The 126671-nt window shown below is 33.3% G+C and overlaps 5 protein-coding genes across 7 annotated transcripts; 3 read left to right on the top strand and 2 right to left on the bottom strand.

Annotated features, from left to right (window-relative positions):
* The first annotated feature begins 42422 nt into the window (after nt 1–42422).
* On the top strand, nt 42423–45340 carry LOC132603969 (purine permease 1-like). Its single transcript, XM_060317270.1, has 2 exons — nt 42423–43229; nt 44811–45340. The coding sequence occupies exons 1-2, from the start codon at nt 42495–42497 to the stop codon at nt 45144–45146; spliced, it is 1071 nt and encodes a 356-aa protein (XP_060173253.1). The 5' UTR covers nt 42423–42494; the 3' UTR covers nt 45147–45340.
* Nucleotides 45341–47764: 2424 nt separating this feature from the next.
* On the bottom strand, nt 47765–51388 carry LOC132603971 (serine/threonine-protein kinase SAPK2-like). Of its 2 annotated transcripts, XM_060317272.1 has the most exons (9): nt 51060–51377; nt 50898–50972; nt 50189–50290; nt 49688–49741; nt 49508–49600; nt 49328–49420; nt 49147–49251; nt 48924–49022; nt 47765–48135 (listed from the first exon to the last, which is right to left on the bottom strand). In XM_060317272.1, the coding sequence occupies exons 1-9, from the start codon at nt 51177–51179 to the stop codon at nt 47869–47871; spliced, it is 1008 nt and encodes a 335-aa protein (XP_060173255.1). In that variant the 5' UTR covers nt 51180–51377; the 3' UTR covers nt 47765–47868. The 2 variants fall into 2 exon arrangements, with proteins under 2 accessions (XP_060173255.1, XP_060173254.1); XM_060317271.1 differs by having other exon boundaries at nt 49328–49600; nt 51060–51388.
* Nucleotides 51389–59229: 7841 nt separating this feature from the next.
* LOC132603972 (14-3-3-like protein B) lies at nt 59230–63377 on the top strand. Its single transcript, XM_060317273.1, has 5 exons — nt 59230–59471; nt 60297–60670; nt 62431–62553; nt 62711–62827; nt 63042–63377. Exons 1-5 carry the CDS (start codon nt 59372–59374, stop codon nt 63090–63092), a joined length of 765 nt encoding a protein of 254 aa, XP_060173256.1. The 5' UTR covers nt 59230–59371; the 3' UTR covers nt 63093–63377.
* A 22293-nt stretch (nt 63378–85670) lies between these two features.
* Nucleotides 85671–89766, top strand: LOC132603973 (cytochrome c oxidase subunit 6b-1-like). The gene is made up of 5 exons (XM_060317275.1): nt 85671–85827; nt 87628–87942; nt 88031–88113; nt 88217–88298; nt 89416–89766. Exons 1-5 carry the CDS (start codon nt 85804–85806, stop codon nt 89467–89469), a joined length of 558 nt encoding a protein of 185 aa, XP_060173258.1. The 5' UTR covers nt 85671–85803; the 3' UTR covers nt 89470–89766.
* Nucleotides 89767–90818: 1052 nt separating this feature from the next.
* LOC132603974 (O-fucosyltransferase 7-like) lies at nt 90819–97894 on the bottom strand. 2 transcript variants are annotated; one of them, XM_060317277.1, is made up of 13 exons: nt 97575–97894; nt 96341–96439; nt 96075–96174; nt 95925–95992; nt 95084–95172; nt 94785–94965; nt 94395–94523; nt 94163–94296; nt 93481–93694; nt 92265–92449; nt 92087–92182; nt 91429–91488; nt 91178–91316 (listed from the first exon to the last, which is right to left on the bottom strand). In XM_060317277.1, the coding sequence occupies exons 1-12, from the start codon at nt 97755–97757 to the stop codon at nt 91467–91469; spliced, it is 1500 nt and encodes a 499-aa protein (XP_060173260.1). In that variant the 5' UTR covers nt 97758–97894; the 3' UTR covers nt 91178–91316; nt 91429–91466. The 2 variants fall into 2 exon arrangements, with proteins under 2 accessions (XP_060173259.1, XP_060173260.1); XM_060317276.1 differs by lacking the exon at nt 91429–91488 and having other exon boundaries at nt 90819–91316; nt 97575–97893.
* Nucleotides 97895–126671: the final 28777 nt, after the last annotated feature.

Below are 126671 nucleotides of genomic sequence, written 5' to 3' on the forward strand. Positions count from 1 at the left end.
AAATTATAATTTTAGAGACAAGCTAATTTCGTCGACATTAATAACATTTTTAGCGACGAAAGCACTCTTTCAACTACTATTTTGATGTACTTTTCTAACAAATGAGTTCGTCACAAATACTACGCTTTGGGGACGAAAAATAATTTTGTAGCTAATACAATTTTATTTAGCGACGAAACACTAAGTTGTATCTGTATACATTTAGCGACCCACGTTTAGGGACGAACGATTGATGAATTTTTTTTCGTCAAGAAAGATTTTTCATGACGAAATATGATGGTTGTGTGACAAAATAATTCGTCACTGATAATCTAATTTGTTGAAGTGTAAGTCACTAGATAGACATTTCTCCTTGACAAAGCTATGCTTCCGGCAAATGATCACATATTCACAATTTCACATGCGTAAAACTCACTTATTATGTCATGTGAACCAACAAAATATATTTGACTCGTTAAATTATGTTTCGAAAAAAAATGCTAGCTATAGTTTTGTTGAGAGAAATTCACAAACTAATTAAGAAAAACCTCAAACCAGCCACCACCGTCTGTTCAATTACAACCACTTCATTCCACCCTTTTTTTTTACACTTTTTCCAAACCTCCTTTTTCCACTACCTGTAAAAAAAATCCACCATATATTAGTCCAACGATAAAATAATTTCATGATTTACTAATAAAAAAATAAAAAAAAAGAACTAGTGGAGCTTCGCCACCGGCCGCTTGCTAAAAGACGATTTAATTGGACCATGGTGTTAAAATTTCCATGTCTCATTATGAGATTTTTTTTATGTGACCAACATATTAGGTAATTGATTACTCCATTGGTCCATCTTTACTTGTCCATGTTTGACGTGACACACCTTGAGGAATACTCCCTCCATCCTCTATTACTTGTCCACTTTTCCTTTTACACGTTCTTTAAGAACTCATTAATAAAAGTATATCTTTACTCTATTACTCTTATCTCTATCTCTAATCAATATTAGTTACTTTAAAAACAATTAATTTTAGGACAAAGTAGAAAAAACTTAATTAACTCTATCTTGATTTTGTAAATAGACAAGTATTTTGGGACAATTATTTATAGTAATGTGGACAACTAATATGGGACGGAGGGAATAATGAATAAAATAATAATTTTACAATATCACTCATATTATTATAAGTCATCTAACATTGGGAATGAATTGAAATTAATTAAAGCATAAAAAAGAAGGGTAAAATAGATACAAATGATTAATGTATAAGTGAAAATGAGGATTGTTTTGTCTTCCAATTAAGTTATGAATCAGACAATATTTTATTATTGTGAATATTAACTCAGTGGTTTTCTTGATGAAAGAAAACAAATTTATTAGGGTTGGAGTCCTTCGAAGAATTGTATTTTAAAGATGTCCTATGCTTAAGCTTTTTGTTAACGAATTTCTAGCCTACTTATAAAACATCTGTGACTCCATCATTCTAACATCTTTCAATGGACAAAGACAAGAAGGCTCTTTCGATGGACATAGACAAGAAGACTCTTAGCGGTAAGATTGATGGTAGATGAAAGGTCATATTCTTGTTTGAACAACAACCGGTGAAGGTACGATATTTATAATTTATTTTCCCCTGCAGTAGCTAATTTGTTTATATTTGATTTCAACACGTGTGCGGTGGAGTAGATCATTTTGGATAGGTTTTCACGAAGTTATATACAAATTTTGGTATAGGAGTATGCTTGGTTAACTGGGGACTAGCTAAGTGAGTAGACATCACAATTCACAAATTTGACACCAAAGCTTTAAATTAACAGCATGGGGAGAATTATGATACTTGAATAGTTGGAAAATTTTCACAAACATCTTATCTTGGCTTGTAGCATATTTTCCTATAGGAAAAAACTCCAGGACAATTGAGTTGCAAAAATTGAATTCCAGGACAGTATCCTGAAGTTCGAGAAGGAGAAATGGAAGAAAAGTACTTTGTAGAGAATATGTTGTTGGGTTTAATTGATAGGTTGAATGGGAAATGGAGGGAAAAGAAGTAGAGGGAAAATAAGTTGTTCCCTATTGCTTTATAAAATAAGCATTTGTCCCTCATAGGTGGTGGAAAAAAAAAGTTCTCCTACTTAAAAGTAGAAGCACTCCTTCTTGTTGCTAAAAGTCAAGAAGAGGGTCTCCCCTCGCACTATCAGCTTCGGCTTTGGTCAAATGATTTGATTGATTGATAATTTTTTTGGACCAAACTGTCCTTAATATTTAATTAATGATTATTTATTTATTTGACTAATTAATTATCCAAATAGTGACCGTTCCCGGATCCACGTACAAGACCCGCGACCTTTCCTCCGGATAGGTTGCAAATCTTTTCCCAATCAGTGCATTAATGGCTATAAATTCCAATTAATACTCAGATTATTACTTACGAATTTTCTGATATTCTCTATTCTTCTAATCTCTTAAAAGTTTTCTTCTGTGTGCTCTACTGCCATTAAGTGGTTCGCCTGACATCGGAGTTTTTGGTACCAATAAACCAGTGAGTGAAATTTTTCTATCCTGGGAGGATATATTCCACATTCAATCTCGGGTACTTGAGGGGAATAATTTCCTTAAGGACACACTGTGCATTCAGTGGGCTGGATTTATGTTCCTTAAAAAATATTTTCATATACTCTTTTTGATTATTTTTCCAGATTTTGTTTTACATTGGTTTATACTTTATGATTTTGTAAAGTTACTCGTTTCTAGAAATTTTGCTAAGTTACTGTTTCGTAATACAGATTACTAACAATCTTAAGGAAATTAATGTTTATATATTTATATTAATCTGTATTATGTTTTGGAGACTATAACCTTATGGTTTTCTATTCCGTTGGAATTTTTCTAGTCCAACTTGAAGAAATAAAAACTTAGTTGGATTATTAAAGTTCATAACAGTGAAGCGATTTGAAGAACATAAAAACTTCTTCGTGAAATAGACTATGAAACAATTTGAAAAATATAATCTTCTCTGTTTACTATTCTGTTTCATTTGTCATTTATTAAATAGTTTGTCAATTATTGACAGTGAAGAATGAAAACAGAAAGTGATGTTAATGCTCCTAATGGAACTACGACTGTTGGTGCAACTGTTGGTGCGACTGTTGGAGCGACAAATGTTGCGTCGTTAAGCCGTCCAAATGTTATACATGTGATGGCACCTGCAGAGAAATCGGGGAAGTTTTCTGGCATCAACTTCAAAGGATGGCAGTAAAGAATGTTCTTCTGGCTGACCACTCTAGGCATGCAGAAGTTCACAAATGAAAATCCTCCTGTTACTAAAGAAGGAATGCCTGAAAACCAACGCTTTATGATTACTGAGGCTTGGAAGCATGCAGATTTTTTTTTTGCAAAGGATACATCCTTAATGCATTAGATGATGATCTGTATAATGTCTACAATTCTGCCAAAACTTCAAAAGAATTATGGCTTGCACTCGAAAAGAAGTATAAAACTGAAGATGCGTGCTTGAAAAAATTCGTGGTTGCCAAGTTTCTTGACTACAAGATGACAGCTAGTAAACTGTTGGAAAACAAGTTCAAGAACTCCAAGTCCTTATCCATGACCTTATTGCTGAAGGTATGGTGATCAACGAGGCACTTCAAGTGGCTGCTGTGATTGAGAAGTTGCCTCCTTCATTGAGAGACTTCAAGAACTATCTGAAACACAGGCGTAAGGAAATGTCGCTGGAAGATCTTGCGATTCGCTTGAAGATTAAGGAAGATAATAAAGTTGCTGAAAAGAAGTCACATGGAAATTCAACGATTATGGGAGCGAACATCGTTGAAGAAGCTACTCCAAAGAATAAGAAAAGAAATAAACCTCCTGGAAAGAGTAAGGGGCAGAACAAGAAAAAAATTCAAGGGCAATTATTATAATTGTGGGAATGCTGGCCACAGAGCCCCAAATTGTCGTCTCCCAAAAAAGGACAAGAAAAAGGGACAAGCCAACATGGTGGAGAACAATGATGACATTGATGATCTGTGTGCAATGCTCTCGGAATGTAACTTAGTTGGAAATCCAAAGGAGTGGTGGATTGACTCTGAAGCCACTCGACATGTTTGTGCTATCAAAGAAGCATTCGTTACTTATTCCACTGCTGGTCCCGAAGAAGAGTTTTCCATGCGAAATACTGCAACAACCAAGATTAAGGGTTATGGGAAGATATTCCCGAAGATGACTTCCGAAAAGGTGGTGATGCTCAACAACGCTTTTCATTTTCCTACTATTAGGAAGAATTTAGTTTTTACTTCCCTATTTGTTAAGAATGGGTTCAAATGTGTTTATGTATATGAGAAAGTAGTTATTAGCAAAAACGAAATGTACGTTGGAAAGGGCTACCTCACAGAGGGCCTTTTCAACCTAAATGTAATGGTTGTTGATAGTAGTAATAAAGTTCCAACTTCTTATTATTTATTGGAGTCAAATGATTTATGGCATGTTCTTTTAGGACACGTCAGTGACAAAACCTTGCGGAAGTTGATTAATTTAGAAGTACTGCCTAAATTCGAGTGTAATAAATCAAAATGTCAAATATTTGTTGAATCTAAGTTTGTTAAAAATCTATATAAGTCTATTGATAGGAGTTCAAATCCTTTAGACTTAATCCACACGGACATATGTGATATGAAGTCAATACCATCTCGCGCGGTGGGAAAAAGTATTTTATAACTTTTATTGATGATTACACTCGATATTGTTATGTGTATTTGCTTAATATTAAGGATGAAGCAATTGACGCATTTAAGCAACACAAGAACGAAGTGGAGAATCAATTGAATAAAAAGATAAAAATGATTAGAAGAGATAGGGGTGGAGAATACGAAACTCTTTTTGCATAGATATGTTTAGAATATGGAATTATTCATCAAACTACTGCCCCGTACACACCACAATCAAATGGAATTGAGGAAAGGAAAAATCGAACATTAAAGGAAATGATAAGTGCTTTATTAATAAGTTCCGATTTATCGCAGAGCTTGTGGGAGGAAGCTATCCTTATAGCTAATTGAATACTCAACAGGATGCCCCACAGCAAAACACAATCTATTTCATATGAAGTATGGAAAGGAAGAAAACCCAACTTGAAATATTTCAAAGTGTGGAGGTGTTTAGCAAAGGTCCAAGTTCCTTTACCCAAAAGGGTAAACATCGGACCAAAAATTGTGGATTGTGTTTTTATTGGCTATGCTACAAATTGCAAAGCTTGTCGGTTTTTGGTTCACAAATCGGACAATCCCGAAATTTATGTTAATACGATAATTGAATCAGATAATGTTGAATTCTTTGAAACATTTATCCGTATAAAACTGAATGTGAGTCGTCAAGTGAAAGATCTAAACGGTCGCGGGAAGAACCAAAGGAAAGTACACCAAGTGAAAAAGATCCAAGGCGTAGCAAATGTCAAAGGACGTCTACTTCCTTTGGACCAGATTTTAGGCCATTTTTGCTTGAAAATGAGCCTCAAACATTTAAAGCAGCGATGTTTTCTTCTGATTCAGCATTTTGGAAAGAGGCAGTCAATAGTGAGATTGAATCAATTTTGAATAACCATACATGGGAATTAGTTGATCTTCCTCCTGGAAATAAACCTTTAGGATCAAAATGGATCTTTAAAAGGAAAATGAAAGTTGATGGTACTATTGACAAATATAAGGCAAGATTTGTGGTGAAAGGTTATAGACAAAGGAAGGCCTTGATTACTTTGACACAAACTCGCCAGTAACAAGGATAACATCTATTCGGGTGTTAGTGGCATTGGCGGCCGTATATGGTCTTGAAATACATCAAATGGATGTCAAGACAGCTTTCTTTAATGGAGAATTGGAGGAAGAAATTTGCATGGAACAACCTGAGGGTTTTGTGGTTCCTGGTAAAGAAAGGAAAGTTTGCAAACTTGTTAAGTCATTGTATGGACTTAAACAAGCACACAAACAATGGCATGCGAAATTTGACCAAACAATGTTGGCAATGGATTTAAGATTAATGAGTGTGACAAATGTGTTTACATTAAAAATACTCCAAATCATAAAGTCATTGTTTGTTTATATGTTGATGACATGTTGATAATTAGTAGAGATATTGCCGATGTAAATGCTACTAAGCATATTCTTGCTAGCAAATTTGACATGAAAGACTTAAGAGTTGCTGATTTGGTCTTAGGATTAGGATCCATAAAACTCCACAAGTTCTAGCATTATCGAAGTCACATTACATTGAAAGGGTACTTGACAAGTTCAAGTATTTAAATTTCAATGTTGCAAAGACTCTAATTGATGTAAGTTTTGCACTTCAAAAGAATGAAGGTGAAAGTTACTCACAATTGGACTATGTATGAGTTTTGGGAAGTTTGATGCATATTATGAATTGTACGCGACCAGATATAGCATGTGTTATTAGCAAGCTGAGTCGATTCACGAGTAGTCCCAATCAAACTCATTGGATGGCTATGAAACGAGTCTTGGGGTATTTGAAACACACCAAAAACTATGCTTTGCATTATAATAAATATCCCGCAGTAACTGAGGGATATAGTGATGCAAACTGGATCACCGAATCATCTGAAGTTAAATCCATAAATGGATATGTTTTCACCATTGGTGGAGGAGAAGTGTCTTGGAAATCATCAAAACAGACATGCATCGCCCGCTCTACAATGGAATCTGAATTTATAACTTTAGAAAAGGCCAGTGAAGAGGCCGAATGGCTTCGAAATTTCTTGGAAGATATTCCATTTTGGGCAAAACCTTTGGCACCTATATGTATGTATTGTGATAGCCAAGCGGCAATTGGTAGGGCAGGGAGCGTTATGTATAAGGGAAATTCGCGTCACATTTGACGGCGACAAAATACCGTTACACAACTACTTTCTAGTGGTGTTATCCCTATAGACTACGTAAAGTCAAGAGATAACGTGTCGGATCCGCTTACAAAGGGCCTATCTAGAGAGGTTGTTGAAAGATCATCGAGGGTAATAGTGCTAAGGCCTAGGATAAGAACTCTACCTAGTAGACTGGAGATCGCAAGAGCTAGGTTCAAAGAGATCAAACAAAGTTATGAATAACGGTTCAACATTGTCAAATAACTCAACGCATTCTCTTGATGAAGACAATGTTCATAAACAAGGATAAAACCTTAAGGCTTTTTAATGAGTTAATAAAGCATTAAAGTTTTTGAATGATTGTCTAAGTTTGGCAGAATATGACTAGATAGTGTGTCTATAGGAATACACTTTTAGAAATCACCTATGTGAGTGTCATGTATAAGCCGCTTCAAGGGGAATGATGGTAAAGGCCCATTCTCTATGCATTCACGAAACCAGGCGGTGCTCATGGCTGAAACGAACACAACCGTGAGAACCATAGATGGTTGAGGGTTAATTGTGTGAATTATGTTGTCTAGGTATACAACAAAGTTCGACGATTCAAAGATAGCACATCTACCGATTGATCGAGTATATCCGATATAAGTTCACTACGGAAAGTTCAAATGGAAACCTGCTTATCCAGATGCAATTAATCTTCGCTTGTATATCACACACTTGTCCGTGCATTCCTTTATCTTATAGCTATTCCCCATTCATATGGGGGATTGTTGGGTTTAATTAATAGGTTGAATGGGAAATGAAGGGAAAAGAAGTGGAGGAAAATGATGTATTTCTTCTTGCTTTATAAAATAAGCATTTGTCCCTCATAGGTGGTGGAAAGAAAAGTTTTCCTACTTAAAATTAGAAGCACTCCTTGTTGCTAAAGGGTCAAGAAGAGGGGTCTCCCCTCGCGCCGTCATCGTCGCTCGACTTCAAATTTGGATTTGGTCAAATAATATGATTGATTGATAATCTTTTTGGACCAAACTATCCTTAATATTTAATTAATGATTATTTATTTATTGACTAATTAATTATCCAAATAGTGACCGCTACTGACTCGGATCCGCGTACAATACCCACGACCCGACCTTTCCTTTTTGGATTATTTTAAATTTCCCACCAGTTGTAACAGATTTTTGTGAAAGGCTGCAAGCCTTTCACAAAAGGTTGCAAACCTTTTCCCAACCAGTGCATTAATGGCTACAAATTCCAGTTAATACTCAGATGATTACTTACGAATTTTCTGATATTCTCTATTCTTCTACTCTCGTAAAAGTTTTCTTCTGTGTGGTCTACTGCCGTTAAGTGGTTCGCCTGACATCAGAGTTTTTGGTACCAATACACCAGTGAGTGAAATCTTTCTATTCTGGGAGGATATATTCCACATTCAACCTCGGGTACTTGAGGGGAATAATTTCCTTAAGGACACACTGTGCATTCAGTGGGCTAGATTTCTGTTCCTTAAAAAATATTTTCGTATACTCTTTCTGATTATTTTTCCAGATTCTGCTTTACATTGGTTTATACTTTATGATTTTGTAAAGTTACTGGTTTTTTGAAATTTTGCTAAGCTACTGCTTCGTAATACAGATTATTACATTATGTAAAAATATACTATTGCCTAAATAGTATTGATAATTGACACAATGGTACAAGTCCTACATAAAATTGGCATCTTTTTTATCCAAAATGTTTTTAGTAAAACAGTCCTAAAAATAATGGCACTATGTAGCCAAATTTGTATTCAACCCCTAAAATCATGCTAAGCAAAATATTTTTTTCTCTAAAATCAGTAGAATATTTCCCCCCTAATTAATAGTAACATTATTTGCATTAATAGAATCCTTCTATCAAGAGTGTCTACTTGGACTAGAATCCATTCAAATAATATTTCGAAATGCTTTCTTCCTACTTTCCGAATTAGCTCCTATAACGCTAAAGACTTTCTTCATCTTCCATATATTATATCTAATATAAAATTTATACTATTGCCAAAATACATCAAGAAAAAGATTGAGTTTTTCTTTAAAACTTAAAAGATTATAATTCATAATTAATGCATAGTTTGGTATCATATTTGTATCCTTTTTTATACTTAATAAATATATATTATTTAATAGTATAATAATTATTTTTGTGTCTGTATGTGTGTGTGTATATACATTTGATGTGTGTATATACATTTGTGTTTATTTATCCGTTTTATTTGGCAAATATTCCCAGTATAGTTTTTTAAGTATAGCAAAAAAATATATAAGGTATATAGAAATATACATTAAATATTTATAAAGTAATTCTGGTATATTAATTTTTTTTTAATCAAGAATATTTTGGCTTACTCTATGTCGTATGTGCTACATTGTATACATTCTTATCACTTGTCTACGGGACTGAAGATGTCTTCACAATATGTATATCCGAAAGTTTGTCTATATCCAGTTCTCAGAATTTATACATGGTGCTTCACAATTCCAAGAATGTATACATGGTACTTTTTTTCTCCGTCGAATTCCCAGAATGAATACATGGTACTTCACATTATCTATCAGAATCTATACATGTTACTCCACAATATATGTTAGAATGTATACATGATACTTCATAATATATATCAGTATGTATACATGGTACTTCACAATATACATATCAGAATGTATACATGGCACACCACAATATATACTAGAATGCATACATGGTACTCTTCTTCTCTATCAAATTCTCATAATGTATACATGGTACTTCATAATATATCATGATAGATTTTCGATTTTGATCGGAAAAAATTTAAGAAGATGGAAGGAAAGAGAGTGAAAAATGGATGAGATATACAGATGAGGTGGAAGAAATAAGAGAGAGAAACATTGGAGAGAATTTAGGGGGATGAAAAAGAAAGAGGACGAAAATGTGGCAGAGAAAATGGGAAAAAATATGTGGGGGCTTATTTATGGGTCATGCGGTACAATTAGCAGCCATTTTGTGCCAACATGTTAAAGTTTGGCTAATATATGCCAATAAAGTCCTAACACTTAGCCCATCATGACAAATCCCCATTAAAAAGTGAGAGAATGGCATATATATATATATATAAAAATAGGGCACATTTACGAAATATGACGATACTTTTTAGTTTACAAACATAACAATAGATTTCTTATAAAAAAATTCGCTCAAAGCTTGAAAAATTCGCTAAAAATTTTGAGTATGAAACGTGTATATCTCACTCAAGACTTAGAAAATATTGCTCAATAATTTATTTATGAAATATGCATATGTCACTTAGGGCTTAGAATTTCGCTCACATTTGTCGTGTATGAAAATTGTATAAAATCGGTATGAAATGTGTATAACTAAGGCTTAGAATTTCGGTCATAATTTTCATACAATATCCATACAAATTTAATACAACTAAAACAACATATAACACTTATAAATTAAATTCCATACAAACTTAGCATATAATTATCATACAACTTTAATACAATTTTGAATCTCACTTTGAAATTTCAAGAGAAGCCAAATTTCATCAGATCCACAATCAGTTCGCTTATTTTCCTAATTTTTCTTCTTTTTGAATCCGCATAGTGTGATAGTCGAATTTTAGATAACAGAAAGTTTCATATTCGTGAAATTTCTAGATCTGATAGTTGGATTTTCTAATAGTTTGATTGCTTTTGCGATGTTTGAAGTTGTTTTGGGTCTTTTGAGGATCCGCATTGCCTATGTATGATTTGGTATATTGTTGCTAACTTTGAAGAATGACTTCATTCTCTCGGTATTTTTTTGTAGATCTACGTTTTTTCAAATCGTGTTTGTTTAAATCTGCCACCAAAACTTGGCCTGAACTCACCAAAGAAGATGTCAGAGTAGGGAAGAAGGGGAAGAGAAGGGTGAGGCGGTGGATTTCTCGGAGGAAACAAAGAATGGGGAAAAGGAGAAAGGAAGGGTGGGGTGGTTATGTTTTGGATGAAACAAAGAATGGGGGAAAAGGGAAGGAAAGGCTGGCTTTTAATTTTTCCAAATCTGATATGTTTTGTAATTAAGTTGTTATGTTTTGTAAATAAGGAAAAGTATCCTAATATAGAGTTTTAAGTAGTATTATTAAGTCATTTTCCCTTAAAAAGTGGCATATTTTAAAGAGAAAATTATAGTCCAATACCCTTGATGATCTAGTTTACAAAATAGCCAGCAAATATATATGTTTTGTATATTTATATTTAAATATACATATGCTATACATATTCGGGGTATACACTTTGTATATTTAGGCTACTGCCGGTAATTAAGTTTGAATGAAGGTATATATGCCTAAGTTTCCCCATTTTTAATTCGTTTTCAAATAGTTGTTGATTGTCAATGTAAAACCGACTATTTATCAAAATCATCCAAATAACGAAAAGCCCAGAAGCTAAGATAGAAGACGAAGTCGGGCAATGCGCAGTAATGCCCTTAGTTTGGTGTAGTCTTTAATTTTTGCCCATCAAAATGAAAATATTTAACTTTTGCCTTTCGCTTAAAATCTTAAGGTTCCAGGTTCGAAGCCCTACTCAGGCGAAAATTTTAAAAAAATTCGCTAGCATAGTTTGCACGCAAATTATGCTGATGGGCAAAATTTGCCTGCAAACTATGCCTTAAAGTAGAGTTTTGGAGGCAAACTATGCCTTACCAAACTCTACCTGATAAGGCATAGTTTGCGGAAAATTTTAGTCTGTCTTCCAGGTACACACATGCATCTTCTCTATTTCATGCCCTTGATTTAACATCATTACTTATCATGCTAATTTTGTACACAAAATTCAGCCAATGCAAACTCTACATTTTGAAGGCAAAATAAGGTAGAGTTTTGCAAAATTATGCCTTATGGAATAGTTTTGAGGCAAAACTTTGCCTTGCAAATCCAAACATCTGCCTTGCGAAAATTCTTTCTTTTTTCATTGAGCTGGGGTTCGAACTCAGAACCTCAGGGTATTAGGCGAAAGACAAAAATTAAAGACCACCCCAAATGAAGGCCAATCCGCGCAAAAAAAAAGGGGCAATATGCAGGATTGCCCTTCGCTGGGGGTGGTCTTTAATTTTTATCCCTCAAAGTGGTCTTCAAAATTTTGCCCTTCAGGCAGAATTTGCATGGACAGATTTGCAAAATTATGCTTGCAAATTCTGCCTCGCGAAATTCTGTCTTGTGATTTTTTTTTTACTGAACTGGGGTTCGAACTCACAACCTCGGAGTTTTAGGCGAAAGGCAAAACTTAAATACCACCAATTTGAAGGGCAAAAATTAAAGACCACGCCAAATGAAGGACAATCCGCGCAAAAAAAAGGGAAAAAAAAGCACGAAGTTTACAATGGAAAATTGACACACAGGTGCAAGTCTTACATAGAATTGGCATTCTTTTAACCCAAAAGTGATAGCAAATTTTAAGCACTATGTAGTCAAAATTTTCATCTATATATTTCGCTTGAGCAAAAATAGGGAGAATATCTTTCTTTTATCACGTTATTGTATCCTTCAAATTGGGGATTTAATCTTTCTTTCTTCTTCAGGAAATCCCTAAAATTAGCGATCCAATTATTCATGATGTCCTTTTTTATTTGGAGTAAGTATTAGTTTAAAATACCCTAATTTTTTTTCTTCTTTCACGTGAGAGGGATTCAATTATTTTGTTTCCCTTATTTTAGAATACATACATGGTATTTTAATATACACACACACACACACACTGATACATGGTACTTTAAAATATATTTATACAGACTAATTTCGGAATGTATACGTGGTACTTTAAAATATATTTATCAGAATGTATACATGGTACTTTAAAATATATTTATACGGACTAATTTCGAAATGCATACATGGTATTTTAAAATATATATATATCTGAATTTATACATGGTACTTTAATATATATATATCAGAATGTATATTAATAACCTATTGATGGTAGAGGTGAAATTTATGCTTCTAAATTTCGATTAATTGAATTTGCCGCCAAAATGTATACAAACTAATGTATAATAATACAAAATGTATACAGACTAATGTATATGTAATACATTGTTTATTTTTCATAAATTCACAAAATACATATCAGAATGTATACACTTCATTATATATATCAGAATGTATACATGAAACATCACAATATATATATATATATATATATATATATATATATATATATATATATATATATATATATATATATATATATATATATATATATATACATGGTAATTTATTTTAAAATATATTACATCAAAATGTATACATGATACTTCACAATATATATCTAATTGTATACATAGTACTTCATAATATTTATCATAATGTATACATGGTACTTTAATATATATATATATATATATATATATATATATATAGATATATACATGGTACTTCACAATATGACAAATTAAAATACTCTTAACTCATCAAACCGTTCAAAAGCTATATCAAATTTTTTCGGTAATTTTGGAGAATATTGGTATTAAGGGGGGAAAATAAATATCTATATAGATTTTTTGATATACTACTTAAAGTATATGGAGAGATTAGCGTGTAATGTGGCTTATTTAAGGATAAAAGCATTAAAGGAGGAGAGAGAAAATCAGTGATAGATCCTATTTTTTTAGTGAACGAATTGGCTGGATAAGCGCCAAACATTTTAAGGGAAATGCATATTTGGTTATGAGATCCCAATTTTAAAAAAATGTAGGTTTTTTTATGTCAATTACTGGCCCCCGTTGTCATGCCATGCCAAATCGCCGTTTACAATAAGGAATTTTTACTCATTGTAGCTTCTTTTAAGACCTAATTATTATTATTAACTATCATTTTGTTTAATTACATTTAGTAGCTAATTAACTTTTCTAAATTACAATTGGTAGCTATATCAAAAATACATACTCAAATACATATATTTTTCTCTATTCCACTCACTACCCATTTCAGATTTTTCATTTCTCAAAACCCTAAAAAACTCTCTCTTTCCTTCTCTCATTTGCGCCGCCATAACCACCACCACGACGGCCTGCGCAGCCGCTACCCCCACCACCGAAGACAACCGCTTCACCAGGCGTGAAACACAGATCTAAAGGTTTTCATACAGATATATTCAAACGTTTTCTTTCTGTTTGAAAACCAACATGAAGGTATAAAAGGAACGGGTTCATTAATGCGAGTTTTGTTGGTGTGCTGGTTGGATTTTAGCTGTAGATGGGCATTATGCCTACTCACACCAGTGCTCTCTTCGTTGTCCTTAATTTCGTTCCCCTTTCTTTTTAAATCTTTTCTTTTAAGCAATTTGTAGACTCATGTTGTGCAAGTACAATTAAGAAGAAAATTTTATTAAGTATTAACACCCATTTATTTTTAAGATTAAGACGTAAAAATTTTGTGGGTATTTTATTTGGATATTGTTATTTAATTTTTAAATACATCAAGGTGGTATTCATACAGATCTGCTTCACCATCGTGTTCATCGCCGGAGATACGGATATTGTTGGTGACGGCGACGGTGACGGGTGGTTGTTGGTGATGGCGACGTATTGCAGCGGCTCAGATCTGTGGTGACAACGACTGTGACAGTGGTGTCACCGCCGTGTTTCAGATATGGCCAGTAAAAAGTGTGTTTGTGAGATCTAGCTGGCTCAGATCTACGGATTTGAGTGTATTTTTGTATTTTTGAGTGTATTTGTTAAAAGCCAAACACACTGTTTTTTTAATGTATTTGAATGTTTTTGTCTTGTATATGAATGTATTTGTTGAAATCCACTCAAAGACAGTATTTTCAAATACACGAAAATTTGAATGTATTTGGCTTCATATGTAATTCGAATGTACACAATGTATTTGAAATTTTGTTGAATCCATTAAAATACAATGAATATATGAACAATGTTTTCAAATATACAAAAATTTGAATGTATTTGGCTTCAAATGCATTTTGAATGTATACACTCTATTTTGAAATACATCAAAGAGATACATAAAAAATAAAAAAATAACCACTAAAATACATCAAAGCAAAATTTTTTTTTTACTAAAATACATTTTTAAAAAAATTACTGAAATACATAAAATAAAAAAAGACATTGAAATACATTAAAGGAAAAAGAAATCACTGAAATACATCAAAGTAAAAAAAAATCACTAAAATACATTAAAAAAACAAAAATCATTGAAATACATTAAAAAAAAAAACTACTGAGATACATCAAATACAGTTGAATATTAGCTACAGATGGTAAATTAGAAAAGGTTGCTATGGGGAGTAAGTTGGACCTTTTAAGGTATGTAACTTCTTATAAGGCCTATATTTATAATAACTATCCTTTTAGTTATTTATATTTAGTTTTCTAATTTACCATCCATAGCTCTATCAGTTAAACAAATCCCTTAATAATAAGCATTGACTATTATTAAAATTGGTTCCATAATTTTAGCTTTTCCTTTCCTTCTTCAACCATGATTCTCTTTCTCTCTTCCCTTTCCTTCTTCAACCATGTTCCATTTCCTTCTTCCACTATATTCTAAACCCTAACTTCTTCTCAACAACGACTATCATTGTTAACTTCTTCTTTTCCGCTAAACCTTAAACCCTTAATTATTTTTGTTTTCATTAATTAATATGTATGTAATTTGTGTATTTGAACCAGTGATACATATGTTTGTATGTTTTTATGTATTTGAACCAGTGATTAACAGTTTATCGAATACAAATACATTCAATTTTGTATATGAATGTTTTATGTATTAGTGTATTTGAAACAGTGACATATTTTGTTGTATGTTTTTGTGTATTTGAAATAATAATCAACTGCGAATAAAATACACAATCATTTAAATTCGTTTATGAATGTTTCTATGTATTTGTGTATTTGAACCAGTGATGCATACGTTTGCAAGTTTTTGCATATCTATTAATAAACTCCACCGTTAATGCCTGAATTTAAGGGATCTAGTTCTTGTTTACAGATTAGTTAGTATTTGAAGACCTTCAAATACACGCGTCCAAATACAAAAACTAATGAAATGGTAGCTACATATCATACTATTGAAAAGGGGTAACTACTAATGGTAAAAACCTATAATAAGGTAGTTATTTCTGTAAGTTTATCATATAAGAAAGAAACAAATTAATTAGAGGATAAACTATTGGGAATATAATAAGAACCAAGCCATCGTTATAAATTAATTGTGTATTATAATTTTATCATCATATATAAAATGTAATACAATACAAAATGGTAAGATTTATGAAACAATTTTTTTGAAATACAGTGAAATACACGAAAATACATGGAAATACAAAATCAGGTTGAGTAAAAATAGGCTATATTTTTTTAACAGATTCTTCTTTTTCTTTTTAAATGGTAAGTTAAATTAAATCAATCATATTTTCATGCATTCCATAACAGCTCACGAATCTCGCTCAACTTTTATCACAATCAAAACTTTTTGAATTAAAAAACCACTAAAGATTTGAAAACTTCCAAATATAGAAAAATATACGCTGGAATACAATGATACATGATTGATTGTTTAAGGAATATAAAGTAGTAGTATGCGTATATACAATGGAATACAGCGAAATACAAAAATGCAGAAATACAGCGAAATACAAAAATCGTGAAAACAAAGTGAAGTAAAAAATAGGCTGTACACAAAAAAAAATACATTTAAATACACCGGAATAATACACTGAAATATACTGAAAAATTAGATATACTGTTTGTTGATACACAGAAATACACTGAAATATACTGAAATATACTGAAACATTTTATCAAACATTTGGTATGCATTAAGCTCCACAACTCTCATCAATGGTGTTTCTACAATAACAACCTATTCTCTTGCTCCTAGATGATGCTACAATATCATATTGCTATAATCAATACTATTATTCATCACTCATAAGACAAAAAACACCACATGATTAGCAAACCTAAGAAGGATTTTCCTCTTATTTCGGCCTATCCATGGAGATTTAGCAAACGAATTGTTATGGCTAAGCTTCGGCAATTGGATGGAGATCCTCCACTGCTTTTCTTGTTGCCACTGGTGTATTTTTGCTTGGAGTATTAATATCCACCATTAAAATGGAGAGTTAGAGCTTGTTGAAGATACTCTAACAATGATTGAATATATATATATATATATATATATATATATATATATATATATATATATATATATATATATATATATATATATATATATATATATATATATATATATATAAATGAATGAAAAGTGAAGGTAAAGACGATGAAATTTATGAACAATTGAAGAGAAATACAACAAATAACATAACGAAAATTAGTTACCTGTAGAAGAAGAAAAAGAAATTATGCTAATTATGGTGAAGAATAATGGGAGTAAAATATGATTGTGAATTGAAGATGTGAGAGAAAAATATTTGGAAAAAAAAAAAGATTGTGGGTAAGTAAGAGAGAGGTACCTTATTTTTAAGAAAATACACTGCAGTTAGAAAAACAAGTTATAGATGGTAATTTGATAAATAATTAAGCTGTCAAAATTAATTTTGAAAAAAGATAGCTATTATTAATAAATAAGTCTTAGAGTTAGTTATTGGTTGCAAATTTTCCTTTTCTAAACTTGAGCTTTTTTATGACATTAAATGTTTCAAAGGTCATTTGCACTTTTGTCCCTTTTTTTTTTGTTGGTCGTTAAATTTTGTCCTTGATGGCTGGTCTTTATTTTTGCCCTTTAAAATCAAACTTATGCCTAAAGGAACATAAATTACACATTATAATATTATAAATTATGTCAGCTTCTTTAAAGAACTTATATCCTCTGGGCATAAATTTGATTTTGAAGGATAAGATTTAAACACCAGCCCATTTAAAGGACAAAAATTAAAGACCAGTCCATTTGAAGGATGAACCGTGCAATTACTTCATGTTTCAACTGGCCACAGGTACTAAATTCTCTGAAGAAATTGCACGGTTTGTCCTTCAATAGGTTGGTCTTTAATATTTCCCTTCCAATGGGCTGATCCTTAATTTTTTCCCCCTCACAGTCTAATTTATGTCTAGCGAGGAATAAATTCTTTAATGATGCCGACTGTCGAGCATAACTTGTGGGATATTATAATGCGAGACAAATTACCCAAATTCTCTTGTATTAGTGTATATTGGGCCTAGGTAATGAAAAATTTACAGCCCATAACTACCTCTAAGACTTATTTATTAATAATAGCTACCTTTTTTTAAATTAATTTTGGCAGCTTAATTAATTATCAAATTAACATCTATAACTTGTTTTTTTTATCTGCAATGTATTTTTCTAAAAATAAGGTACCTTCTCTCCCACTTACTCACAATCTTTTTTTTTTTTCCAAATATTTTTCTCTCACATCTTCAATTCACAACCATATTTTACTCCCATTATTCTTCATCATAATTAGCATGATTTCTTTTTCTTCTTCTACAGGTAACTAATTTTCGTTATGTTATTTGTTGTATTTCTCTTCAATTGTTCATAAATTTCATCGTTTTTACCTTCACTTTTCATTCATTTATATATATATATATATATATATATATATATATTCACGCATTGTTAGAGTATCTTGAACAAGCTCTAACTCTCCATTTTAATGGCGGATATTAATACTCCAAACAAAAATCCACCAGTGGCAATAAGAAAAGCAATGGAGGATCTCCATCCAATGGCCGAAGCTTAGCCATAACAATTCGTTTGCTAAATCTCCATGGATAGGCCGAAATAAGAGGAAAATCCTTCTTAGGTTTGCTAATCATGTGGTGTTTTTAATCTTATGAGTGATGAAGAATAGTATTGATTATAGCAATATGATATTGTCGCATCATCTAGGAGCAAGAGAATAGGTTATTGTTGTAGAAACACCATTGATGAGAGTTGTGGAGCTTCATGCCCACCAAGTGTTTGATAAAATGTTTCTGTATATTTCAGTGTATTTCTGTGTATCAACAAACAATATATCTAATTTTTCAGTATATTTCAGTGTATTATTTCGCTGTATTTAAATGTTTTTTTTTTGTAGAGCCTATTTTTACTCCATTTTGTTTTCATGATTTTTTGTATTTCCATGTATTTCCATGTATTTCTGCATTTTGTATTTCTAATTTATGAAATAGCTTCTGATATATTTCATTGTATTCCATTGTATATATGCATACTACAACTTTATATTCCTTAAACAATCAACCATATTTCATTATATTCCAGCGTATATTTTTCTATATTTGGAAGTTTTCAAATCTTTAGTGGTTTTTGAATTCAAAAAGTTTTTATTGTGATAAAAGTTGAGCGAAATTCGTGAGCTGTTATGGAATGCGTGAAATATGATTGATTTAATTTAACTTACCATTTAAAAAGAAAAATAAGAATCTGTTAAAAAAAATATAGCCTATTTTTACTCAATCTGATTTTGTATTTCCATATTTTCATGTATTTCACGGTATTTCAAAAATCTGTTCCATAAATAGCTCTTGATTTCACTGGAGCGTGTTTACTGTTCATTATATTTCTCTATATTTAAAAAAAATAAAAATACACGCATTTTTAAAGAAAAGTAGCTACGCTTAATAATTTTGCATTTTATAGTAATATCTAGTTAGAAACCAATAAAAGGTAGCTATTTATGTAAGTTTCACTTTAGAAAATTGGCACTGGATGGCCCATCCACATGTTTTAAGGCTACAATTTGTATCTCATTCCTTTAAAATAGCTTTAAATTTTCAAATCCCTTCTCCTGTGTGAACTAGCGTCACTACTAAAAAAACGGCAAAAACCAATGGACAAAAATCAATGGATTCCGATTTCTGTCGGTTTTTCGACAACTTTTTTAAATCTTTTTTTTTTAAAGAAAATCGACGGACTACGTCGGTTTTTTTTTTTGCGAAATAATGTGCGAAGAATATAGTTACTTTTTATATTATTTTTTAAAATAAACCGACAAACTCCGTCGGTTTTTTTTTTTTTTTTAAATAAAAACCCGACGGAGTTCGTCGGTTTTTGAGCAAAAAAATATTATAAATTAAATCGATGTAAGTATTTGATCAAAGAATATGAGTGGTCTAATGGTGGAGCCCTATAATGCCACGGGACATACCTAGGTTCGATTCCTAGTAGCTGCATTCATTGTTTTATTTTAAAAAAAAAAAAAAAAAAAAAAAACCGTCGGAGTCCGTCGATTTTTGCCGTCTCTAATGATTTTCGATCTCCACCATGATGTATTGGGTGAGCATATTGTGCATGAATCAACTATTCAGTTTGTCATCCTTATGCCTGTTTGCGATGGATCATGGCGATTGGATTATAATGCAGGTAGGTATCGCTATAAGCATATTTATGACTCAGTGATCTTGTGTGATATATCCAAAATTTTATTGTCAAGCATTGTTCTTCAAGTACTGATGTGACACGTAGGATTATTATCACAATATTTCGTCTTCCAATTTACCGTTTTAGCGGGTATCGAAAAGAGACTTTCTTTTGTTGACGTTTTTTTAAGTGATGAGGAATTAAGTGATGCTAAGTTCGTTCTGGGCTAGGATCTTCTATCAAACAAATCCTATTAATTTATTATTACAGAGGTATGTTTACACTTCTTCATGAGGTTTGTAGTTTTGGTTAAGTTGTATTATGTGGCAAACATTGCAGGTGTTGGCTTCATAATCAATCTATTTACTTTGTATCGTTTTACTATATGTATATTATAGTGTATTTTAAATGAAAGAAGCTCTCAAAGTTCAGTAGATTTTGCATAAAACGATATTTGACCACTAGAGTGACTATGTGTTCTTAGTTAATCATAACAGATTTATTTATGTTTATGATCACGATAAGTGGTAATATTTATATAGACATATAGTGGTCACACTTGAGAAGATATATTAGAGAAAATTCTCTATATTATATGTATGCCTCGATTTGCTCCTGAGGTAGCAACATGACGAAAGAGGTTCTATGAAATTACAATTTGATATGCTTAAGACATGTTTCGATCGTTACGTTCCATTTTCGAAGAATGAGAACTTTTGATAAATGTTATAAATATAGATCCATTCCCTGAAGTGAATGTTAGTAAAGCTAATAAATACAGACGTCCACTGGTTATGAAGATATCACGATTCAACTCCTGAAGAGGTAGAATAATTGAGAAAAAAATTCTCTCGATGTAGTAATTTGAAATTTACTCCTGAAGTAGTAAATCTGAAACTTACTTCCAAAGTAGTAAGACTCTGGAGATAAAGCTGATACATATTATCCTATATTTGTACCTATCTTTATTTTGGAAACGAATTTTCATGTACTAATCTTGGTTGAATTTAGACGTACTGGACCTAATATCAAAATATGGAAGTCGTAGGACAAAGTATGTGCCATTGAAATATATCACTGTTGAAAGTGTCCAAACGTTTCAATACAATATCAAAATATCAATTGACAATTCTCAAAATCCTTTGGTTTCAAACGTCAAATTTATAGTACTATATTTGGAACTGGCTGTGGGTTTTATGTGTAATTTTTTGAGATTGATATAATATCTATATTTGTTAAAAGGAAAAGGCATCTAATTAGCCTTATTTTTGTTTGCACTGGAACTCATAAATAGCCTTCTTTCACTATATTAAGCGAGAATATGTTTTTGTCCCTTCTCTTTGCTAGTTTGATTTTGTAGGAATCATATTATGTGAACTGATTCCTGTTGATCATTAATTTGGTATTATATGCATGTTTAGGGGAAGTACGTTGTCAGTAGTTTGTTGGCGGATATAATTAGTTAACTTGAGATTTTAAAGTTGTCAGCAACTTCATTAGAAAATTACTAACATGCCTTGGTATTACGTAACTTACTAGTAAGGAATGGTTCTATATGTATTTTGGTGGTCTAGCAGTATTGGTATGACTTTTGACAAGTAGAAAAGGTTTGAGAAATATATTGAAGCGGTGTTTTCTTGTGGCTGAGAGAAATACTGAGCTGTTGAAAATTGTGTATAAAGCTAATCTAAAAGACCAAGTTCCATTTCCCGAAGTGAATGAAGAAATATCACAACACACCTCCTGAAGAGATAAAATAACGAAGGATACCTGTCGTACGTCAAATCATCTTGGATACTTTTGTTATGTATCATTTTAAGGCAAAAGGACAAAAATTTTGTGGAATACATTTTACTACAACCACATTAATATATTATGTTTACTTGCTGATTTTCCCAAAGGAAATAACAATTCATACAAAAATTTCCTGAAAAAAAAAAATAATTATGTGATTGCCGCTTTGATACAAAATATTCGGATGTTAATGAGTATTCTCCTTGGAGGAGATATTTATCATAGAAGTTGGTGATACAAGTATCAAAGACCTTATAAGTTAATGTTTACATTTTGTCATTTATGAATTTAAGAATGTCTTTATAGTATTCATTTGATTACAACTTTTTCTTTTTCATGACACCAGTGATGTCACGGTAATATTTGATAGTATAAAATCAATTAAGGGCTCTCGAAAAGCTAATTTTTTATCTAGAAGATCATGGCACTAGTAGTGGCGAAACAATATGTCATAGTAAATCAGAAGTTTACTAAAGCAAATAACACATGGCATGGAAAACCTGAAATTTACTAGTATAGATAATTTTATCAATTGGCATGAGCATTTTGGCCATCCGGATTCAAATATGATGTGCAGATTAAATATTCGACATATATTGAAGAAATAAAAGATTCTTCAAGAATTTATTTGTGTTGCTTGTTCTCATGATCAGTTTATTATACTGGCTAATGTTGAGATTGAATTTTCTAAATTCTGAAAAAATACAAAAGGTGAATATGGGCCCATTCACCTGTTATGTGGTACCTTAAATGGATGCATCAATGAGATGGTCACATGTGAGTTTATTGTCAACCTGCAGTTTGACATTTACAACATTACTTGCTCAAAATAATTGAGTTAAGAGCACAATTTTCAGATTATGTAATCAAGACAATCCATCTTGATAACACTGGTTTATATCCAAGTTGGTTTGACATTAAATGCCTCTACTAAATAGCTAAACCATTGTTTATGAGAATAAAGCTTCATGTGCTAGTCCGAGATATGATATGTTGTATACAACATCACTTGTATGCTTAAGACAAATAAATTATGATAGATTCTCCCCTCACAATTGGTTCAGGGTTAGGAATTAGATATTTCATCTAATAAATTTTTATGTGTGGTATATGATTAATTGATATACCATGATGCAAAAGTTGGATTCCCCCAAAAAAGATGGGATATATGTTAGTTTTTATAACATCAGGGGGAGAGAATAAGCAGCTGAGGAATATGTTATGAATTATCATTAGTATGATCCTCATTCAAAAAATAATTAAACTCAAATGGTAGAAGCATTTGCTGACCCAAAATTACTTTCTAATTTCAGTTGCAAAATGCTCCTATCAAATTCATGTCCCTGAAGGACAGAGCCTAAAGCATGCATGAAGCGTGGTAGACTAATCGGTTCCAAACGCAATAATCATTGAAAAGAAAGAGGAGCAAATAATTAATTATCATTATAAGGATGCAATGTGCTCTTGAAAAGCCTACAACATAACACTTCATGAAACCTCATGAGAGGTTTAGGTACCTAAAAATAATGAAAATGATGAGATCTCAATAAGTTATGTCACATTGCGAACCGATACAAATGATCTATCATGGACGATATCGTTAGTACAATATAGCGCAATATTGTAAAAGATAGTGAAGATCTAAATTCTACGTCTATTAAAGCATGCTAACGTAGAAATTATTATCAAGTGAAATGACGCATCTTGGTAAGCGTAAAAATTATTGGACCTGCTGTCTAGTCACCAGAAGATGTCACATATTTAAATAGAAATAGATGTTGTCACAGCTTATATGAATTACTTGACAAAATTATATGAAAATTCCTGAAGAATTTTAAATGCCTGAAGCATATACAAGCTGAAGAAATTTATTCATAATTCTTATATGAATTAAGTTTAGCAAGGTGAACGCGATTTTATCACCTTAGTGAATATTTACTGACTAAGGGCACAAATGACTCTATTTATCCTCACGTCTTTGTGAAATTCAAAATCTGTCATATTGTTGGTGCAAGTTGATTACCTGAATATTATTGAAAGTCTTGAAGAGTTCTCAAAAGCAGTATATTATCTCCTGAAAGAAGTTGAAATGAGAAACTTGCAGAATTTTTTGGTCCTGAGTGCCATATCTTTATGTAATTGATGCATTTATATATTTTGCTATGACAATGAGGGATTATAGTCGTATGATGTTGTTCTACATGACAGTTAAGTCATATAAAAATAACATTTGTTTATAAAGCAAGCCAGGAATGCAGTTGGAGTGATTTTAATAATATTATATACCAATGCAACTCTATCCAAAGACTGAAAATGCAGCAACATATATAGCCTAACTAAAGAGAGGATTCATAAAAGCACAAGGCATGTTTCACCAAAGTTGTTCTTCACACATGCGCTCTAGAAGAATGGTGATATCAACATGCAAGAGATTTGCTCGAGTGATAATATGACTGATTTATTCACCAAGTCTCTACCAACTGCAACTTTCGAAAAGATGGTGCACAAGATTGAGATGTGAAGATTCAAGTTTTTGAATTGAAGTTCTCATCAGGGGAAGTTAATACGCGCTGTACTCTTTTTCCCTTTCAAGGTTTTTGCCTCTCTGGGTTTTTCCTTGTAAGGTTTTTAATGAGGCAACTAAATGGTGTATTATTGGAAATGTGTACTCTTTTTCCTTCACCAGAATTTTTTCCACTGGGTTTTTTCTAGTAAGGTTTTAACGAGGCATATTATCTATCAAATAGACATCCAAAGGGGAGTGTTATAAATATTATTTATTATTATGGATGTCTATCTTTAAGAGAAATATTAGGATTAATGACTTTTGGATCAAGTCACTTTTCCCCTATAAATATAGAGGTTCTCCTTCATTGTAAATCAATCTCTAACAAGAGAATAAAAATATCTCCTCTCTTCTCTCTTTCCCTATAATATTCTTCTTGCTTGCTTTATTATTTTATAACAATATTATAATTATAATTAATGAGTTGAACTATTGTGTTTATCAATCACTGGATTCGTTAGATTATATGCTTCTTTTAGCAAATGTTTGTCATTTCATTAAAATGTCATGCACTATTTTTATAACTTAAAATAAATCTTTGTTAGTTGGACAAAATTTTGTTTGCAATTTTTCACTTGTTTTAAAGTATTAAAACATAGAAAGATGAAATTAACATTATACATGCTCTCTTCCATACATAATGTTGTAATATGTTTTCAATTTTACAACATATTATATTTTTATGAGTTAATTTCATGCATGATTATTGAATCCTACAACATATTACTATATTTTTTATGAGTTAATTTCATGCATGATTATTGAATCCTATCTATTATAACAGTTATGTTACAAAATTATTTTCTGTCACATAAAAATTCACATTACTATTTTGTGTCACATAAAAATTCACATTATATAGTCATTAAATTTACTCTTGTAAAAGTAACGTTAAAATTATCTTGTATCTCATTAAAGTACCTAAATCTAGAATCACTTAACTTTATCACAATAATAGCAAAATCATCACAATGAACTTAGAAATTAAGAGTTTGCATATGAGTATTTCAACTTATAGTTCTAGTGTTCTGTCAAGTGCATCTACGATCAGATTTGAGCTTATTATACCGACAATGTTATCAATATACCAACAGGAACTCTCCCCTTATAGATTGTTTGGCCAAATTTTTTAAAATCAGCTTATTTTGAAAATTATTTTTTTCAAAAGTACTTTTCCAAAAAAAAAATAAAATTGGTGAGAAGCAGTTTGTGTTTTGCCAATTAATTTAAAAAATACTTTTGAGCTGCAATTAGTGTTTGACCAAACTTTTAAAAAGTATTTCTAAGTGTATTTTCTCTAAATTTTTTTTTTTTTTTTTAAAAAGTGTTTTTGGAGAAAAACTAATTTCCTAAGCTTCTGAAAAATAGGTTTTTTTCACTCCCTAAAAACACTTATTTTCTCTTAAAATTTTAGTCAAACGCCTTACTTGTCAAAAATGAGTGTTTTCTGAAAAGAATAAACGTTTTTTGCCTCCCAAAAGCTTAGCAAGTACTTTGTCTTCGTGATTTTCCTGAAATTATCACAAAACAACTCTTTCGATGGTGAACTTCAAATATAATTGGGTTAGGTGATAGAAAGAGCTCAAAATAAGAACCTAAAATTAAGGGACCCCTATTTTTTTTTTAAATTGCTATATTTTATAAAGTCCTGCTATGTTAGGTACTTAAGTTAAAAAATCTATACTAGTTGTAAGTTGTAACTAGGAGTCCATTTTCATCACATCCTAAATATGCTAACATAGGACCTTAATTACCATAATTAAGTAATGTTTTTCATTTTCAACACATAGGAATACTTTTTTCATCTATGAACTCAAATAAGTTTCACAGAAGTAGGGATTTTGGAGATCTTTATTTCTTGTCTCTCTTTTTCTACCTTCTCTTTCTTCCTATTTTCTCGTTTACACAAATCCTAGCCGCCATTGCACGGATTCCAGCAGTCGACCGATGTTGCTCCGCCAAAAAATATCAGTTGCTAGTTTGAACCTTTTTTTTTTTTTTAAAAGGTAAAAAGTATTTTCTCCCATAGTTGATCCTTAAAACCGACTTATTCATACTTTGTTTTATTTTAGCTCAGCTATTACTATGTTACTAGAAGCATCAACCAGTATTTATCCTCGTCTACGACATGCAAAACATATACATATCATATACAAAACATATAATGTAGGTTGCTGTATGTATTTTATTTGTTATTGTATGTACAAATGATACACAGAATATACAGTAACATACACCTGACATACACCAAAAATACATCAAACATACATTATACATACAGTGGGATACAATATATATCCACCCCATTCCTAGCTTCAACCCACCACTAGAAAAAGCACCATCGCAACACCATAAAACACAATAAACACCGCCTTATTCCACCATAACTATACAAAAATCACTTCTATAGAAAATAAAACCGAAGAAGAAACTATAAAAAATGAATAATTTGCGAAGGTTGAAAGTTGTAATTCGCGGATGTAATTTAGTCTTCTAGTGATAAAAGGAGAATAGAGATGATTGGATTAGGTAGTAGAAAAAAATCCAAAACAAGATCCTAAAATCAAGAGACCCCTATTTTCCTAAATTGCTAGTACTGTCTACAAAAATTTTGCTGTGTTAGGTAATTAGAAAAGTACCTATACTAATTGTAACTAGGAGTGCATTCATCACCTCGCGTGAAAATCCCAATTTATTCCCAATAGGCGTAGCCCATTGCTATGTCACGTTTATTAATTGAAATGGGTGTAACACAATTATTATTATACTAATTAATAACACTGAAGTTGGGTACTCAGTTGGATCCTTTTCCCACGAGACGAAATGACAGAAATCTATATGAAATTTATGTTGCTCGTGTAAGGGAAGCATACCGTTTACTTGCTGAATTATATGGATTAAAAAAAATGAGGAAATTACGCTCTATATCTATTTTTGAAAATATTTACTCCACGTAGCTCATATTTTGTTTATAAAAACCCGTTTTTCAACATATTTGTGTATAAACACCTTTTATACACTATTATACACTTTATACAAGATTGATACATTACATATAATATCCCTAAAAATATTGAGCAAAACCATTCCTAAGATATTTTTCTAATGGCCATTTATCAACATGATTAGAAGAAGAGCGGGGCTAGACCAAGTCTTTGAAGAGCCTGGAGGATTTCAAACCAATAGATTTAGGTTTTTCAATTCTAAAATAGCTTGTAGAAGTGGATCTCGTTAAATAAATTAAGGGTGCTTTGAGTACGAAGGAAAATTGGTTTCTTAGAAAATATTTTCTTGGAAAATAAGTGGGGTTCATACTTCTTTTTAGTGTTTGGTAAGTACACAAAATAATATCATCCCAACAAAATTTATATGTAATCTAGCAAAATACTATGGGGTGGGAAGTGGGTGTTTATTGGGGGGGGGATGGTAAAGGAGTGGGACTTGGGCTGCGTTGGACGGTTCGGGAGGAGATACTGAACTTGGAATGTTAGTCATGGAACCTCGTTTCCCTACTTTCATTAGGAAAGTCATTTTCCTCATTTTAGAGGAACTTAGTTTAAAAAGTTTTGCATAACATTTTGACCAACCAAATATGAAAAAATTAAAAAATATTTTCTGAAACCTATCTCCCTCCAACCAAACACACCCTTAATGAAAAGAGTATATAAGTAAGGGTTAACTGGACAAAGTGTAAATTTTTGAATTATTAATAAATAGATTTAAAGAATCATTACAAAACACACACTACTAAAAAATCTCTATTTTCCCACTGAAAAATGTTAACTATTTCCCTCGGTGGGAAAAACCTAAATAATATTATTTTCACATGGAAAAATTAAGAAGTTTCCCAGCATTTCAATGGGAACCTATTTTCCAGTATGCGTTTTTCCAGTGAGTTAGTTCGGTGGGAATGAGATGAGAAAATCATGTATTTATAACACAAATTTTTCACTGAATGTCGATAGAAAAAACCTCTATTTCTAGTAGTAACTCCAATATAGGAGGAGTGAAATATCGTAAACCATGTGGAAGATTAGTATTTCGAAGAGGAACATGAGGGTAGGCTTAAACAGTCTTTTAAGAGGCGAGGGCTCGAGGCGGATTAATATATCAAAATTACCTTATATATACAAAATATGTCCCTTCACTACCTCTACCCTTCAATAATTAATGTCGATTTGGACCGTTCAGATGATATACTTTCATAATGAACAAACGAGCAATAGTGAATTCAAGTTGGAAAATTGGCAGCATTGTACATTTTCATGAGTTAATTTCTTTATGATTACTTAACCGTACCCATTAATATAACAGGTTAGAAAATTATTTTTGTCACGTCAAAAGACACACTATAATAGTATAGACTGTATAGTTTTAAAGTTCACCCTTGTAAGAGTAAAATCAAAACTTTTTTTTTTTCTTATTAAACCAACTGAATTTAATTCAGGATAAAGAGTAAAATCGTTGAACCTTACACGCGGTAATAGTAAATTAAAGTCATTACAATGCAATTTAGGAATTAAGATTTTGCGGATGAATTTTTTAACTTACAATTCTAGTCGGGACAGGCCTAGGAGGGGGCTCAGGTGTTACGTACAGTATATATATAAGGTAAGTTTTTTAATTTTTATGTACATATATAAATTTTGTAATTTTTATAGTTTTTATGTACATATATAAATTTTGAATTTTCTGAATATAAGACTATAGATTGGCTCAGTGGTTAAGAAGTTCAAAATGTACTCTGAGGTTCTAAGTTTAAATCCTAGATACTAAATTTTTATTTTTCAAACCCTCGCTGCTGATTCTAGTGCTCCATCAAGTATATCTATGAGCAGGACTGAGCTTGCTATATCGAGAATGTTTCCAATATGTATAACGTCAACTCTTCACTTACTCCATTACTGTGAAAATTATCTTCGTGATTTTCAAGAGTGATAACAAAATAACTGTCCGTGGTGAACTTCAAATACAGGGGTGGACACACACGCAATTTTGTGGTGGTCCAGCACCCGTTAAACCCGACATAGATTAAGTATAGTTATATAAGAAATATATGAAATTTGGATATAAATGTTTAAAAAACACCTTAAAATCCAATAAGATAGTTGGGTGCTTTGGTTTCTAGGTGGAAGCTAAAGGCTTGCACGGAGGGACCTGGGTTCGAACTTGGTGCTCACCATTTCAATTTGCAGTTATCTTTTAGTTGAACCCATGACCCTTAAATCTTGGATCCGCCGCTGTTCAAATATAAATGTATTATTCTCCCAACAAGGCATAGGCCCTTGCTATGTGTCACCTATTCACCTTTATTAAGTGAAACAATGGACAGTGTAACGTAATTATAGTAATTAATAGTAATTGAAATTGATTGCTCCATTATGAGATCCTTTTCCACGAAAAGGAAATCAGGAAATGACAAAACTATGCCTAAATCGCAGAAAAATAGAAATTTCAATATTAAAATGGACAAGTGAGATCTATTCTTTTCTCTCTTCACCAAAGTACCATATTTTTTTAATATGAGCATCCTCGTATATCTAACTACTAAGTTATATATGACGTATATATGAGTAAAAGTTTTCAACTGAATAGTACTTCTTCATGTTTAAGCCCGTCGTATTCTTTCACTAGTGAAGTAGTCCACACTTCGCGCGGAACAACTACGACATTAATATGTAAAGGATATAATTGATCATATTATTAATTTTCTCAAGATAGAATATAGTAATGTCGATAAATGGTAGAAGAAAATCGAAGCATATTTAATTGAATCATAGTTCTTAGACTTCTGCTAGAGTAAGGAAAGGAAAAAAATGCAACAATCAAAAATTTACAATAACACAAAAATTAAACAAAAAGATCTGTGATAAAATAAATCAATCTAATTATATTAGAAACAAAACAACAATGCAGGGAAACAAATAATCCGGCAATGTATTATTCTCCCAACAAGGCATAGGCCCTTGCTATGTGTCACCTATTCACCTTTATTAAGTGAAACAATGGACAGTGTAACGTAATTATAGTAATTAATAGTAATTGAAATTGATTGCTCCATTATGAGATCCTTTTCCACGAAAAGGAAATCAGGAAATGACAAAACTATGCCTAAATCGCAGAAAAATAGAAATTTCAATATTAAAATGGACAAGTGAGATCTATTCTTTTCTCTCTTCACCAAAGTACCATATTTTTTTAATATGAGCATCCTCGTATATCTAACTACTAAGTTATATATGACGTATATATGAGTAAAAGTTTTCAACTGAATAGTACTTCTTCATGTTTAAGCCCGTCGTATTCTTTCACTAGTGAAGTAGTGGACACTTCGCGCGGAACAACTACGACATTAATATGTAAAGGATATAATTGATCATATTATTAATTTTCTCAAGATAGAATATAGTAATGTCGATAAATGGTAGAAGAAAATCGAAGCATATTTAATTGAATCATAGTTCTTAGACTTCTGCTAGAGTAAGGAAAGGAAAAAAATGCAACAATCAAAAATTTGCAATAACACAAAAATTAAACAAAAAGATCTGTGATAAAACAAATCAATCTAATTATATTAGAAACAAAACAACAATGTAGGGAAACAAATAATCCGGCAAAAATAATATTACTCCCTCAATTCGTTGGCAGAATTAAAAAACACAATATCACTCTATCATATGCAAGACATTTAACTGGATGAACAAAATGCAACTCTTCTTTCCGACTTAAATAGTAGAAGAATTCTTATGCTCTATTGATTAACAATTTATATAGGAAACAGTTACAATGACTTTATTAGAGAGAGCTAAAGAAAACAAACGGATAGAGAGGTGGAGGAAAAGGTATATTAAAATAATTAAGAGGTGTAATTAAGAGAATCAAGAGAGTGACTTTTGAATTATTTAGTAGTAGCATTTGATTTTAAAATGAAAGAAAATCCAAAAAAAAAGAGAAAAAAGATAAATAGCATTCTAGGCCATAGAGAGATGTCACATCACCTTGTCTATGTCTAGCTTTATATTATATATAGATTTGCTAGTGAACTTCTAGGGTTAGTATCATTGTGGGTTCTTCAGTTACTAATAAATTCTAATTTAAGTCCTTGTAATATTTGATTAAGCATATTTGACCTTCATATTAGTTAAAATGTGCACTTTTAATCTTTTGCTTGTGAATATTGACAAATTAATGATGATTACCTTCAACCACTTGATTAACCATGTGCTATGTTACACTTGTATTGTTACTTCACATTTAACAGTAATACAATTCTAAAAATGATCCAAGATATAACATATTTCTACTGAAAATTAAATGTGTTTCTCAAATATTACAAGAACTAAAATAAAAATCTGTTGATAGGTGAGGGACTAAAAATAGTATTAAACCCTAAAAAGTTTACCGCTAGCATATGAAAGAATATGGCAAGGCTTAAACATAACCTAACACACTATTAAGAGCCAAATACACTTACACTGAATAGAGAGCTGCTTTTTTTAATAAATAAAATAAATAGAGCACTACAAAAAAAATGAATAATTTGCGGAGATAGAAAATTACAATTCGTGAAGGCTTTAACTTTCACTAGCAAATAGCGGAGGTTTAAACCTTAGCAAATTATAACTTTTAACCTTCATAAATTACCTTTTTTTTTTTTTTTTTTTTGTAGTGTCTAGGCCGGCCTAATTAGCTGTTAGCCTGTTAGTGTGCATTAGTTGTCATGTTTAAGCCCCCGTCATATTCTTTCATGTGCTAAAGCTAAAATTTTAGGTGTATATATCGTTATATACAAAATTTGTGTAGTTTAATTAATTGTAACAGTTTACCAAATATCTTTTCGAGATTATCAATATACTCTGAATGCACAAAATTACACCGTCAATGTAAATTACTTAACTCCATATTAGGACTGCGAATTATACCAAACAATATTGAATTCATAATATAATACTCCTTCCATTAACTTTACATCCTGTTTAAAATTTGAAATAATTAACTTTACATTCTCCATTTTATCCTTAATGAGAAATTTTATAATCACATAAATATTATGGCATATTTTAGGCCACAAGTTTCAAACTCTTATAGACACATAAATGTTATGTCATGTTTTAGACCATGAGTTTAAAAAATGTTCTCCATCTGAAATTCCGTATCAATTCAAACTATGTCACATATATTGAAATGGAAGAATATACTTCCCTTTTCCAAACTTGCAGGATATAATTAATTGTGATATTTTATAGTCATACCAATGTTATATCATATTTTAGACCACATTCTAGAGTCTAGAAGCAGAGGCGGATCCAAGAATTTAAATGGGTTCCAATAATTTTTTAGACCTAAGTTTTTCTTGTTTCTCACTATTTTTTGGTTTCAAATTTGATTTAAAAGTTGGGTAAAAGTAATATTTTATTAGTTGTTATATTTTTTTTAAGAAAAAGAGAGAAAAAAACGTACGTAGTACAGTAGTAGTTTTCTACCTTTTGTTGCATGAACTTTTCCCAACGACTGTTATTGCAACAACGTACAACAACTTTTTTTTTTTTGCCAAAAGTACTTTTTACAACAATAATCAATACTATGACAACAAAATTAAATTCTTTGGCAACAAAAATATCATTTGCCAACAATAAAACTAAGTTGTTGCCAAATATACTTTTTTTTGTTGCGATTTCTATACTTTCTTGTAGTGCTTGTGGGTTCCAATAATATTTTAGACCTAAGTTTTTCTTGTTTCTCACTATTTTAGACCTAAGTTTTTCTTGTTTCTCACTATTTTTTGGTTTCAAATTTGATTTAAATTTTGGGTAAAAGTAATATTTTATTAGCTGTTATATTTTTTTAAAGAAAAAGAGAGAAAAACATAGTACAGTAGTAGTTTTCTACCTTCTGCGAGCAAATGGAATTAAAAATAAATATAGAGTCCAGCATCCCGCGTCAGCTGGACAATGTCCAATCCAGGGGCTCCTTCCACACCATCGGACCAGCCGCTCATTTGGTTATGAGTGTGCATCTGAAAATATTTATACTATTCATTTACTTTCAGTATAAAAACAGGATCTACGGTGAGGGATATGGATTCCCGGGAACCCACATCCGCTACTGTAGATCCGCCCCTGTCTAGAAGTACTAATATCATATGGAATAAACCTATAGGAATGAGATGTTGAGGCTAGTGTACACTTAATTAGCTAAGAATTAGCACTTCTTTGAATCGCATGCAATGAGGATTGATTTATAGTAGTGTAATTTTTGTTTTTTGTACAGAATATACGAGAAGCAGATTAGTGGTTATCCACGGTTTTCATAATTGACAATTTTCTCGAATAAAGATTACAAAAACAAATAGGATAATTCAAAATCTTAACAATAGCAATAAGCACTATTGGCTTCACTTTTGATAAAAAGTACATACTACTTTAAAAACTTTTTGCTTTCATGAAATTCAAGGATTACGTAACAATGCTTTCTTAAATGAATGAATGCATTAGTATAGTTTGAATAACTTTTATAAAGATGATTAGTCACGCAATGAAATGACGGTCTAGTGCCTCATTACTAGGATATTCTACTTTTCTTCCTTTATTTACATCAGTGGGTTGTGCAACAACGGTTTTTCTTTTTAGACGTCCGAATCTTATTTATATTTAGATATCCTCGTGAAGTTAACTTATACATACACTCACTTGAAGCAAACAATTTTTATATTATTAGTACAATTTAATCTTGTCAAGTTTGTCCAACATTAATTAGTTGCGGAAGGATGAAGAGTTCTTTTTATATGATTTTAGGCAATCTTATCCTATGAAATATGAATTAGCTTTAGTGAATTTTGTTAGACTCAAGATTTATTTCTTATGATATATAAAATCAAATCCATTACAATTTTTAATTTACCCAATATTATGCCCCATATTAAATTGTTCACGCATTAATTGGCGGGCTTGAGCAGGCAAGCGGGAATATTGGGTCCGTCTCATATCAGTTGTGAAGGAACGGGAAGATCTCTTACATGGTATTAACTAAGTAATGACCTCATAAGCTAGCTTTATTGCGGTTTAGTTATGTCACACCCCACCCTTGGTAAGGCGTGACTGTCACCCGGCACCCTACCGGAACCGAGTGAACCAACTTGTAACTTGCATCCTTCTTGTCTCGAATGGTAAAAAAAAATACGGCTAAGGGCTAAATATGAATATAATATCATGCATAAATATATGTGCAATGGGATACGATGCCAACACAACTACCCACACAACATAACTAAGCTATACACAAGAACTGTCTGCAAAGCCTCTATGAACATGATTGAAATATACAACTCGGGATAGGGCCCCCGACATACCCTTAACACAATTATATATATATATATATATATATATATATATATATATATATATATATATATACATACATACACATACTTAGGCTCGGCAATGCTTCAGGAAAAAGTGGAGCAACCAAACGTAACTGGTACCTGAAGGCAGCTTACGGTGGAAGATCCTCGTCTCGTCTATTTGCACCTACCGCATGAACGCAACGTCCACAAGAAGGGACGTCAGTACAAACAATGTACTGAGTATGTAAGGCATGAATAGTAGCATGATATAAGAATGAAGATAACATAAGATAAAGTGAGCAATTATACCTCGTACACTTCCTGAGATTTCTGTCACGTAAATTAACTTGTCTATAGGAAAAACATTTCATACACATCCATACACAATATACACACCTTTGCATTCACATACATTTACTATACATACTTCTGTCATATCCGTACCCGGCCCTGTCGGGACTCGGTGTCATCCGTACCCGGCCCTTTCGGGACTCAGTGTTATCCATGCTCGGCCTTTTCGAGACTCGGTGTTATCCGTACCCGGACCTTTCGGGACTCGGTGTCATCTGTACCCGGCCCTTTTGGGACTCGGTGTTATACCCAACTGATTAGTGGGAGTGCAATGCATACATACATACATACGTATATAAACATAAAAAAGATACATAAATGAAATCAACATCATAATTAGCATTATCATTATCTCTATATCATTCCTTAAAGGATCAACCATCGTAAGATGAAATCTATAATGGCATGAGAGTATTAAGAACCATGAACTTAGATAGCATTAGAAATAGAATCGTTATCGGCTATATCTCACCTCGTAAGAACAAATATTATGAGGTGAGATCAATCACAAAGAATAGTCTCAAAGATCATGAATAAGCTCAATAATATCGTAAGGATCATGAGATTCATAGACTTCTAGCATTTGTGGAAGCAAGAATATTATGGATGTGGCACAAAGGTTTATAACAAAAGAATCATGCCTTTAGAAAGAAAGGGTTTAGCCTTAACATACCTTTTGGTTTCCTTGGTTACTTAACGCTTATTCTTCCAAGCCCGCAAATATACACATAAACCATTCATACTATAATTAGGCGCGTTCTCACCCACTTGTCTCAAGCATTTAAATAAAATGCTTTTAGGATCTGTCGAAATTCGAGCAGCATCTCCCCTGTTTATATGCCTAGCCTGAAATCATAATCCAGCAATCAATAACAATAACAACAGTACCAACATCAACCACAATGTTATCAATACCAATATATTCCATAAAACATCCCACACGATGATTTCCAAGTTCCACAACTAACTAACTCGTTATACGTCTATTTAACAACTTTATATCCGTAAATAAACTGAAACTAGCATTAATAAGAAGAGATTCATACCTTAATCCCATTAATATTGCGATATCTTCATTTTCCCCCTTGAACTTGAGCCAAAACTCGTCGCTATACGATTTTATAATCACAACTATACGTTGTTCGGACTTAAATCCGGAGATTTCACTTAATTTGCACTAAATTTCTATGGACTAAAGTTGGGGGATTATTCTCGAGAGTTTTGGAGATTTTGAGAGGTATTTGGATGAAAAATGAGGGGTAAAACCCCTCTTATAATTTTCTTAAGAAAGTTCGGTACTGTAGCAGTTACTGTAGCGCGCGTTTTTGCTCTGTCAACCTAACTTGTAATGTCCATAATTCTCTACTCCGATGTTGTATCAACAAGAGGTTCGTTGTGTTGGAAACAAGACTCGACGAACTTCATTTTAGGCTTTTGAAACACCTTAAAACTCCTAATGTACTAGGAGATATACCCCTCCAAATTTGACCCAAAGTTCTATCCAAAATTCTATCAACTTTTTCCAAATTTTCGACAAATTTATTTTCTTCGATTTGCTTGGTCCCGGAGTCTCCCATAACTTATTATATGAACTTAAATCATCGTAACCATAAGGTTTGCGCCTATAATATCATATATCCTTGAAGGTAACTCCAGTAATCATACTTAAAACAACCATCACTACTTATAAATTTCAACGTACGAAACTACGGGGTGTAACATTCTCCCCCCTTCAAAAACATTCGTCCTCAAATGTTGAAGTAGAGTTCGTTCAGAGGGAATGTCGATATTCTTACCTGCATTTACTGGTATTTACTTTACTCACTTGCAGTTTTACCTGCTTAATTAAAAACTGCACTTATGTGAATTGCGCTGCTTATCCTTCTTCTTATCATTCAAAAATTCTTGTTCTCTTCGATCTCTGTGTATCCCTCTTACGCTTCACAAATATTCCCAGCCTTTTTCTTAGTCATCAGCTTGTTCCCATCAAACGCAATATCTTTAATCATTTCCTTTGAGTTCTCCTTTTACTCTTAACCTTCACCCGACTCTCTCCTGATAAGTCTTTTCCCATAGTCTAGTGCACTTATCTGTTGTTTTGATTCATTAATCAAGCAGGTCTCTTGATTCCTTAAATATTTGTCTCCTCTATTCATACCCATGAATCTTTTTCTTGCGATTTGATCTCCGTCTACATTCATAACTTCTCCTTGCATTTCCTTAGCTCATCTTGCTTCCTAGCTCTCTATTACTTTTTGATTGCCCCATTGTCGAGTGTCATAATTCCTCCACTACCTTAACTAGTCAATCCTTGTCTTCATCATGAAATACCTATGAAGTTCATCTTGTCATTCATTTCTTACTTCCCTTCTTAATACCATAGCTTGCTCGTATGCTCATGTATGTCTATTCCTCGTATATTCGTCCTGCTTTCCTTATAGCTTTATCTCTAGTCCAAGCCCATTATCTTGTGCTATCAATACCTACCTTTAACGTAGGCTTCATTTTACCCCAGTACAATCGAAAATATAAGGAATATATATATATATATATATATATATATATATATATATATATATAATCCGAATCGATCACTACATATATATATGGGAAGACATTGATGATATACCTGTGACAACATTAGGGAAAGTCTCATGATCCTATTGCTCAGCTAATGTATAATCACGGTTCTGAGGGCCGCTTAAACTAGACACTCTTCCTCTACTTCTACCACGACCTGCTGGTACCTGTGACCCCTGTCCCGGAGGGTGTACCGATAATGACTAACCTATTACTGATCCTGTAGGCCGGGCAGTATTCCTACTACCTCGGGACGGGCACTCACACATAATATGGTCTGACCGGCCGCAACCATAACAAATATCTAAACTTAATCAGCATGGTCCCCAATGTAATCTGCCGCACTAAGTACACTGTGGTGCAGGTGGCCTTACCTGGCCCGAGTCATCCTTATACTGTATACCTGAGAATTTAGAACTCTGGCCCGGTTCGGAATAAATACGGCGATCAAATCTCTTACTTACAAATCGGGAAGGCGCACTAGCTGCTTACTGGCCTAGCTGCCTGGAATACTGCGGCTCCTGTCCTCCTCTAAACTCACTAATAGCTCCTGAAGACCAAGCCCTCTTACTGTCATCTCTATCATAATCGCGCTCACCCTCTTGCGGCTGTCGTTGCTCTTCCAAATTCTGAGCATGGGCCTGAATACGAGAAATGTCCATCCCCTCCTGAAGTAAGGCCGTCAAACATTCCTTAAGCAAATGTGGCCCTAAACCACTTACAAATCAATGTACGCGGTCTCCCATATCTGCTACCATAGTTGGAGCATACCTCGCCAGAAAATTAAAGCGGAGACTATATTCGTGAGCACTCATATTCCCTTGTCTGAGATTAAAAAACTGATCGGCTCTGGCCTGCCGAACATCTGGCGGCAAATAATGTCGGACTAAAGTGTCTACAAACTCTTGCCATACTGGGGGAGGTGCATTAATTCCTCTAGAGGACATCCAGATCGTATACCAATGGACCACAATATCTCGTAATCTATAAGAAGCCAATTCTACTGACTCAGTAACAGAAGCATGCATTAGTCATAACGTTCTCGACATTTCATCTATAAAGATCTGCGGGTCCTCATCCGGTTTCGATCTAAAGAACTTTTGAGGGTCTAAACTAGTAAAATCACGGGCTCTTGCACTGATCGCTCTGTTGGCTTGGCCCGCACCCTGCCGATGGGCCTGAGCGGCAACTATCTGAGTTAACAACTGAATGGCCTCTCTCATCTGCTGGCCCGAAGCATCTGGTGGAGGAACTGGGAGTGCTGGAGCTGGAGTTGGAGCTGAGGCTTTTTTATGCCCCTCTGAAATGGGTGGAGCGTAAGAGGTCCGAGACGGAACCTCATTCTGAGACTCACCCTTCTCTATAGCTGCAGGCGGATCTCGTTTCATTCTCCTTTCTACTACTGACTTGCCCTGCTGGACGGTTGTGGCTTTTCTCTTCATAGGCATTGCTGAAATCATAACGCATAATTAAGAAAAAGGGAATCCTGATAACATGCCTCTATCACACGATCTAAGATGAGAAAATAAGGTCAATCATTCCTAAATGCCTTGCAGCCTCCTGTTTATAAGTGTGGTGCACTGCACACCATAAACAAGGCTCTGCTAGATACGGCTTGCAGACAATCCTAGGACAGAACTGCTCTGATACCAATTTGTCACACCCCATCCTTGGTAAGGCGTGATTGGCACCCGGCACCCAACGGGAACCGAGCGAACCACCTTATAACTTGCATCCTTCTTGTCTCGAATGGTACAAACTACGACTAAGGGATAAATATGAACATAATATCATGCATAAATATATGTGCAATGGGCTACGATGCCAACATAACTACCGACACAACACCCTATGGGAACCGAACAAACCACCTTATAACTTGCATCCTTCTTGTCTCGAATGGTAAAAACTACGGCTAAAGGATAAATATGAACATAATATCATGCATAAATATATGTGCAATGGGCTACGATGCCAACATAACTACCGACACAACATAGCTAAGCTATACACATGAACTGTCTGCAAAGCCTCTATGAACATGACTGAAATATACAAGTCGGGACAGGGCCCCTGACATACCCTTAACGCAATTCACACACACATATATATATATATATATATATATATATATATAGACTTAGGCTCGGCAATGCTCCAGGAAAAAGTGGAGGCACCAAACGTAATTGGTACCTGAAGGCAGCATACGGTGGAAGATCCTTGTCTCGTCTAGTTGCACCTGCGGGCATGAACGCAACGTCAACAAGAAGGGACGTCAGTACGAACAATGTACTGAGTATGTAAGGCATGAATAGTAGCATGATATAAGAATGAAGATAACATAAGATAAAGTGAGCAATTATACCTCGTACACTTCCTGAGATTTCTGTCACGTAAATTAACTTGTCTATAGAAAAAACATTTCATACACATCCATACACAATATACACACCTTTGCATTCACATACATTTACTATACATACTTATGTCATATCCGTACCCGACCCTGTCGGGACTCGGTGTCATCCGTACCCGGCCCTTTCAGGACTCAGTGTTATCCGTGCCCGGACTTTTTGAGACTCGGTGTTATCCGTACCCGGCTCTTTCGGGACTCAGTGTCATCTGTACCCGGCCTTTTGGGACTCAGTGTTATACCCAACTGATCAGTGGGAGTGCAATGCATACATACATATGTATATAAACATAAACAATGTACATCATAATTAGCATTATCATTATCTCTATATCATTCCTTGAAGGATCAACCATCATAATATGAAATCGATAATGTCATGAGAGTATCGAGAACCATGAACTTAGATAGCATTAGAAATAGAATCATTATCGCTATATCTCACCTTAAAAGAACAAGTATTATGAGGTGAGATCAATCACAAAGAATAGTCTCAAAGATCATGAATAAGCTCAATAGTATCGTAAGGATCATGAGATTCATAGACTTCTAGCATTTGAGGAAGCAAGAATATTATGGATGTGGCACAAAGGTTTATAACAAAAGAATCATGTCTTTAGAAAGAAAAGGTTTAGGCTTAACATACCTTTTGGTTTCCTTGGTCACTTAACGTTTATTCTTCCAAGCCCGCAAATCTACACATAAACCATTCATACTATCATTAGGCGCGTTCTCACCCACTTGTCTCAAGCATTTAAATAAAATGCCTTTAGGATCTGTCGAAATTCGAGCAACATCTCCCCTGTTTATATGCCTAGCCTGAAATCATAATCCAGCAACCAACAACAATAACAACAATACCAACATCAACCACAATGTTATCAATACCAATATATTCCATAAAACATCCCACACGATGTTTTCCAAGTTCCACAACTAACCAACTCGTTATACGTCTATTTAACAACTTTATATCCGTAAATAAACTGAAACTAGCATTAATAAGGAGAGATTCATACCTTAATCCCATTAATATTGTGATATCTTCATTTTCCCCCTTGAACTTGAGCCAAAACTCGTCGCTATACGATTTTATAATCACAACTATACGCTGTTCGGACTTAAATCTGGAGATTTCACTTAATTTGCACTAAAATTCTATGGACGAAAGTTGGGGGATTATTCTAGAGAGTTTAGGAGATTTTGAGAGGTATTTGGATGAAAATGAGGGGTAAAACCCCTCTTATAAGGTTCTTACGAAAGCTCGGTACTGTAGCAGTTACTGTAGCGCGCGTTTTTGCTCTGTCAACCTAACTTGTAACGTCCATAATTCTCTACTCCGATGTCGTATCAACGAGCGGTTCGTTGCGTTGGAAACAAGACTCGACGAACTTCATTTTAAGCTTTTGAAACACCTTAAAACTCCTAATGTACTAGGTGATATACCCCTCCAAATTTGACCTAAAGTTCTGTCCAAAATTCTGTCAACTTTTTTCAAAATTTTGACAAATTTATTTTCTTCGATTTGCTTGGTTCCGGAGTCTCCCATAGCTTATTATATGAACTTAAACCCTCTTAACCATAAGGTTGGCGCATATAATTTCATATATCCTTGAAGGTAACTTCAGTAACCGTACTTAAAACGACCATCACTACTTATAAATTTCAACATACGAAACTATGTGGTGTAACAAGTTAAACCCAAGGTTCATATATTTTCAAACCTATTGCATCATGTTGCTTGCCCTATTTTTCAGATAAGTAGTTCTACTTGTTATGGAAAGAAGTTACTTATGTAAGTACTTCCTTCATTCACTTTTACTTGTCATGTTTAGCTTCGCGAGAGTCGACTTGATTAATCTTCGGAGCTAAATTGAAATAAATTAATTTAATATTTTAAATTTTAAATAGAAATACTATAAGTTGCAATCCTTCTCATATTAATATGATGAAAAAATACTTACTAAGATATTGGTCAAAGTTCATATATTGACTTTCGAAAAACGAAACGTGAAAAGAAAAATTTAACGGAGAGAGTACTTTTTAGGTAAACTGATAGTGTGCCAATTATTTTACACGATCTATCTATGTATAAAGTTAAATTAGCTTTATTTTTTGTCTTATCCGTCCAATTATTTCAGCAAATGAGCAGTCCCATTTCTTGCACTCTAACTAGAAATAAATATCTTGATCACCATAATACTCTCAAACACACCACAAAAAAAATGGACATACAAAGAGAGCAAGGAGCCAACTATAAGCCTAAAAAACTCAAGAATTTCATGTCAGTTAAGTCACTTCTTGTTCTCATAAACTGCATCCTCATTTCAGTTGGCCAAATATCAGGTGTATTGCTTGTTAGAACTTACTTCTTGCATGGTGGAAAAAGGAAATGGCTGCAATCTTTTTTGCTAACAGCAGGGTTTCCAATCTTGATTTTGCCAATTTCAATTTCTTATGCAAAAAGAAAAAATATCAATAGTAGAGTTTTTGTCACACCTAAATTAGCAATAGCTAGTGCTATTTTAGGCCTCCTCCTTGGTGTTTGTAGCTACCTCTACACTTTTGGCATGTCTTATCTTCCCGTTTCAATTTCTTCACTCTTGGCTTCAACTTCCCTAGCATTCACCGCGATTTTTGCGTATTTTATCGTGAAGCATAAGTTCACGGATTATTCCATTAACGCGGTGGTGTTGATGATGTTTGGGTCCGTTATATTAGGGTTACACATGAATGGAGATCGTCCGATAGGAGAATCGAATCGAAAATATACTTTAGGGTTTGTGATGACACTTGGTGGTGCTGCTCTGCATGGTTTTTTAAATGCAGGAGTGGAGTATAGTCATCTTAAAGCTGGAGTTGTTGTAACGTCTGATCTTGTCATGCAAATGCAATTTCTTATATCCATGTTCTCCACTTTGTTTTGTGTTGTTGCCATGATTATCAACAAAGATTTTCAGGTAAGATGTGCCACACAACGAAAAAAGAATTATTTCTAAAATTGCATTAGGCATGCATATAGTCATAATAACATATACATCCGTTCCGTTTTAGGATTTAACTTACTCCACGTGTTTCATTTTAGGTATCTCAGTTTGATTGAGAAAATAGAGAATTTTGAATGGTGTATATGGTGTTCAGCTAAAGATGTGTATAATGTTTTCAAAATTTTCTTTGAATCTTGTGGTTTTAAACATGACATGTAGGATATCATATTGGATTTAAAGAGTTACTACTTACTAAATACATAACGTGAGATGCTTCGTAAAACAAGCTAAATCCGAAAGTAAGACACATAGATTGAAATAGATAGAGTATATATAAACTAAAAGTATATATAATTTTTACCATCATCAGTGTAATTTTAATTTGTTATAACATGTTGTCTGCCTTATTTTCCTGGTAACTATCTAATTACACTTATTATGTGAAATTACATGTAGTTATCTTTTAGTTGATCCGATAGTATAAAAATTGTGTTACGCTAATCATGTACAAAAGTTAAACCCTTTATCGTATATGAGAAATTAGTTATTTTGATAAAGAAAACATCATAGTATAATTTAAATTTGAATAGTTAAATGAATTTAAATTCTTAAACGTTGAGTGACGAGTATATAAAATAATAGTAAGTATTATCAATGAAATTGTTTCAAACTTTTTGGAACATATATCCGAAATTAAAGCAGAAAAGGTGCAATAAATAATGGAAGTGTGTTGTAATATAAAAGGAAAAAAAGAAGAGTTACAATGACATGCATGAACTTTCTCTTTATAAGAGTGAACCAAAAAAAAAAAAAAAACTTCTATTTAATTATTTTCAAAGATAATCAAGCAGGGTCAATAATAACGTAGAAAGAGTGCCACAAGTGGAGAATGGAGATTAAATATGTAGAGCAAGGGAAAAAATAGAGTGACAATGACATGAACTTTAATTTTTTTATTTTTATTTTTTAGAGAGTGAAAAAGAAATTTTATTCAATTATTTTCAAAGATAATCAAGGGAGATATCTTTAAACATATGTATTATTCCCTCTGTTTCAATTTGTTTGAACCTATTTCCTTTTTAGTTCGTGCCAAAATGAATGACCTGTTTTCTAATTTGGAAATAAATTCACTTTATAAATGATTTACAGCCACACAAATTTTCAAGGCTTATTTTGAACCACAAGTTTCAAAAGTCTTCTCTCTTTCTTAAATGTCGTGCCAAGCTAAATGGGTTCATATAAATTAAAACGGAGAGAGTATATTACTTGAGCGTCTTACTTTCCTTTTTTGTTTGTTTAAAAAAAATATTTCTTTTTATATTTGGTAACTCTTAAATTTAACATTTTATATGACTTGTTTAGCATCATAAGATTCAAAGGGCACTGATCATATAACATTATATATATATATATATATATATATATATATATATATATATATATATATATATATATATATAAGACCATAAAGTTAAAAAAATCTCTCTTATTTTCTTAAACTTTATACGCTTAAATTGAAACTGACAAATTATTGGTTTGTTAAAAAAAATGCAGGCCATCTCTAGAGAAGCTGAAGAATTTGGATTAGGGCAAAACAAGTACTATATTATATTAGCACTATCAGCAATAGCTCTACAAATGATGACGATTGGAAGTCTTGGGTTGATTTTCTGCTCCACAGCACTATTGTCAGGGATAGTAAATGCACTTCTAGTTCCAGTACAACAAATATTTGCTGTCATGTTCTTGCCTGAAAGCTTCAATTCTGAAAAATGGATGGCTTTAGCTATGTGCCTTTGGGGTTTTGCTTCTTATTTCTATGGTGAATATAAGGTCAGCCTGAAGAAGGTTACAAAAACCAAAGACGATACCCCGCCGGACCAAGTTTGAGTAGCAGTAGTTGTTCAGTTTATATTCAGTAACGTATGCAAAATTTTATGTAAGCAGCATCAACCTACAAATAGTATAATTCGTTTAGTATAGGGGTTTATGGGTTGAGTTTGTGGGTTTGTAAGACACAACTTCCTATTTTAAATTGATGTTTACTTAGTACTATTTTTCAAGCAACATTAGCCTATTGTGTATGTATGTGTATATATATTGTTTTGTATATATGACAAATTTTTCTTTTTGGTGAAATGATCGACGTTAAATGACAGCGCTTGAGTTAAGGTATCTCAACTCCTAATCTACAAAAAAGGTCTTTTGCAAATAATAAGCATACTATCTCATTTATTCTTCTTTCCCTTTATAGTGAATTCACCTGCTTATTGGACTGCAAATGAGTTCTAAGCTCTATCATATAATCTTTTATATATATGATATCCCACCCAGCTTATGCACACCTCGACTAAACTCTATTATATAATTTAAAAGTTTTCATGGATGTATAATTTCTCTTTTAAATTAAGTATTGGATCAATTAAGACTCCTCGTTTAAGGATTACCTAGCAAAATCAATTTTTTTCTACCACCGAGTTCGCCGATTTTAGTAGTATGTTTCACATTTATCCTTCTACTTACTTTAAGACAATATGCTAGTAAACACTAGCTAGTTTTATTCAAGAAGAAATGGTTTCATGCATGTTTATTCTAACTTGTCGTGTTCATCAAATATTTTTGGGAAAAGGGTCAAATATACCCCTGAACTTTGCGAAAATGTTCAAATATATCTTTCGTTTAAAGTTTGACTCATCTGTGCCCCTACCGATCAAGTTTTGGCACATATATAACCCTAAGAACGTTAGTTTGCATTGCTGGAATTTTAAATTTAGTTTTTAACATTTGAAATTTAGTTTTTAACATTTAAAAGAACCCTCCCATTTAACCCATCCCCTCCAATAACCCAACCAGTAAAATAACCCGACCCACTTCCCTTTTAACCCAAGTAATCCATTTACCTTCCCTCTTCCAACACCCACCTCCATGGATTTATCTCCATCTCCCATGGTCAAAACCACCTTCATTGAAAAAAAAAACACCATTAAATACTAAACAAAAATACTCCCAGTTACGATAATCACGAATTTGTTTCTTCTTATCCCAAAGAGCAAAGAATTGCAGAGAAAGGCCAAGAAAGTGGAAGTATTGAAGTCCTAACTTTTTTATTTATAATTTTATAGGTTTGAGAACCAAATGCTTCTTTTTTCTATGTAAATTGATATAAAATATTGAAAAGTTTCAATCTTTCAACTATACAAGTAAGAGAATAATCTTCTATTAGTAGTGGAGGTCCAAAGGTTAAATCGATACTTTAATGAATACCCATTTATTTACAAAGAAAATTTGGTGGTGTTGATGATGAGTGAATATGATGTATTAATGGTCTCTTTTGATAGATGAAGGTGGTTTTTGCCCATGGAAGGGGCGTGCTAGCACTGGTGACTTTGCTGGTGGTGGCTCAAGATTAGGTGGAGGTAGGGTGGAGGAGAAAGATTAAGAAAAAAAAAATGAAAAAGGTATTGAGATTTTGTAGGTCAAATTATTAGAGGGGTTGAGTTAAATGGGAGGATTCTTTTAAATTTTAATGCCATGTGGCAATTTTTGGTGTTCAAAAAAATATTTAATGGAAATTTCAACAGTGCAAACTAACGTTCTTAGGGGTATATATGTGTCAAAAGTTGGACGGCAAAAGTATAGATAAGCTAAACTTTAAATGGAGATATATCTAAACATTTTTACAAAATTCTAGAGTATATTCGGCCTTTTTCCCAATATGTTTTTCTATACTGGTTTAGTTCAAGCAATAAATTATATTCTATGCTCATTTTTTCTCTTGCAAGGACTATTTAGATTGCCTTTGTCTGGCACAATAATCGAAACTAAATCTCCCTTTGAACTGGTCCATAAAGACACATGGGATGCTTATAATACTACAACCTTTTGAAATACTTTTTTAATCATAGTGGGTGACTTTTTAGAGTTACATGGACTCATTTATTGAGCACCTTCAGAGGGATGTCCTGTCAAAGGTTCATTTATATGACTGATACTCGTTTTAAAGTACTTGACAAATCTGTCAGTAATGCTAGTGCTTTAGATGTGGGTTCCAATTTGGAAATAGGACCCGCATTAGTTAAAAGGTTGAAATGGACAAAATGGGACTACGTGCATTGGGAGGGTGGGATTTTATGTACTTTTCCTACTTTCTCAATCATTTGCTGCTTTCTGAATTTCTATTTGTTGTCTTTCTTAATCTCTAAGGTTACAAAGTTATAATCCAACTTTGGCTCTTTGTTTTAATGGAGTCGGGCTAAATCCTACGCGGATAGATCTTCATTTTTTCACCTTTGAATTAGAGTATTTTTCATTTAAAAAAACGTGTGTTCTTTACTTCTATTCCGCATTATCTTTTCTTATAGCAAACTAGGAGAAACGCCAACTGAACCAGGTTCATCTAGTTGGTCCGTAAGCTAAGCAAACTTTTCGCAAAATTTAAGAGAGTGCAAAAATTTGTAACGATCCAATTCACCTCTCTTGCGTCGTGTGGCTCCAAAACAACATCCACGTAGAAAAAGTCCAGTTACTGGTTGAGGAATTGACAGCTTTGAAGTGTATTTACATCATTATAGACTCAAATCTCTTTTGGTAAAGTTACAACATTGTCCACACATCACATATGACCAACAAAATCATCACTTGTTTCAGTATCTTCAGCATCATCTAATTCATCAAGTTCCATACTTCCTTCAGATGAATTTCCTAGAACCTTAGGAACCTGTAAAGCAATTCTTGCCTCCTGTATTACTGCCAATACTTCTTCCATGCTCTGTCTCGGGTTATTTACATCGATGCACTCGTGACGTCCTTCTTCCATGAATTCGACAGGCAAGTTCTTCAAAAACCAAGGATGCTTCTTAATTTCTGGTATAGTTATTCTCTGCAAGAGAAGCAGCAAAACAATGATAAGATTGGACTATTCGGAACACTGAGTGGAATTTCTGATTCTTAGTGGACCTCTTAGTAGGATTCGAACCCAGATGACAGAAAAAAGAACGAACAAATCTTGTAGGATTCCCAAGAAATTCTTCAATTTCTTTTCACTTTCAATCATAAATAATACTTTGCTAGAAAATATGAAAGAGATGTTGGAATTAGCTACGAACTTCATCGCTAAATTGCTCAAAGCTAACAGAATTTTTTTATAATTCGTCGTTAATCTGTCGCTAATAAGACTAGTGACGGGTTTCGCTGTTTAGCTACAAAATTTGTCCGTCGCTACTTACAATTTTTTAGTAGTAGGATTCATACTATCTTTCCTTCAAATACTGATTACCAATAAATTGAACAAAAAGTGGACATGGTTAATGAATTTAATAAATTGAAATCAGCTATTGTATGCATATTTCATGAACAGTATCATTGCCACTAATGAGATAATTTTCAATTTCGACACATTTAAGGTAAGGTTTTGAAAAGCGGAATTCTGCTTTTCTTATTGATTCAAGGGGGCAGACAGAAACAACATCTAGGCATGTCCAAGCATAATGTAATGAAATGAGAACTTGAAATTCCAAGAACTTTGATTATTAATAGGATATACTGAGATGATGAGGTAATAAGTGATTCATCATCATGTCACTCAAAACAGTTCCGAACAATATTTCGCATATAGGATTTATGATGATATATAATGTCTTTTTTTCGGCAGAAGAGTATTGCTATTACCTTTTCAGGGTCTGCCACAAAAATCCTGGATAAGAGATGCTGGCACTCCATGGAAATTTGTACATTTTGCGGAACTGAGTACTGGACGCTAAATATTCTCTGTTACGGAGGATTAACTCAATCAAAATGCTGCAGTAAAGTGGTTTTACGACATTCAAAACGGACCATTGTCTTTAGCCTTTTTGATAACTTAGTTCATGAGTAATTCTTTTCATATACTCACGGATATGGTCTTTAGGAAGTTCTTCGGATCAGTGGGATCTTCAAATGGATAAGCTCCGACCAGCATTACATATAAAGTGACTCCACAAGACCAAACATCTGCAACCTATGGACTCAAGAATTAAAAAGAGGCTAAAGCAATTAAATGATATCAACATAGTGAAATGAGAACATGAAACTACCTTCCCGTCATATTCTTTCTTTGATAAGATCTCGGGTGCAACATAAGCCGGTGTCCCTACAGTGGACTTTGGTTGAGAATGAAAGAGAGATGACTGCAAATAAGTGAAGTCAGTTACACAAGAACAAAACAAAAATCTGAATTTGTAGTTAGAATTAAGGTATGCCAAAAGATTATTGACCTTGGAGTAACCAAAATCACATATTTTTACACGCGGTGCAGTACTTCCATCCAGTAATGTATTTTCCAATTTGAGATCTCTATGACAGATTTGCTGCAGCCAAATAACAATAACATAATAGGTTCAAGAAAAACTCAATCTAGACGAAAGTTAATAACATGATAAATATCAATGTTTTACCATGAAATGGCAGTAGCTAACCCCTGATATCAATTGCTGAAAGAAGAATCTGGCCTGAGAAAAAATAAAATAAATAAGCAAATTAAAAACATAAATTAACAGCTGACTTTGAAGTTTGAATAAAAAGCATGCTGCACTGAGCAGTATAACTGTATATGTACGTACATTACTACGTATACATATAAACACACGCGAACAATGAACTAAAAACATTAGAACTTTTCGAGGCACGTCAATTATTGGTTTCAACATCCAATATGTCAATACTTAGAAGTTTATATAATCGTGTTTCACTCTTCAATTTTATTTGTGCTATGAAAAGCATTTATATTCTGCCTCTATAACTATGTGAAGACCGTAGTACTCTATGGAGTTTCTACGTCAAAAGGGACATCGAAGTTATTAGTCAAAAGTTAATAATCAATATAATCTGTAAACTGTAAATTTTGCTCTAGTCAAGTCTTAGACTGGAAGAATCACACTCTAATTATCGTTCATTACCTCATCCTCATTGAACCTTCCAGCACTGCAAATCCTCTGAAAGAGTTCTCCTCCTGCAGCATACTCCATTACTATTGCTAGATGGGTAGGTGTCAGCAAGACCTGGAAGAGGTGAGTCCATTCATTCAAAAAACCATAAACATATTCAAATGTTTACTAGCTGCTTAACTACATGTTTTACTTCATTTCTCTCAAATTCTTTTAAACCAGACCAATATATTCATTCAAATGTTGCATTTGGTAATTGCAAAATGCAGAGTCCTTCAAAACAGAGGCAGAACTAATTTACTGGTACTCATTATTTACCCTCTAAAAGAATTCATAAAACAAGAGCAACAACTGACATTTACAAGGAATTGGGGCAAAGACACCCACACACGCACACACAAAAGCATGACCATTTCTATATTTGGAAATATCTAACCAAGAACTCCTTATTTTACCCTTAATGAGAAGCTTTTATAATCACACAAATATTATGACACGTATAAAATCATAATTTCAAAAGTCTACTTTTTAATTAAATGTCATACTGAATCAAACTATGTCACATAAATTAAAACTACGGAAGAAAAAACTATAGTACCTTAACGAGCCATTTTCGTAGCAATAGAGTATACATCTAGATTTCCCAGAAGAATTGACGAATATAATTACTTAACAGATAAGGAAAAATAAAATATTACCAAGATTAAGAGGCAGAGTATACCTCTTTGAATCTGATTATATTTGGATGACTTAATGATCTATGATTCATAATTTCCCTTTGTACATGTTCATCAATCTGCAAACCTCAAAAGCAAACATTTTAGCCAAAAACAAAGAAACAAATAAGTAACGAACATCCCCTAATAAACTCATGTCATCAAACCTTTTGGCCTCTTTCAAAGAACTTGACAGCAAAGAGTTCTTTGGTGTTATTATCTCTTACAAGCTTAGCTACTCCAAAATTACCACAACCTAAATCCTTCACAAATTCATAACCCTCCATCGTAAAGAGAGAGACAAAAAAAGTGGTTTCAAGATTCTTCAGAAATCAGAATTCTCAAAGAAGCAAAAAGAAAAATTCCATAACTAGTGAGATTGACTTGCAAGTTTCATAAAAACACAAAAAGAACTTATTTTGGGAAAAGTAGCAGTAACACTGACTGAAAAAAGACAAGAAAGCGTGTTTTAGGTGCAGTTAAAGTTCACTGTCAGCGCGGAAAGTGAGGACTGAGGAAATAGAAGAATGATTAGCCACGTATTAAGAAATAAAAGTAATTCCTCCATCTTAATTTAGTCCCAAACAATTTACTATAAGGACCCGTTTTGGCCATGAGAATCATTTACTTCTTTTTTTTCAGAAATTTTTCTTCAGTTTATTTTTGGAAAATAATTAAAATCATGTTTTTTTTTTTCACTACTTTCACTTTTAGTATATATCAAACAGTCAAATATTTTTTCTACAAATTATAATCAAACACAGTTTCAACTTCAAAAATTCCAAAAAAAAAATCAGTTTATATGGCCAAGCGCCTACTAAATCTTTCTATGTTAAAATTTTAAATTTTAAATATTTAAATTAATTATTAATAAGATGAATTATTATCACACGAATATTTATAATTTTTTAATCACGAATTTTTACATTAATTTGTTTTTTTTTTTGACACTCCACTCTTAATCAGACGCCATCACACAATTGTCACATATGGTAAAAAGAAAAGTTAGATACCAATGCCTAAAGTAGAAATTAAAATAAAATTGAGAGGGACAAGCACGATATACGAGTACGTAGGTACGAAGTACCTGGGCATGGGAATATTACTATGGGACAACACAAATTGACGTGGCACTTTGGTAAGATTGTGAGGAAACAAGCCACTAATTGGTTAGTGGACTCATGTTGATTGGAACTCCTGACAAGATTACGTTCATTGTATTTGGATTTTGGATTTTGGACCTTCGAAGTGAGGCTATTCTGTTGTTCAATTTCACGTATCATTAAATTTTATTTATTATAATAATACAACAACATTAACAACATATCCGGTAGGTTCCCACGAGATGGGTTTGGGTAACATAAGTCTGTCAAGTGGGTCGGGCCAGCCCGAATCCGTTCCGATAAACCCGGCCCACCACCGGCCCTGCCCTGACCCACTAAGAGGTGTAAGGGACTGGGTTAGGTGGGATTTATTAGGGGGTTAGGCCGGACAAGGTGAATAGCTCACCAGTAGCCCGGGTGACGGCCTACCGTGGCACCCGCCCGGCCCAGCCCACTTCAAATAAATAAATAAATAAATAAATAAAAAGATAGATAAGTACTACATTTATTACTAATAATAAGTATTTTAAAAACATTGTATCCCAATAAATTAGGAGTCTCTTTTTACGGAGCACTTTAATTTTTTTTTTAAATTGTATTTTAAAGCTAAACAATCTTGTTTTCTCAATAAATATACCTTTAATACATTTTCAGTATATAGTATATATTAGATTGTGATAGTTTTATATAAAAGTAAAATTTCATTAGCATGTCATATATACTGTGAATACGTATATTATATCAAATATAATACTCCCTCCGTTTCAATTTACGTGAACCTATTTCTTTATTAGTCCGTGATAAAAAGAATGACCCCTTTCTATATTTGAAAACAATTTACCTTTATGCAATAATTTATAGCCACACAAAATATATGTGACTCATTGAACACCACAAGTTTGAAAGTCTTCTCTTCTTTCTTAAACTTCGTGTCCAGTCAAATAGACATATCAACATCTACATAAATAATTTAAAATAAAACTTAAAACTTAAATTGATAACATTGCAAATTCAAAGATACAAACTTGAACGACGAAATATTGCAAATCAAAAGTTCAAAACATACAAATTAAACGGCTAACATCGATGGACAAATTTAAAGAAGAGATAAACTTCAAAGTTCAATTTCGTGCCTTTTCACAAGTGCCTACGCAACACACCGGTACCCCCCCTCCACCCCACCCCCCCTAATAGGCTAATACCCGACGCTCCGGACTTGTGGAGATATATGTCACCACAATGTTGACAGTTAACATGTTCCTCATTTACTCGCTTAAAATGCATCCACACCGCACTTGAAGTTGACCTTCGAACTTGAGGAGAAGGTGGAGGTGAAGTAATGTACACTAGTTGAATAACAAATTTAGATAAAGAGAGAATTGTGGAAGAATTGTGTGAAAATGAAGAAGAATGGAGGGTATTTATAGTTTGAAAATATGACCAAAGTGCAGTTATTCATAAATTTAGGGGTTTAAATAAAATTAGCAACGACTAGTCTTTTAAATTTAAAACAACTAGCTTTTTGAAATTGACGTCGACTAAACTTTTTTTTTTAATTTAGCAATTTTATCATTAGTTGTAAATGTTAATTTTATTATTAGTAGTAAATGTAAATGTCTATTTAAGTATTAGAACTTTTTAAAAAAAAAAAAAAAAGCCCGGCCCACTAACTATAACCCGGCCCGGTTAGCCCGAGGTGTAGCCCCTATCCGGGTATGGCTGGGTCGGACACCCTTTTCCCTCTCCAAGCCCGGCTCCTTAACTTACGGCCCGGCCCGGTCCCGACCTAGCCCCTTGTGGCCCACGGTTAAATGGCCCGGCCCGGCCCACTTGACAGCCCCAGGGTAAGATAGAGTATACGCAAACATTATTCTTATCTTGTGAAAGTAAGGAGGCTATTTCCAATAAACGTTCGACTAAAAAGAGATGAAAAGACCGTAGTAATAATAGACAGTTAAAACAACAAGATAATATGATAAACGAAGTGAAGGATAGGCAAACGTAAAAAGAGATCTGCGGCAACCTACTATCCCTCTACGTTGATACTCGACCTTCACACCCTCCTAAACATTATTAAAAGAAATTATCAGGTTAAAATAATTAAATTTAACCACCGTAATAGTAAATGTCAATTGGTTGTCATTACCACCACATAGAAGTCGCCACGCGTACACCCTTGATATAACAATCAATGACAATAGAGCTCATAATATTTTATGGAATTTTTACTCATTATAGCTTCTTTTAAGACCTAATTATTAATATTAACTATCCTTTTATTTAATTATATTTAGTAGCTAATTAATTTTTTTAAATTACAAATGGTAGCTATATCAAAAAATACATACCCAAACACATATATCTTTCTTTTTTCTCAATCACTACTCATTTCAAATTTTTCATTTCTCAAAACCCTAAAAAATCTCTCTCCCCTTCTCTCAACCACCACCACCATGGCAGCACCGCCCCTTCTCTCTTCTCCCTCTCCCTCTGTGCTCACTCCTCTCTCTCTTCTCTGTCTCCCTCTGTGCTCACCCCTCTCTCTCTCTTTTCACTCTGCAGATCTGGCCGTGTGCATTATTGGTGGCGGCGGTGATGGACTGATTTTGAGATGGCGGCGGAGAAGATGACGTAGAGGTGGAGAGATTAGGGTTTTGTTGGTGATGGAAAGATTAGGGTTTTTTGGTGGTGGTGGTGTCTCAGATTTGGGTTTTTGATGGTGGTGGTGTCTCAGATTAGGATTTTGGTGATGTTGGAGAGATTGAGGTTTTTTAGTGGTGGTAGTGTCTTAGATCTGACCATGTGTATTTGTTAAAAGCCAAATACAAATACATTCAAAAATATACATCTCACAAATACACTGTTTTTTAATGTATTTGTCTTTGTATTTTTTAGTGCATTTTTTAGTGTATTTTGTTAATAGCCAAACACATTATTTTTTTGAATGTATTTGTCATGTATTTGAATTTTTTGGTCTTGTATCTGAATGTATATGTTGAAATCCATTCAAATACACGAAAATTTGAATATGTTTGGCTTCATAGTAGTTGGAATGTACACAATGTATTTGAAATACATCAAAAAAAGCCACTAAAATACATCAAAAAAAAATCAATAAAATACATAAAAAAAATATCACTGAAATACATAAAAAAAAGACGCGGAAATACATTATGGCAAAAAAACAAAAAAAAAATCATTGAAATACATTAAAAAAAAAATCACTGAAATACATAAAAAAAAAATCACTAAAATACATCAAAAATATATATATTAATATCTAATTTAATAGCTCCACCATTAAAGGCTAAAATCAAGGATTATGTTTTTTTTTTTACCTTGTTCTCATGTATTTGTTGGCAACAAATACACGCGAAAACATACACTATTTTGCCAAAATGTAACTAGAAATGGTAATATTTAAAAGGATAGCTACAAATGATAGAAAGTTACAATAAGGTAGTCATTTGAGTAAGTTTGAAATATTTTATTCCCCTTAAGCTGGAGGATGCATTGTGTTTGGGCAATACCAAACTTGGTCAATAGGTGGACATGTGGAGATTGCCCCAAATCTTTAGTCAATAAGTCTGCCAACGGGGATTTAGCATGCACATACAAAGTCTTCACCATTCGAGCTTTAATTTTGTCTCTAATGAAGTGATAATCAATTTCTATATATTTTGTACACTAGTGTACTGCATACTGACGACTCTTTATCTTAACAATCAACTCTTTTAAACAACCACTATTCGAAAATATGAAATTAGCTACCGAATTAATTTCTCAGTAATCTCCAGCTAATTCATCGCTAAATAGCTCATAGCTAATTGATATTTTTTATAATCCGTCGCTAATCCGTAAGTAAATATGATTAGCATGGAATTTTTACTATTTAGCTATGGAATTTTCTCGGTCGCTAATTCATTGTTTTCTAGTAGTGAACCGAAACAACCAAGTCACGTATTACTAACACAACTGAAGCTCAATGTTCTTATATTTAGTTTCAGTTGAATTTCTGGACATTGTCTCCTGCTTCTTAGACTTCCATGATATTAGTGATTCCCTAACTTAATCACATCCCATGTTATTGTTTTTCTGGTATTTGGACAGGTTACCTAGTCTGAGTCACACCAACAAGTCAGTTCATATGTACGTTCGTCTGCTCTTAACCAAAACCAAAAAAAAAATAAAAAAAATTGATTTGTTTCTTCGATCTGAGTCTTTGGATCTGTAACACCCTCCACAAGAAATGAGTCAACTCGTCAGAGTCCATATTTTTTGGTCACCCTTAATTTCACCTGAAAAAAAAAAAAAACTTCAAAAAACGTGGTAACAAAAGATGATCTTCGGCTAACTTTTTCTAACATTCATAACGCTTCAATTTAAGGGCTCATTTTAGACCAATTCTTTTTACATATTGGTGTGTGCCAAAAGTCACTCAGAGCCCATTTGGCTTAGCTTATAAGTTGCTGATAACAGCTTATAAGCTGTTTTCAGTTTTTTTGAGTGTTTGACTGACCAGTTTATAAGTCATTTTGTGCTTAAAGTAAGCCCAATATAAGTCATTTTGCGCTTAAAATAAGTCAAAAAAATTAAGTTGGGTTAAGCCAACTTATTTTTTTGACTTATAAACTGTTTTCAGCTTATAAGTTATTTTTTTTAAGCTAAGCCAAATGGGCCCTTAGACGTATTAATAAACCATCTACAAAGGGGTTGCACAAACCATGCAATCTATGCGCTAATTAAATATATAAGTTCATTAAGTCTACATAAAAAATTACGAGATTGTACATCAATAGATTACTTTACTAATATATATATATAAGGGCCAATATAATGAGTTTTGTAGTACTTAGTTACATTGTAACTATTTAATTGGTCCAACCAAAATGGTTTGCTCTTTCAAATTGCTCTTGTATTTGCTATTTATTAGTTACATTGTAACTTTTTGATTGGCCCAACCAAAATGATTTGCTCTTTCAAATTGCCCTTGTATTTGTTATTTATTACTGCATGTAGCAAAGTACATTTCCAATAAATCAAGATGCTTTCAAATCCTTTTGATAGCATATCTTTTTTGTATGTCTTATTTTTGCCCCTATTTTATTTCATTTTTACTTAGGTTGACACATTTAATTTGGTAAATATAATCAATTTTGAGTCTTCTAAAAAATGCTTAAAAAGTTGTGAATGGTAATGATGTCATCTAATAGAAATAACAATGCACAAAGATGCAACTAATTTCGAAAGAAATATTCACACTTCCAGTCGGACTTTTTCCATATAACTATAAATTAAACCAAAAGTAAATAAACTTGAAAAGTACATTTTTCTTTGTCTTCTTTAGGCTGGTGAGGAGTGAGATCTGATGGATTGGTTGGTGTTGTATAAAATAAGGGAAACCTCTATTTTTGACTCTTACCTTTATAGCTAAATCAAGGGACGAAATCACCAAATTTGTGATGGGTTAGAGTCGGAGATATGGTATTAGTATTTAGATGCAGAGTCAAAGTTCGAAATTTATGTATTTTAGACTTTATTATTGTAAGTTATTGGGTTTTAAATTAATAATTTATATATATATATATATATATATATATATATATATATATATATATATATATATATAATAATAATAATAATAATAAAATTTAAAATAAATATAGGACTTGGACCAAAGACCCGCAACTTATACTGATCTAGCTTCGGCCTGTTAGTATGGGTTCCTACGAACTTAGTAACTTTTATTTCAACCTTGTATTTGTATATGAATTTATCAAATTTGTATAAATATTTAATTGTCAATTCATGAACTAAAACGAACTAAAAGCTCTTGATTTTGAGCCATAAGATGGAATCGTCTTTGTTAGCGAGCATTTTTACTCCCAAACTGAGATTTTCCATCGCAATTTAGATTGATTAAACCCCAAATTGGATACAGGACACCGAATGAAAAATAAAAAAAAAGATTAAAAAAAGGAGCAAAGGACATGGATGAAGAATGCAAGAAGCTGGTTGTTGGAAAGAGCTAATAAATTAGTTTATAATTAGGTCAGATAGGCTGAGAGTTGAAACTTGTTAAATAAATCTATAGTGTTGCGGGTTAAGCCATTTTTGCTAAAAATAAAAATGGTGAGAGGCATGATGTGGTCATGTCCAACACGGTTCCAACAATACTCCTTACCATAATATATCAAAATAATCAAACACATATGTGGATTTCTGATATCACGAATTTAACTTTTATGTGAAGACGACATGTTTCGATTTTATATATTAACAGTGAAAATATCACCTATATATATTTATGCTCTCTTCCCTTGTACTGTAGTAGAATGATGGAAATTAAAAGATAAAAATAAACTCAAGTACCTTAAAACAGAGCATTTTATGATCATGCTTTGCTTCTTCCTTCTTTGTAGGATGTCATGGTTTATAGAGAATGTTAACATATTTAAAATTGCTCTCCTGGCTGGAAAAGACGTTTTTAACTCGAAAAATTATGAATATCGCATCATAAATAGCCCCACATATCATCAGCAATATGAAGCACAAGAATTGAACCCTCCTTTGCTTTCACAGAGAATAACAGTAGTAATAAAAATATTAAAATTTCTATAGACAAACAACACAATAATAATAATTCGAATTGGTCTACATTAACAAACAAGAATAGTTTTTTTTTTTTTTTTTTCAAATGTGCGACTTCCACAAGGAAAAATGAGTGGCAGGCGACTTCTTTCTCTAGAACCATTCTTTTTCCATCACATAGGAGCCAAACAAGAGAAATAATAAAATAAATCAAAAATAAATAATTAAAAAAATAAAAATATCGCACTTTTGTCCTTCAAACGGGCTGGTCTTAATTTTTGCCTTTAGCAATAAAATTTATGTCCGTCGGAGCATAATTTTTTTGACGAGATAAAGTATAACTTATGAAATATTATAATGCGAAAATATATACGTATATCCGCTGCAAATGACCCGTTGATCGGTCAAAAGACTGGTCGGACGTGACAACCCACGTAGCCCGATTTCGGCCCAAATATCTCTTTACCCATATCTTTACAATCACACCTTCCAAAATCCAGCCTGTCAATCACTTACTTTTCCAAATAATCCCCTAATCCAACGGCTCACATCCATCCTCCCAAAAATGAAAAAAAACAAACCAAAAAAAAAAAAAAAAACCTAAAATCTCTCCCATCCCTTGAATTCAACACCAATAAAAAAGTCCAACACAGCAAACACCCTTTTAAATCCACTCGAAAACACACAAATTTCCCTCAGATCTCAATTTTTTTTTCCCATTACAAACACAACACAAAAAGAAAAGAGATCCCCAAAGTATAGAATAGAATCCCATTATTATTATTATGGCGCGTGAGGAGAACGTGTACATGGCTAAGCTTGCCGAACAAGCTGAGAGATATGAAGAAATGGTGCAGTTCATGGAGAAAGTCTCTACCTCCTTAGGTACAACATAAATTTGTTACGATTTGATATTTTAATTCATGTCTAAATAGAATTTATAACTGTTGATTAAGGTTCTGGTCCGAAAGGGCGTGGGTTGAAATCTACTCTCAACATTAAACTTCCCCCACAAAAATTAGTTAGGATTTGATATTTTAATTCATGTATAAATAAAATTTTACAGACAGAAATTACATAGGAATAGATTTTTTCCTGTTTTGAGTTAAAATAGATATCGTACCACTCCCTCCGTCTCTATTTATGTGATACAGTTCGAATTTTGAGCGAGTAAAACACGAAAATTTGTGACTGCGATTTATTCGTATGCCCTTTAAATATTTTAAATTGTTAATTATTGTGATTTATACTCCCTCTGCATCAATTTATGTGGTATTTTTCGCTTAACGAGATTCAAACTGCATGAACTTTGACCAACATTTAAAGATGTATTTTTTTCACCAAATTGATATGAGAAAAGTTGCATTTTATAGTAGTTTTCAAATATATAAGTTTTGATCTTAAAATGTTGAGTTATGTAATCCAATTAGCTTTATAGATAAGTTAAATCTACTCTCAAAAAGCTAAAAGTATCACATAAATAAGAACTGAGGGAGTAATATTTTTGACGTAGTTTCCAAATATATAAATTTATTTCAAAAAACTGAAAGTTTCTATATCCGAAATCACGGTTAAAATTTAGAAGTTTGAATCTTGAAATTCCAAAGGTGTCATATAAGTTGGGACAGAGGGAGTATTTTACTTTAGTGGAGAATTGTAGAGCACATTCAAAATATTTATTAATTTATGAATTATTTATTTTTCCTTCAGGTACCTCAGAGGAACTAACCGTCGAGGAACGGAATCTCCTTTCCGTCGCCTACAAAAACGTCATCGGGGCTCGTAGAGCCTCGTGGCGTATAATCTCCTCGATCGAACAGAAGGAAGAATCGAGGGGAAACGAGGACCATGTGAAATGTATTAAGGAGTACAGATCTAAGATTGAATCTGAACTCTCGAATATCTGTGATGGAATTCTCAAGCTCCTCGATACTAATCTCATTCCTTCGGCTTCTAATGGTGATTCTAAGGTGTTTTACCTTAAAATGAAGGGTGATTATCATCGTTATTTGGCTGAGTTTAAGACTGGGGCTGAACGTAAGGAAGCCGCTGAGAGTACTCTCTCTGCATACAAAGCCGCTCAGGTATGTCATCTTTATTGCTGTGTGTTTGATCTATTAGATGAAATGTGTGAAGCTTTATGGATCTGTTTGCTTAGATTTGAACTATATTATTTGTATCTGTCTCATTAGACTTATGTTAATTAATTTGCAGAATATGATTTTCCAAAGCGAATGCATTTAACTTTTGAGATAAATTATAGATACTTAATGTTAATTAGGTGCGATTGGTAAAGTGGTAGAGAGAAGATGATGAAAATATTTTCCAGTTTTGACCGGACACATTTGATCTATTTGTTTTTCTTCAAAATTTTCCATTTATTTTTTTGATAAAGGTAACAAAATTTTCCATTTATGATGAAATATTATTATTATCTTCATCTTAATTTGTTGATGGTATTTGAGTTGGTAACTGAATTTAAGTAAGAGAAGAGATCTTTTGATACATCAGTTAAACATGTATAACAAATCAAAAGTGTCTTTAGACTAGTGTACACGTTCAAAACAAAGTGCCAGACAATTTGAGATAGAGGGGTATATGCTTTTCCAGATCAGGCAGAATTATTTTGCCATATTTTCCAGAAATTTGATGTTAATTAAGATTTTTGAATTAAGAGTAAATTAACTTAATTCTCTTAATCTTTTGGATTAGAGAAATAATGTACCATTCACCTTCTGAATTGGATGCAGAAAGCCTTTTGACCTCAAATCAAAGGCCAAATGAAATAGTCATTGACGGAAGTTTTAAAAGGTCATATAGATATCCTCAAGTGATTAGTCGTATAATTTTAACAGATTCAATAATTATAATTTTAAGCAGTTGAATTGAGTATATGTTTTTCCGGATCAGACCATGTTTATTTTTTCCAAATTTTGCTGAGATTTGATGTTAACAAGTTTGATTTAGGTTTGTATTAAGAGTATATCAACTTAATTTCCTTAACCTTTTGGATGAGAGAAATAATATCCCAGGTTATATGTTATAAACATCCCATTATCTAAACATGTCTTGTTACCAACAAAAAGATTAAAATTCTCATACAAAAGTATAATATCTCAAGAACAGTTGATAGAGGTCAGACCAATCAAAAAAACCGTTGATAGAGGTCGGTACTTAAAAAACAATTCCAAATCTGGAGTAAAATCTTTGAAATTTTTCCAAAGTTTTAAGTTTGCAAGTCTTGCTTGTTTTGACTTATCTTACTTGGCCAAAATTACTTTTCATTCTTTCACGAAAAAGTAGCGATGAACTAAGTTGCGCGGACTCTCCGTTCTTGGTATCGATCCCGTCTCGACACGGGTCGGGAGTGGGAGCCGGAGCGGGATACGTCCGGGATACAGTCAACCAAGTTCGGATACTTTGACCGAAGTCCATCGACAAATTTGGGGAAAATTGAGTTTGATTTCTCAATATTAAAGATAAAACAGATTTAAGATAAGGGAAATGACATACCTTCAATATTATAGTACTTTTGTCTCATTTTGCTGCTTCGTGTTTCAGAGAAACCAAGAATTCAACATTTATAGCTCTACTTTTTATAATTTTGAATTTTCTTAGCCGAATCCCCGCACCCGTATCCATATCCGGATCCGCACCCCCGAATCTTAAAATTTAGATTTTGCCGAATCCGACACTCGGATCCGTACCCGTATTGGATACCCGCACCTGAGTCTGAGCAACTTAGGCGATGAACATTTCATTCCTTCTTAACTTTGTTCCAGAATAAGTTATGTTAAATGATGTTGATCTTCAAATGTCCTGATTTTGGTCTCAATACCTGCAGGACATTGCAAATGCTGAACTTGCCCCAACACATCCAATCCGACTTGGACTGGCTCTTAACTTCTCTGTGTTTTATTATGAGATTTTGAACTCTCCTGATCGTGCTTGCAATCTTGCTAAACAAGTAAGAATTTCTTCGCATCCCCCTGTCATTCTTAGTTGCATATTATGTTTTTCAATTCAAACAAGACCGTTTTGTTCGCAGCAATAACTTTGTATCTCTCTTTCTCATCTCAACCGTGAAAAAAACATCTTCATTTTCATCTTCTTTGTGTGGCTAGGCATTTGATGAAGCAATTGCCGAGTTGGACACACTGGGAGAAGAATCTTACAAGGATAGCACTTTGATCATGCAACTTCTTCGTGACAATCTCACTCTCTGGACCTCCGATATGCAGGTAAATAACTCAGCTGTTCCAAATAGTTTTTGATTTATGTTTATTCCTCGTAATCTATCAGTTACAACAACATACCCAGTGTGATCCCACAAGCGGGGTCCGGGGAGGTAGGATGTACGCAGACCTTACAATTTCTGAAAGAGCCTCGGCTCAAAGTAATCTATCAGTTGTATTACTAAAATTCATGTGTTTGAACAACCTGTCTCGTATGCAGGATGATGGTGCTGATGAAATTAAGGAAACCAAAGCTGAAGAACAACAGTGAGGGAACCGGCCCTCCAAAATATCTTTTGACTTCTTCCTGGTTGTTTTTATTGGGAGAAGCTGCTTCTTTTTACTTATTTCCTTTCTACTGTGGTTTCCCTTTTAGCGTTCTCTTATCGGCGACAATGAACAACTTTGAATATTGATGTTCAATTGTTTCATCTTTACTTTAATGTGGTTCTTTCTGGTGCTTAGTTTCTATGAAAAAGCATTTCAGTTGTATTTGTGAACTGGATTTATAAAATGGTATATCGAAAGTGATACTCAGCAATCAGATTTCTATCAAGCTTTCTTGTAACGTTTGTTCCCGTTTTATTTTTTACAAGTAATAGCACGGTTTCCCCTTAAAATGAACTGGTCTTTAATTTTCACCCTTAAAATGAGCTGGTCTTTAATTTTTGCCCTTTGAAATAGCAATGCTTATAGGGGCATAAGTTCTTTAAGGGCACGGTCATAACTTGTGAATATGATAATGCGTAACTTATGCCACTATAGGCATAAGTTCGAGTTTGAAAGGCAAAAATTAAAGACAACCGTTTGAAGGACAAAAATTAAAGACTAACACAAAATCGGGATAAAAGTGCAATAAGAAGCCAAAAATAAAATGATAATTCTACTAAATCACCCTAATTATTGTTAAGTAATATGATGATTGAAATCAATAAAATGTACTTTAAAAGTTGTGTAGTCAGTAAGAATTCCTTGCACTTATCAATCTAATAATTAATAATAAGGGTAAAATAGATATAAAATAATAAATTATTTCTTGATTTTTCAAACTGAACAAATAAAATATAAAGGGAAAAGGACACAAATGGCCGCTGGGTCATAAATAATCCCATGCGCTGGCCCATCTATTCCCAAACCAAAAAATTAGCCCATAAACTATTCCCGTCGGGCCAAATCTATAGCAAGGCTTTTGTGGCGACTAAAGGCTGGGTGGTCCAACAACCCCATCGGTTTTTTTTTTTTTTTTTTTTTTTTTTTAAGTTAGATTTTTTGTGGCGACTTTTAGGGCTGCTACAGAAAAATCAGGCTTTTTAGTGGCAATTAAAAAAGTTGTCACTAAAGGTTAAATATCCCAAAATATGTATAATATGTGTATATTTAATAAGAAATATCCCAAAAAACTCTGAGGCGATTTTTGTATATAATATGTATCGTTTGTGTATAAAAATATGTATCAGTACCTATCTATAATGTATAGAAACTGTATAAAATATGAATCACTAATGTATGTATCATTTTTGTATATAATATGTATCATTTGTGTATATAATGTGCATTATAGAATAGAAAATTGTATCATTTTTGTATATAATATGTATCATTTTTGTATAGAAAATATATATATAATTCCAGCATATGTATATAAACTATATCAGTCTTGTATAGAAAGTGCATCATACTTATAAAAAATGTATCATAGAAACCGTATCATTGTGGTATATAATATGTATCACTATTCTATATGTTAAAAATAAATATCATATCATTATTGTATAATATGTGTATAATAAATGTATAATTAACGTATAATTTATGTATAATAAATGTAAGATTAATTCCAGCATATGTATATAAAATCTATAATTCTTGTATATAAAGTGTATATATAATTCCAACATATGTATATATGCTGTAGCAGCAATTTAGTGGCGACGTTTTTGTGGCGACTAAAGTCTTTTTTTTTAATTTTATTTTTTAAAGCGCTGGGCTGTTGGGCCGGCCAGCCTTGGCATTATTTTGGGCGACCGGCCATTTTTTGGCATTATTTTGGGTCGAACGAACACCTAGTGGGATTAAGCCCAAGCATTAGTTAAATGTGGGATTAATTTGGCTGAGTGGACACACAGTGTTCTTTTCCCAAATATAAAATGATAAATTATCTCTTGAAACCAATGAAACCAATGTCCATTCATTAAGGACTATTTAATTGGTTTCATTGGACACACTCTTAATGAATGGACATTGGTTTCATTTGGTCCTTAATGTATGCATGATGGAGAAATATATTTCAAAAAGTGATCAACTTGGTCCTAATCAATATAAGGAAGATTGCTATTTTTCCCGTTAAAATAACAGGAACCCTCACATATAATGTATAACAATACAAAACACAACCTAGATTCTTCAAATTCTTCTTGGAGCAGTCCAGTTCGAAAAGTTCACTTTCCCAACAACAACCCCTTTCTGATCAAGATCAAATCAACTAGGTAAGTGTTTTGTCATGCGATTTGGAATCATGATTTTATATTTTGTTTTTAAATCAACATTTGTTTATAAAATTTGCACAAAATTTCAACTTCAACTTCAACATCATGATTTCAAATCGAAAGTTCTCCAAAGAGTAGGATCTGGGATGTCAAATCATGATTTCAAAATTTTTAAATATAAAATTCGACCCATAAGTTTATATTTTGTAAAAAAAAAAAAAAAAAAGACTCATCATTTTATATATTGTAAAAAAGACTCATGCTCGACATGAAGAGATTGGTCATACCACGTGGAATGATTATATTAAAGAATAACTAGTTACTACCATACATTGTTGATTTTTTGAAAGTGAATCTTTGTAAAATTATGTGTATGTGTAGCATGTAATCGCGAACACTTATTTATAAAAGTAATATGGAGATATGTCCACTGTGGGTATATACTAGGTATGTTGTAGCGCCTTAGCATAATCGGATACCTTGTGAACTATGATTTGATCATTTGGTAATATTGTATTAGAGTTGGGGAAATTTTCATAGTTTTCAAAAATTGTGGGCCTTCCAAACAAATTTCCAACTTCAAATCATCCTGATTTTACATTACTAATTTTAAATCATGATTTGAAATCATGTCTAAACGAAGCCTAAAGCAAACAAATGCACTTGCCACAAGAAGATGCAAGGATGAAAACAATGTATAGACAACTAAAGCAAATCAATTAGATTTGCTAAACACGTGAAGAATGGAAGAACCGCATTCAATCCTTAGAAGGGAAAAAAAAAATCAAATTTCAAATTGAATGCAACAGAAGGAATCACATTAGTTTCCATTTGCTCCCTTCTTTTACTGTAGCAAATATATCGATAAGTATACTTTCAGGACAATAATTCAGACACTTAGAGAAAATATATTAGAGTAGGCACATATGTTTTACATGGTACGGTTATTAAACTTACATCCACTAGCAAAGATCAGCAATGCACAATTTTTGAAATAATGCAAACAATGATACCTTCATTAAACTTACGTCCTCTAGCAAAGATGATAATGCAAAAAATAACAACAATTTTGAAATTACATTATAATCAACTCAAAAGTACCGGACATAATTACCTCATGAGTTGCCTAACTACAATGATTTATTGTCGGGTAAGTGAGCTTTTCGTATTTGGGGCTGCTCCTGGAAGAATAAAGGCTTTTGTTTTGTATTTTTATATATTACGTGCGTGGATTCCGTCTATTTTGACGGGAAAAGTAGTGATTTCTTTACTTATAGGGTTTAGGACCAAATAGATTACTTTTGAAATACATTAAAAACCATTTTTATTATGTTTATACGTTAAGGACCAAATGAAATCAAAACTTACACATTATTTTCATCTATCTTAATTTTGATGGAAATATTCAATGAAACAGTTATAGTGGGTGCAAACTAAAGTGTAACACATTTTTAAACAAAGTCTAATTTCTATTGAAGCTCATGTTCAATCATTGTCAGATGGAATTTGAGTGAGGCATCAATTCTTGCACGACCACAACCTGTGGTTGAAAAATGACAAAAGTTGTCCCTTATAGCTGCGAACTATCTTGGTTAAGGTGTGTATTTTTAATCTTCGTTAAATATTTGATAAATTATTTGCTAGACTTGATGGCATCCGGAAAAAATAATTAAATAGCACACCAGAAAAGTTTTGTCAGACCTAGAAACTGCAGCAGATATTAAATATAAATAAAAAATAGCAGAAAATGCATGTCAAAAAGCAGTATCAGACACTAAAAATAGATCAAACGTAGCAGAAATTATAAAAACAACACCTCCAAATGTGAGTTCACACTACATTTCTTTTTTGTTCACCGTTCCCGTCAAATCTAATTAATAGAATTTGTAAATATTTGACGGCGACAACAAAAAAGCCCACTTTTATCAAATTTAAAGGACGAAAAGTACTCGAAAATACGTAAGGAAATAAATATAGGGGACCTTTTTTGTCATTCTCTCCGTTTAGAACCGGAATACCATGTGTTGTTCGTTGGAGGTTGAAAGTTCAATTTGGCGTGCTTTAAGCTTTGATTTGTTGGTTTGGGTTGTTAACTTCTATATGAGCACATCTTTAAGTTGACTATTGGCTTAATCATGGGTGGAGCTAGGGTCGTCGAAAATTACTTTATACATATAAGGTTAAAAGAATTGTTTTTATATATGTATAATAAATATTGAATCCTCTTGGCTTTTCCACATATGTATTTTTTTATTATTTAAATCATTTTAGTGAAAATCTTGATTTCACCGTTAAAGGGATGAGACTGCTATATCAGAAATGTTCACTCACAAATAGCCATGTTTTAAATCAACAAGATATCTCTAATGAATATAACGACAAGGCTGTCTAGGTTGGTGTAGAAGTTGATCATATTTGTTTAATCAGGAAACGGTATCAAATCATCATTTGTTGTGCCACGAAATTGGTGATGATATTAAAATAAAGGATTCATATGACCAGAGCTAGTTCCATGAAAAATGCCTACCAATTAGAGGACTTAAAAGTTGTGTTGTTGTGAGTTGTCTGACTATAAATATCTTTGAATTTTTTCCATTTCAAATTCGATTTGAACCAAAAATGAAAATTTTTGAGGGTTATCAAATGATATATATGTGGTCCAGTTAAACCAAAATATTATAATAAAAATAGATATCTCGGATGTAGCCATACAGGAGAACTTCTCCATACTAGGAAATTATGCATGCAGTGTGCAATGAACTTACATAACTCCATTTTCTGATAACATCATCGTTAACGTTGATTTTCAAGATTCCAAGCATAGTTACCAAACCAATTAAACTCGTGTGGGTTGAGACGTCTGAGTACAGTTTAACAACGTTGATTTTTCAACATTCGAAGGTCAAATTATGTAAGTAATTCAAATCACTAAAACTTGGTCAGGTAGATGCGTCATCTAAAATAAGTTTTTAGGGGGCCTAGGGCAAAACTATGAAAATTTGATAGAAATTTGATTGTATAAAAGACGTTATAGGTCCACGATGTTGAAGACATTGATGAGGAAATGGTTTAACATATTCCTATACAATTTGAATATAAGAAAATGACCCCTCAAAAACAATTTATATTTTATTTTTAAATCTCTTATGTGCAACAATAGATATTTCTAAGGTAATATGACATAAAACGAAAAAAGAAAATTGTAACGGCACACGAAACACGCGGCGACACAAGTGCGTGTTTCATTATTATTACTAAGATTTGTAACGAAACTATGGCAAATTTGCCGCTCTAGCCAGTTGTTTATTACAGGATCTACTGGTATGGGCTTGAGTCTGGGACCGCCGAAGTTTCAAAATTTTATTTTTTTCGTACAAAAAAGTCAATATTTATTTTGTATTATTTTCTATTAGAGTAAGTCTAAAAATAAGTATATATATATATATATATATATATATATATATATAGAGTAGTAGTAGTATTTATATACCGAAACTGGCCGAAAAGTTGAGCTAGTGCCCTGCCGATCAAGAGATAAGCATCAAATCTTTTAATTAGTCTTAATACATCGACAAACCCTTAAACTTGTCAGCGAATTTCATTTACACACTCAAACTATGACTTGTTTCAATTGAGTACCTGAACATATGATAAAGTGTTCATGTTAAACAGTTTCGATTCAAATTTTAGAAAAAAAGATTGCGCGTATTCTAAAGTGTCCATTACGTAGTTAAGTTAACCGCTTAATGTGTGTCACCTCCTTTAATTAGACACGTTAGCCTCAATAAGTTGAAAACCTCTGGTCTGTTCTAATTGAAGCTAATGACTATAATTCATATTTTATGTGGCTAACTTAACTACCTAATAGACGTTTGACAACTAAACCTACGTATGCACATAAATTGTAAAGATAAAAAACTGACATATCATCTATTATTACGATACCAAAATCAGGCTAGGTGAATGTTTGAACTAATGGGCCCTAAAGAGTTTGAGAAGGTGGTCAATCAGGACTAAAAAGTTAAAGGGGGTCAGCTTACACAACAATCTTTTAAACAAGGGGTCGGGTTCTAATGGGCAATCTATACATTTAAATTTTAAAATATAAATCCGAAACTACATCATTAAAATAAGATGTTTAAAAACATCAAAAAATATAACCTACTAATACTTCGTCAGAGCATTCACACTGAGAAATTTTAGGACTACTTAAAAAACATAGTATGATGTTTTGTTGGATATTTATAAATTTATGTGTTATGAACATTATTTTATATTTTAAGAATGTTACTTGAAATCCAATGTATGCACATGAATTGTAATAAAACTATAAAGATAAAAAGCTGACTTATCTTCTCTTCTATTATTACGATACCAAAATTGGGCTAGTTGAATGTATGGGCTAACAATCCGAGTTTGAGAAGGGGTCAATTAGGCCTAAAAAGTTAAGGGGATCGGCTCACACTACAATCTTTTGAGCAATGGATCAGGTTCTAGTGAACAATTTATGCAATTTTTCTAATTTTAAAATATAAAATTTAAATACATGAAAGCTAAAAGTCAACATAAAAAAATATTCAAAAAGCTACAAGGCTTGGCGGAGAAATCCAATTATTACCCGCATGTGTTCATTGATCTGATAGTTGGAGCTGTCGAGGTTGCAGTTCAGCGAGAGGATGGTGTTGTTCAACACCTCCCTAAAAAAACAGATTATCTGTACATATCTGGATTTGCTGTAAAGAAATTCTGCAGGTATGGTTTTCGTTATACTGATCCTATCTTGAGCTTAGAGAATAAACAAGTCATTTACCAATGTGCCCCTTATAAAGCTCCCCGGCCTGATGGTTTTACCATGGCCTTGTACCAAAAATCATGGGACATTATTAGAGAAGACTTTGTAGCAGCTGTAAACCATTTTATCAATCCTGTAGATTTTCTAAAGCTTGCCATGCTTCTTTCATAGCCCTAGTCCTTAAACAGAAAGAAGCAGTTGGGTTAAAGGATTACCGACCTATGAGTCTTGTCGGGAGGGTATCTAAAGTATTAAGGAGCCATTTTGCTTTTCTAGATGTTTAGGTGCAGGTCACTCTGAATCTTTTGTAACCTCCTGATGCTCTTAGGAGCTTCTTTTATTCTTATTTTATGAGAACTTTTGTAACCCTTTGCATCTTCTGGATGCTTTCTTTTTAATGAAATCTTGCTTGATTTAAAAAAAAAAATCCTCCTTCCATAAAGGTTTGTGAGCATCTCATTGGTATAACCTCTCTTTTTAATCAGAGCGGCAGTTCACTTTCCACTTTAAAATACTAAAGAGCAATTGTGAGAAGATAACGACTTAAAAAGAGTCAACATGACAACATAATAGCTTAATCCCTCCACAATCCACATCTCCCCTTAATGGTCTTCTAGAATTTGACAAGAAAGAAGTAACGAGGCAAATGACGGTTTTTTCTCATATGCACTATGATAAAGCTGAAAATAGCATTACTATAATAAAAATGATGATGAAAGGCCAACATGTGTTGATTGTTCATGTAAGCGTAATCCATCTTGATGACGAATTTCACGATAACAAGAAATCTAAATTTATTCCATTCAGAGGCAGAAATGGAGATTTATGAAGACTCCTTAAGCCTAAATCTCAAGCTAGCTCCCCACTCGACTCTTTGTACAGATACAACATTAAATAGTTTTAGGAGGATGCGTCGAGATACTTAATAGGAGTTAAACATCTCCTTATCATTCCTAGAACTATATTTTTCTTGACCATAGCTTCTTTTTATAGACTGAATTAATGTTTTGTCAATTGCAGGATACATGCCAAAATTTCTATCACTGGTTGGGATGAATTGAGGGGCGAAGTTGCTGTTTTGGAGGCATTGGCTAGGCACCAAATTATAGCATCTACCCGCCATATTGGCATTTGTGGAATTTTTAATGTGTACAATCCAACTGTGAGTATTTTATTTCCCCTTTTCAGTCCCTGTTCTTCCAACTTGTGCTTTGATATTATCAAAACTTTGATTGATTTCTATAATTTCTATACATGGTATTTTTCGGACCATCTATGGCGTTGGTGAAGCTTATGCTCCTATCGCCCGAGATAGTGCAGGCCATGCTTATCTTGTGGTTGGTTATGAGTATGATGCACATAACCAATTATACTATATTATCAAAAACTGTTGGGGGCTCAAGTATGGTCACAACGGTTATGTCAGGATCAGGGTTGGTTTGTTGTCTCATTTTTACACTATTGGTGATGTTTTCTCGAGGAATGTTTAGTGTTTTATATATTTTGGGTAGGTGTACTTTATATTTTTGTGAAAATTCCTGCCATAATCGTTGTGACCATACTCGAGCCCACAACAGTTTTTTGATAATGTAGTATAATTGGTTATGGGAATCATACCCATAACCAACAATAAGATTTGCCCTAATTTGGAAGATGAAATATGTGGTTGTAAAGGCTCGTGATGAGGATTCTATACAACTATGTATCGATGCCGGTTATGCAACACTACCAACTGATCATCCACCGTCATCGGACAACAAAGAGGTGACCCTTTGGAAACACGTCGAATAGCGGCTAGTATGAGGTTAAAGAACCTATTTTTGCTGTTGTTGTTCTTGTTGGTGATGAACAGAGTTGACAGAGGAATAGACCTGGAAGGAAAAAATTGAACTTGGGTATTATCGTTTCACTGGCCGCTGGTACCGGTATATTAGGGAGAGAAGAGTTACAGAGTCCGGCAAATTTTCTATCAAGTGGAATAAGGGTCTACTCAAAAAGGGGGGACCCTTTGCTATTGGGGCTATTATTTTTCCATTTTATCCATCCTTCATTAAAGCTTTTCTCGAAAAACTTATTTTAAAAGATAATAGTACAAAAAATTGACGCCCTAAGAACTGAAATGATAAAATTTCATAATCTCTTGGAAGAGGCTAACGAGGGAGAGAAGGAAGAGACGGAAGAAAAAGAAGAGAAACAATAGAAGGTTCTTTCAAGTTAATAAAATATTAGTCATTTGTTGCAATACAATACCTTGGTTCTTGTCGTCAAAAATCTTATTGATATATATAAAGGTTTAAGTAATTTAAATCTATGTTCTAATTATTAGACAAAGTTCATCCAAATTGATAAACCCCAAATTGGTTTATTTTGTTGAATAACTTTAGGGTCTCGTTATTAAATGAGTGATTCACACTATTATGTTAGATTGAAAAAAAAAAAAAAAAAATCAAACTTCAAGGAGATAGCTCAAAATTTAAAACCATGTACGCACATTAATAAAACTGCGAGGATAAAAAGTTGATATATTCTCTATTATTGAGATACCAAAATCGAACTGGTTGAGTGCATGAGTTAATTAGAGCCTCGGAGAGTTTGACAATGGGTCAATCAGGACTTAAAAAAATTAAGGGGATCGACTTATCCTCTGGGTTATAGTGGGCAATATATGTAACTTTTAAATTTTAAACTCTAAATATACGTAAGTTAAAATTAAACATTAACAAGAACTCAAAAGACTAAAACCCTTGAATTTTATTAAATACGGAAAGGGTCATATTTTTTCCTGCACTATTCAAAATAAGCTATATTTACCCTACATTATACTTTTCCACCGTTGCATTATCTTTTGTTTCAATGTATTCAACAGAAAAGAAAGATTTTTTTTTACAGAATGTTATTTTATTTAAAATTCCTTTGAGTTATGTTGAGATATATTGCGCAATAGAACTAGAACAAAATAAAAAACCAAGAAGGTACGCTCGATCAAGCAAAGGCATCCAGCGTCGATAGCGACTTTGTTAAAAACCGGATCATGACATTCAACCACAAGTGCTAAAAAAATTATAGCAATTCGTCAGGATTTGACTAGATTTTCTAACGAATCACCACAGCTTGTTGTAAAGGCAAATCTTAGCTAGTATCAAATAAGAAATCCCGACAATCTCTAGAATTTTACTTAAAAATCTAGGAATCACCATAAGTCATCTTCACAAATGTATGGAGCGTGACTCTCTCAAAAAACTTCTTAACGAGGTAAAGTAAAAGAATAATTTCCTAGATATATGACAATAAATTCATAATTACCATAACTAGCAATAAATACTATTCAACTTTCCAAAAATAGCAACAAAATCATTTCAAAACATATCTAACGTCTAACAAATCCCACAAAATTACAAATTTTGTCTTCTCTTTCCACAAACCCTAGTTGCTATTGTACCCATCTCACACACTGAGTATGATCGCCATTGCTCTGTCAGAAAATTGTGGAAGCTTCTCTCCCATAATAGTCTTCATTTTTTGTTGTTGTCCCCATCCCACCCGCTAACTCTGTATGTTGGTTTTTTTTCACTGGAGTTCTTTCTCATGACCTCCAAAACTCTTCTCTCCACGTATATCTTGTATGTCATTGTATATCATTATATGTCATACCTATAGCAGTCTATACACTTTACAGCACATGACTATACTGATATACATTGACATACACATATGCAGTGATATGCATATCTACTGTATGTCATACATATATCAATTTATACATTTTACTGCGCATGGTTATACTGATATACATTAACATACACATATATAGTGATATACACATATTGCATGCCATACTAGATCAATCTATACACTTTAGTGCGCATGACTATACTGATATATATTGACATACACATATACAATGATAGACACACTGCATGTCATTGTATGTCGTGTGTATGTCACTGTATGTACTGTGCAATAAATAGGACATACAATAACATACATTAAAATATATTGTTTATACACCAGAAAACATTCGTTCCACCTTTAAAGCACTACCAGGACCATAACCACCACTGTTCCACCATAACAATACAAAAATCACTTCAACACAAAAAGAAAAAGAAGATGAAAAGTCTTTCCTCAAAGATAGATCGACCTCAATGGAGCTATATCCTCGAAGAAGATTGCTCAACCGAAATTTCAATGGAGTTTGAAGGCGAGCTATTTCCAGGTGCTTTAGAAGGCGAAAATTCGATGATGATTTTCTTCGACACTGCAGAAGAAGAAAGGGATGGAAAAGAGGACAATGACACCGCTGTTTTGATGGTGGCTGGGGTTTCGGTAGCGACTAAGGTAGGATGGGAAACAGGTCTGCGACTGAAGTATTTGGGAGATAAAGATTAGGCAAATAACCCATATATACTGCCTATGCATCTAGTTTGCAATCGATGTAACCTACTGTATCATCGGTGTATAGATAATGTATATGTTCTGTATAGATATATATAAACATTACATATACTTTGTATATATAATAAATTCTTTGTATAATCATGTATAAACACATGAAACCAACTCAAATTGCAGTGTATAGATAGTGTATCTGTTCTTATAGACATATATAAGTTGCACAACTTCTTTTATATCTTTACATATACATCCTTATACACCATTAGACATTACATATATATTACATACACATTCTTATACTTAAGCATCGAACTTGAACATGATTTTCTAATCCCCAACCGGGTTTATTAATACCTAACCTTTGTTTTTACACGTTCTGATGTGCAACTAAACGCCTAATGGCCTTTGATGTGGAAATGAACGACGACATTGCAGAAAAAGTAATAACAATTCAAAAGTTTCTCTTATGTTTAAAACTTCTAATAAGTTCATTATTAAAAACTTTAAGATAATGACCCTATTACGTTTTTCTCCTAAATTGTATGCGAAATATATAATTTCAACCATCAAAACCACGACAGTTCCTGTTACAAGCATCAACATCTAAAGGAAAGTTAAAAAGTGGCACGCCTAATTGACTGCAAAAATAAATTAAGATCGAATTTTATCCAGTAATATTTTTAATTGAGGTTTGAGATGAATGTAGAAGTAACACAGATATCAGGCCCCCACCTCCCAGCAAAGTTATTAGAAAATCCAATAAGAAATCTGAAAGAGTTAGCATCATGAACTTTCACTATTTGAATTATTCTATGATCGAAGCCAGACCCAGTGGGATGCTCTTGTAACACCTTGTAAATCTATACTAAATCATATTCATGACTCAGGAGGTTAGAAACCCAAGAAGGAGAGTGTTGGAATCGAAAATATGTTTTAGTAGAAAGCCCAGCATTACGCTTCAAAGGATGGACCGTCGTTCATATCGTAACGGGTAAGGCTTCGAAAATCACTGTCTAGTAACTCAGCCTCAAAACTTAGACCTTCTCTGGAATTTTGACACGCGTTACGGTCCAATGTTATGGACCGTAACACGGTCCGTAACAGTGTCGCGACTGCAACAATTAAAAGATGGGAATTCAGTTTTTATTTCATAAGTCTCATTCCTCTCAAGCCTTAACACGAAAGTTCTCTCCTCTCAACTTCTCCAAGCATCAAGGTAAGCTCTTTAAGACCATCCTAAGTGAATTCCATCAATTACCCATGAATTCTAAGTAGGAATTTTATGTTCTTAACATAGAGTTTTCAAGAGAACCACCTAAAGGAATCCAAGACCAAGGATTAGAATTCTTCTTCCAAGTTCAGATTTTTATTTAAAGATTGGAGCATTACCAGGTATATAGGGTTGCTATCTACGTATGGGAACATCATTGTTCTTCCCCACGCTTCTTCTTCCATAAAGTATGAAGCATTACGAAAACTAGGGTTTTTAACCTATTCATGATAACCCTAGGTCCATGCCCCATATTATATTATGTATTAAATTGTTATAAATTCTTCATTGTGTTCTTGATGCATTATTATGATCATTGAGAATCTGTTCGTAATCCATGAAAACCCATACTTTACATTCCATTGGTTCTTACATGCAAGTTTATGAACTATTATGATATTTTCAAGAAAAGCTATATATGTTTATAAGTTCATGCAAGAATAAGACGAATGATATCCATGGACATGTAAGTTATGATTCATGAAAAGCCATGGGCAGCAAGTGCCACTTATTTTCCATGTTCATGTTTTTGGGTGTTGCATTAATTACAGAGAAGGCTTCAAGCAGCCTGAAACTACGTAGCCATCGTATGATGAGGGTCGCTCCACCCATGCTTAGGATGATCTCTCATAATGACTGGATCCTTTCATAATGTTATTAAAATCTCATGTCCCTGGCAAGGTATGAGTGTTCTACTGGTAGGACGCAAGTACCAGACCATGTTGTCGGTTATATTTACTGCTCTCCCTACTCACGATACTTTACACATGTTATATATGTATATGTACTCATGTTCATGATCATGTTTCAATTCAGTCACTATTATGATATTCCATGTCCCATGTTATTTCATTCAATTGCTTTATATACCAGTACATTCAATGTGCTGACGTCCCCTTTTTATTGCCCGGGAGCCTGCATTTCACGATGCAGGTACTAATTTACAGGACGACGCATCTGCTCAGTAGGACAACATTCGTATCAGCTTATTGGTGAGCCCCATCTCATTCGGGGTTTAGTCAACTCTTTATTTTATGAATAGCTATGCATCTAAGGTATGCTGGGAGCCTTGTCCCCGCAAGTATGTTTGCCAGTCAGACTCATGATAGAGGTTTCATAGACTAGACTAGTCAGACATGTCATGTCAGATGTTCAGAGTCGGATAGCCATTTTGGCTCATTTACAATATTTCCGCATTCATGTTTTAAATCAGTATTTTATTAATGTTATGATTCTCATGTTTTATAAAAGCTGATCACATTCATGTTATATTTCCGCTCATGTATGCCTCATGATGATTCAGTAAGCCATGTGGTTCGCTCGGTCACATGTAGTATGGCACCGAGTGCCGTGTTTTGCCCAGGCCATGGTTCGGGGCGTGATAGCTTTCATAGAGGAAAAGATATCAAAATCACTGATGATGAATGAATTATTGACCTAATCTGTTAAAACAAAAATATAACTTAGCTGGGCAAAAACAATAGAAAAAAAAAAGGAAGAAACAGAGAGAAGTAGAGAAAGAAGAATATGGGGAAAGGGAAATGAGCTAATGGAGTGGAGAGCTTAGGGAAAGCGTGGAAGGAGATAAAAAAGGCCACGAGAGAGACAAATCCAAAAAACAGTGGGTGAGAGACTTGCAAATCAAATTGTCGAAGGGTTAATTGGGGTAAGAAGTGGATAGTTGGGCCAAAATTGACAAACTAGATGCTCAAATGGACAAGCAACTTAATTTTCCCATAGAGATGACCATCGCATTATTTGGGTCATTCACATGAATGCCCTTATCTTAGGGTAGTCTTTAATTTTTGCCCCTCAAATCACTGGTCTTTAATTTTTTCCCTTCGACACTCTAAGTAACAAAAAGTGGGTGAAAATATCCTTGACATGGAAAAAATAAAATAAAAATTCAGCCTACCCTTATCTATGACCCTAAACTATGGCTTATCCAGCATAATTTTTGTAGGAATTAAATTTTCCGTGTAGTGACTAATTCACTCGGCACTACACAACTTATGCCGAAAAAATTTAATTCCTACAGAAATTATACCGGACAAGGAAAAGTTTGTATAAAATTATGCGTTGTGAATTAGTTATTATACAACTTATGCCGGACATGGCATGAAACTTTGCCTTGCGATTTTTTTTTGGTAAGAAAACAACGAATTCATCGCCTTTGCTAGGGATCGAGCCCAAAATCTTTGATTTCATAGACCAGTGGATAAGGGTACTTTGACCCACAAATTTTTCATTAAATGAGAAGCAATGACAAACATTAAAGACCAGTGATTTGAGGGGCAAAATTAAAGACCAGTCCATACAAAGGGCAATGGTGCGCAAAAAAATAATAATTACAAATGTGATGCCCTAAACCTCTGAGCTAAGTGGGCCCACATAACGGAATAATCAAGTGGCCTTTTTCGTCATGTAGCAGAAAAATATCTAAAAAAAAGGAATAATTACTTGGCATAGCTACCTCTAAGAGATAATTATTGATAATAACTACCTTTTAATTTATTTACTTTTCATAGCTACAATGAATTTTCAATTTACTCATCATAGCTATACCAAAATACATAGACCTCTCTCTATTCTCCCTCACTACACATTTCAGATTTTCCATCATCTCCAAATCTTAAAAACATTTCTCTCTCCTTCCTATTCACTAACACAACTGCCGCCGCCCCACTGCCGGAGCTCCGATGACGAACCACGATAACGGCACCTCTCTCATTTCCCTCTCCTTCACACGACTGCCGGAGCTCTCCTCCGACGAAAAATCGAAGCTCCGTAAACCACAAGCAACCACCACATTCCGTCGCCATTACTTCTGTCATACATGCCGCCATGTCGGTGTCGTAGAAGAACAAGCAAAACTTACTTCGGCAGCTGAATTTTCAGTTCAGATCTGCTCTATCGCCATGAATTCCGGCCGGCCATGGATTAAATTTCACCACTTCTCGTTCTTGAAATCTTTATGTGTCATCAGATCTCTTTTTAAAATTTTCAGACTTTATCAAGATCTAGATTAATCAAATTTCAATCTTCAAACTTGAGACCTCCTGCAAATAATCAAATATCCCAAAGTCCTCGCATTAAACTTCGACTGGAGCAGTTTTCACCGGCGCGTGGTGATGTGCCGGGAAATTACGGGATATTCGATGCTAATTCCATAAGCTTTTGTGATCTTCAAGCACTTTTGTTGTTACTTTTTGTGTATTTATGTTGTTTTGTAGGATAAGATGCCCGGAGAGCAAAACGGAGCAAAAATAGAACAAGAAGCACTTTCTGGCAGCACATGCTAGTAGCACTTGCTGCAACATGTTGAACATGCGAGCAGCATGTTGTGCAGTATGTGCTGACAGAGAAATTGACACAACATGCTACGGTTTTGGCACAACATGCGACTCGCATGTTGCACCTGCGACACAACATGCGAGTAGCATGTTGTGCACGCAGGGTATTTTTGCCCAAATTTTGTTCCCGTTTTGGCACTTCTACAAATAGAATGCTAGGGTTTGTAAAACTGATCTTTGGCCATTTCATACAAGTTTTGGATACTAAGTTCCTACACCACACTTTGGGGTTGGAGATTTGAAGATTTGGTTGAGCATTTCTTGAACCTTTAAGTCATTTCTTCAATTCCTTATTTTGTATTGTATATCTAAGTGTGTAGTATTTATTTTCTTCACTTGAATCTTGTTTATGGAAATATTCTATGATTAAAGTGTTGGATGAAACTTTTGTTTTGCTTATGTATTGAATGATTTTTATTGCTATTGAAGTGGGTCTTTGTTGATTTAATTAATCTTGTTCTTTAATGTTTCTTAAGGGATTAGCTAACCCTAAGACTCGCCCATTTACTTTGATTGAGCTCGGAAGAGGAAATATAGGTTGGGAAAGATTAATTAACAAGAATTTAGGTCATTAAACCCATATAATAACTTGAGCTAGGAATAGGAAAGTTACTTGAGATTCAATTGGTTGTGCTTGATATCACACTCTAAGGCTTGGAAAAACTTAGAGTGAAATTCATTGATTTGGTTGGAAGACTTTCAATGAGATTTTAGAAACCATTGTCTATTAACATAAACCCGCTCTTAGTTGTGATATCATAAAATACATTGAATCGTTACTTGAGAGTTCCTTGTATCCATGCTTGTGGCCATTGATCATTTTATTCTCTTTCTAGATTAGTTTACATTTTTGCATTAGTTATAATTTCATCAAAAAATCAAATTATTATCAAGTGTTTGGCTTAGCGTAGAAAGTGATAATTCCTTACTTGTTTAAATCGCCTAACATATTATTCCCTGTGGGATCGACCCCAACTCATAGTTGGGTAAATTATATTGCATACGACCCTATACACTTTCTCTTTGAGGAGTGGATTTGGACATTATCAATTTGGTGCCGTTTCCGGGGACAATTTGGCGTATTTGAGTTAGTTTGAGATTTAAGCTTGCTTGCTTTGGTCCAAACTTGTGAATATTTGTGTTGTTGCTTTATTTGATTTTTATATAAAATAAAAAAAATGGCATCATATAATGAAAATTGGTCGGATGGTAGTTGTTCATACTTTGATGACCCTTGTCTTTATTGTGGAGGACCACACTCATGGCAAAATTGTTTGAATTCTCCCGGGGGCGGATTGTGCGCACAATTCCAAACCTATGAGTGGAGTATTTGTGATAGGTGTGGTGGTCAAAATGGTCATTGGGATAATTGTGCTTATTTGTCCTTCCCTTCCCCGAACCCCCACTATGGCTATTCTAGTTTTGATTTTGATGATAGTAGGGATATGTAAGTGGAAGAAGCCTCAAATGCTCAAAATGAGAGGATAATGCTCATGTTGGAGATCATCCTTGAAAAAGTGGAAAAACAGGACTTAGCAGTTAAGGACTTGAGGCTACCACTTGATGACTTGAGGCAAGCAATTAATTGCAATGATAAAGTTATTCACACCTTGGAGGATCAAATGAAATTATTGGTTCAGGCTCATAATGCTCAACAACTTGAGGGTGTTGAAAGTAGACAAGAAAGTGGCCAAAACATGAATTTCTCCAAGGGTGAATTTTTACAAGCTTTGAATGACTCTCAACTTGAAGAAGGCCTTGACAAAGTGGAAATTGTGAGCCAAGATTGGCTTATGACTCAAGCTCAACAACTTGAAGCCTATGGGGATCATCGTGAAGGCATTTCGAGGATGATGGAAGAAATTTTAAAAATCCATGTTGAGCAAAGTCAAGAGTTGAAGAAACTTGAAATTGCTATCCGTGACTTGAAAGCCGAATTGAATGCAAAAGTTGAGGTATGCAATACTCAACATCAAATAGTCATGGATAGTAGTTTTAAGTTGGTTTCCAATGAAAAAGTGGTCAAGATTGATTTTCAAGAGCTAATGATGAATTGCCAACCGACCAACCCAAAAATAATGCAAGATGCCGAAGTTGAAGAAATGATACTAGAGTTGAATAAAAAGGCTCACAAAATAATTTTTGAGGACTCTAGTTCATTTGTGGGTGAGGATGCCAAAAATGGAGCGAATTTAAAAATGGAGCGCCTTAGACCACATTCCAACCATTTTTCAACATTATGCTTGGTTAGTGAAATGGAAGTTGACCTAACCGAGCCTATGGAGAATTTTGGAGATGAAGAAGAAAGCGTTTTCATTTTGAAGTTTGCTATGCCAAGAAGACAAAATGGCATGCCTCACTTACAGGCCAAGAAGTGCAAAATGCGATACCCGAAAGTTGGCCTCCTTGCTTTTCTACCATCGCCCCATGAGCATCATCATGAGCTTGATTCAAAGTTGGGGCGCAAATTCATATCTTCTAAATGGAGGGAAAAGTGGTGAAATTGGTAACCGTCATGCCGCGACGTTAACTCAAGCGCTTGGTGGGAGGAAACCCATCGTTTTAAATTTATTTTTTTTAGTCGTTTTTTAAATTTTATTTTTTAGAATAGTTTATTTTATTGCTTTTGACTAATCTGCAATCATAATTTTTGGAGTTGTTTTGAGCAGGTCGGGTTTTTAGAGCAGCCCCAAACCAGTAGTTGCTGCTGAAAAAAGATTTCAGGTGACATCACCTGCGATTCGCAGGTCATGCCTGCGAGTCGCAGGTGCTGACAGTAAAAAAAAATTTAAAAAATCAGGTGACATCACCTGCGAATCGCAGGTCATGTCTGCGAGTCGCAGGTACTGTTCGCAGGTCGTGACAATACAATTTTTTTTTTAATTTCCCTCAAACTATTTTATGTTTTGTTTTGATTATGTGCAGCGAGGACACTGCAATGTTTGTAGTTGGGGGTGGCATGTGGTAGCACATTATATTTTGGAACTTGCTCAAATTTTTGAAAATTTCGTTCTTTTGACATGTTGTGGATTAGTCACTTTTATTATTTTATTTTCTTTCATTAGTCTTGTAGTTTAGGTGTAGGTGCTCCTTTGAGAAAAAATGTGAAAACTCTTGGCTTGTTTGGTACTAATAGAGTTAGTCTCTTGCATGTGAAATTGAAATGCGAATATCCCTCCAAATTGTTTTGTGAAAGTTAAAAAGCAAGGTGCATAGGAAAGAATGATATTTGTGACAACTTTTTGGCTCATTTGGTGACTCTTTACCTTCTAGTTGTGTTTACTTTGGATTATGAGATATTGCACTAGTTGTTCTTGCTTAGGAAGTAAAATTGATCCATCCAGACTGGTTCATATGCCATGTGTGGTGAGTGTTTGTTGAATAATTCTTGTGTTTACTTTTATCATCTAGAACTTGCCCGATTAATCGTTCAATGCTAATTTTGATTATGTTGGTTGGAGAGATGACCTTGGGATATCTTTGTGATTTTTGAAAAAGCTTCTTTAGCCTTTCTAGCCTACCATTGCATAAATAATATCACTAGTAACCCCATCTGAGCCTATGACCTTTTCTTTGATTGCCACATTACAAGCCTTTACCCTGTTTGATGAAAAATCTCTCTTTTGAACCTTTCCCTCTTTGAACATGAAATTGTGAATTTGAGGCCAAAAGCCTAAGTTGGGGGTGTTAGTGTTGCTTGAGAGTGGTGAAGGTTGGTGTTGTGAAAAATTCAAAAGAAAGGAAGAAAATTTGAAAAATACAAAAAGGTTGCAAACTTTTTGTGCCAAAAAAAAAAAAATAGAAATCAAGAAAATAGTTGCACAAAAAGAAGTTGGAATAATTGGGGAAACTAGTGTGCAAAGGAAGGAGTGATCTTTTGAAATGAAGAGGAAAGTGGACAAAAGGTATGTGTAGTGTTCAAGGAGGGCGTAGTCACTTGTATCCCAAATACTTATCCCACCCTTCCCTAAGCCTACATTACAAGCTTAAAAAGTCCCTATGTGATCTCCAACCGAATGTTCTTGAGTTAGTGATGAACGAAAATAAGGGCAAGCTTATGGTGTGATATTTGTTAGCACTAGAACTTCTTTGTTGAATGTGAGTGACTTTTGTGTATTTGTCCCTTGCGTCGTTGTTGTGAATATAGTGATTTTGGGACTTTCTTTCTTGTGAGGGCATATGGATTACGATAGATTGGTGATGTTGAAAAATTCAAAGTTGAGTCAACTGAGCATATCTAGTAAGCTAGTGGTTTTGAGTCACTTATTGAAGCTTGAGTGTTGTTACTTGATGGTTTTAAATCTCCATTGCATTCTTGAAATTGTATTTTGAAATGAGGGAGTTATTTGGTTGAAGCTTCACATGCTTGTAGCCTAATTGTTGGTACCAACCAAAGTCATGTTTTTGTGCTTAAAATGGATCCTCATTGAGATTTTTGTTTTGATTTGCTTGAGGACAAGCAAAGACTTTAAGTTGGGGGTGTTGATGTGCCGTGAAATTACGGGATATTCGATGCTAATTCCTTAAGCTTTTGTGACTCTTCAAGCACTTTTGTTGTTACTTTTTGTGTATTTATGTTGTTTTGTAGGATAAGATGCCCGGAGAGCATAACAGAGCAAAAATAGAACAAGAAGCACTTTCTGGCAGCACATGCTAGTAGCACTTGCTGCAGCATGTTGAACATGCGAGCAGCATGTGCTGACAGAGAAATTGGCATAACATGCGACTCGCATGTTGCACCTGCGACACAAGATGCGAGTAGCATGTTGTGCACGCAGGGTATTTTTGTCCAAATTTTATTCCCGTTTTGGCACTTCTATAAATAGAATGCTAGGGTTTGTAAAACTGATCTTTGGCCATTTCATACAAGTTTTGGATACTAGGTTCCTACACCATACTTTGGGGTTGGAGATTTGAAGATTTGGTTGAGCATTTCTTGAACCTTTAAGTCATTTCTTTAATTCCTTATTTTGTATTGTATATCTAAGTGTGTAGTATTTATTTTCTTCACTTGAATCTTGTTTATGGAAATATTCTATGATTAAAGTGTTGGATGAAACTCTTGTTTTGCTTATGTATTGAATGATTTTTATTGCTATTGAATTGGGTCTTTGTTGATTTAATTAATCTTGTTCTTTAATGTTTCTTAAGGGATTAGCTAACCCTAAGACTCGCCTATTTACTTTGGTTGAGCTCGGAAGAGGAAATCTAGGTTGGGAAAGATTAATTAACAAGAATTTGGGTCATTAAACCCATCTAATAACTTGAACTAGGAATAGGAAAGTTACTTGAGATTCAATTGGTTGTGCTTGATATCACATTCTAAGGCTTGGAAAAGCTTAGAGTTTGGTTGGAAGACTTTCAATGAGATTTTAGAAACCATTGTCTATTAACATAAACCCTCTCGTAGTTGTGATATCATAAAATACATTGAATCGTTACTTGAGAGTTCCTTGTATCCATGCTTGTGGCCATTGATCATTTTATTCGCTTTCTAGATTAGTTTACATTTTTGCATTAGTTATAATTTCATCAAAAAACCAAATTATTATCAAGTGTTTGGCTTAGCGTAGAAAGTGATAATTCCTTACTTGTTTAAATCGCCTAGCATATTATTCCCTGTGAGATCGACCCCGACTCATAGTTGGGTAAATTATATTGCATACGGCCGTGTACACTTTCTCTTTGAGGAGTGGATTTGAACGTTATCACGTGGAAGAGTGCGAGTGAGGATTTTGCGTTCACCGGCGCGTGGTTAAATGCGAGTCAGAGATCTAAAGTGTATTTTGTATTTTCGCCGGAGATCCGATCGGATTTGACTGTATTCTCCTTTTTTTAAGTGTACATAGAGTGTTTTTTTTTTTATTCGCTTGTATTTCTGTATTTCGAAGGAGAAATTATGTATTTGAATAATACAATACACCCGAATATAGTGTACTTTTTAAAAGGATTTGAATGTATTCTTCATTTTTTGGTGTAAATACAGTGGTATTTTATATTTCGCCAGAGATCCGACCTATTTTGATTGTATTCTTCCTTTTAAAATGCATCTCGTTTAGCCGGAATCCACGACTTTTTCTCCTTTATCTCATATCTAAGCGTATTTCGTCATATGTAACTCATATGTATTTTGCTTCTTGTGTTGTATCTGAATGTATTATTTGCTTCTCTGTATGTATTTGGCTTCATATGTATTTTGAATGTACACAGTGTATTTGAAATTTTGCTGAAATACATTCAAATACAGTGAATACATTCAACTTCTTGGCAACTCGAATACATTTAAATACAGTCAAATACATGTGACATCAGATAAGGTTAGATACAACTGAACAGTGTATTCAAAATATATTCACATACAGTCAAATTCAGCAAAAATGTCTAATATAGTTACGAATTGTAAATATGAAAAAGGTAGCTGCGGATGATTAGTTGCTCCTAAAAGATAGTTATTTATGTAAGTTGCCAAAAAAAAAAAAATCATATTTATCCAAAAACCGCCCTAATGGAAAACTAGAAAGCCCAAATTACAAAGCCCAGTAAAGACAGGGAACTTGTTAGGCCCATGGGCCTTAGCTCAATATCCGCAACGGGTCTTAGTGGCACATAGCCTTCACTTTTCCGTTAGTTTCTACACTTTTGTACTAAAAAACATCCTAAGCAATCTGCTAATTTCCTTTGTTGTAATGGCCACTCCATCTTTGTCCGAGGTACTATTATTCTCTTTTCAGTACTTCCTTGATCTCAATTTACGTCATACAGTTTGAATTTCGAGAGTCAAACTTCTTTATTTTGATCTTAAATTCGGATATATAATTTTTTAAGTTTTTTTTAAAATAATTTATATATTTAAAAACTACTATATAAGTCACATTAATTAACAATTTAAAAGGTATACAAATAAAAATCGCAATAATTTTTTTTCTTCTTTGACTCTTGAAATCCGAACTGTATCACATGAATTGGGACAGACATTGGGAGTATCTTTTATTGATTTGGTATCTTTTGATGGTTCAATTGTGTTTTTTTTTTAATCTTAATTTGATAGTTGATGATATATTCTTGCCATGTTTTTAATAGAAAGGAATGAATACTGAGAGTGGATCTCAGTAATTTGGATTTAGCTGTAGTTGATTGATTCTTTTTTTTTTTTTTTTTTTTTAAAAAAACAAATCTTGATGGACGAATTTGATATTGTTGAATCTGGTTTAAATTCATAGAAAATTTGGTCTCTAATTAAGGGCCAATGAAAAAAAGTGGGTTTTTGTTTTCAAAGTGAAACATGGTATTTAGAAATTGAAGTTGTGTTTGGCCATGAATACAAACTAGAGATGTTTTTGAATTTTTGCCAAGTGAAAAAAGTGAAAACAACTTATTTTGGGGTTTTTTTAAAATTCCGGAAAATTCTGGAAATTTATGACCAAACATGATTTCCCGAATACAATTGCGGAAAAAAGTAAAAAATATTCATGGCCAAATGGCCACTAAGTCAATATTTTGAGAGCAAATAAACAGCTGATGGTCATTAGATGTTTCACTGTTGCTAGTTCTAATTTGATAAAGTTCAGTTTATTGGCTACTATTTGGCTGTTTCCCTTTCTATGTTTTAGGATTTTGGTTGTTGCGGCGGTTATTTGGGGGGGGTTTAAAAAAAAGAGATTAATGACATGTTAAAAGTGGAGAAAAAGAAAAAAAAAATGAAGCGGTGCAGAATAGTTCTGCACAAGATGGGGCGGTAAAAATAGAGAATATGCTAAGCGGGGCGGGTGGGCTAAAACTCTTGCAGGGTAATGCTTCACGCGCCTCATGCTGCCGCGTTTGTCATCCCTAACTAAAGTAAATGGAATTTGTTATTTGCCTATTAAGGTGTCTAGGTGCAAAAGTGAAGAGAAAGAGAAATGAAAAGACATGTGGCTCATTTCCAGTGTATGTTTTGTTTAGGGGAAATATAATATACCTTTGTTTGGTTGGTAAGGAAGTTGTGTAAAAAGCTGTTTTCGGAAAATTTGAAGTAAATGAAAAGGAAGGCCAAAGAAAGTGGCTTTCCTTTATCAAGTATTTGCTCGTTATGTTTGTCAGAAGCTGGCTGCATAAGATGTAACTGAAACTAATATTGAAATTTGTCTTAGTATTGTTTTTAACCTACGTAAGTCCAAAGTTTACTGCCCCCTGCGCCCTGTATAGAGCCATCTATTAATATTTATCACTTCTCCCTAATAGAAGATTTTTGAGCAAATGACAAACTTTCTTTTCCAAATCATGGCATATCTCCTTTGCCTATTTACGAGCTTGTAAGCTCTTCAAGTCTTCTGTTATTTGGATATTATTGATGAATGTGGGCGCTACCATGGAAATTATTTTTATCGACAATACTTCTGTGGGATTTCCAATAGCTCTATTATAGGACACATCAAAAACCGTTTGCTTTGTTATTCCTCTGAGATTCTCTTTTACCTGATAGATTTTTTTAAGCAAGTGATATTTTTTTTCTCGAAATCCTGGATGTACAGCAATATTTACTGAAAGAGAAAGAAGCGAAATCCACAGTGGCAAATCCAGTGGAAGAAACTGAGGTTAAGACCTCTTCAACTGCTGCATCTGAGGAAGATAGTTCCAAAACTGAGGAAACCCCAGCGGTTGAGAGTAGTGAAGTTGCGCCTGCTGCATCTGAAGAAAGCAGCGGAGCCTCTGACTCAGCAGCACCGGAAAACAATGAAGCCTCTCCTCCTGTAGAGGCTGCCAGTGAAGAAAGCGCCGAAAGTACTGAAGCTGAGACTTCTGGGAATGAGAATCAAGAATCCGTGGATGAGACCCCTGAGATTAAGGTTAGATTGACTGGGAAATCAATTTTGACTTTCTGTGTCCTGGCTATGTCTTATTTATTGATTTGTTTTTGTCATGATTGTCAACTAGCTTGAGACGGCGCCTGCTGACTTCCGCTTCCCTACTACGAATCAGACAAGGCACTGCTTCACAAGATATATTGAATATCATCGGTCAGTAAACATAGCTATACTGTCTATTGCTCTTTTGTGTTTGTATGTAATTTTGTAATCTATCCATGAAGCATCAAATATATTTGGTTGGTTTGTCTTTCAGATGCATAGCTGCAAAAGGTGAAGGCGCTCCTGAATGTGATAAGTTTGCCAAGTATTATCGATCCCTTTGCCCTGGTGAATGGGTATGTTTGATTTGTATTTTACTTTTTGCATTTTGCAAGATTGGATTATGTATTATGTGTGTATTTATGTGTATACATATTAATATGTATGGAATGTATGTATAGCTCTTGGTTTTACTTGTGTACTCATGCCGAATCTAAATGCTCAACTAAACTACGGGCAAATATTGAAGTAGAAGTCACCAGCCCACTTATAAAACCAATTTTCCCTTCTACAGGATCTAAAGTGGAGTGATAGTCTTGATTTATAAATTTGAATGCAAGTAATAGAATCACTAAAACTTGAAATGTTAATGTCTCGATTGGTTTAAAAGTATATAGAATGCATAACTTACTTTATTAGCATTTGTGAAGTCACCAGAAAAGATTCTTGGTGCTTTTCTCAACAGCAGAGCAATCCCAAAATACGACACCAAATCCCTATATACAAAAACATTGAAGAAAAGGATTCAGAACACTTTTCAGATGATGAAAGTACAGGTGAAATTTGGAGAGTAAAGAGTCCAAGAGGGTATTGACTTCTGTGGAGTCCAATGATGTTAGCAGTGGTCTCATAGGGCAGAGTTTAGTTGGTCTAAGAGTAGTCATTGGGTCACTGGTAGAGCTCTGAATCGGTGTTGATATTAATTTTACTTAATTGATGGGTGAGGGTTTTAGTAGAGTGATGATCCAATTGCATGGCAAAGTTATTGCAGGTGGAATCCGTAGTTCTCGGATCATCCATACTTGGGGCTGTGGTTGTGCTAGATCTGGCTTAGCGAGCTGTGTGGTTACCATTGGTAAAAGCTGTTATTCAAATTAAAATCCTGCTGACATAATTACTGAGACTAAACAAGTCAATATCCCAGTAGTTCGAAGATATGAATCTCTCCGTGAGCAAGTGATTAGGTAATACTTAAAGAAAGGGGTGGTAACAAATGAACCAATGTGCCTATTCTTGATAGAAATAGACGAGTGAAAGCAATCTTTTATCTATTATTTTGAAGGAGAATAGGAATTGTTCGCAAGTTTGTTATATTATTTTAAGTGCATGTTGTGCTTCTTTGCATGCTCATGTTGTTAGCTTCTTTTGGGTTTCCTTTTGACGATAACATTCTTTGATTAATTGTGGCTGCAGATCGATAGATGGAATGAGCAGAGGGAGAATGGCACCTTTCCAGGACCACTGTAAACAGCATATTTTGGTTCCAACTCTGCTGCATCTGAACTCTCAAATAGATAGGAAGTTCTCTGTGAACAAATTGTGATCAATAAAGTTTTGCCTTTCTAAATGGAATTAGTGTAAGCTTATAATAAGTTTGCTGCTACAAAGAGAATGGTTCAGGATCCTTACTTGTGATAACTTAGAATACAAATATATTTACTGGAATCTTCTACTTCTTATCATCCAGTAGAGTCTGTTAAGACACTTAAAACTTTCGGTTGGAGGATAAACATGTCCTGCAATAAAAGCTGAATGTTACCATCACACTGTTTATCTTCTTCGTTATATTAGCTAGCACTATCCACCTAATCAAAAAACATTATGCTTGTTGGTGTTTTTATGTACTACGTTGTCCTTGTTCATGACACTGATGATTTTTAACCCAACTAGAAGCTACACTACCATACCATTGCATAAACAAATTACGTACTGTGAATTTGGGGCCTCAAATCATTTTGAAGTTATTTGCAATCTAACAAACTGCAGAATAGAACGTTTAACCCACAATTGAAAACTGAATAAAGGATACAACAGATGAGAATATGCACTGATATTGTTAAGAATTTTTCTTAGTGCTATTTAATAGATTATTCTATTTCTTTTGTTATTTTGTCATGGTTGCTATAACGAGTTATATCTATATGAAGATGATTTCATAAACTATCGTTCGAAAAAACCCTTTCATCTTCTATAGACATAAGCAACAATACCTTCTTACTTTCCCTCATTATACATGCATTTGATCCTTAAGGGCAATAAGCCAAGTCACCTCTAACGGGCCTTGGCTTTTACTCCCGCCATCTCATCGAACAAATTAAAAAAAAGGAAAAAGTGTCACGTAAAATGGAACAAAGATATGGAACAAAGATATTACATAATCATTGAGAAGACAGGAAGTTGCAATCTTGTCCCTTTTTATGTTTTGCTTCTTTGTAGTTTTGTAGCTTTGGCACAGAACTGAAAAAAAAAATAAAAAAATAAAGCCACCTAAAGTCGGAAGCAGCAGTCGTAATTGCTGAAGTCTGGCTACCATTGGACATGTAAAATTGGATATGTTCATAGTGCATCCAATGGTGTCACTTGTAGCAAAATATACTACTGTATGTAGGGAAGAATTCAATTCTAATACTCCCATCTGTTTCATTATATGCATGTTAGTTTGACTCGACATAGAGTTTAAAAAAGTAAAGAAACCAATTGATCTTGTGGTTTTAAATATGTCATGCACATAGGATGTTGGAATTAAAGTTAATAAGTATAGAAAAGGAAATTCATTTTGAAACATATTTAAAAAGGAAGTAAGACATATATGTAAATTGAATAAGAGGGAGTACGATTCTTTTATTGACAAGTCCAAGAATGGACAAAAAGATATTATACAAGTGCACCCTTGTACTTGAGTCCCTCCTCCCACGCAAACTATGAGACAGCTTATTCTTTCAATTTGATCAACTTCCCATGCATGGAAAGCCTCAACTTAATGGAAATACTATACTCTTTTATCATCTAAAACCTGAAAATAAAGAAAATAATCTAATTCTCGTCGTGTATATATACATCCAGCACACATATCAGCTGTATTGCTGATGCCTGGTCCAGCTTCAATCAAGTTCGGGCTGTTTTCTCCAGAAAAAGAATATGATTTGGTGCTTCATCTGGACTATACGATAGCATGAGAATCCTTTGTGTATGACAACTTCTTTTGACATAAACAATCTGGTAAAGGATTTACATAAAATGCCTCCTCTGAACGGAACCTATCCATTCCCTTTGTTCCTGAAACCGGTCCTTTTCTCTTCCTAGGCGATCCTTGCCTGAGCAACGAAAGCCAACAAATGAGATTAGGTAACATAATATTGGTTCATTGTTGGAATATCAATGTGTAACAAAATAACTATTAGTAGAGGAATAACATAATTCAAGTACCCAAAGGCGATATCTTGGTCACCCAACTGACTAGGAGTTCAAGAGAACATAGCCTTCAACCTAAGAAGCCAAAAAGGGGTGTGATACACAAGGCTATTTTTGAACTACTATTGAGCAAAAAAGAGCTTAACATTGCTTCACTTTGTGGGTTTAAAATAAATGTGGTAATGATATGCTCATTGGCGGAGCCACCTTTATCCAAGAGGTGCAAAATGGCACCCTATCGCTGGAAGATTTCACTTTATAGATAAGTAAAAAAAAAATTTAAAAAAAACCTTTTATGTATATATAGTAATACTATATTTTGAATCTGCTTGGCTTCTTCATTGTGTTTACTTCTTTATATTTCGACTCTCCTTAGCGAAAATCCTGGCTCCGCCACTAGATATCTTGCATCACGCCAAGGATACACAACACTTTAAGCACATCCCATCGCACGCATTTACTTAAATACACCACAAAAGGTACATCCCATCCCACGCATTTACTTAAATACACCACAAAAGGTACATGACCAACCTCAAGAGACGTAGGAAAAGAAAAATTGCAAGCAAGTAACTCTTAGGATTCTATATAAAAATCAAATTACTAAATTTTGCCAGCAGTATGATTTACTATCACTTAAGGAGTTAAGGTAACAAGTTGTACTTTGACATACCTTCCTCTGTGAATATCGATAACACGATTTGAAAGCTTTGGCCCCTCTTTCATCGTACCCAGCTCAATTTTGTTGAAAAGCCGGACAAGAGCTTTCCTGATGATACCAGGAAAATATTAGTAGGCAGTTCTGGTTCTTCTAGAATACCAAGTATTAAGAGGGAGTTAAAAGATCTTGCCTATCAGGAGATATTGTTTTTCTGTGCCCAAGAAACCGACGATGTCCCTCAACTGCTCTTGCCATGTTTCCGGAGTAGGAAGGAATGAATATTTCACTCTCAACTGACACAATATAATCTATTGCAGCCAATTGAGATGCATGCTTTCTGAATGGTTCAAGTTCCTCTTCAGATGCCAGCTTTTCCTGCAAGATGGACAAGACACGAATTGTTCTTTTAAGCGGGTAGTAGACTCACATGGAGGGGAAATATTGGGATTAGCCAATTAGGTAATGACGATGGATTCAGTACAATAAAACTGTATCTTCAAGGGGCAAATGTGAGTTAAAAGGAACATGTCTTGGAAAAATGGGATATGTCATCAGAATTTGTTTCCTTTCATTATGGCAAAAGGGTCATGTAAACAATTTGTTCGTCTTGAATACTTGGTGCTGGTAGTTCTACATTTTATAAGAGCGGGAAGTTGCTCTTTGAATCTCAGGAAAACATAACTATTACAAAACGGCCATTCTAACTGTAAATCAATCTTTTCAATCGCTCGATGATTACAGTCATAACGTGGAAAGCATGGGAGTTGTTTGCATGATCAGTTACAATTAAAAATTTGGTTGTTAATTTTTCCAGTAAGAGCAAAGTAAGGAAATGAATAGTAAGGATGAAAAGGCCTATCACAAAGACTTCAAAACATTGTCAAACTTTAGATATCTTTCCACAGTGATAACATCGACTTGGACTGGTACAAGTTGGACTAAACACAAGTACAATTCAACCAGAGGGTTTCAACCTCTTTGAAGTTTGCATGAAAGATGGTGCAATTTAAAGCTTAAAGAATAGCTTTGATGACTAAAGAGTAGTTATATTGTTTTTCAGAAAATGGTTATTTAGACTTACTTCTGTCAGTGCTACTTTATTCCTTATATTTGAACTCTGCTACACTTATTCATATAATTTACCATAACATTCTAAAAATAGGTTTTACTAAGAGATAGGTGAACTGGTGAGCGTTTTAGAGAGTGTTCATAATAAAGCTATTTGGTACTATTTAATGATTGAGGGTAATCTAGTAGTTCATAAAAGCTTTGGATCTTAGTTAGCACTTCACAGGTCAGAAAATCTAAGTTTATAGGCAAAATTGACTACTAAATTTTCTGAACTTATGACCATAGAAATATAAGAAAAATATCAACTACTTGAGGTAGGTTTGTAGGCAACAAACCTTGTTTAATAATAAGGGATAGCGCGACAGTAAATCAGACATATGGGAATCACCCCCATATATCTCTCCTGCAGCAATATAAATCAGGGTGTTCGATGTGAATCCAAGAGCAGAAAGGAACAGCCCGACCTCCTTTGGAGTTAGTGGACAATAGCCCTTGGATCTCTGTTGTACAGAGTCAATGTCTTTCACTTTCCACCATGGGATGCCTTCCCTATAAATTCGGGAGGTAATGAAATAAAAGCAACTCACCAATAAATTCAAATAGTCTAGGTCATAAGCATAAATATGTTTTACACAGAGCTGATGTACAGTACAAATAGAAGCATGTACACATTTTCATTTATTGAAAAATTGATTAGACATGACTAAGGAGGACAAAGTATGTGAAGATTAGCTGTCTATGTAAGTTTAGATATGGTACTTATGACCTGTTTCTATATATGTTATCAGTATCAATCTGTAAACATTAGCTGATATAACATGGATAGCCTCCATGGTCTGCATAGTAATCTTGACCTCGATCATTTTTTATGGATAAACGTCGTAAAAATTTACTTGGCATGTTATTGTCCTTAAACTATAATTAGTGGCCCCAATACACTCTTTCTAAAAGACACTTACTACAAGCATTGTGCTTTTGAGTACTACTTATCAGTTAGTTCAGGTCATAATAGCCTACCTGATTGCCCTTAGTTCTTCAGCTTCTTCTGGGGATAGATCATGTGTGCATCCACTAAAGGCAAGCATGTCTTTTTCGTAGCGCAAATGTAAAGCAATGTATGGACCATAGGATCGCATTCGATCAGCCAACAACTGAAAATAAAAGAGCATATGACATGAAAGACTGTTTGATAATTAAACGGAAGAAATATTACTGAAACAAAAATACATGTCAACAACATGAAATTCACCTTTCCCATCGCTTCAATTGGGGGAGCAAATCGGAGGGCTTGATAGCAAGCACGGCAACGCAACTTCTGAACATCAGGAGGCAGGTTATTATTTGCCAACCTTGAGTCAGACTTGGCTGCTCGAATCACCTGAAAAATTATGTTGGGTAAATTAGCCAAAACAAGTTCTTTTTCTTTTTGTGCTTAACTTGTGTGAAGATATGTGCAAATTACAGCCAGACCTCTTTATCATAGTCATCCTTTATAACAACATTTCACTATAACAACCATGTTCTGTGGAATGGATCTTTCATGTTATGCTTTATTCTATGTTCTCTATGACAACATTTCGCTATAGCAACCAAAAAATATCCAGACAAACGACGTCGTTATAGAGAGGTTTGACTGTACCTGGTATTCGTCCCACATGCTAGCTATCTCCTTCTCATAGTAATCTATACCGGACCAACTTCTGAAATGCTTAACAACTCGAGTAGCAGACACGAGTTCCTTCGGTAGCTTTTTGACAATTCTTACATCATTTGCCAACGAATTAATGAAATGATCTTCATCAAACACATCAGAGAATTTGCTGCAATTTAGGAGGCGAAGAGTAAGTATATCAACATATAGCAGATGCTCATGATTAATCAAAAAGGGATAACAAGGGGCTATGGAATACGAAATTTCAGGGAATTTTTATCGCAGACCTAGAATCCTTCCAAAGCGAGCGTTTATCAAGCTCAGGGATTACAAGAGTAGCATTTATGATACGAGCAACAGCAACCATGTCACATATCTGCAAAGCAACAATAACTGCTTCAGCTCAATGACAAGCCAAAAGAATTATGCATAAACTTGCCTAAACTTTGCATAGCTGAACTGTTAACCGGCTCAACATCAAGAGAAAATATTCACTTAAAAACGATTATCTAAGAGAGGAAAGAATTAGGGAGAAGCATGTCTAAGCTGGCTTATGGAATAATGTTCGTCTTATGGAAGGAATTGAAATAGAAACTAAATGCTAAAATGTCACAAAAATTAAGAAACCTATAAAAATATTCTATTGACCTAGATTATGTCATTGATTCAAAGGGACATATTCAATGTAACAGTTTCACATCATAAGATGGTGTTCTCAAGTTGGAAAAAGAGATTGGGAGGTTAATTGACCAAACTGTTGATTTAACTTTTAACTTCGGAAGCTTAGAAAGGTGAAACTAGTCACTAATTTTAAAAGTTCTAAACTGCAGCCAGATTCCAAAACAAGGCACCAGTATCAATGTATCATAAAACTGATCTTATTATGTTAACTAGCAATCGCTTATTCAACAAATTCGCCTTTCAACAGCTAATGCATTTACACAGTACTCCAATTCAATGATAAGTGCAATATTTAAGTGCTAGTTATTTATACTCCAGGTTTATCTACTTGTCCAACGACGTATAAATAGCAGTATACTCAGAGGAAATGCAAATCAAAATCTGAAAAAGTGACACCTAATGATAAATACTACGTGATAAAGGAGGAGGGAGTAGAAAAATACAGACCCCCGCTCTCATCTGATTGAGTCCGCCATTTGTATGAACGAGCAGGTAGCCTCGAGACTCTGGAGGAGCTGGAATTTAATGCACGATGAGCAACAGAATGGCCCTATATGAATAAAGCTATTTTCAAGAATTCATAAGTAAATGGCTTACATGTATACAATGAACTTGGTGCAACACAATGAACGTAGTCTTTTTTTGGGGGCGGTTTCCATAAATTCTCCAAAGTCCAATTCCAACTAGCACCATCCAACTGTCAAATCTAAAGGAGTGAAAACATGAAAGATATATAACTACTTTGTATCAAAAACACTTAGCTATATGGCACAATCTCAATTCTACTTGAGAAATATATTTTCTTTTTCAATAATGAAATATCAAAAAATTAACTCTAATATATTTTGGTAAGAGCACACAACCTTGCTGGCAGTAACAGGAGCTTTCGACAAATGGGGCGGGGAAAATTCTTCAGTCAAGCTTCGCTCTCTGCTCAATTTTTGGTACGAAAACTCATGGTGCTACAAATATTAAAGACACCCCGAATCAGTGCTAAAAATCAAAATTAACAAGCCTAAACAACAGCAATAACAACTGCTACGCCTCAGTCCCAAACTGGTTTGGATCGACTTATGTGAATTCTCTGTATCCATTCAGCTATGTTTGATCACCATTTCATTCAAATATTTCAATAACTTTTCTTCAGATAAAATATTGGTTGTAAACAATGGTGGAGCCACAAGGATTCAAAATATAAAGAAGTAAACACATGAAGAAGCCAATGAGATTCAAAATATAAAAAACTAAACACACAAAGAAGTTAATGGGATTCCACATATAGATTGCCACAATTAGTAGGTCTGAATCCATAACTTTTAAAATATAATATTGGTTCAGTGCTAAAAAACTTAAAGGTTGAACTCATCGAAATTAAATTCTAGATATTCCTCTGAGCGTACATATATAAAAAAAAATAAAAAAAAAATTAAACATTTCTAAATAGTGTAATTTTCCGACGAAAGAATGTTAATTAACTCCCTTTGGACAAGGGTAGCTCCGCCCGTTGTAAAAAGATGTAAAAAAGGCGTAAACACGCAAAGATTGAGAAATAAAGAGGACACGGAAAGTATTTTCCAACATCAAGAATAACCAAAAGATACTATTTTGATGAAAAAATGACCAAATGGGTACACAAATTTTTCAACAAACTTCAAAAGGTAAATATTAATAAGACACACACATTGAAACAGAAATCTCAAACCAAAGATCAAGAAAACAGAGGAAACACAAATTGAAGAAGCAGTTTATATTGCTTCATAAGAAATTGTTTGGGTCGACTATATGAATCCTCCTCTTACAATCCGTTCTATTTGCTAAAAACAAAGAAAAGACTCGGAAAGTATTTTCCAATATCAAGAATCACCAAAATGATTGCATTTTGATGAAAAAACACATTGAAACAGAACCATAAGAACAGGACAGATGTATGGGTTACTGAAGAAACTGCATATGATTTTCCAATAAACTTCAAAAGTAAATTATTTATACGACACACACACATTGAAACAGAAACAGACAAAAGAGAGATCAAGAAACAAAGGAAAAAACAAATTGAAGAAACAGTTTACATTGTACAGAGAGTTGTTGCAATTGTACCTTAGGAAGTTTGTCATGGAACTTGGTGATATCAGTTGAAGGAACATGAACATGTACGGATAGCAAAGCAACAAAAGCAATTACACCTATGGCACAAGTTATCAACTTTCGAAGAATCGCCAATTTCTTCCTCCATGACTTTTTCTTCTTATGCATATTCTGCACCACTTTTTTCTCTTTCATTCACCAAAACTGCACAATATTCGTTGTAATACTTATGTTTATGAAACAAAAAAGTTGGCTGCTTGTTTTGATTCTTTCCTGGGTTTCACTGTTGGTTTTGTAATCTGAGTTTGGGATTTTAGTGTTTAGTCCGTTTTATATGGGATTTGTTCATTTATTAGCACTGGTCATACTTTGCAGAAAGAGTAATACAATAAACTTCTTTTGTTTCAAGATTTTATTATTTTTTATACTAAACAAAAAACTCAAAAAAAGAGAGATTTATTTATACATTTTCTTAGTTTGACATAAAATTTACTACCTTTGGATCATGTGTAAAATAAAAATATAAAAATATATTGTTTATATTCCTTTTTTCTTATCCATTATATGTATTTTACACTCACTTAAAAGACATTTATTAGGGTTTATTTTATTAGAGTACCCATATTTACCATAGTTTGAATGAGTTTAAAAGACAGTTATGGCACCCATGGCCCTAGGGTGTGGGCCTAGTGGTCACTAAAATTGTTTGATTTAATGATTTTATTTTCTCTTAGATAATATTGAAGATTGTAAAAAAAAGTACAAAATTTATATAATAAAAGAAAAAAACATTATCTACTTTTTAAGAGAAATATTTTAGAAATGTGAACTAAATTACTCAAATCTTCATGTTATTGAATAAAGTTTTTATAATAACATTTAAGGTAATGTATGTAAAACATATGGTTCATATCTTATTAATTTGAATTAATTCGTACTATTATAAATATTAATGTTACTATATGAAGTAAAAGGCAACACCAAATTTCGTATGTATGTGTATATAGTTAAGGCCTCAGATTAGGTTTAAGCCACTCATTTTATTTAGAACGGAGGGAGCGCATTTATTTTTTTAAAAAAAATGTAAGATATACATAAATTAAATTGAGGGAATAATAACCGAGAAAAGAATGGAAATGAGGAAGGCAGAGAAAAATTCGACGAAATGCCTGAAAGTATGTTAACCATGCTAACACTTTTGGATTTACGGAACTACAAAAGTAACAAAGTGACAAAGATCATTATTAACCGGAACAAATTTTTAAGATTTGCATTATCTATTACTAACCTAGTTTATATCGGATTAAAATCCCCAACGGCAATAAGATTAGTCAAACCAGATATATGATGCTTATACTAAGTCATAGGAGTATAAGATAATTATTATTAACCCGCATATGATACACAAAGTTTCCAACTTTGGAAAAATCACTAATTTCTCCCTCTCTGACTTTTTCTTCTTCTGCATAATCTGCACCACCTTTTTCTTTCTCATTAACCAAAAAAATTTGGCTGCTAACTTTGATTCTTTTTTGGGTTTCATTGTGGGTTTTGTAATCTCTGATTTTGAGATATAGTGTTTAGTTCATTTTATATGGGATTTGTTCATTTATTATCAGTCAGTAGCAAGCACCTTGCACAGAGAGTAAATACAATAAACTTCTTTTTTTGGAGATTTTATTATCTTTAATACAAAAAATAACTCAAAAAAAAAAAGATTTATACCTTTTCTTTTCATTTTATATGACTTAATTTAACATAAAATTTACTAACTTTTTTTTGGGTTTTCAAACAAGTGAGACCTATGGTTGAAAATGGAGGGACCCAACCATCACACTACAACCCATGTTGGTGAACATTTACGACCTTTAGATCATGTGAAAATAAAAATATAAAATATATTGTCTTATTTCCTTTTTACTTATGCATTAGTATACATTTTGCGCTCTCGTTACTCAGGTGTTTATTATAAGGAAAACATCACTAATTGCATGCCCAACCCAAATTAATTACCCGCTCATGCCCCCTCCCAAACTATTTTCGCTTCTGTCCAACCAGCTCAAACTAATTACTCGACGTGCTTCTCTTAGCCCAAACCCCTTTCTCCATGATATCATCTCAGTATATTTATATATCATGACGGTATCATGGAGGACTAAGAGAAGGACTAAAGCAGTCCTCCATGATACCGTCTCAGTATATTTATATAGCACGATGATACCATGGTCCTGAGGAGTGTCTCATTGAAGGATTGAAGCAGTCCTCCATGATATCATCACAGTATATGTATATAAGATGATGGTATCATAGAGATTTTTTTCAAGAAAAGTGTGTCATTTTTAATAAATGAACATGGTCATTCATAATACCGTCTCATTATATTTATATACCATGATAGTATCAAGGAGGATTAAGAGAAGGACTAAAGCATCTTCCATGATAGCATCTCAGTATATTTATATACCATATTGATATCATAATTGGGGGCATCTTGGGTAAATACTTTTGATTTTTTCTGGGGGTACGAAAGTAATGGGGGTATGGCGGGTAATTATTTTGGTTTGATGGGGGCATGCGTGATCTTTCCCCTTTATTTTACTATATTACTCATATTTACTATAGTTTGAATGAGTTTAAGTAGTTACGTAATGATAAGAGTAAAACTGAAAGAAAAAAAAATCTCTCTTAATGTATTAAAGTACAAATAAAAAGAAAATTATATGTTTAACAAACTCAACAACTTAAAGGGAACGGAGGGAGTGCATTTTTTAAAAATAAACCAAAAATGTAGGATGCACATAAAATAAAAATGAGGGAGTAATAACCGTGAAAGGAAGGGAAACCAAAAAATAGAAAACAAAAAAGGGAAACAAGGAAGGTAGTGAAAAAATTGAGGAAATCCCTAAAAATATGTTAATTATTTAACACATTCGGAGTTTGGGAACTACAAAGTGATAAGGATCATTAACCGAAAAAAATCAAGATTAGCATCGATAAATGTTTATACTAAGTCATATCAGATAACTATATGATTAACTAATACATTGAAATTAGAATAAACATGAATTGACCATAATTAAATATTTGATGTAGTTAACGTAGTTTCACCCCTAATGTCAAACGCTTATTAATTTTACAATCTATACTATTTTAGTTTCTCATTTTTCTAAAACGTCACATATTGTGAAATAAATTCAATTTTAGACTGCAATAACTATTGGCGGAGCCAGGATTTTCAGTAAGGGGGTTAAAAAATATGAAGAAGTAAACATACGAAGAAGTTAAGGGGGTTCAACATCTACCATATATATATAAAAACAAATTTTAACCTTCAATATACACTGTAATTTTCTGCCGAGGGCCCCCTTGGTTACACTTGGCTCCGCCCCTGGCAACAACAACATACCCAATGTAATCCCACAATTTCATTATTATTTTTGCAGTGTTAATTAATATTGTTTTCACTGTGCTTTTTCAAATACTTTTAATAATCTTTAGGAGTAAAAATATATTTTTATCACTTCTTTTGTTTCAAAAGAAAAACTTAGTAATATCCAAATTTGTATTTCAACATTTATCATGACTATATCACCATGCAAGTTCTAGTTGTTTGATAACGGCCACCTTCCTCAAAATAGAAGCTAATAAAAAAGTACCACCATAAATCCAACAAGAAGTGTAGATCTCAAGGTGACGTAAGTTAAAGTTGCATTCAATAAAGATGACAATTGGAAACTTGGCCGAATACTATGTTAGCATTGTTCTAAGCTCAGCAGCAAAAGGACAGTACAAATGTACAACAGTGGGACAATGTCCTCTCCTTTTTGGGTCAACAAAAAAGAACTCTACTTAAACAAAAGAATTTACTTTAAATTCTGTTAGTGAAAAATAATAGTTTCAATTTATTTTATACGATCGTGTTTGATTAGAGACGTAATTTAAGTAAAGAGACTTTTGGCACGGGAAATTTATCAACTCGGTTAATTGGTTACCTGAATTTTCACCTCATCGGCGGGGGTCAGTTTCTCAACTTGGAATTCCCTCTCCCATTGCCTTTCTCATCCCTTGTATAATACAAGAAATGTTTTTGGCAGACACCAAAAGTGTCCTTAGATATTATTATCTTAAGCATTTAACATATCATGACATTTCAAACTAATTTCTTGATTCAGTAGATGGGTTCAGCTGGATGCTAAGCATTGGATATAACAATTCACAGATTGTTGATTTAATGTTGTTACTCCCTCGGTCTCAATTTATGTAAGACCATTTGATTAGGCATGAAATTTAAGAAAGAAAAGAAGATTTTAAAAATTTGTGGTCCAAAAAAAGTATTAGATATTTGTATAGCTGTAAGTCACCTCACAAATTAAATTGTTTCTAAAATAAAAAAGTGACATTCTATATATTTGGGACAGACTAAAAATGAAAGGGTGTCCGACACAAAGGGAGTAATAAGTAAAATTTATATTATGATATAAATTTATTAACCCTTCACATCTATAGTTTGACTTGAAAGCATTAATTATGATGCATTATACTATTAATTAACCAGATCTGTCTGCAGACATGAAGGGGAATTTCTCTGTTTTATGAATCTTAGTATGTGGTACCATTTGTGAGAAAAAACCAACATATGATCTTATTTAGTACGTAATAATTTTACACAATAATATGGATTGTGCAAGGAGACAAATGGGAACGTTACGTAAGATTTTAAATTTATGTGTTTTGTACCATAATTTTCTTCTTCTTGAGTTATGGATAAATTATTCGTACATACTAAATGAATTTTTAACATTGTAATATATAATTTAAACCAAAGTTACTAAGTTCTGCCGAATCATAATTATCTTTGTGGCTCCACCTCTAACTCCTAGTCTCTTTTTTTTTTTTTTTTTTGGTTTCCGCTGTCAGGTGTTCGGTACCCGCATTGAGGTCCGACTAATCCGGATTCGCATAGTTCAACATACACTAGTTAAGACAGATGATTATATATCAAGCTATAAAAGTTGTTATGATGTATGCATGTTTATCATTGCAATACATAAAATTTTGAACATTTAGAGTAGTCAGAAGAAAGCTAGGGGAAGAAGAAAATTGAAAATCCTTATAGATTTAATTGCATGAAATAAAGGCGTTGTTGTCGTCTCACAACTACTGAGTTTCCATTAAAAGATAGACAGAGCTTAAATGTAAAGCACATTACCAAGTGTGTTTTCTTACTTTAGATCAATTATTATTTCATTCTCTTATGACATTATTTTTCTGAAGTAAAGCTCACATGCAATTTTCTTGAAAGACCCAGACTGCCCCAGTTTTCCTATTTATGATGTCTGGATCTTATACATCTTCCTTTCACATTAGCATCCCATAGCAAATAAATTGAATTAATTAGTAGATTAAGAATATAAACATTTCATTACAATGTCAGTTTATATTGGCCAAATCCTTAAATGATGCTAAATCTGATGTTCAAGCGATAACAATGACTCAATTTATTCAATGTACTACACGCACGTGTCCTAAAAATAAGGCACTTAGGGTGTGTTTCTATTTTGTAGTTCTCTCACGTTTGGTTGAAAAAAATATTTTCAAAATATTCTCTTAAAAAAAAAAACAAGTTTCTTAAAAATAAAACTTTTGAGTAGAAGTAGGAAAAACAAATTTCATAAGTGACGTTTCATACTGATTGCATTGTCATCTTTCCACCCTCCAAACCTCACCTGCATCCTCCAAAACATCACCCCCCCCCCCCCCCCACCACCACCACACATAGTGTTTGCCTAGTTTATATATAAATGTTTTTGAGATATATTTTCTGCTTAATTAGCAACACAAAAAAAACATTTTCTTTCGTACCAAACAAACCCTTAATCATTTAGCTCCACAGATTTGATTCCTTAAAGCTATTTCCACATTTGTTCACAATTTTCTAATGACATTAACAAGGAACAAAACTAAAGACAGAAAGAAGTTGCTTTACGTCTTCCTCCTCCACAAGGTAAAAGGAAAGAAAGCACTATATTTTGGGTTAATTAACAAACTTTTGACTTTCTTGATTTGTGCATAAGAGTGCTCCCAAATCCCAATTATAATTTTCTGCTAACTGTCTTGCTTGTTTATTGAAAGAACAAATACACATGGAAATTGATTACTTGGAGGATTAGTCAGTGAGTATAGTATTCTTTCCATGTGAGTGATTTAGCTTCTTAATTGCTTTAGATTAGAGCTGCTTATATTTTGATATGTACCTGTGGATATATTCAAGCATTGCTCTGATCACCCCAAATTAAGGCACAAGCAATGGGGGATATGATCTCTATTAGTTTCCTTGTCTCAATTAAAAAGACTCTTGTCAGAAAATTAAATATGTATATTACTCTATCACAACCATGATCCTGCTATTCTCAAACGCTTATATGACCTAATCTTGTATGTCACATGAAGCATACATAATAAATAATATATCAAACATGTTCTTGACTGGCCATTTTGTAACACATGTATCCGTGGTTCGAGTTAATTTGTCTCACAGAATACCCTATGTTGGTTGCATGTCCCCCTTTTATGTGAAAATAATTGAGATTGCTTGTATAATATACCAAACTTTAGGCCTGAATATTTACAATTTCACTCGTGTATGTTCAAATTTGATCCTAAAATGGTTAAACTTTATAAACAATTATAAACTTGGACTAGCATACTCGTAAAATTGTAATTTGAATTGTGCCTTCTTGACCAATGGCTGTTCACACGAGGACATTTCTTTGCATCAAAGGTACATTAATGCCTGAAACATTGAACTATATTGGGCATAACTCATACTCCATAATGTCTTAATTGGGCCATCTGGATTTTATGTTATGTTGTTGAATTCGTGAATGACGCGTGGCGTCCCCCAAAAGTGTCCAGTTTTCAATTTTGTCCCGTTTAATAAAATCTTTAAAAATGATCTTAACTTGAAAAAAAATCGTTGGGAAAATTTTGTTGGGAAGACTTCTATACCCCATCAGGTATAAGTTCTAGCTTTTGCGTGTAAGGCAGAACTTGTGGTCAATTGAGCAGGTTCACTGTCTTGAAATATCCTAAATTTATGTCTTATAGACAAAACTAATTTATGTCCACAACTTATGCCAGATGGACAACAAAAACTTTGCCCAGCGAATTTTCGAAAGAGAGGCTATTGTTTAAAGATTTCGTTAAACAGAGTCAAAAAATCAAGACCACCCCTCATGGAGGCCATTTGTGAACTTAACCCGTCTAATTGGATTGAATCGGACAATACTCATCACCTAATTGGAAGGTTAACTTAGGCCCTATCTAGACATTTGGACATGCAATTTGGATATTTTAAGTTATATTTTCTCTTATAGACATAAAAACCACACAAATTGCGAAAACTATCAAAAGATTTTTAATTCTTATACAATCTTACCAAATGAGCAAGTCATAGTTTATAACAAAATTAGTACACTACTAGAAGGCCTTTCTAAAAAATACAACATCAATTAATCAAACTTTAGTTCAATAAAAACGAAAATTTAAGATGAATAGTAATGTAACTATTCTTTAATATAATCCTCCCACATAAATTAAAGGTTGGTGGAAGTTGATAAGATTGGTAAATGATTGATCGGGGTAATTATTAAAAATATCTACCAACTTATGGGTCTTTTTTTTACAAAATATAAACTTATGGGTTAAATTTTATATTTAAAAAAGTTAAAACCATGAGTGAAAATGCATGTCCAAATGCTGATTTGGGGTTATGATTTCAAACCATGGTTTGAAAACGCATGGCCAAACGCCTACTTAGTAAAAGACTAAAAGGTCAACAAAAATATTATCCATCCATTATTGACTGTGGAAACAAGACCAGTCTCTGAAAATTGAAGCGCATTAATTATTTCGTTTGAGGCTTTAATTAGTTAATGCTTAATGGTAGGTGGGTATATTCTTGTAATGGATCATTGAAAATTTGATTTGATAATAACACCACAAATCTTTATCTTTTCATGTCATGAAACCCTAAAAATTTAACATAAGACAATTGATTAAGATTGTTAATCAAATTGCAAATTTTTATCACGAAGACCATCAGTGAGTTTAGTCCAATTATTGAGTAGAAATAAAGTTAAGTCTAAGTCACGTACTCACGTAACACTCACGATTAGATTAACTTACTTCTAATCATCACACATACCAAGAGAAATACATCTTCGTCCTTGCATTGGATTAAGGGATATATATGGATTTTAGCAACGTTTCTGGGAGTTTTAAACAATTAATTAGGTTGTAAAAGATTTCCCCAAGATTATTTAAGGACATTATTATAGTATTTATTTTTGTTCAAATTTAATTGTTTTTCTTTAATCTAAAAGTTAGGTGACTGTGTGTCTGCCTAATTATTTTTTTAAATCACTTATCCACCATCAGTGCGACCTGTTTGACTTAGCTATTAAACACAAATTATAAGTGTGATAATTAAAATTTTAAAATAGTAAAGTATGTCCACGGATTAAATAAAATATTATGTCCACAGGTTATGACTCTTCACTAAATAAGTTATTTGATTCTATTTTCTTACCCGTAGAATCTGATTATTCGTTTGTACTAGATACTCCCTTGGTTCCATTTTATGTAGTACTCCTTAATGTTCTCTCCTTATTAGTTGTGCATTTTATGTAGTACTCCTTAATGTTCTCTCTTTATTAGTTGTGTTTTCAAAAGAATGTCGCTTTTTTATAGTTGAAAATAAATAACTTTAAACTTTTCATTTTATTGATTTTTTTTTCATTTTATCTCTAACAACATATTTTTATAGCTCCTTAATCGCTATTATGTTCTTGTTAGTTTAATAGTTGACACGTGAGTCATCGGCTCACAATATTAGATCATTTTTGGTCCATTTGATAGCAAGCTATCGGGGCCTTGGCAAATCACTATTGCTTTGGCTTGGCGCACCCAAATAAGTAAAAAAATATATTCTTATAGTCACAAAAATATCTCGGCATGTAAGATTTCAATAAACTTTATTTCAATCGATATCGTAGTGTTAATATAGTTTAGACAGATATATATGGCGGTGAATATATATTAATCACAAACAAAGTCAATTGTTAACTATATAGAATTAGTAAATTAATTTTTTTTTCACATAGTTAATAGTACGTACGTAGTAGAGTAGGGAATGTCAATCAATAGACATCACAGCAAAATTGTGATGTATATAATATAGCTTGGAGACTCTATGGTTAGGTGATATTTTAGATTGACTTGACTTAGTAATTAAAGGTCATAAAGGAGTGGTTGGAAGTCATGAAATAGAAAGTGGGTTTAAGATGGAATTCACTAACTCACCAGTATTAGAGGAGCACTTATTCCTTCTTCTTTTAATTTTCTCATGATTGGTACTGTTGTTAGTGCTTGTTTGGAGATAGAGTAGATCCAAACCACAAGAATATCCTAACTATTTAGGAGAAGCACCAAAGAAATGATCAAATGTGCTAGCACCAAATGGAACTTAGTTTATGGATGATAATCAATAGTGAGGTGAGTAGTTCGGTTCTTTTTTCACTCAAAACTTCCACTTTGAATTGTTTGAAGGTAATGTCTTTTTCATTGACACATGGTAGAATCAGTTTATATTCCAATACAAAACCAACTAATAGAAATTCCCTCCTTTGCTGTGGGGACAAGCGGGATAAAATTAGTTCATGAAAATAAGTCCTGCTTTAATCTGTCTAAGTTTGGGCAGATTAATGATCGCTCCATTTATTAACTCTCAGTCCATCATGATCCGCTCAAATTAAGCTCATATAAAAGTTGGGTTTATTTGGGCTAAGTATATTGTTCAAATTGACCCATGAGAAACCTTGTCAAAATATTTAACTTAAATAATTTTTTCTTGGTTGATATGTTATATACAACTATTAAAAAGAAGCTAATTTTTTTTAATAGTTTTGTTTGATAATTAAACAAATTATAAGAAAGAAAAATACATAAATTAATATTGGATAAGAGTTGGGTGAATAGCACTATGACTCATTGTTTATCCATCTAAACCTAGCCAACTCACCTTTGGTCAGGATTAGGCAATAGCTCAATTATAGATTCACCCATATTATCTTGCTCAAATCTAACCTAAATTGTACATTTGGCACTCCTATGTTTGGACCAAATCAACAAGAAACCTTATAAGTAATATCATACTAAACTTATAGATGCCTGTATCAAGTTCATAAGGTACAATTGGAGACCACCAATTTCTTGAAGCTCATTGATTGAAGTATGTACAACCTGGAATGAAGTTTGTTCAATGGGCTTCTGGACTCATGCCTTTAAGCTTTATCTCCAAATTTAAAGGATAATTGGGCTTCTCTTCTTCCAACAAAACGTTAAACGAACTCGGGCCCAAAAGAATTAATAAAGTGGTTATATTAGAGGGAAAAGATCATGCATGCCACACCACCACCCCCCCCCCCCTCAAACCAAAATAATTATCCGCTCATATCTCCATTACTTTCGTACCCCCAGAAAAAATTAAAAGTATTTACCCGAGATGCCCCCCCCCCCCCCCCCCAATTATGATACCAATATGGTATATAAATATACTGAGATGGTGTCATGGAAGATGCTTCAATCCCTCACTTAGTCCTCCATTATAACATCATGGTATATAAATCTACTGAGACGGTATTAAGAATGATCATGTTCATTTATTAAAAATGACACACCTTTCTCGAAAAAAGACGTTTATGATACCATCATCTTATATACATATACTGTGATGGTATTATGGAGGACTGCTTCAGTCCTTCAATGAGACACTCCTCAGTGCCATGGTACCATCGTGGTATATAACTATACTGAGACGGTATCATGGAGGACTGCTTCAGTTAGGGGTGGGCATGGTACAGTATTTGAAACTTCGATTTCGGTATTTAAAAATACTATACCATTACTATACCAAATTAATTTGGTATGGTTCAGTATTTTTAAGTTCGGTTTCGGTATTTTGCGGTACGGTAATTCGGTAACCATAGTTTGTTCGACTACGACTTACACATATACATATAATAAAGATTATGACTTCTGCTATTCAAGAAACGTCTCAATTATATTATACTAACACCTTACACGTGTAAAAATATTCAAAAAAAAGTACAAGCAATGCCTTTTGTTAATCAATTACACAAAAAGGGCATTTTAATCAAGAAATATATACTTCGATACACAAAAAGGGCATTTCAATCAATTATATCATACTAACATCTTACACATGTAAAAATATTCAAAAGAAACTACAAGCAATTCCAACGTCTAAACAATTAGTTTGTACTAATACTAATTATATATTTGTTAGTATTATATATATATATATATATATATATATATATATATGTACCAAATAATTAGTATTCGGTATTTCGGTATTTTTTTATCAATACCAAATACCAAACTTTTCAAAAATGCATACCAAATACCGCACCAAATACCATAATACCGAAACCGTGGTATCAAAAATTTCGGTTTCGGTATGGTAATCGGTATATACCGTACCGTGTCCACTCCTACTCCATTATAACATCATGGTATATTCAGTCCTTCTCTTAGTACTCCATGATACCATCATGATATATAAATATACTGCGATAATATCAAGGAGGGAAGGGGTTTGGGCGAGGAGGGCACGTCGGGTAATTAGTTTGGACTGGATTAGACAGAAGCGAAAATAGTTTGGGAGGAGGTATGGGCGGGTAATTAGTTTGGGTTGGGCGGCCATTAGTGATGTTTTCCCCATATTAGATTACTATAGACTAGATAAACGTAGTTAATTTATTTCCTTAACCAAATGATGTAAGAAAATTATACACTACCGTTCAAGATTGAGTTAAAATTCAACACGTTTTTAAGTCTTGTCCTACAACAGGATAGTTGAAGATGAAAGATTCTGATAGATGACCAAGACCAGGCTCAATATGAAACCTTATAAGTCAAGATTACTTCCTCTGCTCACTTTTCTTCGTCCACAATAAATTTTCCACTCTCTTTAAAATTAATAAAATAAAATACATATTTTCATAATATTCATATTACTTTGTGTATAATCTTAATATATTTTAAAAATTATTTAAAAAATAAATAATTAATATTAAAGATAGAACAGGAGAAAAATTATTTTTTTCTCTTGATACGTTAAAATAGACAAGTAAAATAAAATTTTATTTTTTAATATAATAGACATGTAAAGTTGAACTCAACAGAATATTATATTAAAGTTTCTTGAACAACCAACAGGAAAAATATAAGTTGACTGCGAAATGGAAGAGAGTAGTTTTTCGAGAAGCAAAATGAGGTGGGCGACCTCGGCAATGGCACGGTTGGCAAGGCAAAGTCCTTTTTCTATGGGAACAAGTAAACTACTCAAAAGAAAACGAACAAGAAAGAAAGATAACACGCCGACAATATCGTGTAACAAACTTCCCAATATTACTTTTACTATATTTTGCATTTGTAATGAATAAAATTTTATCATGTTGATCTCAAATCATTAAGAATAACCCGGGTATTAGATCACATGCAATTTTTTTGTCTTATCAATTTTGAAAGTGAATTTTTTTTATTTATGTTGCATACACATCATCCGAGTATTAATATAACTATCAAAATGCTCGGGCTTCCTTGTAGGTGTGTATCCAAATGGTGATCACCGAAGCCAAATTCATCTTGCGCACACGGGAGACTAACCATCGCTCGGTTAATTAAAATCCCTTTGTTGACCAAGAAACAGTAGACTAACCATAATGGGTCAAAACAATAAACTTGCTTGAAGAACCACTACTGAACGAGAGCGACTAAAAGTGAGTAAGCATGGAACGAGCTAAAAAAAAAATTGTAACAAGAAGCTATTACACAAATTCTTAGTATATGCAGGTCACTACTCGACAATCTTGAGGGCTACCAGTCCAACAGTTATTAAGAGAAGCCAACACTATAGCTGATCCAAATATGATTGTTCTAATAGTGATATTACTGTTCTGTCACGCTTTACTTCACCGCCTTCATTTATGTATGACTATTATGTTAATGACCCTTCAAATAAAACTATGAGGAGAAGCGTCACACCTTGTAACAATTAGTAATAGATGAAATTACATCTGCATAAAAAAAAAAAATAATAATAATAATAAAAAAAAAAGACAATGAGCTATTAAGGAATGTCTGCGTTAAAGTTTCAAATACAAAGGAAGATAATTTCAATTTCAGACTAAGCACATCTTTATCACCCATTTACATCTTAATTAGGCCTAGCCACTGGAAAAGGTTGTTCCACATCCATCACTTTGTTGGGCTTACTACTTAGCTCTTCATATGCCGCAACGTAAAAGCTACTCTGCATCTTCTTCATAATCACCCTACTAAACCAACGGCTATAGTACCAATTTATTAGGCTGAGCCAGCCCAACCACACATTTAACATCGTGTGGTGTTAGCAATTTCTGTCCAAATACATATTTTTATGATTTTAAAAATAAAAATAAAAAGGCTCACACCATTAAAAGTATTTTAATTAATTTTGTATGTAGACTTTTTTCTCTCATCAACTTCTACTATGAGACTCTATTCTAACCACAATGCATATATCTAACTAAATATTCTCTATGATAATACCCTTATTATGAAAGATTTTTCGCTATACCAAATGCGCCTACATATATAATTAATGTTGAAAAACAAAAACACGTGGTTTGGAGCATAGAATTAATGACATTGTAGAATAAATAGTTAATAGAGTACTAGTAAACAACTTCATTGGCTGCGTGATCGACATCATCATCATCATCTTCTTCTTTTTCTAATTGTAACTAAAATTCTAATTATTAATATTTCTTTATTTGAATTATTTAAAAAGTCCTAATATACTAGGACTTTAAAATCAATTACGATTTACCTTATTAATCAATACTGATAAATATATGGAAAAGTTGAATAAAAGGTTGTTACTCTCCCTAATGGACGAGATTCTAGAGACATTGGACCTTAAGAAAATCACTTCATAGCATGATAAAGTAAATATTGTTTTACATTACATTTGGGACAATATTTCAGAATATAAATTTATTGGTCTTTTTTTGGGTCTTGAAACCATTAGTCTCCCTTATGGTAAATTTTAGTGTTTATATTGAAATAATATTTTTGGTCATCATGGATTTTGCCATAAAATTTAGAATTACACTCAATAATTAGAATAATAATTAAATTTATTTCAAAATATAAAAGAGGAAAAAACAGTTGGCAAAAGTTAGTAATTCTAATGATTATATAAACATAAAGATTCAAAATTAAAATGTTAATCATATTTACTTTGAAAATAATTTTTATAATAATAAAAATTATAATTATAGATAAATTTCATAAATTTGAAATAAGCTAATATTAAGAATTTGAATCAAAAGACAATATTTTCTGGTATTGACAACAAGTAATTAAATTTTTGTATTAACTAAATAGAAAAGAATTCAACTCAACTCATCTCTTTTTTGAATTCATCATATAAGTAAAAGCAAATCTTTTCAGGTTAACACAATTTTCAGGGTACAAACATTTATTTACATAAGAAGAGTATTAATGGTGAAAAATAAAATAGAGAAAAATCGTTTATTATATAATATTAAAATTAAATTGGTAAAAAGCATAAAACGAAGGACAATCTTTTCTGACATTGACAATAAGTAATTAAATTTTTGTATTAACTAAATAGAAAATAATTCAACTCAACTCATCTCTTTTTTGAATTCATCGTATAAGTAAAATCAATCTTTTCAGGTCAACACAACTTTCAGGGCACAAATATTTATTTACATAGGAAGAGTATTAATGGTGAAAAACAAAATAGAGAAAATTCGTTATAATATAATATTAAAAATTAAATTGGTAAAAATAAGAACCTAAAGTATAAGACTAAAAGGTTGAAGAGAAAAAGAACATAGAAAAAACAGGTTAATTCTCTGGAAGAGAAACAAAAAAGTTGTTGAAGACTTTTACTGTCATTGTTTAGAAAGTTTTAGGAAGGAGAAGGCATAAAATAAATATTGTGATTTGAGTTCTGATATTATGATAATTAGTTTGTGTATTTCACCTTTAAAAATACACTAATCTCATTAAATTAAAGTATACAAAAATCACGAAGCCCCCAAAAAAATGTCGACAGATAGAAAAAAAAACGATTTTAAAAAGGATAAAATCAAAATAATCAAACTAGGAAAGTTCGTATAGAATTCTTATGGAATAAAATCATAATTATACTTAAGTATTTAAAATTTGGGATGAACTAATATCAAGAATTTAAATTGATAAAAAAAATAAGTTATTTCCTTTGATGTTGAGAACAAATAATTAAAATTTTGAATTAACTAATTGGAAAAAGGATTCCATTTTATTCTTTTTCAAATTCTTCACGTTGCTATTTTTTTAAAAAAAAATTGACAGAACTCTTAAGTATATAAATTTGTTAAATAAGAAAAATATTAGTGGTGAAAAAATTAGAAATAAAACAAAATCGATTATAGTATACTGTTAGATGTCAAATGGGTAAAATGCAAATTTAAAGTAACATATTCTAAATAAATTGTTATTATTTTTTGTTACACTTATTCTAACAAATGAAAACTCTCAATATTCTTTTATATATTAAGTTATTTCACTGCTAAATTGATATGCATTATTGATGAAAAGTTAAAAGTTGAATTCGTCGCTAATCGTATAAAGCCACGGATAAGGAACGAATTATCAAAAATGTTTAGCTAATATGAGACTTTATTCTAACCACAATGCATATATCTAACTAAATATTTTCTATGATAATACCCTTATTATGAAAGATTTTGCGCTATACCAAATGCACCTACATAAATTAATGTTGAAAAACAAAAACACGTGGTTTGGAGCATAGAATGACATTGTAGAATAAATAGTTAATAGCAGTACCAGTAAACAACTTCATTGGCTGCGTGATCGACATCATCATCATCTTCTTCTTTTTCCAGGCGTGCAGTAGACTCAAATTTAATAGATCTGCATCAGGAAATTGCTGAGAACTTACCATAATGATCCTTCAAAACTTTTTCCAAGCAGGCATGGAAATTGTTTAAACTCAAAATTTAAGTTTCTGCATAAAAAGCAAGTCATGCAATACTAAAAGATATTTCATCTAGTGGCACCTATGAGAGTTCCAGTGGAGCGGTAAGTACTCGTTCATTCTCAATTAGAGGTTTCAGGTTCGAGCCATAAATATGAGTCGTCTTTATAGCTAAAAACACTTTACATGCCTCAATGTCTAACTTTGTAACGCAAATTTTGATTTAATGGAACCCAATACAAGTATCAGAGTAGGTGTTAAGTGTCCCACATCGGTGGGTTAAAGGGCACATAGTCTCCTTATATGGACTTGGATAATTCTCCCCTCATGAGCTAACTTTTGGGTTGAGTTAGGCTCAAGATCCATTCTTTATATGGTATTAGAGCTAGACCGGCCCAAATCATTTTTTCTCATGTTAGGCCCCCATATTAAATTGCCCACGCATCAGATGTCACGCACTGGACGTGAGGTGGGATGTTAAGTGTCCTGGGTTAAAGAGTTCCTCGTCTTCATATATGAACTTGAGCAATCCTGATTTGCTCGCAAGCTAGCTTTTAGGGTTGAATTAAGTCCAAGATTCATTATTTACTTAAGGAATCTTAACAAGATTTGTGAGTGCTTCACCGACAGCCAGCCATGCCATTTTGGATCTAAAAGACCTTTTATTGACTGCTCCCCAATTGAGCACGCACCTCCAGTTAAGAGTAGTAATCTGGGATGGATATACCAACACTTGAATTTCAAGCCTATGTCTTTCGCTTGCCTAAGGTTAAGGTAAGAAAAAAAGAGAGCTACTGGACATTACGGGGTGGCTATTAAATAACAATTAATACTACCAATCAACCCATTCAGCCTATTTAATACTTGTGTCAGTAACTTAGAACCAAGAAGTTTCCTTGGAGAGATCTAGCTAAGTCATTGGTGACACCTAACCAGCATGACAACAGCCTAGCGACACGTACATAATAACAACAAAGACATAACATTAGATCTCAAAAGTGATCTGATGGGACTTTCACTGGAATTCCAGGCGGGTAAACAAACTACACGCGTATATATACCCATTTCTAAAATATATGTATAATTGTTTCTCTTGAAGGTAGACAACAGTAAGAACTAAATCACATTACGATACACTATTAAAGTTTAGCTGGTAAATTATATACCGTGAAGGTACGTATACTCAAAATAATATTTTAATAAAGAAAGAGGCATTTTGAACCAACTACCACGACTATGTGCTCATCTAATACAAGCTACCCTTGATCATATTTTTCGAAGTTCTAATTAAATAACTTACTGATCAAAGCTTGTAAGAGCAAATTGCTCTATATTCAGTCGTACAATAGTGTCCCCGAAGCGATCTTGTCAAAATCCGACAACTAAGTGCCAGCTCTAGATAATCAGCCCAATAATTAGCTCAATTCGTTCATGCTCGAACCCAGAGCTAGCTGGTTGTTCTCGAAATGCGTTGAAGCACAATAGTTGATTGGCATAACCAATGAAAGGTTCTCATCAGATCTCTGATATTGTTCTTCAAGAATGTCTTGATAGGGATGTATAGATCCTGTTTATGGATTAACCATACATTCTTGCTGGATATTTTGTAAATAATCTTCACTAAATAGGTATTGAAGTGTAATATTGTTTAAACTGATTCTTTATGGATTAACCATACATTCTTGCTGGATATTTTGTAAATAATCTTCACTAAATAGGTATTGAAGTGTAATATTGTTTAAACTGATTCTTTTCGGATAATTATTTTTGGCCGCATAGACATTCCATCAATTTTCCAAAAATTAAATTTGGTTAGCGATAACAAGATCTATCCTTTTTTTTTTTCTCTCTCTTCATTGTTCTTGTTGTATGCCTCCTTTAAACATTACTCATGATTTACTGATCATGATTAGAATTCGTGCATAACCAAAGACCAAAATTGTAATATGTTGTTTTAGAAACAAGGGAAAAGGTGCAAATATATCCCTTAACTTTGCGATTTAGAGCAGATATACCCCTCGTTACAAAAGTGGTGTATTTATACCCCTGCCGTTACAAAATGGTGTAAATATACCTCTGCCGTTACAAAATGGTGAAAAAATATACCCTTTTCGCTAATGGATTTTTTTTTAAAAATCGTTTAGGTTATTTTTTAATTAAAAAATGCCACGTGACTTAAAAAAAAAGTCTAAACATTTTTTTAGTAGACATACTTTTCTAAAGGCACATTGTAATTTTTTTTCTGGTGGTTCAGTTCTGGTTCGTTTTAAAAAGTTATCTCCGTGACTTTAAAAAAATAAGTCTACTCATTTTTTAAAACAAACCAGACCCGATCCACCAGAAAAAAAATTACTATGTGGCTTTAGAAAAGTATGTCTACTAAAAAAAATGGTTAGACTTTTTTTTTAAAGTCATGTGGCATTTTTTTAATTAAAAATAGCCTAAATGATTTTTTTTTAAATTCTGTCAGCGAAAAGGGTATATTTGCACCATTTTGTAATGGCAGGGGTATATTTGCACAATTTTGTAACGGCAGGGATATATATGCACCACTTTTGTAATGAGGGGTATATTTGCACCTTTGCCCTAGAAACAATCTAATGTACTACTCCCTCCGGATAAAAAAAAGAGTCCACTTAGCTTCTTTTTCTTGGATAAAAAAAAGAGTCCACTTAGCAAATTAAGAAAGAATTAACCTTGTTTTTTTATATTTGCCCCTATTAAGTGTTATATGATCAAATCTCAATACCTATTTAATTAGGGATATTTTAGTCAAATTACCTATTTTTGTCTAGGATTTAATATTTTTTTAAGAGGTGTGCAAATAGCTAAATAGATTTTTTTTTTATCCGGAGGGAGTACTACATATTTCCTATGATGATTAGTTGATACTTGATCGAAGAGAGCCAAATTTCTCTCGATGACACTCAAATACATAGTAAAACAATTAATACTTGAAAATGAATAAAAGTTGTAATACTTATGCCTACAACTTAGAACCAAGAAGTTTCTTGGAGAGTCATTGGCGACACTTCACCAGCGTGACAAGTGAAAACAACCTAGCGACAGTACATATCTATGTGGTGTTATCTGAGAATTAATTATTTTGTCTCATTATTCCGTACGGAAGTACGTATTTTCTCTACGTATTAGTAGGAGGTATATAACAACAAAGGCATAACATTAGATCTCAAAAGTAAACTGATGGGACTTTTACTGGAATTCTAGCTAGGCGGTTAAACATGTACAGATGTAATCATTTATAAAATTCCGTCCGTTACAAAAATTATATACAAAAAATTGATGATTTTGTGTATTTTATACCTTCGAAACAGTGGTGGACCCAGAATTTTAAGTTCGGGGGTGCTTGATATATAATAATAGAGAAGAAAAAATAATCTAGCATTTAAAAAAAATAAAGTTCCTAGTGAGGTTTGAACTCTTGACCCCTTAGTAACAAAGCCTCCAGCAACCTCGCCTAACCAAATTACTTATCAGACTTATCACTTCATGGGTGCTCTATTAACTATTTATATCTGTTTCCTTTATATTTTCGATACAGCTATACACTCCATGACTGAGTTCAATGGGTGTTGGAGCACCCAAAATTTGCTAGTGGGTCCGCCCTGCCTTCGAGGTATATTATTATGTGAGCTATTGTATATTTCAAAGGTATACAATAAGAGTAGTTGAATCACAATACTGTTGCATATTAATAGGGGTTGGCTGGTCCAAAACAAGGTTATGCCGGAATACATCTTACCTTAGCTTTGATATGAGATACAAAATTTCAAGATTTTGGTATTAAGTGATTAATATATATCACATGCAATTGTCCTAATAAGTAATAGCATATACAGAATTTAATGCAATTCGAACATTAAGAAGGTAAATGCAAGGATATAAAATCATCTTGATATAAATCTCCTAAGTAGCATTTACGACTTTATCTTCAGCTCCTAATCTGGTAATGAATCAAAACTAAAAATGTTTGTACAATAACGGAAGTTGATTCTCTTTCTCGCAAACATATCTTGAATTAAGAATATTAATAAACACATCACAAGTTCTTATTGTACTATAATTTGTATTACATGACTTGTGTTTATAATTCTGGACACCTTTACATGCTCTGTTTACATCTATCAGATTTTACCTAGCTATGTGATTCCCGAAATCTAATAAAAATACAATGGATCTCATAAGAAGAGAAGGATGAAAAATAGATGAAAAAAAAAGATCACTCATGTTGCAGTAATTTTGATAAGTCAAGCTGTCACCCCCTTTTTAGTTAGGGGCAGACGGTGTGTATATATATTAAAAAATTCACTGAATTAAATAAATACAAATAACTAGTTTCGAATCAAATAAATCAAATGAGTTGTAGTACTGAATCTGAACTCAGACGCATAAGCACCAAACTTTGATCCTTCTTGTTTTTAACTTGGATGCAACAATTTAGAAAGAAACCCTCTTTTCTTCTTCTTTCCATTCTCCTCTTTTTCTCCTTCTTTCCTCGTCGTAACAAAAACAAGTGACCTACTCTTTGTAAGCACAATATTACTCTTACTATTATCACCGCTTCTCAAGATAGCCATAGTCTTCATCCTTCGATATGCCGGAGAGGAACACGATGAAACATCAGAAGATGAAGATAACGAAGACAAAGACGACGGAGAACAAGAAGAAGAATTGCTAATACGTGAAGTTTTTGAGAGCTTAGAGAGCTTTTCACTTAGACAAATTGAGCAAACACCTGGTGATTGTTGGTGTTTCGAGTGTTTCTTGCATATTATTGTTGTAGTTGGCTTTTTTGCTTTGTTGTATTGTTGTTGATTTCTGAAAATTCTCCATTTGTTTTCCATGGTTTTGGTTTTTGGAAAAAAAATTGAGATTGTAAGTGTATAAATAGAATGAAATATTTAAGGTGCATGGGGGCTCAGGTGGTTTCGGTGATATTTCATGTGAGGTTCATAGTGTGCTTCGTATTTGAAATATTGTTAAACGACTTGTTTTGACGAGTTGTCATTTGTTGAGATTTGAAAAGTAATTTGGATGACGGTCCAAAATGAAGAGATAGAAATTTAGATTAAAATAGAATGGTCAATTTTTGGTATGCCAAGCAAGTGGTCTAAGTAGGAACAGGTAGGTTTTGGAGGAAAGTTTATTATATATACATACATCGATGATGCAATCCTTTTCAAATAAAATTAGGTTATTTTATGAGGTAATTTTAGCTAAATTTCTATTATTTAAATTAATTCGTATAGCTGTAACTTTGATATAATGAGTTGTAAAAGAATCTTTTATATTATTAATTAGGTCATCTAAAATATACGTACATGTAACCAGGGGCGAATCTATGTATAAAATGGGTCACGTCAACCCATGGTCAATCGACTAAACTCAATATAGTATGTATATAATCCTTAAGATATATCTAATATTAACTGAAAGAACACATGGTCAAACTAGAATGAGTGGAGCATTGGTTAAATCGTTAAGTGCTAGATTTAATACCTTAAGGTTGTGAGATTGAACCCTAATATATGTACTTTTGCATCTTTTTTTTTTTTTTTTTTTTTAAAAATCTAAGGTGAACTCATCCTCTTGAAATTCTGAATTCACCTCTGAATGTAATCATTGATAATAAATGAAATTAATAATCTAACAAATAAGGCAGGTTAATATAACCGGTTAAAGTACATTGACATAGTGAAAGTTCTTCAGTATTCTATCAGTGTATATAAGTTAAATCCTAATGAATAACCAAATAAAAATGATAACTAAACTTATTATAGTAAGTTAATTAAACTACACTAATAATATAAAGGTTTTTGGCATTATCAACGTACGTATATAACTTATGTATTCTAGGAGAAAAGTGTCTTGAAGCATGGTCTAAGGATGAAGAGAAAAAACCTCGTCATACTGAACCTTTGCACTAAAATTAATTTCTTTTTATCAAATTAAGTAATAAAATAAGGTAAAACACACCTTTAACTAGTTTTAGTTAAATGATAAGACTATATGCAGAAGTCAATTTACATATCATGTTATTATTAATTAAATATGTAGAGCGAGTGAGTAAAATTTTCCTAATAAAATCGGCGGCTGGCGAAGCCCTGACCATGATGCACAATTTGTATGTTAAATCCCTCTACTTTAATAGTTTGTGGGAAAAAACCTAAAGGTAAATAAAGATGGTAAAATTACTCAAATGACTACCTTATGGTGGTTTTCTATCATTTATAGTTACCCTTTTAAATATTACCATTTAGCTATGTTTTCCCAAATTAAGGTATTTTTTCGAATGTATTTGATGCGTGTAAATTCATAAAAACACAGTAAAAAAAAACATATCTCTTGATTTTAGGCCATAACGGTTGGATCATTTAATTAGTTATTAATTGGTATTTTTTACCATACTCTTCCACAAAATCAGATTTTAGATTTTTTTCCATAACCGTTTTCTATTCCTTCATCCAATCTTCAACATTCAAACGTAAAAAAATCAAAAATTCAAAATTTGAAAACATTCAACAGCCAATGTATTTGAAGTTTTCAATATTGACGTTTTTTATTTACCCATGTATTTGATAGCATAACTAATGTATTTGAAGTTTTCAATCAAACTCCATGTATTTTATATTAAATATCATGTATTTGTGTGAGTAACAGTTTGCATCACCCATGTATTTAGTGGTAATGTATTTGAAGTTTTCAATATTGATTTCGTTTTTTATTTACCCATGTATTTGATAACATAACTAATGTATTTGAAGTTTCCAATCAAACCCCATGTATTTTATATTAAATCTCATGTATTTGTGTGAGTAACAATTTGCATCACCCATGTATTTGAGGGGATTAATTTGAACAAAATATATAAATATATAGAAGAAAACTTACCATGTATTTGTGTCACCTGTGTATTTGAAACTAGATGAATTGATGTAATTAATTTGAACAAAATACACAAATATATAGAAAAACTTACAAAAATACACCACCAACCACAACAATTGGTAGTTATATCATAGAACATACACATATATATATATATATATATATATATATATTTTTTTTTTTTTCGTCTTCTCAAAACCCTAAAAAACTTGTTGATTAGTGAGAATGGAAATGAAATTTTTGCAGAAGGGGGAAGAGAGGAAGAAGACGACTATTTTACTGGGCATTCAAAGATTCTTTCCTTTTTAAAAAGGTAAGAATTTATGAAAAAGGAAAGAGAATGGTAATGTATATTAACTAATTAATATTGTTACCATTAAAAGGGGATATGGGATTGGGGGTGCTAATTTTTAGGTGTATTTGTGAAATGGTAATTAAAAGTTACTGTGTAGCTATAATAGTTAAATTAGAAAAGTATTTAGTTATTATTAGTAATTAAAATAAAAGATAGTTATTACCACTAATTATGTATTAGAAATAGCTATAACCTTAAAAATTCCAATAAAGATTTGCTGGAATTTGACGATGATAGTTTTGGACCACAATAATATCATATTTCTTATGCATTTTTCGTTCTTTAATGATAAGGTCACTTTTATTTCAAGTTGGCATTTAACAAACTTCAAATTCCTTATCTCTAAGCTTTTAATTTAAATTTTAACGGAATATTTTAAAATCGTTGATCTTATGTTTCCTTAAATTTTTTAACTGTTCATTGACTTCTCTTTTATTTTAGAAGATGACAAATTTATCGAACCAAAAATAAAGTGGCGTCTCCCCTCCCAACAACTGCAACTCATTCAAACCCCACTAAACTTTGTCACCCTTGAAAGTTACAAAGCAGTCAATGAAGCCCATACAAATAGAAGTAACGAGGAAATTGCTCGTGTATTTGAAGTTGAAATTGGAGAAAAGAATTGCGGAAGTTAAGTTATATTTGGACATATTTACCCCCAAAAACAAAGTTGGCATATTTACCCCCAAAAAAAGTTAATGTTTTACGAATTGAATTATTGATATTGGGTTATCGGATAATCCAACCGCATGCAATTAATATTTATTAGTCGTTCTTATTTTAGCATGACTTAGCACTTTTAAATTATGATCATTTTTATTGTGGATTATTAATTAGCAATAGTTAGTGTCACGCCCCGAACCATGGCCTGGACGTAACACGGCACTCGGTGCCTGACTGCATGTGACCGAGCGAACCACATGGCTTGCTGAATCATCATGATACATAACATAAGCGGAATATAACGTGAATGCATGATGAGCCTTTATAAAACATGGTAAGTCATAATACTTAATAAAGTACTTGTTTAAACATGAGTGAGCCAAAATGGCTATACGACTCCAAATGTCTAACATGACATAACTGACTTGTCTAGTCTATGAAACCTCTATCATGAGTCTGACTGGAAAACATACTTACTGGGACAAGGCCCCCAGCATACCTTTAGATGCATAATTAATCATAAGACAAAAGTTGACTAAACCCCGAATGAGATGGGGCTTACCAATAAGCTGATACGAATGTTGTCCTACTGAGCAGATGTGTCGTCCTGTATATCAGTACCTGCATCGTGAAATGGAGGCCCCCGGGCAATAAAAGGGGACGTCAGCACATTGAATGTACTGGTATGTAAAGCAACCGAAAGAAACAACATGGGACATGGAATAACATGATAAGGACTGAAACTGAAAACCTGGACATGAACATGAGCATGAGTACATATGTATATATATAACATAAGTAAAACATGATAAGTAGGGAGAGCATTTCATAAACCGACATATGATATCCCCACGTGGGTACGTGGAGTTTGGTACCTCGCCGGACCAGTTGAGCCCTTATACCTTGCCAGGGTATAAAGTGGTAACGTACCTGATGGATCCATTCAGTGTAAAATTAAGGTATCGTCTTATCCGGGCGGAGCGATCCTTGTCCTACGGTGGCTACGTAGTTTCAGGCTATCTAAGCCTTCTCGGTAATTTGTGCAACTCCCAAAAAAAAAAACATTAACATAATATAGTCGGCTAAGAAGCCTATGATTTTCGTGAATTAACTCGTACTTGTCTTGTAATAATGATTTCACGAAATAACTTGTAAACATGGTTTCATGAAATAGCTTGTAAACATATTTTTGATTCATGAGTAATAACAATAGTTCATAATCATATATATGTAATTGATTTGAAAACATGCTTGTAATTTGCAAAATAAAATCATACAGTTTCATATGAACATAATGAGAACACATGAGGAAGAATTCATGATTCATGGATTAAGTTAGGATTCCTAATATCCGTAATGGAAGATTAGAATTACAATAACGAACATAGATACAAAATTCATGTACATACATACATAATTACGGGCTACCAATATGTTGGGTTTAATGCCCTAGGATTTGAACTTCATAGATTTTAGGAAACGGATCATGGGGAAGAACGTAGAGATTCCCACATGTGGATGGAAGTTCTACATACCTTAACTTCCTGATTTTGAGCATATCACAATGTCCTCCAATCCCTTCAACTTTAATCTATAGCAATACAGGTCATAGGGATTCTATATTAGCAACAATATCCATGCTTTGTTCATCTAAGCATTTTATCAAACACTTGGTGGGCATGAAGCTCCACAACCCTCATTAATGGTGTTTTCTTCACCAAATCCCCATTCTATTACTTCTAGCTAATTCTACAATCTCAATTAGAGGTACTTAACATCATTCTTCATCACCCATATGAATACAACAATCCCAAGTCAACAATCCAACAATTCTAGCATAGTTCATATAATTCTCTTCATCAAACCCAATTATTATTCTCCCAAGAATTCGTCAATTCATAACTATAAATGATTAGGGATAGAAACATTACCTTTTTGAAGTCCAATCCTCTTGAATTCGGGTTCTAGGGTTTCCACATCCAACAAAAATGTTCCAATCCTAACTCTATGGATTAGAAGAGTTTACTCAAGTTAGAAAGGGATTAGGGACTTAAATTCAACCTAGAATTATGATAAAAACTTACCTTGGAAGATCTTGAGGTTTGGGGATTGTTCTCTATGAGTTTAGAGAGAATTTTCGTGGATGGGGTGTTGGGGAAATAAACCCCAACCCCAAATATAACACGAAAACGCATAAACCCGACTTTTGACCCGAAATTGACCTGTTTCGCGATGGTTCCGCGATGCGGATGCGTCGCTCAACTTTCTGCAGCTAAAAACTCAGAGTTGCGCGATCGGTCCGCGAAGCGGGACCATCTCGCGCTCTCTCACGCGCCTCACGCGCCCTGAGAAGCGACGGGTGTCAGTTCTGCACAGCGTTCGGTAAAATGAGCATAACTTCTTGCAGAGATGTCCGTTTGACCCCTATAATATACCGTTGGAAATATATTTCAAAGGGCTACAACTTTCATCAAGGAAGTTTTCCTAAATTACCAACGATTTTTCACGAAAGTTGACTGGAAGGCAGACATATCGAAAACTTAGCCGGTTCTATAGGATTTCAAGTGCCTTACTATTAGCCATATTGAGACGATCATATCTCCTTGCTCCGATCTCTGATTGGCTTGGTCCTTATATCGTTAGAAAGGTATTTCTATATACTACAACCTCATTGAGGGTACTTTCCCAAATTCCAAACCGATCAAGGAGTTATCGCTGCCCGAAATAGGCCTATCAACCATTTTCGCAAAACGTTAAAACCTTCAGTGTTTCCACTAGAACTCTAATGATATGAGCTTAAACTGAGTTCCAAGATGCGGGGTGTTACAATATCTCCCCCTTGGGATAATTCGTCCTCGAATGATGGGTCATGGTTAAGAATATGGCTAGACATGGCTTGACTACATGAACGTGAAGGAAACAAGACATGAAACATGGAGACTGAACTAACATGACATGGTTATATGGAAACATGAATACTGAGGCATGAACATGGGCACTGGATAGATGAAATGAGCGTGGAACATGAGACATATCATGACATGGGGCATGGAAACTGACATGATATAGTTTCATGAAAATATCAGTGCCTAAACATGAGACATGAATAGAGAATACATGAACTTGAACATGAAACGTGAGGCATGAACACATAAGGGACATTATAACTCTTCTCCAAAATGTCATTAAGCCATCATTAATACGATACTCGTAATTCTTGCCCGACATACAACATATACCTTGCTTTCGTTAACAACTTTCGTCTCCTACCTCAAATGTCTTTGAAATCTCATTTAGAATCATTAAATATTACTTCTTACTCGTCAACATGTCGTATACGTCATACCCTTCGTGGGTCTATTCGCGATACGCTAACGGGGAAATTTCCTAGGTGTAACATTCTCCCTCTCTGTTGGAACATTCGTCCTCAAATAATAACATTCGGGATTCTACAAAAATTTCGCCAGAGTTTCCCCTGTAATATGGCACTACCAACCTGTCACAACAGCCCATAATATCATTGCCTCACAGGGCTACATCACAATAGCACTATAAATTGGCCACACACGACCAAAAGCATGAAAAGAAAGCTTACATACCTCAAAATCTTGGTGCTTCATCATAAATCTCTTCTGTCTCACATTTGTGTAAAATTTCTAGAAATTCTACGTCATTTTCAAACGCTTCTGTATCAACTTGACTTTCTCCATAGCTTGATAAACCAAATCTGGTCCTAGCAACTTTGCTTCACCAATTTCTAACCAACCAATTGGTGATCTACACCTTCGCCCATACAGAGCTTCAAATGGAGCCATCCCAATACTAGCTTGATAATTGTTATTATACGAAAACTCAATAAGAGACATGTGATCATCCCAATTACCATTGAAATCAAGGACACACGGTTACTGAACTAAATGAATACAAGATTACTAAACTACTGAGATACTAAACTGAATGTCTATTGAACTGACTGAAGACTGGGCTGACTAAATGCTGAGCTAACTGAATACTGGATTAGTTGAATACTGAGCGGACTGAATACTGAACTGGCATGAATACGTGAGTACTGGACTGATATCTGAGTACTAAGCTGACATAAATATCTGAGTATTGAACTAACATGAATATTATAACATGAGATCTGAATAGCGTATTTGTCTGAGGACGAAAAGCTGTGCTAAGGTTCGCCTTGGTACCCAATCCTTTCTGAAAGGATTTCCAGAAGTTCGCTGTCAACTGAGCACCATAATTTGAAATAATGGACACTAGGGTCCCATACTATCCGGCAATTTCATTAACATATAACTTGGCATAATCTTCTGTTCAATCTGTGGTCTTAACTGGCAAGAAGTGTGCTGACTCCGTAAGTCCGTCCACAGTCACCCAATTTAAACCATGCCTCCTAGCTAAACGAGGTAGACCTAGAATGATGAGCTTCTGACATAATTAGCTCTCTGATTCCATCTACATCTGGAACGCATAATCTGTCTCGGTATCTCAAGGTTCCATTATCTCCCACTTGTTCAAAAGCTAAGGCTTTCTGTTCGTGAATCCCCTCTTTCATCTGTAGCAAGTAGGAATCACCAAACTGCTTCTCTCTAACTTCGATGACTAAGGAGGGATAAACCATGTTCTGGGCAACAACTCCACCCATTTCGGAGTCCGAAAGTCGAATTCCTAGCTTGTATAAGCGGTGAACTTCTTTCACCACAGTTCTCTTGTCTGCCTAAATCATGAGCTGTACTTCCTATACTTGATTTTTTTTTTTTTGACTCACATCCTAGAAATTTCTTATGGGGAAAACTAAATTTACTTACATGAACGGATTGCTACTGTATTCATAATTGGCATACTCCATCTTAATGACTTAACTCTGCTCACATTGTAAATCTTAGGACAACTCTTAAAGGCTATTCTTCTGTAGTTTGCTCTCTTATGGCTTAGCTGATTTCTTCTTCCACTAATCATTATACTCTGAACTTAACTTAAGCCCTTGGTTTCTAACACACATTCGGATGTATCCGAACTGTCACCC

This window comes from Lycium barbarum, chromosome 7 (genome assembly GCF_019175385.1).
Source record: "Lycium barbarum isolate Lr01 chromosome 7, ASM1917538v2, whole genome shotgun sequence".
NCBI classification, from domain to species: Eukaryota; Viridiplantae; Streptophyta; class Magnoliopsida; order Solanales; family Solanaceae; genus Lycium; species Lycium barbarum.

What these genes read in the sequence shown, in the direction of transcription:
- LOC132603969 (XM_060317270.1), top strand. Translation starts at nt 42,495, where the DNA reads ATGGACATACAAAGAGAGCAAGGAGCCAACTATAAGCCTAAAAAACTC. An exon ending in TTATCAACAAAGATTTTCAG is followed by an intron (nt 43,230 to 44,810) that starts GTAAGATGTGCC and finishes AAAAAAATGCAG; the next exon opens with GCCATCTCTAGAGAAGCTGA.
- LOC132603971 (XM_060317271.1), bottom strand. Translation starts at nt 51,179, where the DNA reads ATGGAGGGTTATGAATTTGTGAAGGATTTAGGTTGTGGTAATTTTGGA. An exon ending in GAAGGTTCAATGAGGATGAG is followed by an intron (nt 49,742 to 50,188) that starts GTAATGAACGAT and finishes ATTTTTTCTCAG; the next exon opens with GCCAGATTCTTCTTTCAGCA. An exon ending in TTAGCTACTGCCATTTCATG is followed by an intron (nt 49,601 to 49,687) that starts GTAAAACATTGA and finishes ATTTGGCTGCAG; the next exon opens with CAAATCTGTCATAGAGATCT.
- LOC132603972 (XM_060317273.1), top strand. Translation starts at nt 59,372, where the DNA reads ATGGCGCGTGAGGAGAACGTGTACATGGCTAAGCTTGCCGAACAAGCT. An exon ending in CTGCATACAAAGCCGCTCAG is followed by an intron (nt 60,671 to 62,430) that starts GTATGTCATCTT and finishes CAATACCTGCAG; the next exon opens with GACATTGCAAATGCTGAACT. An exon ending in CTTGCAATCTTGCTAAACAA is followed by an intron (nt 62,554 to 62,710) that starts GTAAGAATTTCT and finishes TTGTGTGGCTAG; the next exon opens with GCATTTGATGAAGCAATTGC.
- LOC132603973 (XM_060317275.1), top strand. Translation starts at nt 85,804, where the DNA reads ATGGCCACTCCATCTTTGTCCGAG. An exon ending in AGATATATTGAATATCATCG is followed by an intron (nt 88,114 to 88,216) that starts GTCAGTAAACAT and finishes TTTGTCTTTCAG; the next exon opens with ATGCATAGCTGCAAAAGGTG. An exon ending in CCCTTTGCCCTGGTGAATGG is followed by an intron (nt 88,299 to 89,415) that starts GTATGTTTGATT and finishes TTGTGGCTGCAG; the next exon opens with ATCGATAGATGGAATGAGCA.
- LOC132603974 (XM_060317276.1), bottom strand. Translation starts at nt 97,757, where the DNA reads ATGAAAGAGAAAAAAGTGGTGCAGAATATGCATAAGAAGAAAAAGTCA. An exon ending in ACCAAGTTCATTGTATACAT is followed by an intron (nt 95,993 to 96,074) that starts GTAAGCCATTTA and finishes ATTAAATTCCAG; the next exon opens with CTCCTCCAGAGTCTCGAGGC. An exon ending in AAAACAATATCTCCTGATAG is followed by an intron (nt 92,183 to 92,264) that starts GCAAGATCTTTT and finishes TGGTATCATCAG; the next exon opens with GAAAGCTCTTGTCCGGCTTT.